Genomic DNA, 144,179 nt, shown 5'->3' on the forward strand with positions numbered 1-144,179 from the left:
TACTAATTGGATTTTTTCCTTGCCTATAAGTTCTTCTTCTTGCAGCCTTTTCTTTCCACCTATAGAAAATCCTTTAACATTTCTTTCAGGGTTGGTGTAGTATTGATGAATTCTTTTCACTTTTACTTGTCTGAGAAGTTCTTTATTTCTCCTCCAACTCTGAATTATAATCTTGCTGGGCAGATTATCCTAAATTGTAGGTTTTCCCCCTTTCAATACCTTAAATAAACCATGCCACTTCATTCTGGCTTGCAAAGTTTCTGCAGAAGAATCAGCTGATGACCTTATGGGAATTCCCTTTTATATGAGTCTGTTCTGACTGCCTTTAAAATTCTAAATTTTGCTCTTTTAATTATATCTTGGAATGGGTCTGAGTTCATAAATTTTAGGGAACTCACTGTGCCTCTCATACCTAGATATCTGTTTCCTTCTTCAGATTCAGACATTTTTAAGCCACAATTTAATCAAATTACATTTTCAACACATCTTTCTCTCTCTTCTTCTGGGACACCTATAATGTGAATATTAGTATACCTGCTGTTTTCCAACAGGTACCCTAAATTGTTCCCTTTCTTTTTCTTTTTCCTGTTCTGATTGGGGGATTTCCCTTATGCTGTCTTCCAGATCACTTGTGTTGTTTCCTTGTATGTGTGTGTTTGTTGTTCAGTCGTGCCTGACTCTATGCGACCCCATGGACTGTAGCCCTCCAGGCTCCTCTGTCTGTGGAATTCTCCAGGCAAGAATACTGGAGTGGGTAGCCATTTCCTTCCCCAGGGATATTCCTGACCCAGGGATCGAACCTGAGTCTCCTGCACTGCAGGTGGACTCTTCACCACCGGAGCCACCTTCTTCCTGTTCCGAATGCGCAATTTCCCTTATTCTGTCTTCTGTATCACTGTGTTCTTCTGTATCCTTAGTCTGCTGTTTATTCCTTCAAGTATGTTTTTCATTTGTTACTGTATTCTCCAGTCCTGACTGGTTCTTTTATTCATTTTCTAGTTCCTTATTAAAACTGTGTTCATCGATTCTTTTCCTTAGTTCAGTTAGCATTCTTATTACTAATGCTCTGGATTCTTTATCTGGTGCTTGGGTGCTTGCCATGGACTGAGGCATGCACTGCGGTGGTTGAGGGAAACCAAACGAAGTTCTAGGCAGCTTCAATCTGCATCCTCTGCCTTGTTTCAGCAGGCTGGGCTCTCTGCGCTATACAGGAACTTCTCACTATTTGACAGTGTATACATGTCAGCACTACTTTCTCAATTCATCCCACCCTTACCTTCCCCGTGTCCACAAGTCCATTCTCTAGACCTGTGTCTCCATTCCTTCCCTGCAAATACGTTCATCAGTGCCTTTTTCCTAGATTCCATGAATTAATAAATGACATTTGTTTTTCTCTTTCTGTCTTCACTCTAATTTCACCCACCTCACTACAACTGACCCAAATTCATTCCTTTTTAGGGCTGAGTATGCTGGTACTTTCTTGATTTTTATCCCAAAGCATCAATTAAATCACAACTGTTATCTGGATGACATCAATTATAAAATACATCCTGATATCAAAGATATTAAAATGTTGGGAAATGTCCACCCTGGAACAGATAAGGGTAGTTTGAGGTCCTGAGTACAGATTTCATACATAAGGAGTCCATGTCCCAGCCAAAAATCATCGATTTTTTAGGCCTGACCATAAGCAATTACAAAGACTTCCCTTGGTGGGCTTCATAACAAAGGTGTCCTCCCCATATCAGATTTGATACAAAATCAACACACAATGCATTACCATCTCTGAAAGTTGTTGCAGACAAGGATTCAGGTCCCCCTGGATGGCGGTGCTGTTAAACACATCTGCATTTCTGGCCCAGGCACCTCTATCTAGAAGTTTTCTTATGGGAAAAAACTAGAAGACAATTTTCTAGACCCTGACTCAGTAGTTTCCAATTCCTAGCCTTTCCTTCTTCCTTTTCCCAACCTCTGGGTCCGTACGTCTGCAAGTGCCTTTTGTTCAGGGCTCCCTAAACAGTGAGACAACTCCCAACATCTGTGCTGATCCGTCCAACCCTCAACAAGTAGGCCATTCCACAGAAGAAGTGGATCAGAGTGAGCCTTTGAGTTCAGACCCTTGCCTATACAAACGCCGTAAGCGGTTAAAAACGTGACTCACTTTCATCTTGACCTGTTTAATGCAGTACTCCAGCACTTGGCAGTTAGCTCTCCAGCTCAGCTGAACTGTTCTCACTACTCAAGTCAAGAAGGATGCAGTAAAGCAATTTGAACTCAAAGCATGGGAACAGTCAGAGGTTCTTAAGAAGTCTGTCAGTCAGGATTTCCATTTGTCATTTTTTTGCGTACTCAAGCACAAGTTGAGCAACTGTTACTTGTTAAATACTGAGAGGACTGAGTTGAGATGGCTAGACATGACATGAGTCAAATGAGAAACAATTCACAACACTGTAGATATATATTTGGACAGCAAAAGATTTGAGTCTATGAGTTCCGGGATGGGAGGAAGCACTGTGAACTACAGTAAACAAGACAGACTTTGCAAAAGAAGTGTGACTTGAGTAGAGCACTGAACTAGTAAAGTCTGGGTAATTAGTGGGAAAAACATAAGAACATTAATATATAAAACTCTCATTCTCAAAGAATATAGTTCTTTTTGCAGGTTTTTTTTTTTCAAAAACCTTTTTGTTGTTGTTGTTGTTGTTAAATTACATGTGTACGCCTCTGTAACACAACAAAATAGTTTCCTCTGCAGAGCAACATGAAATAGGATGTATGATTATTTTTCAGAATTTGAACCTTAATTGTTTTAACTTTATTTTCCTTTAGTTTCTATTCCCCAAATTCAAACCAATGAATTGCAGAAAAATCAACTTTGAACATTTTCCTCCATAGTTGTTTAGCTAATCCACTATGTGGTGATTAATATGCAATTTGACAAGAGTTGCCAGCCACTTGAGTGGAAAAAGACATCTTCCAAAAATGTATAGCCATTATAGCCTAAATCACTGCATGTATAAATGCTGTATTTAATAATAATAAATGCTATATATAAATGCTATATTTATATATAATATATAATTAAAATATATAATGCTATATAATATATAAAATAAATAATATATATTTAAAAACAAATACACATAATATATAATGAATATATAAATAAAAATAAATCCTATATTTATATATAATAAGCATACTCTAAATGCTTATTAAGAATAATTAAATTTTTGAGACAAAATCTTGGCTTTGGAAGCCTGGCTTCCTCCCAGCTATTCAATTAAATTATTCATTAAACCTCACTCTCAACTCTTACCAACTTCAGAATAGGATGACACTATTTTCAAACCACAAATATTTCTTAAGCACTTTCTCAGTTCCAGGCAGAAGTCCCTGCCTTCCTAGAGCTTACAGTCTGAATTTAGTCTAGACTTTAGAATTGCACTGTTGCTAAAAGAGTCTTAGCCACTAAGCACATGTGGCTACTGAGCACTTGAAACACAGCTAGTTCAACTGAGAAACTGAATTTTCTAAACTTTATTTTACTTAATCTAAAGCTTGAGACTTGATTTGGCTATTGGGAAACTTCAGTGTATCTGAAACAACTTGAGTATGTGAATCTATATTGGGTATTCAATCATAATTTACTATATTCAGTATAGTTTATAAAATCTAAATACTAAATATTTCCAATGAAAACAGCTTCCAAATTGAGATATGAGGGAATTATAAAATATATATTGGATTTCAAAGATTCAGTACAAAAATGTAAAATACCTTAATTTTATACTGATTATATACTGAAATGATATTTGGGATATATTGATCACATATGTCTCTCCCATTCCAGCAAGGCAGCGGTAGAGGATCCACCTGCAAATGCAGGAGACTCAAGGGACGCGGGTTTGATCGCTGGGTTAGGAAGACCCCCTGAAGCAGAAAATGGCACCCCACTCCAGTATTCTTGCCTGGAAAATCCCATGGACGGAAGAACCTGGTGGGCTACAGTCCATGGGGTCACAGAGTCAGACACGACAGAACAACTGAGCATACACACAGCAGCTGGAGATGGGCTAGACTGGAGCAGCAAACAGACTTTTGAGCCAGAATATCTGGGTTCAAAGCCCCACTCTGCCACTTGCTAGCCTCCCTTACAGTTAGATGTGATTAAGTTCTCAACAGTGGAATAGGAAGAGAGATCTATATGCCATTTCTTTGCCTAATTCATAAACATCTTCCTATTGTCCACTGCTGCCCTCCCCTAGCCCCACTCTTTCCCTTTTCCTGGCTTGATGAAGAGAAGCATAAAGTCCTTGGAAACCATGTACCAAAGATAGAAGAGGCACATGACAGAAGAAGCTTGGAGTCTTAAATAACCATTTGAAAGGCGGCCTACCTTGCAGGAATACCCTCCTTGGACAGTTAGGTGAGCAAAAACCTACCTCCATCTTGTTAAGTCACTGAAGTTCTGGGGATTTCTTAAAAGCAGCTAGTGTCATCCTAGTGGATAAAATCAGTGACTCAAAAGACTAACAGTAAACCATTTCACAACTCTTGGTGTCATCATGAAGCAGTAAGATAACATCCTATCCCTTGATTCCATCTCTTCTCCACCCCCTTGTATGACTCCCAGGTGTATTGTTGCCAAGACTGTGATTGGTAGACATGTAAACAGATGAAGAAACAATGAAATAAATGACCAACAGACACATGAAAAGGTGCTCGACATCACTAACCATCAGGTAAACATAAATTAAAACCACAGTAAATGGCTAAAATTTTAAAGCTGGCAATAATAAATAATGGTGAGGATGTGAAACAAATGCAACAATCTTCCTACAATGCTGGTAGCTATAATAATAATAATTCAACTACTTTGGAAAACTCTTTGGCTGTTACTAAGAAAGCTAAACACATACCTACCCTATGACCCAGCAATTTCACTCCTAGGTACACACCTGTGAGAACTGAGAGCTGTGTTCACCAAAGACTTACAGAATATGCTTAGGAGCTTTATTTACAATAGTAAAAAACGGGGAACAACTCAAATGCCCATCAACAAATTAGAAAAACAATTTATAGTATATTCATATGACAGAACACCACACAGTAAAAGAGAACTGATACACACAACATGGAGAAATCTCACCAATACTATGTTGAAAAAAACAACAAAAAAGAGAGTTGATGATCCATTTATATAGAGTTCAGGAACAAACATAATTTATGATTATAAAAATCAGAATAGTGGTTACCTCTGGGCAAAAGAGTTGAGTGCAAAGGGGCAAAAGGGTAATAGAAATGTTACCCATTTTGATTCATGCAATGGTTTTAAGTATATATAAATAAAAATTTAAGCCATACACTAAGTGTTTGTGCATTTTAAAATATGTAAATCATATTTCCAATAAAATGATTAAAAAGTTAACTTGCCCCAAAGCACACAAATACAAGATGTTGGGCTCAGGTTCAAACTTAGGTTAATCTTAGTCTTCTGACTTGAGTAGGGTTCACTTTTCCACCCAATCCATAGAGAAATGAGAAAACTCCAAGAAGACTGTTGTTACTTAGCTTAAATACATCAGTAGCATCACTATTGCTACATAATTTATCCATAATATCTATATGATGATAAACTGTACTGATTTTTCAACAGTACGTGAAACTTGAAGTTCCAGATGTTCAAGCTGGATTTAGAAAAGGCAGAGGAACCAGAGATCAAATTGTCAACATCCATTGGATTATCAAAAAGCCAAGAGAGTTTCAGAAAAACAACTACTTCTGCTTTACTGACTATGCCAAAGTCTTTGACTGTGTGTACCACAACAAACTGTGGAAAATTCTTAAAGAAATAGGAATACCAGACCACCTGACCTACCTCCTGAGAAATCTTTATGCAGGTCAGGAAGCAACATTTAGAACCAGACGTGGAACAACAGACTGGTTCCAAATCGGGAAAGGAGTATGTCAAGGATGTCGTTTGTCACCCTGCTTATTTAACTTATATGCAGAGTACATCATGCGAAACGCTGGGCTGGATGAAGCACAAGGTGAAATCAAGACTGCCAGGAGAAATATCAATAACCTTAGATATGCAGATGACACCACCCTTATGGCAGAAAGCGAAGACCTAAAGAACCTTTTCATGAAAATGAAAGAGGAGAGTGGAAAAGTTGGCTTAAAACTCAACATTCAGAAAACTAAGATCATGGCATCTGGGCCCCATCCTTTCATGGCAAACAGATGGGGAAACAATGGAAACAGTGAGACTTTATTTTCTTGGGCTCCAAAATCACTGCAGATGGCAACTGCAGCCATGAAATTAAGACACTTGCTCCTTGGAAGAAAAGCTATAATCAACTTAGACAGCATATTAAAAAGCAGGCACGTTACTTTGCCAACAAAAGTCCACCTAGTCAAAGCTATGGTTTTTCCAGTAGTCATGTATGGATGTGAGAGTTGGGCCATAAAGAAAGCTGAGTGCCGAAGAGGTGATGCTTTAGAACTGTAGTGTTGGAGAAGGCTCTTCAGAGTCTCTTGGACTGCAAGGAGATCAAACCAGTCAACCCTAAAGGAAATCAGTCCTGAATATTCACTGGAAGGACGGATGCTGAAGCTGAAACTCCAATACTTTGACCACCTGACTTGAAGAACTGACTCATTTGAAAAGACCCTGATGCCGGCAAAGATAGAAGGCAGGAGGAGAAGGGGATGGCAGAGGATGAGATGGCTGGATGAAATCACTGACTCAATGAACATGAGTTTGAGTAAACTCTGGGAGGCAGTGATGGACATGCAAGCCTGGCATGCTGCAGTCCATGAGGTCACAAAGAGTCAGACACAACTGAGCGACTGAACTGAACTGATTTTGGCACCAAAACATTCTATAGTTCAAATGATGGTTTTAATTTGTGGCACTACAGCAATAACAATTCTGTCTATAGAACTGAAGTACATTATTGAAATCAAACTTTCCATCATCCCATATAACTGGTAACAGAGTAAGATAATCCACCTGAGGGACAAACATGGTAAGATAAAACTGTCAGAACCTGCCATTTAACTAGCACAGATACATTAGTTGATTAGCACCTGTAGATGATCATGAAAAATCTCAAGTGGTAGAACATCCTAAGACTGATGAAACAATTAATAGATGAAGATACAGTGAGATGATATATGACCAATTAACAAGTGTCACTCATATCCCTGTGATATTTGTAAGCAACTCAAACAATATAGTGACAAATGTGATCCCTACCTGTTTCTCAGGAAAGAACCTATTTATTGATCACTGATATATCAGCTAATTCAATACAGTATGTTCCCTAATACAAACCTTCAAATTGCTAACTTTGAAGGATGCAAACATGAATTCCATCAACATCAGGCATGAGTGAAACGGCAGCTTGCCCTCTGTTTCCTATTGCTGGCGATCCTTCAGGTCTATCATTTCTCATCTCCTTTCCCTCCTCCAGTCAGTAACTCTTCTTGCCTGTTCACTCGATGCCAGCTCCTGTATGCTATTTCTGTACTGTACTACTATACTCTTCAAGGTACTGTGAGACTAAAAGTGTTTTATTTTTTTTTAATGTATTGTTTTTGTGATAAGTATTATAAACCAATACAGTACAGCCCTGTGTAGCCGATTGTTCTGCTTGGGTACCCCAGCTAACTCTGTTGGATTTACAAGCAAACCAGAGTTATGAATGTGCTCCTGGAATAGAATTTCTTTGTATGTAGGGGATTTTTTGTATTAGAATAAAATGAACATTAAAATATAAGGGCACTAGCATACATTTATGATACTCTGCATTCTTACACAGGGCTGCCTCTTTTAAAAGTATTCTATTGTAACTGCCTGCACTGACTGTGTAGCATCTTCACTGGATGCACACTGGATGAAGAAAACTCCAGTTATTGTCTTTCTTTTATGTAAAAGCAGACTGAAGGATAAACCAGATCATTGATAGTGCTAGGTACCACGCAAGTCATCGAATAAGGCCAGTGTTAAGGCTACTCCAACTAGTTCTCTAATATGAAGCATCATACCCACCTTGATATATACAGGAGTGTCTCTTCCTATACATGAAAGTTTATGAGTATTTTAAACCGTTTTTGTACCTGTTGAGAATACATCCCTCACATGGTGAACCTCTGCCAAAACTAAGGAGAAAATCAGGTTAGATAGAGACAGCCAAGACTTTGGGACAGTAAATTCATATACACAGGAAATAAAAAATCAGGCTTTGTTCCTGAATGCTGAAAAAGAATTCTACAAAAACACGATTCCAAATCCAGAAAACACTGATAAAGGAAAAAAAAGAAAAAAAAAAAAAAAACCTTTTCCAAGGAATTCTTACATGCAAAATCCCCCACAGAGAAGTAGATTTCAATGCCCTACTATGATTTGGCAATCTCCTAAATTATAGCAAAACAATTAATGAAGCACTTAAAGGATTATCCTAAACTGCCAGACCCCAAACTCTAGGACAAATCATTTGCTCATTTCAATTTCAAGCATCCTTAGTGTTCCAGCACATTCACCTTATTGCCCCTCCCCCCAGTCCTCTCTCCTTACAAGAAATTCCTCAGGGAACCACCAACTGTCTCTAAAGCAGGACTCATTTAATCTTTGGTTCCTTGACCTTTTTGCTGTGTCTATGGATGGAATTACACAGGTAGAGAAATCTAAGCACATGACTAGGCACAGCACAGATAAAATCCCTGAAAATTCAAGTAAAACTTGAGTCGAAAAACCAACGTGATCTAAAGTGATTAGGAGCCGCGATTCTAAAGGGAGAACCCCAAGAGTACAGCAGCGCCAGCCCACCACGCAGGCGTGCCCCACACTCACTTGGATGCAATCAGCGCCAAGTTCTCAGCGGCAGGGACGCCCTCCTATCTGCTTATCCCTGTCCCTGGGATCCCAGGAAGCCAACCTCAGGCTCCGCCCCAGGGGGGAGTTTCCCGCCGCCCCCACGCCCTCAGTAGCTGTCATTCCCATTCCTGGCAGCGGGCAGAGCAAAGCACTGCCCTGCTTCGGGAAAGGGCAGGACCACCAGCTCAGAGCTGCCTCGGTGACCAAGCCGGCATGCAGGCAAAGCTGCTTCCCAGCGCCAGCTGCTTCAAAGTGACCACAGCCACACACAACTGTCTGATCACTCACATCTGTCTGACCCCGAGGCTGAGCTCTCTGCTGGTCGGATAGTAAAAGAGCACTTTTCCTCACCACTAGCATCGTGGGACATTATACGAGTCCATTCTGGGCTTTTCCTAAGGAGGTACTAGGTTCCCGGTTCTGCGTGGACACTGGCAGGGAAATCTAAAGCCGACACTGAACGTTAAGTGCCAACTACAGCATCATGCACACTGGCGTGTGGCTGAAAATTTTAACATGGCCATTTTAAACATAGTTTAAAATCTATAATGAACACACAAAACAAAATGAAAAGCTCTCTTCTCCCCAGTTCGGGGACCAATAAAGAGATTATAGGAACAGCACAAAATGTAAAGCCAGGGGTGTAAAGGAGGTTAAAGTGTAAAGAAGGGGTGAACTTCTGTCCAATGCTGCTGCCCTATGTTATCAGTGCTGAAAACTTAAATCAGAAAACAATCACTACTCTACCCAAGACCCTAACGGACAGATGGGCTGGACGGGTCATGTACCCAGTATGAAATCAGGACCACTCTTCATCTTTCCTCTCTACTAACATCACCATTATTTCCAAACCTTCCTTTGTACAGCTGATGCCTGACATTCTACATTTTGAACTTCTTTACTTTGGGCCAGAACCTTTGACTCTGCAGTTTTAAAATGCAAAGAATTCAAGGGAAGAAAATCTAAGCTTTATTATTCACATCTTTTTTTTTTTTCAATGTGTAACAATTTATTTTTATAGACTGAACAATTGAAAATTAACAATTTATAGAAATAGATGATAACATCAAGGACTCAGTGGACACGAGTTGAAGCAGACTCCAGGAGTTGGTGAAGGACAAAAAAGTCTGGCATGCTGCAGTCCATGGGGTCACAGAGTCAGACATGACTTAGTGACTGAACAGAAATAAAATAGCATCAAGAAATATAAAATAGTTAGGGCCGATTTTAACACAAGATGTGAAATGTTTCTATATAAATATTAATACCTCTATAAAACAGGACCACATCTTAACCTATGCCTTTTCAGATGGTGCTAGTGGTTAACAATCCACCTCTCAATGCAGGAGACTGGAGAGACACAGATTCAATTCCAGTCGGGAAGATCCCCAGAGTAGGAAATGGCAACCCACTCCAGTATTCTTGCCCGGAAAATTACCTGGACAGAGGAGCCTGACAGGCTACACAGTCCATGGTGATGCAGAGAGTTGGACACTACTGACAAAAGTGACTAGGCACTCACTTGAGAAGAGGTCTCAACAAACAGATGGAGGAGGAGAGGTCACTAGACTCTAGCAGTTGGCAGGAAAGGCACAAAAATGAACAGATTACTGAATTTGCCTAAAGCCAGCATTCTATATACCATAACAACTTAAAGTTGATAAAGGCTAAAGATTTCTGATATCAAGCAGCAGGAAAACAAATACATAATGTTAAAAAAAAAAGATTTCTCAGGTTAAATTCCAGGGATTAAACAAGCATCCGTGAAGTAGAAAATTCACTATTAAGCAACACTTGGAAAAACAAAAGAAAATAAGATAGCTATTGGAAATAAAATATAATTGCTAAAAAATGTATATAAAAAAGATTTAAAGATAATATTCTACCAGAACATGAGCAAAAAGATGAAAAAACATGAAAGACAGAAGACTTAGAGATTAATTTTGTAGTTCTAGCATCTGATTGGAGAAGGCAATGGCAACCCACTCCAGTACTCTTGCCTGGAAAATCCCATGGACGGAGGAGCCTGGTAGGCTACAGTCCTTGGGGTCACGAAGAGTCTGACACGACTGAGCGACTTCACTTTCACTTTCACTTTTCACTTTCATGCACTGGAGCGGGAAATGGCAACATGCTTCAGTATTCTTGCCTGGAGAATCCCAGGGATGGGAGCCTGGTGGGCTGCCGTCTGTGGGGTCGCACAGAGTCGGACATGACTGATGTGACTTAGCAGCAACGGCAGCAGCATCTGATTAATATCAACAGGAGTTCCATAAAGAACAAAGAAAATCTAGGAAAAATTATCAAAGAAATACAACACACTCCCAGAGTCAGAAAAGTATGATCTGCAAAGCACACCAAATACTCTAGAATTGAAAGGTCCACTCATTATAAAATTTAAGAACATTAACATCTTTGGGGATCTAGCTTCCAGACACTAACTCTGAGCACAGAAAATATTACGATGAAAAGCACGTATTTCTTCTCCCAAAAAGAGAAAGACAATGGAACTATAGGGTAAGCAAACTGCTCTAAGAGTTTATCCAAAATTAAAGCAAATTGGTCTGTGAAATATTTATAGCAATTGTCCCTAGAAACACAGAGGTGACAAAACTGGATAAATAGTAAAGGAAAGATAATCAGACCATGTTAACTGGCCCATGCAGAGAACAAATTATATAATGTAAACCTTATTGATTTTCAGTTTTAGCACCAACTTGTAGATATAACGAGAGCTTTGTCACAGAATGCAGATGTTAACTTTGGAAATGTAAATGTATAGTTTACAGATGTTGCAGTGTAAAAACAGAAGTAGGGTGTCTTTATCATCTCACAAAGTATACTTCTAACTATATTAAAGTTATCAATTTTTTTCTTCTTTTCTCTTTTTATCTACTATAAGATGATGGATGCTAACTAATCTTATTGCAGTAATCATTTCACAATACAGTGTAAGCAAAACCATATGTTATATGCCCTAACTTACACAGTGGTATATATTAACTGCATCTCAATAAAATTGGAAAAAAGTTACCAAAGAAGGGAGAATGAGGTGAGTGGTCTTTACCATGCACAGTCAGTAAACTGTGGGATATGGAATAGCAATTTAGAAAGGGAGAGGCAGCAGGATATTGCTCTGTTATAATCCTTCTACAGAATTTTATTTTCTAGTCGTATTGTATCTGTTACTTTGATATTTTTTAAAGAAATCTATACTCAGAAATAAGGAAAGTAAACGAACACTTGGACATTTACAGTTGGTTTGTTATGATGGTAGGATTATGTGCGACTTTCTCTTTACATTTGTTTCAGTAATGCTCTGATGGTAAATTTGATAAACCAAGCATGACTCAAAATAGTTTTAAGGCAATCAGGCTATGACCAAGAAGCTATTTGAGGAAATAAAAAAAGAAATGACCTATAAATTCTCTTTGTAAACAAAACTGGAAGAGACAATTTAGACATACAGACAAAACAACTAACAGTGCAAACACTTTCATTTAGCCTTTCCCAGAAGTGAGATTCACAGTATTAAGTTAAATGTATCCTGTTTATTTTTTCGCTTGCAGGAACTTAGTTCCCCCAATCAGGGATCAAACCCAGGTCCTTGGCAGTGAAAGCACGGAATCCTAACCACTGGATTCCCAGGGAATTTCTGTCGCTTATTCTTTTTAACTAAACTTCTCATTTTGAGTTGTCTGTTCTTTGTGTATTTGTCTAACGGTATTCCTACAGACCCACATATATAAATAACTATACGCTGATAATCCACTATAGTCATAGTGATATTTTTCCTTTTCTGTTTACCCTTTTTATATAAGCAAGTAATTTTGCTGTGATCAAATCTATTCATTGTTTCCTTCATGATTTCTGTCCTGTGAGCTTAATGTCAACTCTCATTCCCAAGTCAAAGGTTTAATATTTAACTGTATTTTTTTGTAGTTGTAATTTTTACATGTCACACAGGGTTGATTTTTAATATGGCATGGGGGTAGGCATCTGGTTATCCCAGATGAATCTGTTGAATGTTCCATTCCTCTTTTAAATTGCAATGCCTCCTTTACTAACCAAAATTCTTGTAACCAGACATACATGCTCAGGAAATGCTGCTTTGGATATTTTAAGTGAATAATAACATACACTTGAAACAGATTATTTTTGTCCCCCTGTGTTTATGTCTCACTTGCTTTATATTAATATTTTGGTTCATTTATTTAATAATTTAGTAAGAATTTCTTACAATCTAGACACAGTAAGTTTTTGTTTGCCCTTCTTCCCTCTTTTTTAAAATTATTACTCTTTAATTTATTTTAATTGGAGACTAATTACAACACTGTGGTGGTTTTTGCCATACATTCACATGAATCAGCCATGCATGTACCTGTGTTCCCCATCCTGACCCTCCCTCCCACCTCCCTCCCCATCCCATCCCTCTGGGTCATCCCACTGCACCAGCCCTGAGCACCCTGTCTCATGCATCGAACCTGGACTGGCGATCTATTTCACATATGATAATATACATGTTTCAATGCTATTCTCTCAAATCATCCCACCCTTGCCTTCTCCCACAGAGTCCAAAAGTCTGTTCTTTACAGCTGTGTCTCTTTTCCTGTCTCGCATATAGGGTCATCGTTACCATCTTTCTAAATTCCATATATATGCGTTAATATACTATATTGGTGTTTTTCTTTCTGACTCACTTAACTCTGTAGAATAGGCTCCAGTTTCATCCACCTCATTAGAATTGATTCAAATGCATTCCTTTTAATAGCTGAGTAATATTCAATTGTGTATATGTACCACAGCTTTCTTATCCACTCGTCTGCCGATGGACATCTAGGTTGCTTCCATGTCCTGGCTATTGTAAACAGTGCTGCGATGAACCTTGGGGTACACGTAGACACAGTAAATTTAAGATACGTAATGGGGGAAGTGAAAAAAAGTTTTCATGCTCAATATTAAAATATCAAAAAATTAATTATGGCAAGAGTGAACAACACTGTTTCTGTTGATATAGTTTGAGCTCAAAGAATGATTTTCATTACTGCATCTGTGTACTAATGTATATTAAACATATTCAATTTATATAAGACTTTTCACTTCATTGGCTTCACAAGACTCAAAATTTCAAAATACAAGAGTTGAGAACTATAATCTGTAACAAGAAAATTTAAAAGTGCTGTTGGAAAACTTAGGGGGGAAAGAGTTTCATCCTTTTTTTTTTTTCATTTCTTTTTATTAGTTGGAGGCTAATTACTCTACAATATTGTAGTGGTTTTTGTCATACATTGACATGGATCAGGGAGAAGGCGAGGGTGGGATGTTTCTAGAGAACAGCATCATCCTTTATTTTTAAGGAGAAGTCTGTATATTATAAATACAAACAGTTGTATCATTGAGTACAGAGTTCACGTTGCAAACATTCAACCATGTTCATCACACATCTGATGATATAAAATCAAAATTGCTTTTAAAAGCTTGTCTTTCACTGTTTCTATCATGAAAATCATGTCATTACATTTCAGTGACACACTATTGTTTAAAGGCTCCTTTTAAGCAATAATAGAACCCAATAATTTTTAACCAAAAGTGTATCTTATAATCCTGTTTGCTCTAGGATCAATAAACACTATACTAAGACATGGCATTTAGACATGAGGTATGTCTAAAACCCTTAAAGAATACAATAGAAATAGGCAAGACATTTAGAATGTTTTAATCTTTCTGGTTAACACCATTTGTATTAGTAATTGCATTGTTGTAACTTTTAGCATTTCACATAACTAGTCAGTAATACGGATTTTTTTTTAAGGGTGGGAGTACGAACAGAAGGATAGGAGATGCAAGGTTTCATACTTCTGTTTTAAAAAATCAAAAATCAAAACTACTTTCTTCTCTGCATCAAAACTGTACCACAAACTTGCAGGTCATTTTCGTTTTAATCCCATGACTCATCATCTACTGGATTAGGAGCTTGTGATGAAGACAACCCTGCTGTGTTCAAAGAGCTCCTGCGGAGGTAATTCTTAAAAAAGAAACAAACAAACATTTAATTTTATGTAGCGTTCAAGTTACACTACCTAGACTGATAGCAAGGACTCAAGCTGTCTACCATTTCTTCCCCAAACAAAAAATTTCATTCTCACTGAATCCAATCTATTTGACAAAAGGTCCATATCAACCTAGGAAGTTTAAATTGCAGAGTATTTCAAGAAAAAAATGTAAGCCAATAGTTTTGGCAAATGGAAAACAAAGCTCTTCACTTTAATGAATAAGCATAAATACTTAATGACTAGTATGCCCATTGTTTCTGTATAAAAATTATGTTGCCTAGACTGACACAATAGAAAAGATATGTAACCACACTGCTATTATCTCATCTTACCTAATAATGTGGTCAGAATTAAAAAAATAAAGAATTACTACGAAAATCTCAGAAGATCCTAAATTAGAATTTAAAATGGGAAAGGAAAGTGTTTGAGCATAATTAAATTAAATCCCTCCCCTTTAAGACCAAAACTATATATGTACATAAAATTTTTAGAGAAACATTAATCTTCCAAGCTTGAAAATAATGGCTTAAGTTATTGTTATAGTTACTTCACAATATTAAGCGCAACATTTACAAAGAGTAAATAACAAAAAGCCAATTTCTAAATTTTCCCCCTCAACTAACCTTTCTGGTATCAACTGGTGCAACCACATTTCCTCTTGTCCTACCACTGAAGCCAGGACCATATGTACTAAAGGCAATTTCTTCTAACCAGGCAGGAACATCCTGTTGAGCCTTAAAAAAAAATTAACTTCATAAACAACATGCATAAAGTCTCAAAAGATTTACATGTTTACTTTTCCTTCAAAAAAGCAAGAGAGTTCTACAAAAACATCTTCTTCTGCTTTATTGACTACACCAAAGCCTTTGACTGTATGGATCACAACAAACTGTGGAAAATTCTGAAAGAGATGGGAATACCAGACCACCTGACCTGCCTCCTGAGAAATCTGTATGCAGGTCAAGAAGCAACAGTTAGAACTGGACATGGAACAACAGACTGGTTCCAAATAGGAAAAGGAGTACGTCAAGGCTGTATATCATCACCCTGCTTATTTGACTTATCTGCAGAGTACATCATGAGAAACACTGGGCTGGATGAAGCACAAGGTAGAATCAAGATTGCCCAGAGAAATATCAATAACCTCAGATATGCAGATGACACCACCCTTACAGCAGGAAGCAAAGAAGAACTAAAGAGCCTCTTGATGAAAGTCAAAGAGGAGAGTGAAAAAGTTGGCTTAAAGCTCAACATTCAGAAAACTAAGATCATGGCATCCAGTCCCATCAATTCATGGCAAACAGATGGGGAAGCAATGGAAACAGTGAGAGACTTTATTTTTTGGGGCTCCAAAATCACTGCAGATGGTGACTACAGCCATGGAATTAAAAGATGCTTGCTCCTTGGAAGAAAAGCTATGACCAACCTAGATAGCATATTAAAAAGCAGAGACATTACTTTGCCAACAAGGGTCTGTCTAGTCAAAGCTATGGTTTCTTCAGTAGTCACGTAAGGATATGAGAGTTGGACTTTAATGAAAACTGAGTGCCGAAGAATTGATGCTTTTGAACTGTGGTGTTGAAGAAGACTCTTGAGAGTCTCTTGGACTGCAAGGAGATCAAACCAGTCAACCAGGAAATCAGTCCTGAATATTCATGGGAAGGACAGATGCTGAAGCTCCAATACTCTGGCCACCTGATGTGAAGAAGTGACTCATTGGAAAAGACCCTGATGCTGGCAAAGAGTGAAGGCAGGAGGAGAAGGGGACGAAAGAGTTGGCATCACCAACTCAATGAACATGAGTTGGACTAAGCTCTGGGAGGTGGTGATAGACAGGGAAGCCTGGCATACTGCAGTCCATGGAGCCTCAAAGAGTCGGACATGACTGAGCAACTGAACTGAAAATCCATATATATAAAATGTCCGCTTTCAATGACAAGGCAAGAACACTATCCACTCAGTTTTAAAAATTAAAAACTTACATCTGATAGCACTTTCACTAGAGGCTGTGCTAAATGGCTATCTGATTCCAGATCAAAAAAGGAAATAGCTCTGCCAGTATTTCCACAACGACCAGTACGCCCAATTCGATAAACATATTCATCAATGGTAGAAGGAAGATCAAAATTAATAACATGCTGAACATTTTCAATATCCAGCCCTCGTGCAGCTACTGAAGTAGCAACAAGAACGGGGCACTTTCCACAGTGGAAATCTCCAAGAGCTTGCTCTCTTTCTCTCTGTTCACGATCACTTGAAAGAAAACAAAGCATGTATTAGAACAGCCCTTAAGAAAATTATTAAAGAGAACCATTACAGTTCAACGGATAGATTTTTTTAATAACAGTAAAAAAAATAGCAACATTTAACATTAATGTCTACTTCTTACATACAAAGTATTATACTAATTTCTTTGAAGTCATCATTTAATTCTCACAATAACACTTTGAGGTTAGGACGATTAACCCCATTTGCAGATGAAGTAAGGTGACAGCTAATACCTACAGCCAAAATACAGACTCAAATATGACAAACATCAAATCTTACCCACTAATAAACTCTGTCTCGTTTTGACAAAAAATAAACAACTACCTGATCAAATGCTTTCTCAAAAATTACTGATTTTTTAAAAGTATAATCTCTGAATTCTACATATTCACTGATTAATATTTTAGATCTTCTAGTAAAGTGCCAATGAAATTGTGTTAATATGACATTTTTGAGGACTCCAATGGAAAAAAATCTCAAGCATGGAATAGATTTAGCTGAATAAACACCTAGATCTAAGGATCAGAGAGACTTTTAAGTGAGATCGCTTGACAATCATGATGAGGAACCTAAGATACTTCTAACTCACCCATCCCTGCCACTTGGTTCTTATAAAACTTAAAAGATGAAGAATAATAGTTAGATCTTGAAATCCTAATTCCAGGATTTTCTACTAGTTAAATATACCAACATTTCTTAACAAACGGCAAATAGAAGTTCCCTCCTTACTAGGAAATCATCATAACCTACTCACCCATGAATACTTGTTGTTGATATTTTTTCTTGACAAAGCAAAGTGGCAATAAAATCTGCTTTTTTCTTAGTTTCAACAAAGACCATAGTTCTTTCATCACCTACAGACAATGAAACATTCAAATTACAAAATTAGGAAAAGAAAAAAATGCATAGGGTGAGTAGGAAACTGTCTTATCCACCACTATATTCCCAGCACCTAAACTCAGGCCTGATAGGTAAGAGCAATTCCAATATTTCCTGAGTGGATGAATGTCAAAGATCGAGAGACAAGGACTTTTTTCTACTTTATGACTAAAGAAAAAAAAAAGAAAGAAAAACAGCTGCTTGCCCTTTGCCTTCATAGGCCAACCAATAAGTAGAGACTTAGGGAAAGATAAATGGTATCTACCTGCCAACTCTTAGCAGTTCCAAATTTGGCTCAGGCCCTTCATTTCCCTCTCTATAAATAAACATCTTTGTTCGTCCCATGGTCATAGACTCTTTTATTCTACCTTGACTGCCAGAGGCATTCATAACAATTGCATTCAACCCAGGGCTGACAAACTCGACAATATTCTATGTTTCAACATTATCTCAATTCAAACCCCTTAATCCCCAATATGAGGCATCTTTGATTTCTTTCTCCAGAAATAAGAGGACTCTGCTAACAGATCAGATATGTACACTGGAGAAAGAAACCAAAGATGCCTCATATTTTTGTGTCTGAACAACTGGAGTGAGTCTGAGTCACTCAGTCGTGTCTGATTGTTTCCTTGTGACCCCATGGACTATAGCCCACCAGGCTCTTCTGTCCTTGGAATTCTCCAGGCAAGATACTGAATGGAACTTCCTAAGTGACATAGTAGGATTGCAAGAAAGGGAGGTGTTACAGGTGACATTTAATCTCAGATATCAGACACCCAGGTAGGAAATCAAGAGAATAACTGGTACTCACAGTAATAAATGAGCTATATCCTTGAGACATAGTCATTTTATTAATGAGTCATCATTTTATGTTTTATCAAAAATTAATCTTTCAACAGTTTTGGAGATCATCCATCAAGATGCCCAATGCCACAACTGATTCATTTGATACAGTCAGGTACATAATACTACTATGCAGCTTAAAGCCCTGATCTCATCTTTTCCTGGTCCCCCAGTGTGAATCCCAAAATGGTAATAAAAATTTAACTCCGCTGACACTTTCTCTGTTTTTCCCTCTTCTAAAAAGTTCGGATTTTTTCCTAGTTCAGGTAATAAGCTATATCCCTTCAGTGGCAGAGATAATGAAAATTTAGTTTTATGATCGGACCATTTTGTGATCTCTGTAGATGGATTAATGAATTACAACTACTTATTCTGTGAGGTGAAAAATAATACAGAATTCATTTTGCTGGTCCATTATGAACTAAAGTTAATTAAGAATCTAAAAAGAATACTAGCTCTGGTAGGCAAATTGCAGTTTTTTGTATTTCTGTGTACATTCTTGACCTATAGCTTAAGCGACAGAACTGAAGCTATCAGCTCTTTATGTATCTATAATTCAGAAAGAGGTTTATCTACCACTGTACATAATCTTTATGTTAATACTCTATGGACAAGTATTAACAAACATAAAGCCTCTTAAAGGAGCTCAATTCTGACTGGTTTACACAGATAAATTAGAGAATTTATAGAAATCCATAATTCTAAAAACTATGATTCTAAAAATTCCAGAAATCTAAAAGTCCCAGAAAATAGAGAAATTGACTCACAATACGCTAACTATTGGAGAAGGAAATGGCAACCCACTCCAGTATTCTTGCCTGGAGAATCCCATGGACAGAGGAGCCTGGCAGGCCATGGTTCATAGGGTCACAGAGAGTGGGACATGACTGAAGCCACTAAGCACCCACTCTATATCAAATTAAAAACTCTTCCTATAGCAACTAAGCAGAAATATTGTAAGATTCCAAGTTCTCATAAATAAGTGAAACTTTTGATAAACAAGACTAACTTAATAACTTTGGTTTTAAAAATATGCATGTCCTTGCTCCAATTTATCAGTGTTAAGTAGAAAACAAACATATCTTACTTTACTTGGGTTTTTCTAATGTATGAAGATTTGCCAATCAAATTAATATTCTACATAATGTTTAACTGTATGAAAATGTAAATCTGTGTTCAACTAAACTGACTATTCAACATTATCTACTGTTTTGCATACTGTCATCTGAAGATTATTTCCAGGATCTTATCTTTATGGTTAAGTTAAAACAGTAGACTATACTGAGTTAATTAAATTGATGATCACTGAATATTTAGGATAGAATTTGCTTGTTATTTTTCATATATTATAGAGAGGAAATATCTTTGAGTCATAATAAGGAAGATACTGAATTTTGCTACTTTAAGTGTAAAAGGATATGTGTGGTGTAGAAAGTAGGATAGAAAGTTCATGAGTTCTGGAAGTCAGCCTCAATGTCTCTGTATGGTATCTCTCAACTGTCCATCCCTGCCTCTAGTTTTCTCTATGAAACAGAAGTGAACTTTGGTTAAAAGTAATAATTAACCTAAGTGGTCGAGACTATACAAGGAGTAATACTGACCAAGAGGTATAAACTGTTTTTTTTTTTTTTTTTAATTTTTTTTTCATTTATTTTTTTTTAGTTGGAGGCTAATTACTTTACAATATTGTAGTGGTTTTTGTCATACATTGACATGAACAGCCATTTTTGCATTTATTTTTCAAGGAAAGAAAAAGCAAAATTTCCCTAAAGTTGCAGCTCTCAAAATTTTGGTCTATGACTCTTTTAAACTCAAAAATTATCAACAATCCCAAAGAGTTTTAGCTACGTGGGTTGTAACAACTAACATTTACAACCCTGAAAACTAAAACAAAAAAGTTTTTTTAAATATTTACTGGAACATTCTGCATGTTAAAATAATTTTAGTATAATTATGAAAATTGTTTTTACCTCACAGACTCCTTGAGAGCATCTCAGGGAACCTGAGAAGGATTCATTTTGTCCTAAAGTGTCAGTTTGTTCCAGAATATGAAAAATGCACAATGAAAGATAAAACTTGGAAACTGAATTTTATACCAGTTTATAATATGTGACTATTAAAAAAAAAAAAAAAGCTATGTGCTTGTCTTAAGTCACTTCAGTGGTGTCCGACTCTTTCCGACACCATGGACTGTAGCCAGCCAGGCAACTCTGTCCATGGGATTCTCCAGGCAAGAATACTGCAGTGGGCTGCCATGTCCTCCTCCAGGGGGCATCTACGTGACCTAGGGATCAAAACCGTCTCCTGCATATCCTACACTGCAGGCTGATTCTTTACCACTGAGCCACCAGGAAAGCCCCCCAAAAAAAGAAAAAAAAAAAGGATGAAATATGTTAAAATGTTAACAAATTCAATCAATTTGCATGGAACTATTTCCTGATTTCCTGTTTAATGCCTTTACTTACAATATGAAAGGTTCTTCTTTCTTCTTTCTGTTCCTTATAATCAGCCTATATAGCAGAGATTCTTTTGACTTTATTATGTCTTTGGTTGTTTAAAGAGAAAAAGACCTTTATGAAAGAGCTTTTGTTCTTTATAACCACGTTATCTTCTACTCTTATTTTTAAATGCTTTGTCACTTCAATTAAATTACTGCCTAAGAACTAAGTAATCTTACACTAGTAAAATGTTCAACTCTCTTCTGACAACTTTTGATTTTGTCTTTTTTAAGATCAGCTATAAATTTAGACCTAACAAAAGCAAAAGATATTAAGAAGAGGTGGCAAGAATACACAGAAGAACTGTACAAAAAAGATCTTCACGACCCAGATAATGACGATAGTGTGATCACTCACCTAGAGCCAGACATCCTGGAATGTGAAGTCAAGTGGGCCTTAGGAAGGATTCACTACAGACAAAGCTAGTGGAGCTGGTGGAATCCCAGTTGAGCTATTTCAAATCCTGGAAGATGATGCTGTGAAAGTGCTGCACTCAACATGCCAGCAAATTTGGAAAACTCAGCAGTGGCCACAGGACTGGAAAACATCAGTTTTCATTCCAATCCCAAAGAAAGGCAATGCCAAAGAATGCTCAAACTACCGCACAACTGCACTCATCTCACATGCTAGTAAAGTAATGCTCAAAATTCTCCAAGCCAGGCTTCAGCGATACGTGAACCGTGAACTTCCAGATGTTCAAGCTGGTTTTAGAAAAGGCAGAGGAAGCAGAGATCAAATTGCCAGCATTCACTGGATCATCAAAAAAGCAAGAGTTTCAGAAAAACATCTATTTCTGCTTTATTGACTATGCCAAAGCCTTTGACTGTGTGGCTCACAATAAACTGAGGAAAATTCTGAAAGTGATGGGAATACCAGACCACCTGACCTGCCTCTTGAGAAATCTGTATGCAGGTCAGGAAGCAACAGTTAGAACTGGACATGGAACAACAGACTGGTTCCAAATGGGAAAAGGAGTATGGCAAGGCTGTATACTGGCACCCTGCTTATTTAACTTATATGCAGAGTACATCATGAGAAACACTGGGCTGGAGGAAGCACAAGCTGGAATCAAGATTGGCAGGAGAAATATCAATAACCTTAGATATGCAGATGACACCACCCTTATGGCAGAAAATGAAGAAGAACTAAAGAGCCTCTTGGTGAAAATGAAAGAGAAGAGTACAAAATTGGCTTAAAGCTCAACATCCAGAAAGCTAAGATCATGGCATCTGGTCCCATCACTTCATGGCAAATAGATGGGGAAACAGTGGAAGCAGTGGCTGCTGACTTTATTTTTCTGGGCTCCAAAATCACTGCAGATGGTGACTGCAGCCATGAAATTAAGAGACGCTTACTCTTTGGAAGAAATGTTATGACCAACCTAGATAGCTTATTAAAAAGAAAGACATTACTTTGTCAACAAAGTCCATCTAGTCAAGGCTATGATTTTTCCAGTGGTCGTGTATGGATGTGAGAGTTGGACTGTGAAGAAAGCTGAGCATCGAAGAACTGATGCTTTTGAACTGTGGTGTTGGAGAAGACTCTTGAGAGTCCCTTGGACTGCAAGGAGATCCAAACAGTCTATCCTAAAGGAGATCAGTCCTGGGTGTTCATTGGTAGGACTGATGCTGAAGTTGAAACTGCATTACTTTGGCCACCTGATGTGAAGAGCTGACTCACTTGAAAAGACCCTGATGCTGGGAGGGATGGGGGGCAGGAGGAGAAGGGATGACAGAGGATGAGATGCCTGGACGGCATCACCGAGTCGATGGACATGAGTTTGAGTAAACTCTGGGCGTTGGTGATGGACAGGGAGGCCTGGCGTGCTGCGGTTCATGGGGTCAGAGAGTCAGACACGACTGAGAGACTGAACTGAACTGAACTGATACTACTATGAAATAAGGAAACCTATACATTTTAAAAGCAGAAGAGGAAAGCTACCAGATTTAAGTTAATGATTAGAGAGATAAATTTATATGAACAAAATATATAAAATATGATATGCAGCATAACATTTCTATGCAAAGTAAAAAGAACCCAAGAATAATAAATTATGAACTATAAAACATTTACCCTTTCAAATAATATAGAAGTATACCAATAGTGCTTACATGCTGACCTCAAAGGTTTCCCAAAGGGAAACCAGCACTTTTGAAACACTATCTTCAGCTGAATTATTCTCAAACGTCATTCCATAAATTCACATATAAAAAGTTTTAAGCACTTGTCTTCCCAGTGCACCAAAGTGCTCGGGGCTGGTGTACTGGGAAGACCCAGAGGGATCGGGTGGAAACGGAGGTGGGAGGGGGGATCAGGATGGGGAATACATGTAAATCCATGGCTGATTCATGTCAATGTATGGCAAAAACCACTACAATACTGTAATTAGCCTCCAACTAATAAAAATAAATGAAAAAAAAGTCTTAAGATAATTATACTACAAATGTACTCTAACTTCACCAAAACCATGTATTACTCATCTCCTGTTGCATTTGGAACTTCAATTTATACTGGGCATGTTATCTGACATCTCTGTATTTCAGTGCCCACAATCTTAAAATGAGGATGACAAACCCCACCCTCAGAAGGTTGTTTTGTGAATTAAATGAGTGAACACATGTAAAACAATCAGAGTAGTATATGGCCCAGAGCAAATATTATTTTGCATGCAACAGTACATGCTATAAAACATATCATGAAGTAAAAATAATAACATTTCTCAAACTCAATATGAATATTTGTTTTTTTTTTTTTTATTAGTTGGAGGCTAATTACTTCACAACATTTCAGTGGGTTTTGTCATACATTGATATCAATCAGCCATAGAGTTACACATATTCCCCATCCCGATCCCCCCTCCCACCTCCCTCTCCACCCGATTCCTCTGGGTCTTCCCAGTGCACCAGGCCCGAGCACTTGCCTCATGCATCCCACCTGGGCTGGTGATCTGTTTCACCGTAGATAATATACATGTTGTTCTTTCGAAACATCCCACCCTCACCTTCTCCCACAGAGTTCAAAAGTCTGTTCTGTACTTCTGTGTCTCTTTTTCTGTTTTGCATATAGGGTTATCGTTACCATCTTTCTAAATTCCATATATATGTGTTAGTATGCTGTAATGTTCTTTATCTTTCTGGCTTACTTCACTCTGTATAATGGGCAAAAAGTTTTTTTTTATATAAAACTCAGAAAAAACTGAAGACTAGAAGCCTTTTAAAAGCATTTCCAAATCAACTTTTTCTTATTGTTGGAAATTAGACAGCTTCTTGCCTTTTTATTCCCCATTCCTAACACTGACTTCAAACTGAAACAGACAATTAAAATGGAGGATGAGGAGAAAGGATCCATATAATACATTTAGCCTGTGAGGCAACAAAAAATATTAAAATGGCCATATTATAAAATTTTATTTCTAGGCACAAACCAAAGCTATCTCAATCAAACAAAGAAATACAACTTTCCATAAAAACTGACTTTTTTTGAAGGGAGGGATAGAGTTTCTCATTAACATTGTAAGGAATAGAATTAGACCTTTAAAATCCCTTCTAGCTCCAAAATTCTTTGACTATATGAATACAGGAAGCCTTAGAGAGCAAAAACTGGGAATTAGAAATACAGCAAAGTTAGTACTTTTAGTGGAGTAAATACAGCTTGATGTAAAGATACGTTACTAATCCTTTCTATTTTCTAAAACAAGAACATATATATTTCTGCTGGAATAGTTTTTGGTCAAGCACTGTTAAAAGTCTCAAACTCCTCCTATTTTTTTTAACATTTATAGAGGAGAAAGGACTATGCTGCTGCTGCTAAGTCACGTCAGTCGTGTCCAACTCTGTGTGATCCCATAGACGAATCAAATCATAATAAACAGAACTTTAGAGGAAGAAGAAACAGTGAAAACTTATTTAACTCATGCCAAATAATCTTAAAGTCATTTCTAAAAGTAATTTTTGTAAAAATCAAAATCATGACAAAAGATAATCAACATAAGATATACCTATGTTTTGTAGAATTTCAACAAGTTTTTCTCTTTTTGAGTACTGGCCAACTTGAAGAATGGTCTGCTGAACATCTGTACATGCGCCACCCACTTGTCCAACGGCAACAAACAAATAATTTGACTTTAAAAACTTCCCAGCCAACCTTGAAAGACAAAAGAGTAATCCATAACTTATTCTGTTCTATTAATAATAATAATATTCACTGAATTTCTGCAAGTGTTACTTCAACATTTATAAGCCAGATTATAACTTTTATAAGCCAGATTATAACAGTCATAATAAGAGATGGTAAATATTACATCATCCAAGTATTACGTTCAAATATCATTGTAAAATGTTAGCATTTTTTCAAAACATTTATTACAAATGAAAAAGTCTGTGTCAAATGATGGGTAAGTAATTTCAACTGGAAGCCCCGACCACATGAAACTATACAAAATGTGTATACAACAATAATAAAAATATGCTAAACTATCAGACTACAACAAGAGGAATTTTTTAATTAAAGATTAAAATGCAAACCTACAGCAAAAATTCTGTTCTTCATTCATCACCTTCATATATGTTATTTAAAAGAGCTGTCCCTGAAAATATGAGCTGTTAAATTAGTATACTCCAAATGAACTATAATATTCTGAGCAAACCAGATCTTAAGTCAATGCTTTTCACATCATGACACAGAAAATGATAATACCTGTAGAGCATAACTGGTGAAAAAAACGAGACCAGGTGAACAGACCAGGGGCTAGGCCACACCAAGCTGCAGATGCTCTCCCCAAAGTTTGAGGGTATCAGCATCCTGACACACACACGATTCACGGATAATATATCATGAAGAAGCCCTGCTTTAGATCACAGAAACATGGGGTGGGGAGAAGTGGAATTGCCAATTACAGAGCAAGTTTGGGAGGAAAAAAGAGAGGTCATGGAGCAGTCCTCCTCTCTCCTACATAGTGATTTCTTACTTTCTAGTCATCTCCTAGCATATCAAGAAAATAGCTCAAACTCTGCAGATCTAGAATCTTAATAAATCACTGCTGCTTCTTTTTCATCTGCTCTCTTACCATAAAAGAAAAACTTCTTGTTCATACACTACTTCTAGAGTCAAGAACCCTTTCATCCAGGCACAAACCTTGACATTATCTGAAATTCTTAATTATCAATCATCCTTTACACTCATTAAAATATATACTGAGTGCCTCATGTGAGGTATATGTGGTATAAGGTACTGTGTGTATAAAGATGAATATGATGGTCTCTGCCTGTGTTGCTCATATCAAACAGCATAAATATAGCTATATAAACGCAATTACTATAATTTAAAAATATTTTATTAAGTTTAATATTTACATGTTTTAATTAGTCAATGCTTTACTACAGTAAGTTAGTGCTACAATAGTTAACATTGATTGGACCTTACTATATTACAAGAAAACTGCAAAGTGTTTTAAAGAGTTTCTTTCAAAAGACAGAGGGTTCCTTTACAAGACGGGCAGGAAATGGATGAAATGATGTCTATTAATTCATGTCATGAATTAATGTCTACTGATTCATGTCAATGTAAGGCAAAAACCACTACAATATTGTAAAGTAATTAGCCTCCAAGGAATAAATATAAATGGAAAAAAACTAAAAAAATAAAAAGAACCATTAAAAATAATTAAAAAAAATAAACCTTTTTTAAAGTTTTTTTTTTTTTTTTTTTTGTAAAAAAGAGTCTTCAAGTTTAAAGCTTGATCTAAGGAAGCAGCAAGCAAGAACATGAAATAGGGATGACTAAGGAAAAGCATTCTATGCAGAAGGAAAGAAGAAATAAGGATAAATAATGAAGAGGAACAGAATTTGGCTTGTGTAGCCAATAGAAAATACTCTAAATAAACCAGAAAAACATGATTCCAAGGAATAAAGTGGCAAATGAGGCAAAAATTGTCACATATAGAAGTATTTAAAAGTTGGTTAGTCTGTGGAAATGGAAAGACATGGGAGAATTTATTTTAAATAAATGGCTATAAAATCAGACTTAGTTTTGCAATTTTAACAGCCCAAAGGTCAAACTACAGACATCTTAGAAAGCTACTATCAATGAGCAGAGGGGAACTGAAAAGGACCTAAAATAAGGTGGTAAACAGAGAAGAAACTAACAAATTTGCAATATTTTAGAGATAACTGCCAAGTTGAATACTTTTGAAGAGCAGAGTTAAAGGAATATGAGGGAGGAATCAACATGCTTCAAATGACTTTGGTTTCAAAAGACCTCGAAGCCAACAAGGAAAACTGGAAAGATAAAAACAGGGAGTTGAAGAAGAGGTTCAATTTTGTACCTGATGAACATGAGTTACTGGTAATTCATCGAAGAGGAAAAATAATCCTGAAGAGTTAAATCTAAAAGTCTGAAGCCGAGGAGAGAGATTAAGCATACAGGTAATAATCAGGCTGTTTTTTTTTTTAATATTAACTTATACAAGTTCTTCATGTATTTTGAATATTAATCCCTCATTGAACATATTGTTTACAAATATCTTCTCCCAATCAGCACACTGTCTTTGGGTTTCTTCATGATTTCTTTCATAGCGTAAGACGAACAACCCAATTTTTTTTAAATGGGCAGAGGTCCTGAATAGACATTTTCCCAAATAAGACGTACAGATGGCCAATAGGCACATGAAAAAATGCTCAATAACACTAATCATCAGGGAAATGCAAATCAAAACTACAATGAGATATCACCGCACTCCTGTCAGAATGGCTATTATCAAAAAGACAAGAAATAACGAGGGTTGGCAAGATGTGCAGAAGAGAGAATCCACATGTACTGATGGTGGGAGCGTAAACTGGTACAGCCACTATAGAAAACAGAATGGGCATTTTTCAAAAAATTCAAAATAAAACTACCTTAGGAAGCAATTCCACTACTGAGTAGATATCTGAAGAAAATGAAATCACTAAAATGAAAAGATACCTGTTTCCCAATGTTCATAGCAGCATTATTTACAATAGACAAGATATGAAAACAACCTAAGTGTCCATCAACAGATGAATGGATAAAGAAGATGTGGTACACACACACACAATGGAATATTACTCAGCCATAGAAAATAATGAAAATTTTGCCATCTTCAATAACATGGATGAATCCGGAGGTTAATTATACTTAGTAAAATATGTCAGAAAAAAGCAAATACTGTATGGTTTCACTTGTAAGTGGAATCTAAAAAATAAAACGAAGTGACAAACATAACAAAACAAACAGACTCAGATATTGAGAATAAACCAATGGTCACCAAAAGGGAGGGGGCCAGGAGAGTAGTAAAAGAGGTGAAACGGATTGAGTTACACACTATGCGGTATAAAATAAGTTACAAAGACAGAATGTACAGCATAAGGAACATACTTCACATTTTATAACTTTGTATGGAATATATTTTATAAAATATTAAATTACTAAGTTGTACACTTGAAACTAATGTAAGATTGTAAATCAACTGTACTTCAATCAAAAATTACAGGTATAAGTTTGGGAGTGCATACAGGTAGAAATGCAAGCCAAGGATATGGATGCCACAATGGTTCAGGGAATATGCAGAATGTGAAAAATGGACTTCAGATGGAATAATAGGCAATTTATAACATTTAAAAGCAGATAGTAAAGCAATCATTCGGTAGGAACCAAAGATCTTTATGGAGTATGTGGGTCTGGGAACCAAGGGATACAAGCTAGAGTGGCCCATTTACCATCACTCCCAGTGACCCACATACTGTGCTCACTGCACCAACTGTAAGTATTGGAGGTCTTGGTTCCCAAAGGGAGAAGAACAGTTCCACCAGAGAAAACAGGAGTTTTACTGAACTGTATAAGCCAGACCTGCTGTGTGGGTACTTCAGGTTCCCTCTTGCTAAGGGATTAGCAGGCAGAAAGAAGAGTCACCATTCTAGCAGGAATAGGTCATGCGAACCTCAGAACTCACAGACCACACAGTGTATATATGATACTCAGATATCTGTCAACAATTAGTACACACATTTTCTAACACAAGTTCAATTCCCCCAAACTCTATAATTTGGGGTCAAAGAGGGGGCACCACCATAAAAATAATTTCATTTAGTAAGCACTTACTAAATCCTGGCGAGGTGCTACGTGCTCTCATGTTCTCACTCACACAACCACATACACTCTAATAAAATGTGATGCTAATGCAAAGCCAGGAATTAAGGTAAGAAACAATGAAAAATATAGTAAACTTTTTAGAAATACTTTTCCTTTTAAACTATCCATGTTATAATCTCTCAAGAATAAGATATTCACATTGTTTCTCCTGCTGTAAAAGCATTTTAGTACACAGCAGCCACTTCTAAGAAGAAAAAATTTACCTTTGAATTTCTTCTGGAAAAGTTGCACTGAACATAAGGGTCTGACGCTGTTCCTTTGATGGCATTCCTGGGCAGGAAATTAACTTTTTCATCTCTGGTCCAAAACCCATATCCAGCATGCAATCAGCTTCATCCAAAACTAAGTATTTGACTTGTCTGAGACCAATCTTTTAGGATATTTTCAAGGGTTAGAGCAGAGAATGCATACTAGTTAGTACAGTAGTTGATATATTAAATGAAAATATTCTCATCAAGTCTAACTATTAATATATTCTCAAAGATGAAGATTAGAAATCAATGCATACAATGATGAGACCACTGTTATGGTTAGCTAGTAGTATTAGTGTTCATTTCATTTCTCAATTTTGTCTTATAAAACATTTCATAAAACTGAAAGAAACCAAAACATTTAGATCAGTATTACACAATAGACCTTTCTGTAATCACTTAACTATTCTATATCTTCAATATTAGCCAGGAGCCATATGCAGCTATTAAGCACTTGAAATGCAGTTAGTGTGCCTGAAGAATGAACTTTTAATTTTATATCAGTTAAAATGTAAATATCCACATGTAGCTAGTGACTACTGTATTGGACAGCACATATCTAGATTATATCATCTGATCAAGTCAGGCTATTTAGTGTAAGAAATAAAATTTCTTAACAGCATGACATTATCAAATGGCCTATAACTGACAAATTTATTTCTAATGCCTTTAAACCCTTAATAAATCCCCGATTCTCTAACCACTCAGCAACAAATGGAAAACTTTTCTTACCTATCATGAATATTTAGTGCTAAAAACAGAAGCACATATTTGCAAAAAGAAAACAAGTGATTTTGTTACCCTATGGAAGATGGGAAACAAGGTGCGAAATCAAGGTGAATTTCTCTGGATACTCTTAATAAGTACCATAAGAAAAATTCCTTTCTGCAGAAAGAGCATATTTTTAATAATCCCTTTAAAGAACAGCCTTAAAAAGCAAATCAGGGTCATGAAAGTGAACTGAAAATACTGATACAGAGATGTAATAATGTGGTATGTGAATACTGAAAATAAATAGCCCTAAAATCGCTCTCCAAAGACAGAAACTTAACAATCCTGGATAATATCACTCTCACACTTAAAATAGGAGACACAATTACTGATACCACAAAGGTTTTCTTCCAGGGGAAAAAAAAAAAAGATTTCCTCAAGACATATACGAAACTAGAAAAAAGCATTGACTTCATTTTTCTCCCAGTAGAGTGGGTCTAGGATATGGATTCTGGATTCAGCTCCAGATTCTAACCCTATCACTTACTAGAGCTAACTTAGAGATTAAAATAAATTACATAATCTCACTAAAAGTTTGTTTTCCCAAGTATAAAATGGAAAATACTATTTACCTATTTGTATTAAAAGAAAGCATTCAAGGAATCAGATGGGAGCCTAATATACAAATGGTGCTGTAATGAACATACATGTCTTTACACAAGTTTCTCTCTTTCCCAAACAAAACAATTACTAGTCAATCTCACAACACTGTATCCCTCTAGAGCTTACCTTTTCTTTGCCTATGATATCCATCAGTCTCCCAGGAGTAGCACATAATATATTACAGCCTTGTACTATTTGTCGAATTGAATGCCTCAACTGGGTTCCCCCATATGTGACAACTGCTCTTACGCAAGTCCTATTGACAATAAAAATAAATGTCATTTTCTAGTTGCTTGAAAATTAGTCATTTGTTTTTAATGAGATGTAAAATGAAACCCATGAAGAAAAAGCTAATACATTCAACATTCTTTTACAATTCTTCCCAGAAAGTTGAAAAGCTGAGGGAAAAAAAATTTGCAACCTGCCTGACAGAGCTCTTCAAAAACAATGATAAACACAACCAACACCCATACAACAGGCCAACAACATGAACAAATGTTCATTAAAAATACAGACGGTTTTTAAACACTTTAAGTTCAATATTACTTTTTAAATCAATAAAGCAAAACAAATGAAGTCTAACAAAATTTTCCCTTAAGTGTGATAATGCCATGTCAGCCAGTGTAGGGAAACTGGCACTCAGGGGGATAAACTGATATAATCTCTTTCACAATTTTAGTCTCTATTAAAATTTTAAAACTTATTTTTCCCAAGAAATTCACATATAGGAATTTTCCCTTCAGATATATCCCCACAAAGGGGTAAAGATGACTGTGTAATATATTCACTGCTAACATGATTTTTAGTATCAAAAGACTGAAAATTATCTAACAATAAAAAACAGAATTATAGGCCTTCCGTACAAAGAACACTGAGCATCTATAAAGATGAGTACAGTTCTATAGTACGTGTTAGCTCCAACATATACCATTTTTTTAAAGGATGGCAACCAAGCTTAGTATGCTAAGATTTGTTGAGAGGAGGATTAAAGTGCATACATGTGCACCAGCTCTTTCTATACTATTTCACATAAAACCATAATAGTGTGTAAACTTTGAAGAGGAGGATTAAAGATAGACAGTTAGACACTTCCCAGTTTTTTGCCACAAAAATGTTCCAACAAATATCCACATACTAATACACATTTTGTACATACATATTATCTGAAATATCGTTATTGTTTTTTTTAAAAGAAAACTTTTATCTTTTACTTGATTTAAAAGCTCGAAGAGCAACACAGTACATGGGGGTCAGTAAGAAATAAACACTGGTATAAGCAATGTACATCTACTTCTTACAAAAAAAGATCTGTCAAGCTTGACATTAAAAGAATTTTAATAATTTTAGTTTTTTCTCCTCTAATTTCAAATAAACTGATTTATACAAATTAAAAGCTGAAGGTTCTAGATCAAAAGCTCTAAAGAACTGTACAGAAAAAGACTAATATACCAACAGATAAATGGGTAGACAACAAATGGATAATTCACAGGGAGAATGTACAAAGCATTCAAAAAGTAGTTCAACCTCTCAATAACCAAATAGATGAAAACATGAAGATAGCTGTAGTGATTTTAAAATATGTACACAAATTCTTCAATACACCTTCCTTTAAATATAGATCCTAACTCCCTCCTCCAAAGATGTGTGCAAAGCTGGCTTCATAGCTATAGAACCTGTGCTGTAATACAGAGTCCTATGCTTAAAAAAGACCTGAACTTGGTTTAATATTCTATTTGCTGCTTTAAAATTCATCATAATTTTTTAACAAAGGACCTTGTACTTTCATTCTGGGCTAGTTCTCGCAAATTATATAGCCAGTCCTGACGATGAGCTAGATTTAGTGACCTGTTTAGTAAGGAACAGAGTACAGCAAAAGTGACTGCAACTGTCTTACAAAAGTCACAGAAACCTCCTCCTTGCTCTTTCTCACTGACCCTTCAATCTAAGTGAAGCCAGCTGTCACTTCCTAGAGACAACCATTCTTACAGAGAGATCCAATAAAGCCAGATGACTGTAATTCTGGATGACATCTTGTCTGCAACCTCTTGAGATGCCAAGCCAGAAACACCCAGCCAAACTGTTCCTCAATTCCTAACCCTCAGAAACTGTAAATAATATGCATTGTTTTGAGCAACTAGGTTTTAAGGTAAGCAGCAACAGATAACTAATCCAATACCAAATAGTGGCAAAGTGTATAGTGAAGTTGGCATTTTCAAATACTGCTGGTAGAATGCAAGCTTTAAAATAACTTCATATTTTTTTTTTAAATAACTTCATATTTTTTACATTAAATCTATAGAAACAACTTAAACCTCCCAAATAGAGAAATAAAATACAAACACATGGACAATCTTACAGTCATTAAAAATTACGTCTGATTGTTAAATAAGCAGTTATCCATTTTATGAAGTTACGGGTTAAAGGAGAGAAAACTATTAGGAACACCATAAACTCATGTTTAAACATATACTTAAACACTACCAGAAAACACATGAATATGTACACTGTCTTATCGTTCTACTTCTATCACCATCTGATTTTTAATAAGCATTTTAAAAAATAGATTCTATAAACAAGATTATGAAAAAGTCAACTTCAGTCAGGTAACACCACATTAAATTATATGACTGCATTCTTATTCATGTACTGAGTTCCTCCCAAAATAAATACAATAATCCTCTAAAGAAAAACTTGTTTGTGAGTGGCATTCCAGATGTACTTACCCAAAAGAAAATTTTCTGGCTTCCGAGTAGATCTGACTGATCAACTCTCGAGTTGGTGCTACAATAATACACTCTGGTTCCTGCAGTTCTTTAGAACGACTGGCGGTTATTCCATCACGCATCATATGAGCCAAAATTGGCAAGAGAAAAGCTGCCTAGAAGTTAAATTGCATACCTTACAAATTTATAGGGCATCATCCTTTTCCCTATGGCAACCTATTCCTCATGTCTTTATATCCCTTAGCTGCTTCTTTCATCTTTTTGATAAATTTAAAATGCAAAAGGGAAATAATATTTATTTCAATGAGTATCTAATACTTTGGTCATCATTCTCATATTATACAATATAAAATGTTTGATAAAGTTAATCTATCTTATGAAACTATCTTTTGTGCTTTTTAAAAAACAAACGCAACCAAAGATTCTACATAAACAAACAGTAACTTATTTTGAGAGGTAAATGAGGAATGTAGCATTTAGTATAAATGATTCCTTTTGAGGTAGAAATCAAATCAGAATGCATGACAAAAGTGGTCCACAAAACAGAGCAAAAATTGGGAAAGCATTCATTTGACTTACTAAAGATATCACCCTCATAAATGTTACATATGGCAAGAGAAACTTTGTGCTACAGTTTTCTTATTAAATAAGACACTAAAATCTACCTCCAAAACCACATTTAAGTCACACATTAGCTGCTATATGGTACAGCTTATTTTCACGTATTTTTCCTTTCAACTCTACTATGGAGAATTTTTAAGACTAATATAGTATGAAGCAAGACTAGGATCCTGGAAATGACAGTCTTGAATGCTCATCTCATGGAACCCTATTTAATTCACAAATCTCACAGTTTAGTCCTAAGACCAACTTGGTCCCATCAGAGATCTTTTAGAAATAGCATAACCAGAGGTCACTTCGTACTAAGGACCAGGTACAGTACACAGACAACAACAGTACATACAGCTATTTCTCATTCTCTTGACTCCAAAACTGTATCAGCTATTACACTGTTGTTGTTAGTCGCTAACTCGTGTCCAACTCTTTTTGACCCCATGGACTGTAGTACGTCAGGCTGCTTTACTATCTCTCGGAGTTTGCTCAAACTCATGTCCACTGAGTTGGTGATGCCATCCAACCATCTCATCCTCTGTCGCCCCCTTCTCCTCCTGCCTTAATCTTTCCCAGCGTCAGGGTCTTTTCCAATGAGGTGGCTGGCTCTTCACATCAGGTAGCCAAAGTATTGGCGCTTCAGCATCAGTCCTTGCAGTGAATATTCAGGACTAATTTCTTTTAGGATCGATTGCTTTGATCTCCGTGCTGTCCAAGGGACTCTCAAGGAGCCTCCTCCAGCACCACAGTTTGAAAGCATCAATTCTTTGGCTTTCAGCCTTCTTTAAGGCTCTCACATCCATACATGACTATTGGAAAAATCTTAGCTTTGACTGTAAGGACCTCTGTAAGCAAAGTGGTAAATTTCTGCTTTTTAAAATGCTGTCTAGGTTTGTCATAGCTTTTCTTCCAAGGAGGAAGTGTCTTTTAATTTCGTGGCTGTAGTCACCGTCCACAGTGATTCTGGAGCCCAAGATAATAAAATCTGTCACTGTTTCCACTTTTTGTTTTCCATCTATTTGCCATGAAGTGATGGGAAAAACTTTACCTTACATAAATTATTTTTCCCATGCTCTTATAATCAAAGGTCTCATAACCTTTGGTGCTTTGACTCTCAGTTATTAAGTATTATGTCCCACAGAAGGAGCTGAATACACTTAGAAACATCTATGAACTGCAAAACACTACTCTAGAAATAGTTCAAAATTCTTTCGTCAAAAGTACACAAACTTCAATAAAACCAGAAATCAGAGACAAAAACATGAGTATTTATGACAGTTCACTAAAATCATCTACTTGGGAAGAACCAAAGTTCAAAAAGTGACAGTTTGAATACTAGGCTAAATACATGTAGGGAAGTGACTTACAGTCTTTCCAGAGCCTGTCTGAGCACAAGCCATCAAATCTCGTCCTCCTAGTATAATAGGAATACTGTATTTTTGCACAGGAGTAAGCTTAGTATAACCAGCTTTAGCAATGTTTTTATTCAATATCCGACAAAGATTAGCTTCTTCAAAAGTCTAAAAAAAATCAGGGGGCAGTGGTTAAATGCCATGTATCATACACTAGTCATGCCATAAACATATTCCATTTCAATTAGTTTCAAGTTGTTAATTCTACTTTATATCATACATATGCCCCCATTCAAAAGTAATATCTAGAACCTCTATGCGACTACTTGATAGAATTAAGGAATATTCCATATAGACAGTGGCTCTAAAACCTTTTTCAGCCCCCTTAAAACCTGTGAGATACAAATAACTCTGATCAATAAAAACGGTTCATTATCAACAGGGAACTCTGGGCTCCCCGATTCCTTAGAAAATCACTCCTCTAAGATGCACTTTCTCACATACGTAGAAAGCAGAAATACTGAACCTTTAGGAAAAGTATCCTTTTTAATAAATTTACATCAAGTTTCCATCCTAGTGTGAGGAGGTGGGGAGGAAATATAGTACCCTCCCTTTCAACACAGCAATGAATTATAATGTAGATGTTAGATATGATTCTAAATTTCTCATTAAATACTAAAGGTGAAGTTTTTGTATTCTTTAATATCAACTTAAGGAAATGTTCCAAATTTTTAAAAAAGAAAGTTTGTCTCACAGTCATTACAGAGACAATTATTACACTGACCAGAATTGCTGGTGGTGGATCATGTCCAGATACTTCTACAAGAATAGTATCATATTTGTCAAAGTTTATGCCTGTCTGATAATGTGCAAAGATGGAGTCCTCATCTTCAGGTGGAGGAGGTGGTATGTAGGTCACTTTTCGACCTCAGAATTTAAAAGAAAATTTACATTATAAGGATTAAGATAAAAATAAAAGAGAAAACAGACAAAAACCAACAAACTCAAATTCAAAACAACATGCAAATTCCTGGGCTTTGCTGGTGGCCCACTGGTAAAGAATCCACCTGCCAATGCAGGAAATACGAGTTCAATTCCTGCCCCAGGAAAATCTCACATGCCACAGAGCAACTAAGCCCATGCGCAGCCTGTGCGCTAGAGCCCAGGAGCTGCAACTACTGAGCCTACGTATCACAACTACTGAGGCCCGTGCACCTTAGAGCCCATGCTCTGCATCAAGAAAAGCCACCACAATGAGAAGACCACAACTAGAGAGGAGCCCTCAGTCTCCGCAACTAGAGAAAAGCCTGTGCAGCAACCAAGACCCAGCACAGCCAAAAGTAAATAAATAAAATTACCAAAAAAGTTCCCAACGTTTACCATTAAAGGTTTTACTTCAAACTTTTTAAAGTTATCTCTTTAAATATTCTGCATTTGTATTAAAATATAATATATATTTTTGTGGATCACACAAAAATTAATATACCCTGAATGTCACCACTTTCTCCTCCTTTAGCTTCTGACTTCCAAGAATCTTAAAAGGAATCAAACGAAAACAAGACAAATGTTTTTTAAAATCGAGGGGTAAAACAATACTCACTATAAAAATCAAATACCTTATCTAAAGTAAAACTTACTTTTTCCAGAGCCTGTAATTACTTCTTCATTTAAACCTTTGTAACCACCTATTAAAGAAATACACAGTGACAGCCAGTCAATATACAAGACTGTGTATATCTTTATTTTTGTTGCTTGTTTTCAAAGAGAAAAAGTTCTAAACATGGGTGGTCCCTTCAAACAAATAATATTTTGAGACAATTAAGATAAATAGAATCCTGAATATTTTAAGTTCCCATAGCATTCAAAATGCTGACTTTATGCAGATTACAATGTTAGAACATATTAGTATCTCCCTGTTTAAGCTGTTCTGTCTCTTTCGTATTCCTATATTCCTCAACAAAGGAATGTATTTTCTAAGAGGAACTACAAGTCCATCTCTGCTTAGTCCATATAGGTTCTATGATTTGCTAGGACTCAGAATACAGTCAAAACTATGGCTGTGACTTATTACATAGATGAGATATGAAGCAAAATGAGCAAAGGAAAGAAGGGTATGGAGAAAAGGCCAGAGAAGACCAGGTGCAAGCTTTTAAGAGTCACTCCCACTGGGGTCATACAGGACGAGTTGTGACAACATGCTGAAAATGTTTACCAGAGCAATTTAGAGATTCAATATCCAGGGTTCTTATGAGGGGCTGATAAAGCAGGCAGGCACCTTCTGCCTGGCAGGTACCAAATTTCCCAACTCCCAGAAGAAAAGGGGGTATTCATCATAAACCACATTGTTTTACAAACCATTTAGGTACAGTGGACCACTCACACTGGTTAAGGGTGTTGAGACCCCTCCCCAAATCCAAGTTCCCAGAAGCCAGGGAGGGGTCTTGTAAGAAGGACTTTCCAAGAAGACCAGTCAGGTCTATCATGTTAACTCTTTTCCACACACTACCTTTCTGGTTTCTAGACAAGGAGTCACTGACTGTGCCACTTTCAGGTACTAACACAGAAAGAATCAGGACTGTACTAGCTTTGAAAGGCTAACACATAGATAGCACTTTTATATGTGCACTCTCTAATTTTCTTCTCCTGTATGTCCACAGGTCTTCAAACCTCTTTTCAAACAAGATCTAAGAATTTGTATAAAATATGGCTTAGCCATTCATAATCTTTTTCTACACTGGAGAAACCAAGAATCTGAAAGAGTGAAGCAGGGAAAAGTGGTTCAAGGGAACTGCCACTCTGAATGCTCTCAGACTAAAAATGATCACGGAATTTTTCAGAGATATTAAACAAGCTTTCTTGTTTTCCTAGTCTGGAAAATATTTTAACTTTTATATGAAGTTTAAGCATTTTCAACTCTGAGATTTTTTTAAGAGTATAAAATTATCTATACTGAACTTTCTTTTTCCCCTACACCAAGCTAACTATCTCATAAGAAAGATTATTTTAATATAAGAATCTGTAAACATAGATTACATCTCAGTCTTTAACATTTGCATGGTAACTCCCATTTTATGGTTATGTTATTTATTAAGCAGTTATTTATTGATGAATTTTAGGTGATTTTCAGTTTTCACGTATTACACATGAAGCTTAAGTGAACATCCTTTTACATGCACTGAGCATATACACCTACAGTATATAATGGAACTGCTGGATTAAAGAGTAGTAGTAAACAACTGGCTTCCCCTGGAGAAGGAAATGACAACCCACTCCAGTATTCTTGCCTGGAAAATCCCATGGACAGATGAGCCTGGTGGGCTATAGTCCACAGGGTTGCAAGAGTCAGACACCACACAGCCACTAAACAACAAAAGTAAACAACTTCTCCAAACTGGCCGTGCAAATGTATACTCCTCAAAATGTGTATAAAAGCACCAAGAGTTACCTTTACCTTCAAAAATTAAACTTGGATTACAGTCATTTTAACCACTTACAGGTAAACCAAATAAGAACTCACCTCGTCCACTTCTACGACCTCTTCTGCTTTGGAAAGTGTCACCATTACCTGTAAGGCATTGTTTTACAGAAATATTCAGAGGAAACACAGCTCCTCTTCAAGCACATAAAATATATAGCTATTTCTTTTCAAATACTGAGTAATTTCTCAGGATTCCTAGACCCTTAACCCACCCATCTCCTAATTCTATGTTTAACGAAAACCGTTTTCTCGTCTGAACATTTTATTTAAACACTTCATTTTTTAGGGCAATTTCAGGTTCACAGAAACATTAAGAGGAAAACGCAGAGACTTTCCAGATACTTCCAGTCCTCACACCTGCATACTCCACACCCCCCTGACATAATCAACGCTCCCCACAAGAGAGGTATTTTGTTACAGTTGATAAACCTATACTGGCACATCATAATCACCCAAAGTCCATGGTTTACATTACAGCTCATTCATGGTACTGTACAGTGTTTTTTATGTTTGCAAAAATGTATCATGGCATGTCTCCATCATTATAGTATCATACACAGTAACTTCACTACCCGAAAAATTCTCAGTGCTCTGTCTGTTCATCCCTTCCCTGACCCCTAGCAACCACGCAATTTTTTTCAGCCCTCTTCTTACAGTTTTTTTGCCTTTTACAGAATGTCATACAGAGTTGGAATCATACAGTATACTGTCTTTTCAGATTGGCTTCTTTCACTCAGTAGCACATATTTAGAGCTTCCCCAGTGGCTCAGCAGTAAAGAATCTGCCTGCAATGCAGGAGTCACAGGAGACGCAGGTTCAATCCCTGGGTTGGCAAGATCCCCTGGAGGAGGGCATGGCAACCCACTATAATATTCCTGCCTAGAGAGTCCCATGGACAGAGGAGCCTGGTGAGCTATAGTCCATGGGGTTGCAAAGAATCTGACACAACTGAAGTGACTTAGCATGCATGCAGTATGCATTTAAGGCTCCTCCATGTCTTTTCAGGCTTGATATAGCTCATTTCTTTTTAATACCACAGTTCATTTAACTACTTTTAAACATTTCATCAACAGGATGCTTCTTTTTTTTTTCCCACTGTCTCATCAAATTCCCTCAGAATCCTTTCTTTGAAACCAAAGGAAACTTCATTTTCCTTCTTCTAATTAAAAAAGTATAATTTATATCTCAAATTAACTGGTAGATAAGAAAGAGGGAATAATTCTCACAGCACAAATTTTATAAGGGAGGAAAAACTGTCCATTTTCCTTTTGCCTACAAATCTACAAAGCAGAGATAATCATGAACCAATCTAATATACTTAAAAATATATATTAGGTTCAATAATCCTAGAGCTAAAAGCAAATGTGAATGATTAATATTCAGTAGTAAATTCAATTTCTCACCTGCACCACTTAATGCTGATCTTCTAGAACCAAAAATGCCACCAGAACGCTGGGTCCTCTCATCTTGTTCATATTCACTCTCTAGATTTACAGATTAAAAATTTAGATTATGTTACTTTTAAAAACTTTTAAGTCATGCAGTAAACAGAAAAAAATCAATTTATGGTGCCATAAGTTAAAAAGATGCAGGATAAAATAATTTAAATTTAACAGGAATCATAGTGGTTTTGAAGTATCACACAGAAGGATCTTTCCATAAATTATTTCCTTCAATTATGCATTACTTTCTCAAAATTTTATTAAAATTATCTTATAAAAGTAGTCAGGGCTAATACTACACCAAAATATGATATAAGCAAGTTAAATTCCCTTTGAAAAACAGCACTGTTGCTGCCCCTCAAAATTTCACATTACATAATCTTAGTGCTTATTCTCCAGAATAGCATCCCTTCCTACCCACTGCACTCAAATCAAACTTTATCAGTCTTAAACAGCAACTCTGTGGATCTCTTCACTTTTTAAAAAGTGACAATTCACGAATCTGCTACATATCTATTAAATCGTTATATCAATTTACGTTTTTAGTTTCACTATTCTGTTCTCTTCTGTTAAGAGAGACATGCATTCCCAAAGTGACTTCAGGAGACAATATCTTAGCACCAAGGAAAGACGACTGGAAAAATTCAGGTAGAAAGCCACACTGGTATAAGAAGGTATAATGGAATCATGAGAATGCCACTTATTTGTAAGGTCAGCCATCTTTATCAAAGCTCTAAAACGCTTCACAGCATGTAATATTAAAGAACTGCATCACATAAACTGTTAGAAAGTTCACATATTCTCATTTAATCTATAAGGAATTACATATGTCTACAAAATAATATTTTGCATAGCATAAGTGATTATGTACCTACCAGCCATTATACTAAACCGTTCTTATAAAGTCATAATAATCTTATATGTGATAGGTGTTATTTTTAATCATTTCTTTAATAAATGAAGCACAGTATTTGCAATCCACTACTAACTTGGACTTCCTAGACCAAATCCTCCACGGCAACCTCGGAAACTACCTCTTCCACCTCTTCTGCCTCTTCCACCTCTTCTGGACGATCCTGAAGCTTCTGAATCATTGCCGACTTGATAACCTATAATATTAAAACACAAACACACAAACGACACAAAAACCAACAAAGAAATCTTGGGGACATGGTGGCCAAGTTAATTTAAGCCTTGCATAATTCAATGACTTTAATATTTTAAGTCATCAACAGATAGTTACTAAAGAGAAATGCTGTGTTTGACCTACAACTGTTCAACTTCACCAGTAAATAAATAAAAGCTATGATCTTTTTTTTTTTTAAATCCACTGTTTGCTTTCCGAACAAAACCTAAAAATGACTAAAAAGAAAAAGTGACACCTATAAACACTGTGGTGTTGGAGAAGACTCTTGAGAGTCCCTTGGACTCCAAGGACATCAAACCAGTCAATCCTAAAGCAAATAACTCCTGATTATTCATTGGAAGGACTGATGCTGAAGCTGAAACTCCAATATTTTGGCCACCTGATGCGAAGAACTGACTCATTGGAAAAGACCCTGATGCTGGGAAAGATTGAAGATGGGAGGAGAAGGGGATGACAGAGGATAAGATGGCTGGATGGCATCACCGACTCAATGGACATGAGTTTGAACAAGCTATGGGTGTTGGTGATGGACAGGGAAGCCTGGTGTGCTGAGACCACAGGGTCACAGAGAGCCTGAGGGACTGAACTGAACTGAATGTCCTGAAAATATCAATTAGGTCTAACTGTCCTAATATGTCATCTAGGACCTCTGTTGCCTTATTGATTTTCTGTCTGGAAGATTTGTCCACTGACGTCAGTGAGGTGTTAAAGTCTCCTCTATTATTGTATTCCCATCCATTTCTTCCTTTAGGTCTGTTAGTATTTGTTTTCTATATTTCAGTTCAGTTCAGTTGGGCAGTCTTGTCTGACTCTTTGTGACCCCACTGGACTTCCCATCTCTCAGAATTTTCCACAGTTTATTGTGATCCACACAGTCGAAGGCTTTGGCATAGTCAATAAAGCAGAAATAGATATTTTTCTGGAACTCTCGTGCTTTTTCGATGATCCAGCAGATATTGGCAATTTGATCTCTGCTTCCTCTGCCTTTTCTAAAACCAGCTTGAATATCTGGAAGTTCACGGTTCACGTATTGGTGAAGCCTGTCTTGGAGAATTTTGAGCATTACTTTGCTAGCGTGTGAGATGAGTGTAATTGTGCAGTAGTTTGAGCATCCTTTGGTATTGCCTTTCTTTGGGATTGGAATGAAAACTGACCTTTTCCAGTCCTGTGGCCACTGCTGAGTTTTCCAAATTTGCTGGCATGTTGAGTGCAGCACTTTCACACAATCATCTTCCAGGATTTGAAACAGCTCTACTGGAATTCCATCACCTCCACTAGCTTTGCTCATAGTTAGTGATGCTTCCTAAGGCCCACTTGACTTTGTACTCCAGGATGGCTGGCTCTACACTATCATGATTATCTGGGTCATGATCTTTTTTGTACAGTTCTTCTGTATATTCTTGCCACATCTTCTTAATATTTCTGCTTCTGTTAGGTCCATACCATTTCTGTCCTTTATTGAGCCAATCTTTGCATGAGATATTCCCTTGGTATCTCTAATGTTCTTGAAGAGATGTCTAGTCTTTCCCCTTCTATTGTTTTCCTCTATTTCTTTGCACTGATCACTGAGGAAGGCTTTCTTTCTCTCTTTGCTATTCTGTGGAACTCGCATTCTTTGGAATACCTTATTCTTACTCTATTTTATCTTATTTTATGACTGCAGATAGGATATCTGCCATACATCTACTAACTCAACTGCATGGAAAGCTGTTATCTTCTGTATGCTGATTTCACAATCTAACACATTATGATATTATTTTCAGTGGTTGATAAACTATGTAGTCTTTTGGATTTTACAAATATATAATCAAGTCATATGCTGTGCTTTCTTGTCAAGGTCCTGTATCTTCAATAACTTTTTTCTGATTGCACTGGCCTTCCACACAACATTAGGTAGAAACGGAGGTGGTGGAGTAGCAGGCAATGATGATGCCCCTCCTGGACTCCTTCATTGGGCCAGTGCACTGTCGCCAGCCCCAGTATGCAACTGGGTCATATTTGCATACTCATTTTGAAGAACTGCCCTGGACCAATGGGAGTGCCTCCATGGGATGCCATGGGAAGGGGTGCCCACCCCATGGAGCAGCCCACAGCCATGTAACCCCATACATTTTTATACGTTCTGTTTTTATAGTCATTCCATTCTAAATATTTCATCATTTCCACATAAATTGCTATTCATAAACTGAGAAATGCAGTTCCCAAAGCACAAGGGTCAGGCATCTGTTATTGATTTCTACTTTTAATGTATTTTAACAAGTACAATATGCACCTTAATAATTACAATATGGTCTACGATATAAATTTTATGATATATCTTGGGCCTTTCCTTTAGCCTTAATAGATTTTCAAATTGTGTATATTTTCTATATGCTGGAAAAGGATTTGTAATTTGGGAATATATCACTTCAAACACAACTATTAAATCAGGCTTAATAACTGATATTCAAATCTTATATTCAAATCTTCTGTAATCTTACTCATTTCTGGTCTATTCTATCAGTTTTTGAAAAATTAAATAGTTTAAAATCCTAATGGTGATTAACTGTTTAACTAGTGTTTGCACATTTTTCCTTATTTCAATTTTTGCCCTGTATATTTTAAGACTATGTTGTTAGATTCAAAGCATGTTCAGAACTATATCTGCCTTAAGAGTCTATTTTGTCTATTTCTACATCAGCTTTGTTTAATAGTGTACTGATATTTTTTCTCTTTATTCTCAACTCTGCACTGAAATGCTTACATAAAATTACTGATACATGTATTTTTACTCCTATCATCTTATTTTGTGTTTTCTCTTCACTGATTTCTTTCAATGCTTCCTGTTTTCCTTTCTGGCCTTCTATTAGATATCCCCAAAGGCTGTATTCTATTTAATGATCTTACTGACATCCTTCAATGTCACCATGGATACTGAAGCTATTATTAAAATTATTTTCAACCTAATCTCCTTCCTACAAAGTCCTCTCCTCTTTCTACTGTATTTCCTCCACTAGTAAGTTACTTATTTTATTCTTTTTCTGATTACCCCAACTTTTACCATATTTAAGAAATCTTTAATTTCAATCTATTCTCGTTTTCACTAATAAGAACTGACAAAGAACTGTCTTTTCACTTGTTAAAATTTTAGTTCTTTTTATTTCTAAATAACCCTAAATTAATCATCATTATTACTAGCTCATGCAGTCAATATGCTTTCAGTTATACCAATTATGCTTACGAATTTTGAAATTTTATTTATTTATTTTGGCTCATCATTGCTTCCTACTTTCTTCCAAAGCTCAGTTTCCTTTTTACTAATATGATTTAATAGTTCTTTCCTCAATCCCCTAAAAGTATTAAACATCAACTTTACCCAAAATATTATTTCTAACACCCAAATTATCTGAAAACAGCAGCTTGGGTTCAGAGTTATTCTCCCTTAGTATTCTGAATTCTACCTTACACTGACCTCTGCCATTACTGAAAAAAATTTATGCTGTTGACCTACTGTTCTTTTATCAGTTCAGTACAGTCTCTCAGTCCTCTCTGACTCTTTGCGACCCAACGGACTGCAGCACACCAGGCTTCCCTGTCCATCACCAACTCCTGAAGCTTACTCAGACTCATGTCTATCGAGTCGGGTGACACCATCCAAACATCTCATCTTCTGTCGTCCCCTTCTCCTCCCACCTTCAATCTTTCCCAGCATCAGGGTCTCTTCCAACGAGTCAGTTCTTCACATCAGGTGGCCAAAGTATCGAAGCTTCAGTTTCAGCATCAGTCCTTCCAATGAATATTTAGGACTGATTTCCTTTAGGATTGACTGGTTTGATCTCCGTGTAGTCCAAGGGACTTTCAAGAGTCGTCTCCAACACCACAGTTCAAAAGCATCAATTCTTCTGAGCTCACTTTTCTTTAATAGTCCAACTCTCACATCCATACATGACTCCTGGAAAAACTGTAACTTTGACTAGGATGACTTTTGTTGGCAAAGTAATGTCTCCGCTTTTTAATATGCTGTCTGGGTCATAGTTTTTCTTCCAAGGAGCAACCATCTTTAAATTTCATGGCTGCAGTCACTATCTGCAGTGATTCCAGAACCCAAGAAAATAAAGTCTGCCACTGTTTTCCCCATCTATTTGCCATGAAGTGAGGGGACCAGATGCCATGATCTTAGTTTTCTGAATGTTGAGCTTGAAGTCAACTCTTTCACTCTCCTCTTTCACTTTCATCAAGAGGCTATTTAGTTCCTCTTCACTTTCTGCCATAAGGGTGGCGTCATCTGCGTATCTGAGGTTATTGATATTTCTACCAGAAATCTTGATTCCAGCTTACACTTCATCCAGCCCGGCATTTCCCATGATGTACTCTGCCTATTAGTTAAATAAGGAGGGTGACAATATACAGCTTTGAAGTACTCCTTTCCCAATTTGGAACCAGTCCGTTGTTCCACGTCTGGTTCTAACTGTTGCTTCTTGACCTGCAAACAGATTTCTCAGGAGGCAGGTAAGATGGTCTGGTATTCCCAGCTCTTTAAGAATTTTCCACAACTTGTTGAGATCCACACAGTCAAGGGCTTTGGATTTCCTTTGTGGCTCAGCTGGTAAAGAATCTGCCTTCAATGAAGGAGACCTGGGTTCAATTCCTAGGTTGGGAAGATCCCCTGGAGCAGGGAAAGGCTACCCACTCCAGGATTCTTGCCTGGATAGGTGGATCTTTTTCCTCTGGTGAGTTTTCAAATTATTTTTTAATCTCTATAGTATTTTTTAAGGGTGTAAATTTGCTTTTATTTACCTTGCTCAAGACTCTTATACCTCATTCACTCTGGAAAAGTCTCATCTATTATCTTTGAACAGTCTCCTCTCCTTCTGTTCCTATTCTCTCCTCTGGAGATATTTAACTATATGCCAGAATAACAGAGCTTCTTAATCTGTTTTTCATATCTAGTAACAGTTTTCATGCTTTACATTTCCGAATTTAGAGAACTTCTACAAATCTACCTTTGGATTCATTTGTTCTATTCATCTGTGTTTAATCTTATTACATTCAATATGCTTTTAACCACTGAAATCTTTTCTATAAATTCAGTTTCATTCCTTTCCAAATCTACCTTCACCGGTGGACCATCAACAACATAATGCATCAGTACCTCTGGTAGCTATAGCTTAATGATTCTACACACAAATGTCACTTTTCATAATATGACATCAATATTCTTTTAAAGGTAACCTAAGTCCTTCCCATGAACTATATCCTGCATTTTCTAAGGGAGAACTGACAGTTTTGAGCAGCTCTTAAAGATGTCTAGTAACAATCTTTAGAAAAGAATGAATTTATAAATCAATTAAACTTTGATAAAAGAACAGGAAAATTTTTGTCATTTTTTGAAAAATTACTTATAAGTTTAGTGATGTTACTGAAGCTTCAATATACAAAACTTAACTGTATTTCTTTATACTAACAAACAAAATAAAATTACTAAACCATCTGTATCACTAATATCAGTAAAAATAGCAAAGTAAAGGTCTCCACATGCTGGTACACTAAAGAACAAAATAAATTGTCCAATTAACACTTTCCAAACTGAAAGTTAATCTAGGACTTGCATCAACTCAAGCAACATTAAAAAAATAAAAAACAACATTAAATGCACTAGTCATAGCAAACACCATCTTCCAACATCACAAGAGATGACTCAACACATGGACATCACTAGACAGTCAACACCGAAACCAGATTGATTTTACTCTTTTTAGCCAAAGATGGAGAAGCTCTATACAGTCAACAAAAACAAGACTGGGAGCTGACTGTGGCTCAGCTTGAACTCTTTACTGCAAAATTCAGACTTAAATGGAGGAGAGTAGAGAAAACCCCTAAGTCATTCAGTATAACCTAAATCAAATCCCTTACCATTATACAGTGGAAGTGACAAATAGATTCAAGGGCTTAGATCTGACAGACAGAGTGCCTGAAGAACTATGGACAAGGTTCATGACACTGTACAGGAGGAAGTGATCAAAACCACCCCTGAGAAAAAGAAATGCAAAAAGGCAAAATGGTTGTCTGAGGAGTCCTTGCAAATAGCTGAGAAAAGAAGTGAAAGGAAACTGAGCCACAGTCCATAAGGTCACAAAGAGTCAGACACAACTGAAGCCAACAAACATCTAAGAAGCTTAATAAACTGCAAGTTGGATATATTTCAAGAGCTCCAGACCTATACATGTCAATGTAAAACATGAACAAATGGTACAGGGACAACTGGTCACATGCCAGAGAATTAAGTTGGACCCTTATTCCACACCATATACAAAAATGAACTCAAAGACCTTAAATGTAAGAGCAGTGTGAAAACTATAAAGTTCTTAGAAGGAAAGAAGTGAAAACCTGCATGACCTACGAACAGGCAAGGGTTTTCTACATGATATCAAGAGAAAAAGCGACAAAAACAAAAATACTGGATGCATCAAAATTTAAAACTTTGTGCTTCAAAGGATACCATCAAGAAAGTTTAAAAAAACAACCACTGAAAGGGAGAAAATATTTGCAAATCATGTTTCTGTTAGCCCTTGTATCAAGAATACATAAAGAATTCTTAAAACAAAAAGATAAATAACCCTGATTTTTTTAAATGGGCAAAGGATATGAATTACATTTCTTCAAAGAATATATACAAATGACCAATATACACATGGAGAGCTGCTCAACATCACAGTCACCAGGAAATGCAGATCAAAATCACAATGATACAAGGATATGTTGTGCAATTCAGGGGATACAGCCAACGTTTCATAACAACTATAAATGGAGTATAACCTTTAAAAGTATGAATCACTATGTTTTGATACCTGTAATTTACATAATATTATACATCAACTATATGTCAATCATAAAAATCATGAGATACCACTTTATATCCATTACAATGACTATAGTCAAAAAGACAAAACACTAGCAAGCGTCACCAAAAGAAATGTACTTGAATGTTCAGAGAAGCAGTTTCAGAACAGTCCAAAACTCTTCATATTTACAAAATCAAACTACCCATCATTAGCAGGAGAACAAAAGAACACTATTCAAATGCAACCAACAATAAGACAGTCTCACAACTACATTAAGAGGAAGACAGACACAAAAAGATTACCTACTATGTGATTCTATTTATATTAAGTACAAAATTTTTAAAAATTCATGCTGCTACAAGTCAGAATAGAGATTAACTAGAAGGGCAGTGCTAGTGACTAAAAATGAGCATGAAAGGGGTTTTTGAGGACCTAGTAATTTCTACTCCTGATCTGGGTGCTTGGGAAAACACAGAACACAGGTGTTTTCAGTTACTGAAAAATCACTGAGCTGCATACATTTATGACATACGCACCTACCTGTTCCTGTATGACATCATACTTCAACATAAACTTAGATACGGTTCTATTTACACACACCTCTGTATTTACTGAGTGACCACCGTGTCACACACAAATTTTCTACATTCAAATGTATACATCTAAAGAAAATAGCAATCAGGGACACCCTACTAGTCAACCTACACTAGTCAATAAGCCAGGATCAAGCACAAAGGGCTACAACTGGCTTTTCACTGCTTCACTTAAATATGAATTAAAATGATTTAAAGAAAACTAAATAGTAAGAAAGCCAGGCACTGTTCTGCAGAAAATCAAACATTTTAAAGAAGAGCTATGTTTTAGGAACATTTGTGTCAAAACTGCTTGTTAAAGGGGGAAGGAGAGCAATGCTAAAAGAGGAGTCTGTTTCTTAGCTAAATGTCTGCCCCATCACTGCAGGACCCCCTGCAATTGCCATTAAAGACTCAACTTAGGAGATAAATAAGGCATCCCTCATTCACCACCAAATTCCTACCCCCCTCACAACTCAACCAAGGCTACAGTGAAATCCACAGCAAGTCTCAGCTTCACTAGGAAGGCCTGCTAGTCAATGATCTAGTCAATCAGCCAATCATTTAACAGGCAAGGGAAAAGGACATCCCAAGGTTGCAGCAAAAACTAAAGATCTATCATAAATATATTTGCACACTTATAGCAATTTTCTAAGTTCACTGTGGTTTTTCGTGGGTATTGTTGCTAGTTTAACATGTCTGCCTATAGATAATCCAGAACTGAGCATGATAATTTTTATACCATCTCACCTCAAGTAGAGGCAGGATTAGCAGGTATGGTAATTAATCTACAATTTCTCCCTTCCCCCATATCTCCAATGTTCCTACTCAGAGACAAAGACATCCCAGGTTATCTATACCGTGACTGACCAAGATTCACACAGTCCCGCCTGTTGTACTTCATAGAACACTCTAGAGGTCTTAGGAAAAGACAAATCCAGTGACAGAAGGAGAGACACCTACTGAATATTAACTCAAATATTAACAGCATAAAGGATATGCCAAAGTATTTTTCTTGAAAGGTTTTCACCACCAGAATTTTTCTTTCAGCTCTTCCAAAATCAATTTTTCAGTTTAACTTCTGTCTTAAGTACAAGTTGTTCCAAAACATGGTCCTTACCGCCTCTCTTGGAAAACACTCTGTTCCGTGTTTGATTATCTTCACAGTCATTACTAGACTCTTGAATAAAAATTTAACATGTGAATAGCATCTAAATAATCACTGCAGTATTTATATTATTGTAGTATCTAAATAGTATTGTCACGAGAAATTACCAAGAAAAAATAAATATATTCATAAGTTAGCATGTGAACAAAATTTTAAATTTTAAAATAACAACAAAATACAAACACATTATTCAGTCAGTTCTTTTTAAAACTCACCTAATATACCTAAATACTAAATGTTTAGCATGTATCTGTCATGTTCTAAGCACAACCAAAAAATACAAAATTCATAAATGTCATGAAACTGTTTCAGAAATATCTGAACATTTGAGTAGTCAATCGGATCTCAGAAATGCATAACTATTATATTTTTAATGTCATCATTATTACTGTAAATTGCCTTTCTTAATAAACCTGAGACATTAGTGTTTTTTTAATATATGCAAAGTTTCCCCTATCCATCCTAATGGAAGTATTTGGGGATATCCTGGCTTTCTGTTCTTATTAAGTAACATTATCAGAGTTTCTGCATAGTAGTATGAGGATCACTACACTGAAGGATGACTAAAAATTATCAGGAAAGTTGGTTAAAAATAAATTATCAGAACCCACCCTAGAGATATTTATTTTGAATGTGCAGAGTGACATCAAGGAATGAACAATTTTTCTAAATTAAAAAATTATACATTATTGATATAACATTCAGTAATACCTTTAAGCTTTCTAGAAGATTCCAATAAAGCCATATTTGGAAAATACCAGGATGGTTTCAAGGAATCTTTGTACATATCACCAACATTTGGTACCGGAGAACTTTAGATCCCAGTAACGACATATGTGGCTAGCCAGATAAAAAGCGATCAGTTGTTTATATACAAAAGTACAAATCTACTCAATTAATATTGATTTATAGTAAACAATGACCCACAGGTCTTGTTGCAGGCTCCTATTTGAGATGATATCAACAATTGACAATACTCCTGAAGAGTCATTTAACATCAAGACAACCTTCTCAGAAGCAAGATTTCATACAAGGGAGTTGAAGAGGAAAGAATGAATTCTGGAAAGATTCTTAGAAAAATCTGGAATAATGGAATTATTAGTTGATGATATAATAATTCATCATCGTCTGGAATAATGATGATGGTAGCTAACATTTATTGCCATATATGAAAGAAAACCTATGAATTAATTTGGGACCCGACAAGGAGAAAGACACCTCACATAACCTTTGGCCAACGCTTCTCCTAAAACAAACTTAGTTATTTTGACCACATTGGGAATTAAAATAGGCTAATGACATTAGGAGAAGTTGGGTGAGGAGTACAATTACATTAGAGGCAAGGTGAAGGAAATCTTCTGTACTATTTTTGAAACTTCTTGAGTCAAACGATTTCAAAATAAAAAGTTATTTAAAAACAAATTATCTCTGTAGAGTTAAAAATAAAGCTAAGCACAAACAAAAATGAGATAATGATCCCAAGATTAGTTATAATCTATTAATTATAGAAAACTAATGTAATAATAACACATAAAACTTAGTATCTGTCTGACACTCTTCTAAATGAATTCTATTTTAACCTTTTAAATCTTCACAAAAACATTACGAGGTGGGTATTATCCTCAATTTATAAACAGAGAAAAAGAAATACAAAGTTAAACATGTTTTTTTAAGATAATACAACTGACAGGAAGAGAAGGATCTGGGTCTCAAACCCCAGGTGTCTGATTCCAAAATCTGAGCTCCTCCTTGCTATACTCTATCAGCTAAGGGACACAAAATACAGGAAAAATAACCACAAAGTACACTATATATCTGTGTGCAGAGAAAAAAAGCTTCTATCATGATAGCAAACCCTGCTTTTTAAGTTATAAAGGCTCCATAGATCAGTGGTTACCAAATCAAAGAGGCATCAGAGTCATCAGGGAGGCTTTTAAATACAGGATCCAGGGCCTCACTCAAACCTCCTCAATCAGGTTCTCTTGGGAAAGTATTATTAATTATTTAAGTCTATCTTCTGCTAACAATATCCTCACCATTTTCTGTATTCCTCCAAACCAGAGTGTCAGTACCTTTACATAAATGTCTTTGATTTCAGCAATGATCCAGTCTCAAATCCTTTTCCACTGGAAATACTTATTTGAGTCTGAATAAGGACCTACATGCCCCAAATTGTATTTATATATGAAAGTGAAATTTTGCTTCCTGACTTGCTCTACTATCCTCTTTTTCTTAAGGCAACACAGCATTCAAAAGTTGTACTGCATAGATTAGTTAAGATAGATGACAACAGCCCAGATGAGGAAGGCTGAATTCTTGATTAAGGCTCTGCCTATCCTACTTTGGTCACAAAGAGTCAGACACAACTGAGCGACTGAACTGAACTGAACTGATACTGCTTTGGGGCTTCTGTGGTGGCTCAACTGGTAAAGAATTCACCTGCAATGTGGGAGACCTGGGTTGGGAAGATCCTCTGGAGAAGGGAACAGCTAACCACTCCAGTATTCTGGCCAAGAGAAGTCACGGATGAAGCACAAGCTGGAATCAAGACAGCTGGGAGAAGTATCAATAATATCAGATATGCAGATGATGCCACCCTTATGGCAGAAAGCCAAGAGGAACTAAAGAGCCTCTTGATAAAAGTGAAACAGAGTGAAAAAGCTGGCTGAAAACTCAATATTCAAAAAACAAAGATCATGGTATCTGGTCCCATCACTTCATGGCAAATAGACAGGGAAACAATGGAAACAGTGGCTGACTTTATTTTCTTGGGCTCCAAAATCACTGCAGATGGTGACTGCAGCCATGAAATTAAAAGACGCTTGCTCCTTGGAAGAAAAGCTATGACCAACCTAGACAGCACATTAAAAAGCAGACACATTACCTTGCCAACAAAGGTCCATCTAGTCAAAGCAATGGTTTTTCCACTAGTCATGTATGAATGTGAGTTGGACCATAAAGAAAGCGGAGCGTCAAAGATGCTTTCAAACTGTGGTATTGGAGAAGACTCTTGAGAGTCCCTTGGACTGCAGGGAGACCAAACTAGTCAATCCTAAAGGAAATCAGTCCTGAATATTCATTGGAAGGACTGACGCTGAAGCTGAAGCTCCAATACTTTGGCCACCTGACGCCAAAGAATTGACTCATTAGAAAAGACCCTGATGCTGAGAAAGATTGAAGCCAGGAGGAGAAGGGGGACGACAGAGGATGAGACGGTTGGATAGCATCACCGACTGGATGGAAATGAGTTTGAGCAAGTTCCGGGAGTTGGTGATGGACAGGAAAGCCCTGCGTGCTGCAGTTCACGGGGTCGCAAAGAGTCGGACACGACTGGGCGACTGAACTGACTGATAGGTGCCTTATAAAACCGTGTTTAAATAAATTAGAGTTGGAACAGACTAAGATAATTTTATTTCCTCCTTAGCATGTATTCTAGACACTAAATTCTTAAGTCACTACGAAAAACAGTGAACTTACCTCTCCAGAAATCAGAGCTATCACCTTCTTCAAACTTGTTATTTGGAAAACCTACATGAAACATAAAATTAAACTTGTAAATTTCGGAAAACAACTACCTAAATCAAATGACCAAAAACCAATTTCTTCTGCAGAAGAAAGAGAAACCCCTTACAGGGACTGCTAGTTATGATGTCCCTTTAAAACTGTATAAATTACACACAACTATATATACAAATAGTGACTTAGAATGCATATGCATTGTATGACAACTTCTGCCTTGTGTCAGTTTATTAAGATTAAACTACCAGCCAATCTTATACTACCTGAAATGTTACATATTCCTCCATATGTACATGAGTGAAACATGGTATGTGTGTGTGTATCTCATTATAACCACTATGTACTTTCTATTCAAAATATCAAATTTTTAATTTTATAAATTATACTTTCATCTGATGGAGGACAACTAAATTACAATCCAATATCATATCATTTTTCCCTTCTCAGTATCAAGGAAATTCTACCAACTTCTGTTTATAAAATTTTAAAAACAATCTTTCACCAAACTCTGCTTTCAAGTTTCTCATTTAATAAAACCTTGTGTCTAAATCTATGCATCTCTGGAAAATATAGATGTGGCTCTAAAATTCACTTTAAAAGCATCTATCAGTAATATTTCATACATTTTTAAAAATATGAGTTTTAATAAAATGATCTTTTTGGTACCTGAGTAACTACAAGTTACTCAGATAATGTAACTTAAAATTAAATGTCAATATGCAATGACTCTCAATCATGATCTAATTCAAATAATAAAATATATTAAATTATGGCTTCAATAGTACAGAGACCAATCAATTACTGTTTGCGAGACATTAAGTTTATATGCAAAGTGTCTACATATCAAGTCATTTAATATCTCAGGCTCAACAAAATCTCATGTCCCAGCATTAAACTCCAGAGACATTTAATACACAATTAGCATATTAAAAAGTAAGTATCAGGCCACATATGGCCTCTATATATGAATGGATAACACTTTTTCCTTAAGCAGATATAGAATTTCAAAATAAAGATAGTCCCTACAAAAACAGTATATATAACAAAACAGATTTTTTGGTTATTTTATTTATTTAAATACTTGCAAGTTTTGAAGTTGGTTCAGAAAAAGATTACACTCAACTACCCTCTACAATTGCCCCTTCCCCTCCATATACCTTTCCCAGAAAAGTCAAGTGCTGAGTCTCCAAAATGCTTGAGAAGTCTTCCATCTATGTACTATCGGTTTTGATCTTAAACTCTACATAAATTCTACTTTATAGTTTTTAAATTTTTTTAGACACAAAATACAAATTCAAAACTCCTACTGGTTCTTTTGGAGAAGGAAATGACAACCCATTCCAGTATTCTTGCCTGGAGAATCCCAGGGACAGAGGAGCCTGGCAGGCTACAGTCCACGGGGTCGCAAGAGTCAGACACAACTTGGACAGAGGAGCCTGGCAGGCTACAGTCCACGGGGTCGCAAGAGTCAGACACAGCTTAGCGACTAAACCACCACCACTGGTTCTTTGTTCAAGTAAAGATGGAAACTCAGATTCACCCCCTGGAAGTTTAAGATAGATCTCTTGCTGCAGGAGCAGGGCAAGGAACTCGTGAGTACAGGAGAAAAGAGGTGGGGTTCACCTCTGGGGTAAATCAATTTGATGAGATGCTGCAACAAGTAGCATGGCTATTAAAAAGGAAAACAAGAAAACTAAGTAGAATAGCAAACACATCCAAAGCAGCATAAAGTGTTGCTCTGAACTCTGATTAGGAAAGTGATAGCACTCCCTTGTGATCTCCATGAACTCTTGGGAAAGGCACACACTTCCTATGTATGTTATAAGGAAACAGAACTCAATGACTGTAAGGTATCACTTAAGTTTCCATTGAAAGACATCATAAGCAGATTACCTCTGTTTCCAAAACTCTTTCCAACTCCAAAACCACCCACTCTGGACGTATTCTCTCTTTTATTACACTCACCAGGATCTGAAAAGGTTCAGATACAATTAAAACTTTTTAAAGTATACAATCAAGTGTGTCATCAATAACTAGGAATTAAATGAATCTGTGTGGTAAGGGAACTTCCAAGGATGAGGAGAGAGTATTACAGGAACTTATGAAATTAAAATATACCTGCAACTTCTTTTTAAAAAATTCTTACATTATACCAAAGTAAAAACGTAAATATACTACTGCTGAAATACAGCTCTCAACTAGTTGCTATTCTACTAGAGAACTTTAACCAAGAAATTCAATTCTACAATTCAGCTCTATTCAATTCAACTCTCATTTTCTATATATTGAAACCTCACCCTGACAGATCCAGCTATTTAAATTATACCTCTATGTGAAAGTCACTGCTAATGAAAATTCTATACTCTTGTCCTATCATTATTCATTATTTATTCATTTTTAAAAAAATATTTATTATTTATTTGGCTGCACCAGGTCTTAGCTGCATCATGAGAACTCTTAGTTGCAGCATGTAGGCTCTAGTTCCCTGACCAAGGATCAAACCAGGGCCCCTGGTATTGGCTGCATAAGAGGCTTAAGTCACTGGACCACCAGGGAAGTCCCTATTCATTTTCCTAATACTTAAATCACACTCAATCTACTTTTTAAAATTAGAATTAAGATGGAGCTAATATAACAACGAAAAAATGCTAACAATACCACTTCCCTTTACCTCCCACTCCTCCATAGTATTTCCCCATATCAACTTTCTTAGTTTTATATTCCACTATACAACTCTGAACACCCAACATTTTAATTCATAAAACAACTTTCCATACTCCATGCTGTGAAATTCTAATATCTTCTATTTCCTACATGCTATTCCTTCAGCATGACATTCCTTGCTTTCCTATTTTTCCTAGCAAAATTCTTTTCACTCTTCAAAAGCCTGATTCAAAACCCACCTCTCCTGTGAAGTCCTCCTTCAGTCCTCCATTTGTAATCAATTCATCAATCACATTCCCACAGCATACTATGTGTATCTCTTTTTAAGCAATATTTCTTTCCATGTGCTTCTCTACCACAAAATTAAGAATTTTGAGGGCAGAGTTTCTATGGCAAGCAGCACAGTTATTTAAAACATAAACTTAAGCACCCCAAACATCACAAATAGCCACTTTAAACTATCATTGGGATAATTATCATAATCTTGTGATTTTCACAAATTGTCTTCCCTACATCTATAATATCCTAATACAGAGGAGCTAAGAGATCTGTGAAATTCCTAATGCCACATGAAAAACTGTATATGCAACTATCAGTATTTTTATCAGATTCTAAAAAAGCATGTGATTTAGGAAGATAAGGCTTTTTAGGCCATATCTCACAGAAGATAAAAAGCCAACCAATATATATTTTAGGTAATTAAAAGTCAATTTTAAAACCATGTTACTAGATACATCCCAGTTGTGAGAAAAAATACCATAAAGATTGAAACAAACTAGAATGGTAAACTGAATCATTTGGGAAAGGTGTGGTTCTTCTATAAATTTCCAGGATTATATGCAGTATTAAAGAGTACTTTTTTTTCTTAAATATTATCAGAGTATAGTTAATTTACAATTCTGTGTTAGTTTCAGGTATACAAAGTGATTCAGTTTACATATACATATATTCATTCTTGTTCAGATTTTTTTAAAGATAACTTTTAAAGTATCAATCTTCTCAGTTTCGATCAGAAATTTAATGTATTTAAATCTACAACATATTGAATTAACAATTCATAGTAAAATCTCAGTGATGGTTTTCTCATTTCAAAAGGCTCTAGTCAACAATGTTTAGAAGTCTACATCAAAAAATATCATTCTAAATTAGGATTTTAAAATATATTCAAATATTAAGTAGCTCCCTGAGTGTCGTATTAAGATATATGTTATTTCTTACCAGTAGCAAACAATATACACACTTGAATCTCTAAGCACAACTACATGGTCCAAAACATTACTGCCTCTCACTTAATATGCAGGCTTAAAGATAAAAAAAATATATATGCATCTTCAACAAATTTCATTAGTAGAAGAAATATGTCAAAACATAAAATTCACACTTATGTTAACTGAATATTAAAAAATTAAGTTTTCTAAGAAGCAAATGAAATAACATATACAAACATTCAGTTTCCAATGAATAAAAATATATACAAATACCAAAGTTTTTCAAAAACTATCATTTAATGAATTCAAGAATAAGTGTCATATATATATAAAACTATTAACCCTAACTTAGGGCCCCATAAGAGAAATTTATTTAAAAATCCATATGACCATTTGAGGTTCTAATAGTATTTTGTTGCACTATAATAAAACACAGTGCACAATATTTTCAGCAGTTTAGTAACAAATCTAAAAATGGAAAGGAGGAAACTATTTTGCTGTGTCATTATCTGTCACATCTAGTGCTGGTTGTTCTAAAAGTGACAATAAAAACTTTCAATTTTGGGAAAACAACCTCTTAAAACTAGTGAGCTAACAAAACTGTTTCACATACTGCCTTTTCTTGAGAAACATAAAACTTAAGAAAAAGGGCCTTCACACTCTAGTCTCTGGATTTTCTCCCATTCCTCCCATGCCAATGGGAACAAGAACCATCAACACATCAAGAAGCAGCTCTGGGAAGCAACTCTCTTTAACCAATCTACCCATCTAATCAATTCAACTATTTCCTACTATCTTAAAATGTAAAACAGTGAAAAGAATACTTGTATTAAAAAAAAAATCATCATCCCAACCAAGTCTACTGTACACTAAGTTATATCAGATTTAACCTTGCACTAAACAGCCATAAAAGCCTCTATTCATTCCACTATTCACCTATTATAACAGATGATTAAAGAAAGATACTTACCTCTGTTTCCCAAACTCCTCCCAGAGGCAAATCCACTTCTCATGAAATGATCTCTTCCAGACGATCCATCACCCATTTCTAAAGTAAAGAACATTTGAAGCAAGTCAAAATAACAAAAAAGTATCCTGGTGGTAAGTAAGCTTTAAACCATCTAAATGTGCCATCAACACGGCATAGGAGGAATTTTACATAGCAGTAAGAAACATGAGTAGCCTAGTAGAAAAATGGGCGATGAATAAGAATAGGTAGTACTCCAAATGAAAAAAAACGCTGACTAACTCCCACTCATAATTAAAGACACTGAAAATCAAAAGAAGAATATAACTTTTCCCAACCATGACTGACTGGAAACAGTTTGCTAATACGAATCTAGTAGAAGACCTTACATGGGGCTTTCCTGGTAGCTAAGTGGGTAAAGAATCTGCCTGTAATGCACAAGACCTAGGTTAGATCTTTGGGTTGGGAAGATCCTCTGAAGAAAGAAATAGCAATCTATTCCAGTATTCTTGCCTGGAGAATACCATGGACAGAAGAGCCTGGCAGGCCACAGCCCATGGGGTTGCAAGAGTTGGACATGACTCCGACATGACTTAGTGACTAAACTACCACCAGAAGACCAAACATTTCTCCAAAGAAGACATACAGATGACCAACAAACACATGAAAAGATGCTCAACATCACTAATTATTAGAGAAATGCTAATCAAAACTACAATGAGTTATCACCTCACACAAGTCAGGATGGCCAACATCAAAAGGTGTACAAACAACAAATGCTGGAGAGAGTGTGGAGAAAAGAGACCCTCTTCCACTGCTCGTGCGAAGGTAAATTGATACAGCCACTATGGAGAACAATACGGAGGTTCCTAAAAACTACTAAAAACAGAAGGAACCTATGACCCAGCAATCCCAACACTGGGCATATACCCAGAGAAAAACGTCATTCAAAATGACACATGTACTCCAATGTTCACTGCAGCACTATCTACAAAAGCCAGGACAGGGAAGCAAGCAAAACATCCATCAACAGAGGAAATGAATAAAGAAGATGTGGTACACACAGATAATGGAATATTACTTGGCCATGAAAAGGAATTAAACTGGGTCACCTGTAGAGACATGGATATACCTAGAGACTGTCATACAGAATGAAGAAAGTCATAAAAACAAATATCATATATTAATGTATAAATGTGGAATCTAGAAAAATGGTACAGATGAACCTATCTGCAATGCTGAATCAGAGACACAAATATAGACAACAAATCTAAGAATATCAAGAGGCAGGGGCTTGGGGAAAGGATGAACTGGGAGACTGTGTTTCACCTATATACACTATTGGTGCTATGTGTAAAATAGATCACTAATGAAAATCCTACTGTATAGCACAGGGAACTTTATTCATTGCTCTATGGAAGGAAATCTAAACAAGTGGAAATATATATATTACTGATTCACTTTGCTGTACAATAGACGCTAAGACAACATTGTAAAGCAACTATATTCCAATAAATATTTTTTTAAATGCCAAGACTAGTCAAGGACGTAAGGAAATAAGCACAAATCAGATACAACATTGAAACTATAAACTAGATCCACCTTGATCCTAATTTTAAAGGAAAATACTTTTTGAAAATATACTAGTATACTTTTTCCTGTGGATATACTCACATGGTAACACAGATACACATAAAAATGTTTTGATAAGCACTGTCTATAACAGCCAAGAAAAACAGTCAAAGGAGAACAGACAAATTACAATCATCCAAAGAACAGAGTAAATATTCACAGAACTAAAAACATTAAACTGGTGACTTTCTTCAACAATAGAATGTTCATAAAAACTGACCACATGGAAGGCCAAAATGTAAATTCAACAATTTCAAAAATCAGTTATCACATACACAAAACTCTCTAATTGCAATGCAATCAAATTAAAAATTGCTAGAAGAAAAATACTGTATATTTTTGCTTATAAGTAGAATCCAAAAAATAAAACAAGTCAACAAATACACAAAAACAGATAAGATGAACAGATATAGAAAACAAACTAGTGGTTTGCCACATGGGAGAAGGGTGAGGGAGGTATGAAATAGGTGAAGGGGAGGTAAGAGGTACAAACTACTAGTTATAAAATAAATTAGCTACAGGGATGCAATATACAGCACAAGGAATATAGTCAATATTTTACACTAACTTTGTATGGTGTATAATCTATAAAAATAGCAAATCACTATTATACACTGACAACTAATGATCGAGTAACTCAATTATACAATTTTAAAATTCTCTTACATTTGGAAACACTTCTATCAAAACAGTTCAAAGAAAAAAATTACAATGGAACTTTAGAAATACTTAGAATTGTATGATAAAATGACACATATCAGAAATTACATTTTATACAATAAGAACTGAAAATTAATGAGGTAAACATCCATCTCAAATAGTAAGAACATTAGAAAAACAACAAATCACAGAAGAGTAAAGGAGAAAAATGGTGGTAAAAGCAGGCCTCCCTGGTGGCTCAGTGGTAAAGAACCCACCAATGAAGGAGACACAGGTTCAATCCGTAGTTCAGGAAGGTCCCACATGTGGTGGGACAACTAAGCCTGTGTGCCACAACTACTGAATCAGTGCTCCAGAGCCCATGAGTTGCAACTACTGAAGCCCATGCACCTAGAGTCCGTGGTAAACAACAAGAGAAACCAGTGGAATGAGAGGCCCATGTACTGCAACTAGAGAGTAGCCCCCACTCACCACAAGTGGAGAAGGCCTGTGCAGAGCAATTAAGACCCAGTACAGCCATAAATAAATACAACTAAATAAATCTTTGAAAAATGTTCACAACAAAAAATAATGAAAGAGGAAACAAACATATAATAGTGGCTCAATAAAGCCAAAACTAAGTTCTTTAAGAAACCAATGAACCACTCCAGCACAAAGGACTCAAAGTGGGGAGATGGAAAAAGGTATTTTTGCAAATGAAAATGACAATAAAGTGGGGGATGCAACACTCCTATAAACAAAACAGACTTCCAAACAAAAGACATAAAAAGGCTAAAGAAAGACACTATATAATGATAAAAGAATCAATACAAGAAGAGGATATTACTCTCAATGACACATACACACTCAATATACGAGCATCTAAATTTATATAAATATTTATTTATTTTATATTAAAAATTATATTTAAATACTTAAATAATTATATATAAATACAAAAACATATAAGTATATAAAATATCATATTCTTTGCAGAGAAACATGGAGAACTCTATACAGTCAGCAAACACAAGACCGGGAGCTGACTGTGGCTCAGATCATAAACTCTTTATTGCAAATTCAGACTGAAACTGAAGAAAGCAGGGAAAAATCACTATATCCTTCAGGTACGACCTAAATCAAATCCCTTACAATTATACAATAGAAGTGAGAACCAGATTCAAGAGATTAGATATGATAGAGTGCCTGAAGAACTATGGATGGAGGTTCATGACATAGTACAGAGGGCAGTGATCAAGACCATCCCCAAGAAAAAGAAATGCAAAAAGGCAAAATGGTTGTCTTAGGTGGCCTTACAAATAGCTGAGAAAAGAAGAGAAGTGAAAGGAAAAGGAGAAAAGGAAAGATATACCCATGTGAATGCAGAGTTCCAAAGAATAGCAAAGAGAGATAAAACCTCCCTCAGTGATCAGTGCAAAGAAATAGAGCAAAACAATAGAGTGGGAAAGACTAGAGATCGCTTCAAGAAAATGAGTGATACTAAGGGAACATTTCATGCAAAGATGGGCACAATTAAGGACAGAAATGGTATGGACCTAACAGAAGCAGAAGATATTAAGAAGAGGTGGCAAATACACAGAACTATACAAAAACGATCTTCATGACCCAGATAACCATGATGGTGTGATCACTCACCTAGAGGCAGACATCCTGGGATGTGAAGTCAAATGGGCCTTATGAAGCACCACTATGAACAAAGCTAGTGGAGGAGATGGAATTCCAATTGAGCTATTTCAAATCCTAAAAGACGATGCTGTGGAAGTGCTGCACTCAACATGCCAGCAAATTTGGAAGACTCAGCCAGTGGCCACAGGACTGGAAGAGGTCAGTTTTCATTCCAATCCCAAAGAAAGGCAATGCCAAAGAATGTTCACACTACCCCACAATTGCACTCATCTCACATGCTAGCAAAGTAACCTTCAAAATTCTCCAAGCATGCTTCAACAGTACATGAACTGTGAACTTACAGATATTCAGGCTGGATTTAGAAAAGACAGAGGAATCAAAGATCACATTGCCAATATTCACTGGATCATTGAAAAATCATGTATTCCATAAAAACATCTACTTCTGCTTTATTGACTACACCAAAGCATTTGATTGTTTAGATCTCAACAAACTATGAAGAATTCTTAATCAGATGGGAATACCAAACCACCTGACCTGTCTCCTGAGAAATCTGTATGCAGGTCAAGAATCAACAGATAGAACTGGACATGGAACAAAAGACTGGTTCCAAATTGGAAAAGGGGTGTGTCAAGCCTGTATACTGTCACCCTGCTTGTTTAACTTATATGCAGACTACATCATGCCAAATGCTGGGCTGGAGGAATCACAAGCTAGAATTAAGATTTCCAGGAGATATATCAATAATCTCAGCTATGCCGATGACACCACACTTATGGTAGGAAGCAAAGAAGAACTAAAGAGACTTTTGATGAGGGTCAAAGAGGACAGTGAAAAAGTGGTCTTAAAATTCAACATTTAGAAAATGAAGATCATTGCATCCAGTCCCATCACTTCATGGCAAATAGATGGGGAAATAATGGAAACACTGAGAGACATATTTGGGGGGGGCTCCAAAATCACGGCAGATGGTGACTGCAGCCATGAAATTAAAAGACTCTTACTCCTTGGAAGAAAAGTCATGACCAACCTCAACAGCATGTTAAAAAGCAGATACATTACTTTGCTAACAAAAGTCCATCTAGTCAAAGCTATGGTTTTTCCAGCAGTCATGTAGGGATGTGACAGTTGGGCTATAAAGAAAGCTGAGTGCCGGGGAGGAGCCAAGATTGCGGAGGAATAGGACCGGGAGACCAATTTTTCCCCTACAAATTCATCAAAAGAACTATTGAATGCTGAGCAAATTTCACAAAACAACTTCTGATCGCTAGCAGAGGACATCAGGCGCCCAGAAAAGCAAACCATTGTCTTCGAAAGGAGGTAGGACAAAATATAAAAGATGAAAAGAGAGACAAAAGAGCTAGGGACAGAGACCAGTCCCAGGAAGGGAGTCTTAATAGAGGAAGTTTCCAAACACCAGGAAACCCTCGCACTGGCGGGTCTGGGGGAAGTTTTCAAATCTCGGAGTGCAACCTAACCAGGAGGAAAAAGTAAATAAGGCCCACAGATTACGTGCCTAAAAGCAACTCCCAGCAGAAAAGTACCCCAGACGCCCGCATCCGCCACCAGCAGGTGGGGGCAGAACGGAGAGAAGCGGGTGACATTGCTTAGGGTAAATACCAGCCCAAAGGCCCTGAGAGCAATCGGAGGGAGCTTTTTTAAACTGTGGGATAGCAACAGAGAAAATTAACCGGCCCGAACACACTGCCGGCCGTTCGCAAAACAAAGGGACTGAGAAACTCCAGATAAGAGATAGCCTGCGGCAGACCGACCCATCCCACCGGAGGTAGGAGGCAAAGGGGAGGGGAAAGGGGCAAACTCGGCCCCAGAGATGGCATCCCCTCCCACACTGCAAACAGGCCTCCAGTTTCTATCCAAAGACTTCCTGAGATTCTGGATGGTCAACATCTGCCACCGGGAGGATGGCGGCTAGAGGCCAGCTCCTGAGAATAAACACAAGCTGCTGGCACCGGACCGGCATGCACAGAACCTGAGGCTGGGGTCGCGGAGGGGAAAGGGCGCGCCGCACCCAGGGAAAGTGCGCCCCTCAAGCTCCTGGCTGCCTGAGCCGCTCAGGCTGGGGAAGGCACAAAACGCAGGCGCAACCGAGTCCACGCTTTTGTGGAGTACGCGAAAACTGGAACCTCACGCAACACAGGGCACACTCCCGATAGAGCAGCCGGGGCCTGAGCAGTGTAGACGGGGAAAGCACAGACACCCGTGAGCAGGGGCAAACCCAGTGTGCCCGGAACACTGTGAGTGCTCCCCACACACAGCGATATCTGTCTGCAGCGCCCCGCCATCCCGGTAGCAGGACTGAACTAGCAAACCTAAATAAGAGATCACCTCTGCCCGCCTGTGTCAGGGCGGAAATTAGACACCGAAGAGACGGCAAACAGACGCCAAATAAACAAAGGGAACCGCTTCAGAAAGGACCGGTGCAACAGATTAAAATCCCTGTAGGTAACACCGACTACACCAGAATGGGCCTATAGATACCGAGAAGTGTAAGCTGGAATGAGGAGCTATCTGAAACTGAACTGAACCCACACTGACTGCAAGAGCTCCAGAGAAATTCCTAGATATATATATATATATTCTTTTTTAAAATTAAAAAAAGAATTTTTATTTTTTTTTCTTTTTAATTTTATCTCTTTTATTTTCTTTTAAAATTCCCTACTACTCCCCCATTACTCCTTAACTTTCATTCTCATATATTTTTACGATTTTTTTAATTAGGGGAAAAAAATATTTTTTTCTTTTTTCTTTTTCTTTTTTTTTTCTTGTTTTTCTCTCTTATTTCATTTTAAAGTACTCTAATACTACTCTGTTATTTCTTAATTTTCATTTTCATTTCACTATAACCTTGCAAAAAAAAAAGAAAGAAGTCCTATTTTTAAACTGAACTTCATAATTATTTCTACATTTTTTGTGTGTTTTTGTTTTTGTTTTTAAATATTGTATTTTAAAGAGTCTAACCTCTATGCTTGATTTTTAATCTTAGTTTTTCAGTATGTGATATAAATTTTGGACATTTAAGAATCCAATATTCAGTTCCCATTTCTATTCAGGAGTGTGTTGATTACTCCTTCCCACTTTTAACTCTCTGTTTTCTACCTCAGAACACCTCTATTTCCTCCTTTCCCCTTTTCTTCCCAATCCAATTCTGTGAATCTCTGCGGATGTCTGGGCTACGGAGAACACTCTGGGAACAGACAACTGCGTAGATCTGTCTCTCTCCTCTTGTGTCCCCCTTTTTCTCCTCCTGCTCATCTCTATCTCCCTCCTCCCTCTCCTCTTTTTCATGTAACTCTGTGAACCTCTCTGGGTGTCCCTCACAGTGGAGAATCTTTTCACCATTAAACTAGAAGTATTATTATCAGTGCTGTATAGTTGGAGAAGTCTTGAGACTACTGGAATAAATAAAACTGAAATCCAGAGGCAGGAGACTTAAGCCCAAAACCTGAGAACACCAGAAAACTACTGACTACTCGGAACATTAAGTAATGAGAGACCATCCAAAAGCTTCCATACCTACACTGAAACCAACCACCACCCAAGAGCCAGTAAGTTCAAGAGCAAGACATACCACGCAAATTCTCCAGCAACGCAGGAACATAGCCCTGAGCATCAACATACAGGCTGCCCAAAGTCACACCTAACACACAGGCCCATCTCAAAACTCATTACTGAACACTCCATTGCACTCCAGAGAGAAGAAATCCAGTTCCACACACCAGAACACTGACGCAAGCTTCCCTAACCAGGAAAACTTGACAAGCCCATCGTCCAACCCCACACACTGGGTGAAACCTCCACAATAAAAAGGAACCACAGACCACCAGAATACAGAAAGCCCACTCCAGACACAGCAATCTAAACAAGATGAAAAGGCAGAGAAATACCCAACAGGCAAAGGAACATGAAAAATGCCCACCAAGTCAAACAAAAGAGGAGGAGATAGGGAATCTACCTGAAAAAGAATTTAGAATAATGATAATAAAAATGATCCAAAATCTTGAAAACAAAATGGAGTTACGGATAAATAGCCTGGAGACAAGGATTGAGAAGATGCAAGAAATGTTTTATAAGGACCTAGAAGAAATAAAAAAGAGTCAATTAAAAATGAATAATGCAATAAATGAGATCAAAAACACTCTGGAGGGAATCATGAGTAGAATAATGGAGACAAAAGGTAGGATAAGTGAGGTAGAAGATAAAATGGTGGAAATAAATGAGGCAGAGAGGAAAAAAGAAAAAAGAATCAAAAGAAATGAGGACGACCTCAGGGACCTCTGGGACAATGTGAAACGCCCCAACATTCGAATCATAGGAGTCCCAGAAGAAGAAGACAAAAAGGAAGGCCATGAGAAGATACTCCAGGAGATAATAGCTGAAAACTTCCCTAAAATGGGGAAGGAAATAGCCACCCAAGTCCAAGAAACCCAGAGAGTCCCAAACAGGATAAACCCAAGGCGAAACACCCCAAGACACATATTAATCAAATTAACAAAGATCAAACACAAAGAACAAATATTAAAAGCAGCAAGGGAGAAACAACAAATAACACACAAAGGGATTCCCATCAGGATAACAGTTGATCTATCAATAGAAACCCTTCAGGCCAGAAGGGAATGGCAGGATGTACTTAGAGTAATGAAAGAGAATAACCTGCAACCTAGATTACTGTACCCCGCAAGGATCTCATACAGCTATGAAGGAGAATTCAAAAGCTTAACAGACAAGCAAAAGCTGAGAGAATTCAGCACCACCAAACCAGCCCTTCAACAAATGCTAAAGGATCTTCTCTAGACAGCAAACACAGAAAGGTTGTATAAACGTGAACCCAAAACAAAGTAAATGGCAACAGGACCATACCTATCAATAATAACCTTAAATATAAATGGGTTGAATGCCGCAACCAAAAGACAAAGACTGGCTGAATGGATACAAAAACAAGACCCCTATATATGCTGTCTACAAGAGACCCACCTCAAAACAAGGGACACATACAGACTAAAAGTGAAGGGCTGGAAAAAAATATTTCACACAAACAGAGACCAAAAGAAAGCAGGAGTCGCAATACTCATATCCGATAAAATAGACTTTCAAATAAAGGCTGTGAAAAGAGACAAAGAAGGACACTACATAATGATCAAAGGATCAATCAAAGAAGAAGATATAACAATTATAAATATATATGCACCCAACATAGGAGCACCGCAATATGTATGGCAAACGCTAACGAGTATGAAAGAGGAAATTAATAGTAACACAATAATACTGGGAGACTTTAATACCCCACTCACACCTATGGATAGATCAACTAAACAGGAAATTAACAAGGAAACACAAACTTTAAATGACATAATGGACCAGCTAGAATTAATTGACATCTATAGGACATTTCACCCCAAAACAATCAAATTCACCTTTTTCTCAAGTGCACACGGAACCTTCTCCAGAATAGATCACATCCTGGGCCATTAATCTAGTCTTGGTAACTTAAAAAAAATTGAAATCATTCCAGTCATCTTTTCAGACCACAGTGCAGTAAGATTAGATCTCAATTACAGGAAAAAAACTATTAAAACTTCAAACATATGGAGGCTAAATAACATGCTTCTGAATAACCAACAAATCATAGAAGAAATCAAAAAAGAAATCAAAATATGCATAGAAATGAATGAAAATGAAAACACAACAAACCAAAACCTATGGAACACTGTAAAAGCAGTGCTAAGGGGAAGGTTCATAGCATTACAGGCCTACCTCAATAAACAAGAAAAAAGTCAAATAAATAACCTAACTCTACACCTAAAGCAATTAGAGAAGGAAGAAATGAAGAACCCCAGAGTTAGCAGAAGGAAAGAAATCTTAAATATTACGGCAGAAATAAATGCAAAAGAATCTAACGTGACCATAGCAAAAATCAACAAAGCGAAAAGCTGTTTTTTTGAAAAAATGAACAAAATTGACAAACCATTAGCAAGACTCATTAAGAAACAAAGAGAGAAGAACCAAATTAACAAAATGAGAAATGAAAATGGAGAGATCACAACAGACAACACTGAAATACAAAGGATCATAAGAGACTACTACCAGCAGCTCTATGCCAATAAAATGGACAACTTGGATGAAATGGACAAATTCTTAGAAAAGTATAACTTTCCAAAACTGAACCAGGAAGAAATAGAAGATCTTAACAGACCCATCACAAGCAAGGAAATCGAAACTGTCATCAAAAATCTTCCAGCAAACAAAAGCCCAGGACCAGATGGCTTCACAGCTGAATTCTACCAACAATTGAGAGAAGAGCTAACACCTATCTTACTCAAACTCTTCCAGAAAATTGCAGAGGAAGGTAAACTTCCAAACTCATTCTATGAGGCCACCATCACCCTAATTCCAAAACCAGACAAAGATGCCAAAGAAAAAAGAAAACTAGAGGCCAATATCACTGATGAACATAGATGCAAAAATCCTTAACAAAATTCTAGCAAACAGAATCCAACTACATATTAAAAAAATCATACACCATGACCAAGTGGGCTTTATCCCAGGAATGCAAGGATTCTTTAATATCCACAAATCAATCAATGTAATACACCACATTAACAAATTGAAAGATAAAAACCATATGATTATCTTAATAGATGCATAGAAAGCCTTTGACAAAATTCAACACCCATTTATGATTAAAACTCTCCAGAAAGCAGGAATAGAAGGAACATACCTCAACATAATAAAAGCTATATATGACAAACCCACAGCAAGCATCACCCTCAATGGTGAAAAATTGAAAGCATTTCCCCTGAAATCAGGAACAAGACAAGGGTGCCCACTCTCACCACTACTGTTCAACATAGTGTTGGAAGTTTTGGCCACAGCAATCAGAGCAGAAAAAGAAGTAAAAGGAATCCAGATAGGAAAAGAAGAAGTGAAACTCTCGCTGTTTGCAGATGACATGATCCTCTACATAGAAAACCCTAAAGACTCTACCAGAAAATTACTAGAGCTAATCAATGAACATAGTAAAGTTGCAGGATATAAAATTAACACACAGATCCCTTGCATTCCCATACACTAACAATGATAAAACAGAAAGAGAAAAAAATAGCATTCACCATTGCAAAAAAAAGAGTAAAATACTTAGGAGTATATGTACCTAAAGAAACAAAAGACCTATACATAGAAAACTATAAAACACTGATGAAAGAAATCAAAGAGGACACAAACAGATGGAGAAATATATCATGTTCATGGATTGGGAGAATCAGTATTGTCAAAATGGCTATAGTACCCAAAGCAATCTATAGATTCAATGCAACCCCTATCAAGCTACCAACGGTATTTTTCACAGAACTAGAACAAATCATTTCACAATTTGTATGGAAATACAAAAAACCTTGAATAGCCAAAGTAATCTTGAGAAAGAAGAATGGAACTGGAGGAATCAACCTGCCTGACTTCAGAATCTACTACAAAGCCACACTCATCAAGACAGTATGGTACTGGCACAAAGGCAGAAATATAGATCAGTGGAACAGAATAGAAAGCCCAGAGATAAATCCACGAACCTATGGACACCTTATCTTTGACAAAGGAGGCAAGGATATACAATGGAAAAAAGACAACCTCTTTAACAAGTGGTGCTGGGATAACTGGTCAACCACCTGTAAAAGAATGGAACTAGAATACTTTCTAACACCATACACAAAAATAAACTCAAAATGGATTAAAGATCTAAATGTAAGACCACAAACTATAAAACTCCTAGAGGAGAACATAGGCAAAACACTCTCCATCTTAAATCACAGCAGGATCCTCAATGACCCACGTCCCAGAATATTAGAAACAAAAGCAAAAATAAACAAATGGGACCTAATGAAACTTAAAAGCTTTTGCACAACAAAGGAAACTATAAGCAAGGTGAAAAGACAGCCCTCAGATTGGGAGAAAATAATAGCAAATGAAGCAACAGACAAAGGATTAATCTCAAAAATATATAAGCAACTCCTGCAGCTCAATTCCAGAAAAATACATGACCCAATCAAAAAATGGGCCAAAGAACTAAACAGACATTTCTCCAAAGAAGACATACAGATGGCTAAAAAACAGAAGAAAAGATGCTCAACATCACTCATTATCAGAGAAATGCAAATCAAAACCACAATGAGGTACCATTACACGCCAGTCAGGATGGCTGCTATCCAAAAGTCTACAAGCAATAAATGCTGGAGAGGGTGTGGAGAAAAGGGAACCCTCTTACACTGTTGGTGGGAATGCAAACTAGTACAGCCGCTATGGAGAACAGTGTGGAGATTTCTTAAAAAACTGGAAATAGAACTGCCATATGACCCAGCAATCCCATTTCTGGGCATACACACTGAGGAAACCAGATCTGAAAGAGACACGTGCACCCCAATGTTCATCGCAGCACTGTTTATAATAGCCAGGACATGGAAGAAACCTAGATGCCCATCAGCAGACAAATAGATATGGAAGCTGTGGTACATATACACCATGGAATATTACTCAGCTGTTAAAAAGAATTCATTTGAATCAGTTCTAATGAGATGGATGAAACTGGAGCCCATTGTACACAGTGAAGTGAGCCAGAAAGATAAAGATCATTACAGTATACTAACACATATATATGGAATTTAGAAAGATGGTAATGATATCCCTATATGCAAAACAGAAAGAGAGACACAGTTGTACAGAACAGGCTTTTGGACTCTGTGGGAGAAGGCGAGGGTGGGATGTTTCAAGAGAACAGCATCGAAACATGTATATTATCTAGGGTGAAAGAGATCACCAGTCCAGGTTGGATGCATGAGACAAGTGCTCAGACCTAGTACACTGGGAAGACCCAGAGGGATCGGGTAGAGAGGGAGGTGGGAGGGGGGATCGGGATGGGGAATACATTTAAATCCATGGCTAATTCATGGCAATGTATGACAAAAACCACTACAATATTGTAAAGGAATTAGCCTCCAACTAATAAAAATACATGAAAAAAAATAAGAAAGCTGAGTGCCGAACAAGTAATGCTTTTGTACTATGGTGTTGGAGAAGACTCTTGAGAGTCCTTTGAACTGCAAGGAGATCCCACCAGTCAATCCTAATGGAAATCATTCCTGAATATTCATTGGAAGGACTGATACTGAAGTAGAAACTCCAATACTTTGGCCACCTGATGTGAAGAACTAACATTTGAAAAGATCCTGATACTGGGAAAGATTGAAGACGGGAGGAGAACGGGATGACAGAGGATGAGATGGTTGGAAGGCATCACTGATCGAGGGACATGAGTTTGGGTAAGCTCTGGAGTTGGTGATGGACAGGGAAGCCTGGGGTGCTGCAGTCCATGGGGTTGCAAAGAGTCAGACATGACTCAGCAACTGAACTGAACTGAAATATAGAAAACAAATACTAACAGACAAATGGATGGGAATACAATAATAAAGGAGACTTTAAGACCTCACTGACATCAGTGGACAAACCTTCCAGACAGAAAATCAATAAGGCAACAGAGATCCTAAATGATGTATTAGAACAGTTAGACTTAATTGATTTTTTCAGGACATTCAGTTCAGTTGCTCAGACTCTTTGGTTAATACAGTAAATTTTGTTGTTATATGTATTTTTTTAATTGAAAATATACTAGAAGTAGCATATTAGCCTGCTGTGAACTTCAACAAAACCAAAGACTACTGTCATGAGTTTAATTTTCTAGCCCAGGTCCTACCATTTCCACCTATCTTCTCAGCTTTATAAAAAATGTAGGTGAACAAGATGGAGACAAGTGACAGGGGGAAAACAACAGCTCCCTTATCTTGATTTGTTTCTCTTATTTGCCAAGAACCTCCCTAAGTTAGTTTTCAGATCCCAAAGAAGCTCATATTATCTTTTTTTAATTAAATATTTTACTTTTTTAATTAATTTCTTTATTTGGAGGTTAATTACAATATTGTGGTGGGTTTTGCCATACATTGACATGAATCAGCCATGGGTGTACAAGCCATGTGTGTACATAGCTGTACCTGTGTACAGCCACAGGTGTTCCTTGTTTGGAACAAGGCTGTTCCAACCCGTCCTCCCACCTACCTCCCCATCCAAATTCTCTGGATTGTCCCATTGCACCAGCTTTGACTGCCCTGTTTCAAGGATCGAACTTGGACTGGTCACCTATTTCACATATGGTAATATACATGTTTCAATGCTATTCTCTAAAATCATCCCATCCTCACCTTCTCCCAAGAGTTCAAAAGCCTGTACTTTATAACTGTGTCTCTTTTGCCATCTCACATATAGGGTCACTGTTACCATTTTTCTAAATTCCACCATATATATGTGCTGATATAATGTTATTGGTGTTTTTCTTTCTGACTTACTTCACTCTGTATAATAGGTTCCAGTTTCAATCACCTCATTAGAACTGACTCAAATATGTTCTTTTTATAGCTGAGTAATATTCCACTGTGTATATGTACCACAACTTTCTCATCTATTCATCTGTGGACAGACATCTAGGTTGCTTCCACGTCCTAGCTACTGTAAACAATGCTACAATGAACATTGGGGTACACGTGTCTCTTTCAATTCTGGTTTCCTCAGTGTGTGTGCCCAGCAGTGGGACTGCTGGGTCATATGGCAGTTCTATTTCCAGTTTTTTAAGGAATCTCCACACTGTTCACCATAGTGGCTGTACTAGTTTGCAAATTTTGAAAAAAAATTTCAATAGAATTCATCTTTCATCATAAAAATCCTTAATATTTTTCATAACCTTAAAAATAAAGTAACTTCATACTCCCTTCCAGCTACTGTAGCATTTCTCTGCTCCGTTATAGGCAAAAAAATTTGTCTACATTTGCGGCCTCTGTTTTCTCACATTCTGTATTTCCTTCAAGCTACACTTGCTAGCCTCCATCCTCACCTCTGCACTGAAAAAGCTTATTCACACCAGGGCCCCTAGTATTGGCTGTGTAAGAGGCCTAAGTCACTGGACCACCAGGGAAGTCCCTATTCATTTTTCTAGTACTTAAATCACACTCAATCTACTTTTTAAAATTAGAATTAAGAAGGGGCTAATATAATAACGAAAAAATGCTAACAATACCACTTCCCTTTACCTCCCACTCCTCCATAGTATTTCCCCTTATCAACCTTCTTAGTTTTATATTCCACTATACAACTCTGAACACCCAACATTTTAATTCATAAAACAACTTTCCATACTCCACGCTGTGAAATTCTAATATCTTCTATTTCCTACATGCTATTCCTTCAGCATGACATTCCTTGCTTTCCTATTTTTCCTAGCAAAATTCTTTTCACTCTTCAAAAGCCTGATTCAAAACCCACCTCTCCTGTGAAGTCCTCCTTCAGTTCTCCATCTGTAATCAATTCATCAATCACATTCCCACAGCATACTACGTGTAGCTCTTTTTAAGCAATATTTCTTTCCATGTGCTTCTCTACCTCGAAATTAAGAAATTTGAGGGCAGAGTTTCTATGGCAAGCAGCACAGTTATTTAAAACATAAACTTAAGCACCCCAAACATCACAAATAGCCACTTTAAACTATCATTGGGATAATTATCATAATCTTGTGATTTTCACAAATTGTCTTCTCTACATCTATAATATCCTAATACAGAGGAGCTAAGAGATCTGTGAAATTCCCAATGCCACATGCAAAACTGTGTATATGCAACTATCAGCATTTTTATCAGATTCTAAAAAAGCACATGATTCAGGAAGTTAAGGCTTTTCAGGCCACGCTTCACAGATGATAAAAAGCGAATCAATATATATTTTAGGTAATTAAAAGTCAATTTTAAAACCATGTTACTAGATATATCCAATTTGTGAGAAAAAATACCATAAAGATTGAAACAAACTATAATGGTAAACTGAATCATTTGGGAAAGGTGTGGTTCTTCTATAAATTTCCCGGATTATATGCAGTATTAAAGAGAACTTTCTTTTCTTAAATATTATTGGAGTATAGTTATTTTGCAATTTTGTGTTAGTTTCAGGTATACAAAGTGATTGAGTTTACATATACATATATTCATTCTTTTTCAGATTTTTTCAAAGATAACTTTTAAAGTATCAGTATTCACAGTTTCGATCAGAAATTTAATGCATTTAAATCTGCAACATATTGAATTAACAATTCATAGTAAAATCTCAGTGATGGTTTTCTCATTTCAAAAGGCTCTAGTAAACAATGTTAGAAGTCTGCATCAAAAAATATCATTCTAAATTAGGACTTTAAAATATATCCAAATATTAAGTAGCTCCCTGAGTGTCGTATTAAGGTATTTGTTACTTCTTAGTAGTAGCAAACAGAATACACACTTGAATCTCTAAGCACAACTACATGGTCCAAAACATTAATGCCTCTTACTTGATATCCAGGCTTAAAGATAAAAAATAAATATATGCATCTTCAACAAATTTCATTAGTAGAAGAAATATGTCAAAATATATAATTCACACTTATGTTAACTTTATCTTAAAAAATTAAGTTTTCCAAGTAACAAATGAAATAACATATACCAACATTCAGATTCCAATGAATAAAAATATATACAAATACCAAAGTTTTTCAAAAACTAACATTTAATAAGTTTAAGAATAAGTGTCATGTATATATAAAACTATTTACCCTAGCTTAGGGCCCCATAAGAGAAATTTATTTAAAGATCCATATGACCATTTGAGGTTCTAATAGTATTTTGTTGCACTATAATAAAACACAGTGCACAATATTTTCAGCAGTTTAATAACAAATCTAAAAATGGAAAGGAGGAAACTATTTTGCTGTGTCATTATCTGTCACATCTAGTGCTGGTTGTTCTAAAAGTGACAATAAAAACTTTCAATTTTGGGAAAACAACCTCTTAAAACTAGTGAGCTAACAAAACTGTTTCACATACTGCCTTTTCTTGAGAAACATAAAACTTAAGAAAAAGGGCCTTCACACTCTAGTCTCTGGATTTTCTCCCATTCCTCCCATGCCAATGGGAACAAGAACCATCAACACATCAAGAAGCAGCTCTGGGAAGCAACTCTCTTTAACCAATCTACCCATCTAATCAATTCAACTATTTCCTACTATCTTAAAATGTAAAACAGTGAAAAGAATACTTGTATTAAAAAAAAAATCATCATCCCAACCAAGTCTACTGTACACTAAGTTATATCAGATTTAACCTTGCACTAAACAGCCATAAAAGCCTCTATTCATTCCACTATTCACCTATTATAACAGATGATTAAAGAAAGATACTTACCTCTGTTTCCCAAACTCCTCCCAGAGGCAAATCCACTTCTCATGAAATGATCTCTTCCAGACGATCCATCACCCATTTCTAAAGTAAAGAACATTTGAAGCAAGTCAAAATAACAAAAAAGTATCCTGGTGGTAAGTAAGCTTTAAACCATCTAAATGTGCCATCCACACGGCATAGGAGGAATTTTACATAGCAGTAAGAAACATGAGTAGCCTAGTAGAAAAATGGGCGATGAATAAGAATAGGTAGTCCTCCAAATGAAAAAAAAAACGCTGACTAACTCCCACTCATAATTAAAGACACTGAAAATCAAAAGAAGAATATAACTTTTCCCAACCATGACTGACTGGAAACAGTTTGCTAATACGAATCTGGTAGAAGACCTTACATGGGGCTTTCCTCGTAGCTAAGTTGGTAAAGAATCTGCCTGCAATGCACAAGACCTAGGTTAGATCTTTGGGATGGGAAGATCCTCTCAAGAAAGAAACAGCCACCTATTCCAGTATTCTTGCCTGGAGAATACCATGGACAGAAGAGCCTGGCAGGCCACAGCCCATGGGGTTGCAAGAGTTGGACATGACTCCGACATGACTTAGTGACTAAACTACCACCAGAAGACCAAACATTTCTCCAAAGAAGACATACAGATGACCAACAAACACATGAAAAGATGCTCAACATCACTAATTATTAGAGAAATGCTAATCAAAACTACAATGAGTTATCACCTCACACAAGTCAGGATGGCCAACATCAAAAAGTGTACAAACAACAAATGCTGGAGAGAGTGTGGAGAAAAGAGATCCTCTTCCACTGCTCGAGCGAAGGTAAATTGATACAGCCACTATGGAGAACAATACGGAGGTTCCTAAAAACTACTAAAAACAGAAGGAACCTATGACCCAGCAATCCCAACACTGGGCATATACCCAGAGAAAAACGTCATTCAAAATGACACATGTATTCCAATGTTCACTGCAGCGCTATCTACAAAAGCCAGGACAGGGAAGCAAGCAAAATTTCCATCAACAGAGGAAATGAATAAAGAAGGTGTGGTATACACAGACAATGGAATATTCCTTGGCCATAAAAAGGAATTAAATTGGGTCACCTGTTGGAACATGGATATACCTAGAGACTGTCATACAGAATGAAGAAAGTCATAAAAACAAATATCATCTTACTTATAGTTTCCTTTGTAGTGCAAAAGCTTTTAACTTTCATTAGGTCCCATTTGTTTAGTTTTGCTTTTATTTCCAATATTCTGGGAGGTGGGTCATAGAGGATCTTGCTGTGATTTATGTCGGAGAGTGTTTTGCCTATGTTCTCCTCTAGGAATTTTATAGTTTGTGGTCTTACATTTAGATCTTTAATCCATTTTGAGTTTATTTTTGTGTATGGTGTCAGAAAGTGTTCTAGTTTCATTCTTTTACAAGTGGTTGACCAGTTTTCCCAGCACCACTTGTTAAAGAGGTTGTCTTTTTTCCATTGTATATCCTTGCCTCCTTTGTCAAAGATAAGGTGTCCATAGGTTCGTGGATTTATCTCTGGGCTTTCTATTCTGTTCCATTGATCTATATTTCTGTCTTTGTGCCAGTACCATACTGTCTTGATGACTGTGGCTTTGTAGTAGATTCTGAAGTCAGGCAGGTTGACTCCTCCAGTTCCATTCTTCTTTCTCAAGATTACTTTGGCTATTCAAGGTTTTTTGTATTTCCATACAAATTGTGAAATTCTTTGGTCTAGTTCTGTGAAAAATACCGTTGGTAGCTTGATAGGGATTACATTGAATCTATAGACTGCTTTGGGTAGAATAGCAATTTTGACAATATTAATTCTTCCAATCCATGAACACGGTATGTTTCTCCATCTGTTTGTGTCCTCTTTGATTTCTTTCATCAGTGTTTTTATAGTTTTCTATGTATAGGTCTTTTGTTTCTTTAGGTAGATATACTCCTAAGTATTTTATTCTTTTTGTTGCAATGGTGAATGGTATTGTTTCCTTAATTTCTCTGTCTGTTTTTTCATTGTTAGTATATAGGAATGCAAGTGATTTCTGTGTGTTAATTTTATATCCTGCAACTTTACTATATTCATTGATTAGCTCTAGTAATTTTCTGGTAGAGTCTTTAGGGTTTTCTATGTAGAGGATCATGTCATCTGCAAACAGTGAGAGTTTTAATTCTTCTTTTCCTATCTGGATTCCTTTTACTTCTTTTTCTGCTCTGATTGCTGTGGCCAGAAATTCCAACACTATGTTGAATAGTAGTGGTGAGAGTGGGCACCCTTGTCTTGTTCCTGATTTCAGGGGAAATGCCTTCAATTTTTCACCATTGAGGGTGATACTTGCTGTGGGTTTGTCATATATAGCTTTTATTATGTTGAGGTATGTTCCTTCTATTCCTGCTTTCTGGATAGTTTTAATCATAAATGAGTGTTGAATTTTGTCAAAGGCTTTCTCTGCATCTATTGAGAGAATCATATGGTTTTTATCTTTCAATTTGTTAATGTGGTGTATTACATTGATTGATTTGTGGATATTAAAGAATCCTTGCATTCCTGGGATAAAGCCCACTTGGTCATGGTGTATGATTTTTTTAATATTTTGTTGGATTCTGTTTGCTAGAATTTTGTCAAGGATTTTTGCATCTATGTTCATCAGTGTTATTGGCCTGTAGTTTTCTTTTTTTGTGGCATCTTTGTCTGGTTTTGGAATTAGGGTGATGGTGGCCTCATAGAATGAGTTTGGAAGCTTACCTTCTTCTGCAATTTTCTGGAAGAGTTTGAGTAAGATAGGTGTTAGCTCTTCTCTCAATTGTTGGTAGAATTCAGCTGTGAAGCCATCTGGTCCTGGGCTTTTGTTTGCTGGAAGATTTTTGATGACAGTTTCGATTTCCTTGCTTGTGATGGGTCTGTTAAGATCTTCTATTTCTTCCTGGTTCAGTTTTGGAAAGTTATACTTTTCTAAGAATTTGTCCATTTCATCCAAGTTGTCCATTTTATTGGCATAGAGCTGCTGGTAGTAGTCTCTTATGATCCTTTGTATTTCAGTGTTGTCTGTTGTGATCTCTCTATTTTCGTTTCTAATTTTGTTAATTTGGTTCTTCTCTCTTTGTTTCTTAATGAGTCTTGCTAATGGTTTGTCAATTTTGTTTATTTTTTCAAAAAACCAGCTTTTAGCTTTGTTGATTTTTGCTATGGTCTCATTAGTTTCTTTTGCATTTATTTCTGCCCTGATTTTTAAGATTTCTTTCCTTCTGCTAACTCTGGGGTTTTTCATTTCTTCCTTCTCTAATTGCTTTAGGTGTAGAGTTAGGTTATTTAATTGGTTTTTTTCCTGTTTCTTGATGTAAGCCTGTAATGCTATGAACCTTCCCCTTAGCACTGCTTTTACAGTGTCCCATAGGTTTTGGGTTGTTGTGTTTTCATTTTCATTCATTTCTATACATATTTTGATTTCTTTTTTGATTTCTTCTATGATTTGTTGGTTATTCAGAAGCGTGTTATTTAGCCTCCATATGTTTGAAGTTTTAACAATTTTTTCCCTGTATTTGAGATCTAATCTTACTGCACTGTGGTCAGAAAAGATGACTGGAATGATTTCAATTTTTTTGAATTTTCCAAGACCAGATTTATGGCCCAGGATGTGATCCATTCTGGAGAATGTTCCGTGTGCACTTGAGAAAAAGGTGAAGTTGATTGTTTTGGGGTGAAATGTCCTATAGATATCAATTAGGTCTAGCTGGTCCATTGTGTCATTTAAGGTTTGTGTTTCCTTGTTAATTTTCTGTTTAGTTGATCTATCCATAGTTGTGAGTGGGGTATTAAAGTCTCCCACTATTATTGTGTTACTATTAATTTCCTCTTTCATACTCGTTAGCGTTTGCCGTACATATTGCGGTGCTCCTATGTTGGGTGCATATATATTTATAATTGTTATAAGTAAGGTGAAAAGACAGCCCTCAGATTGGGAGAAAATAATAGCAAATGAAGAAACAGACAAAGGATTAATCTCAAAAATATACAAGCAACTCCTGCAGCTCAATTCCAGAAAAATAAATGACCCAATCAAAAAATGGGCCAAAGAACTAAACAGACATTTCTCCAAAGAAGACATATAGATGGCTAACAAACACATGAAAAGATGCTCAATATCACTCATTATTAGAGAAATGCAAATCAAAACCACAATGAGGTACCATTACATGCCAGTCAGGATGGCTGCTATCCAAAAGTCTACAAGCAATAAATGCTGGAGAGGGTGTGGAGAAAAGGGAACCCTCTTACACTGTTGTTGGGAATGCAAACTAGTACAGCCGCTATGGAAAACAGTGTGGAGATTTCTTAAAAAACTGGAAATAGACCTGCCATATGACCCAGCAATCCCACTTCTGGGCATACACACTGAGGAAACCAGATCTGAAAGAGACACGTGCACCCCAATGTTCATCGCAGCACTGTTTATAATAGCCAGGACATGGAAGCAACCTAGATGCCCATCAGCAGATGAATGGATAAGGAAGCTGTGGTACATATACACCATGGAATATTACTCAGCCATGAAAAAGAATTCATTTGAACCAGTCCTAATGAGATGGATGAAGCTGGAGCCCATTATACAGAGTGAAGTAAGCCAGAAAGATAAAGAACATTACAGCATACTGACACATGTATATGGAATTTAGAAAGGTGATAACGATAACCCTATATGCAGAACAGAAAAAGAGACACAGAAATACAGAACAGACTTTTGCACTTTGTGGGAGAATGTGAGGGTGGGATATTTCAAAAGAATAGCATGTATACTATCTATGGTGAAACAGATCACCAGCCCAGGTGGGATGCACGAGACAAGTGCTCCGGCCTGGTGCACTGGGAAGACCCAGAGGAATCAGGTGGAGAGGGAGGTGGGAGGGGGGATCAGGATTGGGAATACATGTAAATCCATGGCTGATTCATATCAATGTATGACAAACCCCACTGGGAAAAAAAAAAAAAACAAATATCATATATTAATGTATAAATGTGGAATCTAGAAAAATGCTACAGATGAACCTATCTGCAACGCGGAAACAGAGACACAAACATAGAGAACAAATCTAAGAATATCAAGAGGCAGGGGCTTGGGGAAAGGATGAACTGGGAGACTGTGATTCACGTATATACACTATTGATGCTATGTGTAAAATAGATAATTAATGAAAATCCTACTGTATAGCACAGGGAACTTTATTCATTGCTCTATGGAAGGAAATCTAAACAAGTGGAAATATATATATTACTGATTCACTTTGCTGTACAATAGAAGCTAAGACAACATTGTAAAGCAACTATATTCCAATAAATATTTTTTTAAATGCCAAGACTAGTCAAGGACGTAAGGAAATAAGCACGAATCAGATACAACATTGAAACTATAAACTAGATCCACCTTGATCCTAATTTTAAAGGAAAATACTTTCTAAAAATATACCAGTATACTTTTTCCTGTGGATATACTCACATGGTAACACAGATACACATAAAAATGATTTTTTTTTAAAAAAAATGTTTTGATAAGCACTGTCTATAACAGCCAAGAAAAACAGTCAAAGGAGAACAGACAAATTACAATCATCCACAGAACAGAGTAAACATTCACAGAACTAAAAACATTAAACTGGTGACTTTCTTCAATAGAAAGTTCATAAAAACTGACCACATGGAAGGCCAAAATGTAAATTCAACAATTTCAAAAATCAGTTATCACATACACAAAACTCTCTAATTGCAATGCAATCAAATTAAAAATTGCTAGAAGACAAATACTGTATATTTTTGTTTGTATGTGGAATCCAAAAAATAAAACAAGTCAACAAATACACAAAAACAGTAAGATGAACAGATATAGAAAACAAACTAGTGGTTTGCCACATGGGAGAAGGGTGAGGGAGGTATGAAATAGGTGAAGGGGAGGTAAGAGGTACAAACTACTAGTTATAAAATAAATTAGCTACAGGGATGCAATATACAGCACAAGGAATATAGTCAATATTTTACACTAACTTTGTATGGTGTATAATCTATAAAAATAGCAAATCACTATTATACACTGACAACTAATTATCGAGTAACTCAATTATACAATTTTAAAATTCTCTTACATTTGGAAACACTTCTATCAAAACAGTTCAAAGAAAAATAATTACAATGGAACTTTAGAAATACTTAGAATTGTATGATAAAATGACACATATCAGAAATTACATTTTTATACAATAAGAACTGAAAATTAATGAGGTAAACATCCATCTCAAATAGTAAGAACATTAGAAAAACAACAAATCACGGAAGAGTAAAGGAGAAAAATGGTGGTAAAAGCAGGCCTCCCTGGTGGCTCAGTGGTAAAGAACCCACCAATGAAGGAGACACAGGTTCAATCCGTAGTTCAGGAAGGTCCCACATGTGGTGGGACAACTAAGCCTGTGTGCCACAACTACTGAACCAGTGCTCCAGAGCCCATGAGTTGCAACTACTGAAGCCCATGCACCTAGAGTCCGTGGTCCACAACAAGAGAAACCAGTGGAAAGAAAGACCCATGCACTGCAACTAGAGAGTAGCCCCCACTCACCACAAGTGAAGAAGGCCTGTGCAGAGCAATTAAGACCCAGTATAGCTGTAAATATATACAAGTAAATAAATCTTTAAAAAAATGTTAACAACAAAAAATAATTAAATAGGAAACAAAAATATAATAGTGGCTCAATAAAGCCAAAACTAAGTTCTTTAAGAAACCAATGACCCACTCCAGGACAAATGACTCAAAGTGAGGAGATGGAAAAAGGTATTTTTGCAAATGAAAATGACAATAAAGTGGGGGATGCAACACTCCTATAAACAAAACAGACTTCCAAACAAAAGCCATAAAAAGGCTAAAGAAAGACACTATATAATGAAAAAAGAATCAATACAAGAAGAGGATATTACACTCAATGACACATACACACTCAATATAGGAGCATCTAAATGTATATAAATATTTATTTTTATATTAAAAATTATATTTAAATACTTAAAACATTTTAATATATAAATATAAAAACATAAGTATATAAAAATATCATATTCTTTGCAGAGAAACATGGAGAACTCTATACAGTCAGCAAAAACAAGACTGGGAGCTGACTGTGGCTCAGATCATAAACTCCTTATTGCCAAATTCAGACTGAAACTGAAGAAAGCAGGGAAAAATCACTACATCCTTCAGGTATGACCTAAATCAAATCCCTTACAATTATACAATAGAAGTGAGAACCAGATTCAAGAGATTAGATCTGATAGAGTGCCTGAAGAACCATAGATGGAGGTTCGTGACATAGTACAGAGGGCAGTGATCAAGACCATCCCCAAGAAAAAGAAATGCAAAAAGGCAAAATGGTTGTCTTAGGTGGCCTTACAAATAGCTGAGAAAAGAAGAGAAGTGAAAGGAAAAGGAGAAAAGGAAAGATATACCCATGTGAATGCAGAGTTCCAAAGAATAGCAAAGAGAGATAAGAAAACCTCCCTCAGTGATCAGTGCAAAGAAATAGAGCAAAACAATACAGTGGGAAAGACTAGAGATCGCTTCAAGAAAATGAGTGATACTAAGGGAACATTTCATGCAAACATGGGCACAATTAAGGACAGAAATGGTATGGACCTAACAGAAGCAGAAGATATTAAGAAGAGGTGGCAAATATACAGAACTATACAAAAACGATCTTCATGACCCAGATAACCATGATGGTGTGATCACTCACCTAGAGGCAGACATCCTGGAATGTGAAGTCAAATGGGCCTTATGAAGCACCACTATGAACAAAGCTAGTGGAGGAGATGGAATTCCAATTGAGCTATTTCAAATCCTAAAAGACGATGCTGTGGAAGTGCTGCACTCAACATGCCAGCAAATTTGGAAGACTCAGCCAGTGGCCACAGGACTGGAAGAGGTCAGTTTTCATTCCAATCCCAAAGAAAGGCAATGCCAAAGAATGTTCACACTACCCCACAATTGCACTCATCTCACATGCTAGCAAAGTAACCTTCAAAATTCTCCAAGCATGCTTCAACAGTACATGAACTGTGAACTTACAGATGTTCAGGCTCGATTTAGAAAAAGCAGAGGAATCAAAGATCACATTGCCAATATTCACTGGATCATTGAAAAATCATGTATTCCAGAAAAACATCTACTTCTGCTTTATTGACTACACTGAAGCATTGGACTGTGTAGATCTCAACAAACGATGGAGAATTGTTAATGAGATGGGAATACCAAACCACCTGACCTGTCTCCAGAGAAATTTGTATGCAGGTCAAGAATCAACAGCTAGAACTGGACATGGAACAAAGACCGGTTCCAAATAGGAAAAGGAGTGTGTCAAGCCTGTATATTGTCACCCGGCTTGTTTAACTTATATGCAGACTACATCATGCAAAATGCTGGGCTGGAGGAATCACAAGCTAGAATTAAGATTTCCAGGAGAAATATCAATAATCTCAGCTATGCAGATGACACCATATTTGTGGCAGGAAGCAAAGAAGAACTAAAGAGCCTCTTGATGAGGGTCAAAGAGGACAATGAAAAAGTGGTCTTAAAATTCAACATTCAGAAAATGAAGATCATTGCATCCAGTCCCATCACTTCATGGCAAATAGATGGGGAAATAATGGAAACACTGAGAGACTTATTTGGGGGGGCTCCAAAATCACGGCAGATGGCGACTGCAGCCATGAAATTAAAAGACTCTTACTCCTTGGAAGAAAAGTCATGACCAACCTCAACAGCATATTAAAAAGCAGATACATTACTTTGCTAACAGAAGTCAATCTAGTCAAAGCTATGGTTTTTCCAGCAGTCATGTAGGGATGTGACAGTTGGGCTATAAAGAAAGCTGAGTGCCAGGGAGGAGCCAAGATGGCGGAGGAATAGGATGGGGAGACCACATTTTCCCCTACAAATTCACCGAAAGAACTATTGAACCCTGAGCAAATTTCACAAAACAACTTCTGATCGCTAGCAGAGGACATCAGGCGCCCAGAAAAGCAAACCATTGTCTTCGAAAGGAGGTAGGACAAAATATAAAAGATAAAAAAAGAGACAAAGGAGCTAGGGACAGAGTCCCGGGAAGGGAGTCTTAATAGAGGAAGTTTCCAAACACCAGGACACCCTCCCACTGGTGGGTCTGGGGGAAGTTTTCGAATCTCGGAGGGCAACGTAACTGGGAGGAAAAATTAAATAAGACCCACAGATTATGTCCCTAAAAGCAACTCCCAGCAGAATGTACCCCAGACGCCCGCATCTGCACCAGCAAAATTTTTTTTCTTTCTTTTCTTTTTCTTTTTTTTCTTTTTTTCTTTCCTTTTTCTCTTCTATTTTCTATTTTTCTTTTTCTCTTATTTCTTTTAAAGTCCTCTAGTACTCCTCTACTACTCCTTAATTTTCATTTTCAATACACTATAACCTTACAAAAAAAAAAAAAAAGAGAGAAGCCATATTTTTAAACCGAAAATTATTCTCTCCCAATCTTGACACTCTGTTTTCTACCTCAGAACACCTCTATTTCCTCCTTTCCCCTTCTCTTCCCAATCCAATTCTGTGAATCTTTGTAGGTCACTGGGCTACGGAGAACACTCTGGGAACAGACAACTGCGTAGATCTGTCTCTCTCCTCTTGAGTCCCCCTTTTTCTCCTCCTGCTCATCTCTATCTCCCTCCTCCCTCTCCTCTTCTTCATGTAACTCTGTGAACCTCTCTGGGTGTCCCTAACGGGGGAGAATATTTTAGCCATTAACCTAGAAGTTTTCTTATCAGGGCTGTATAGTTGGAGAAGTCCTGAGACTACAGGAAGAATAAAACTGAAATCCAGAGGCAGGAGACTTAAGCCCAAAACCTGAGAACACCAGAAAACTCCTGACTACACGGAACTTTAAGTAATAAGTGACTGTGCAAAAGCCTTCATACCTACCCTGAAACCAACCACCACCCAAGAGCCAATAAGATCCAGAGCAAGACATACCACGCAAATTCTCCAGGAACGCAGGACCATAGCCCTGAAAATCAACATACAGGCTGCCCAAGGTCACACCTAACACATAGACCCATCTCAAAACTCATTACTGGGCACTTCATTGCTCTCCAAAGAGAAGAAATCAAGTTCCATGCACCAGAACACTGACGCAAGCTTCCCTAACCAGGAAATCTTGACAAGCCAATCGTCTAACCCCACTCACTGGGTAAATCCTCCACAATAAAAAGGAACCACAGACCTCCAGAATACAGAAAGCCCACTCCAGATACAGGAATCTAAACAAGATGAAAAGGCAGAGAAATACCCAACAGGTAAAGGAACATGGAAAATGCCCACCAAGTCAAACAAAAGAGGAGGAGATAGGGAATCTACCTGAAAAAGAATTTAGAATAATGATAATAAAAATGATCCAAAATCTTGAAAACAAAATGGAGTTACAGATAAATAGCCTGGAAACAAAGATTGAAAAGATACAAGAAATGTTTAATAAAGACCTAGAAGAAATAAAAAAGAGTCAATTAAAAATGAATAATGCAATGAATGAGATCAAAAACACTTTGGAGGGAACCAAGAGTAGAATAACGGAGGCATTAGATAGGATAAGTGAGGTAGAAGATAAAATGGTGGAAATAAATGAAGCAGAGAGGAAAAAAGAGAAAAGGATCAAAAGAAATGAGGACAACCTCAGGGACCTCTGGGACAATGTGAAATGCCCCAACATTCGAATCATAGGAGTCCCAGAAGAAGAAGACAAAAAGGAAGGCCATGAGAAAATACTTGAGGAGATAATAGCTGAAAACTTCCCTAAAATGGGGAAGGAAATAGCCACCCAAGTCCAAGAAACCCAGAGAGTCCCAAACAGGATACACCCAAGGCGAAACACCCCAAGACACATATTAATTAAATTAACAAAGATCAAACACAAAGAACAAATATTAAAAGCAGCAAGGGAAAAACAACAAATAACACACAAAGGGATTCCCATAAGGATAACAGCTGATCTATCAATAGAAACCCTCCAGGCCAGAAGGGAATGGCAGGACATACTGAAATTAATGAAAGAGAATAACCTACAACCTAGATTACTGTATCCAGCAAGGATCTCATTCAGATATGAAGGAGAATTCAAAAACTTTACAGATAAGCAAAAGCTGAGAGAATTCAGCACCACCAAACCAGCTCTTCAACAAATGCTAAAGGATCTTCTCTAGACAGGAAATGCAGAAAGGTTGCATAAACGTGAACCCAAAACAACAAAGTAAATGGCAACGGGACCACACCTATCAATAATTACCCTAAATGTAAATGGGTTGAATGCCCCAACCAAAAGACAAAGATTGGCTGAATGGATACAAAAACAAGACCCCTATATATGCTGTCTACAAGAGACCCACCTCAAAACAAGGGACACATACAGACTAAAAGTGAAGGGCTGGAAAAAAATATTTCATGCAAACGGAAACCAAAAGAAAGCAGGAGTCGCAATACTCATATCAGATAAAATAGACTTTCAAATAAAGGCTGTGAAAAGAGACAAAGAAGGACACTACATAATGATCAAAGGATCAAAGAAGAAGATATATCAATTATAAATATATATGCCCCCAACATAGGAGCACCGCAATATGTGCGGAAAACACTAACGAGTATGCCAGAGGAAATTAACAGTAACACAATAATAGTGGGAGACTTTAATACCCCACTCACAACTATGGATAGATCAACTAAACAGAAAATTGACAAGGAAACACAAACCTTAAATGACACAATGGACCAGCTAGACCTAATCGATATCTATAGGACATTTCACCCCAAACCAATCAACTTCACCTTTTTCTCAAGTGCACACGGAACCTTCTCCAGAATAGATCACATCCTGGGCCATTCATCTAGTCTTGGTAAATTAAAAAAAAAAATGAAATCATTCCAGTCATCTTTTCTGACAACAGTTCAGTAAGATTAGAACTCAATTACAGGGAAAAAATTATTACAACTTCAAACATATGGAGGCTAAACAACATGCTTCTGAATAACCAACAAATCATAGAAGAAATCAAAAAAGAAATAAAAATGTGCATAGAAATGAATGAAAATGAAAACACAACAACCCACAGCCTATGGGACACTGTAAAAGCAGTGCTAAAGGGAAGATTCATAGCATTACAGGCCTACCTCAAGAAACAAGAAAAATGTCAAATAAAAAACCTAACTCTACACCTAAAGCAACTAGAGAAGGAAGAAATGAAGAACCGCAGGGTTAGTAGAAGGAAAGAAATCTTAAATATTAGGGCAGAAATAAATGCAAAAGAAACTAAAGAGACCATAGCAAAAATCAACAAAGCTAAAAGTTGGTGTTTTGAAAAAATAAACAAAATTGACAAACCATTAGCAAGACTCATTCAGAAACAAAGGGAGAAGAACCAAATTAACAAAATTAGAAACGAAAATGGAGAGATCACAACAGACAACACTGAAATACAAAGGATCATAAGAGATTATTACCAGCAACTCTGTGCCAATAAAATGGACAACTTGGAAGAAATGGATGAATTCTTAGAAAAGTATAACTTTCCAAAACTGAACCAGGAAGACATAGAAGATCTTAACAGACCCATCACAAGCAAGGAAATCGAAACTGTAATCAGAAATCTTCCAGCAAACAAAAGCCCAGGACAAGATGGCTTCACAGCTGAATTCTGCCAAAAACTGAGAGAAGAGCTAACCCCTATCTTACTCAAACTCTTCCAGAAAATTGCAGAAGAAGGTAACTTTCAAACTCATTCTATGAGGCCACCATCACCCTAATTCCAAAACCAGACAAAGATGCCACAAAAAAAGAAAACTACAGGCCAATATTACTGATGAACATAGATGCAAAAATCCTTAACAAAATTCTAGCAAACAGAATCCAACAACATATTAAAAAAATCATACACCATGACCAAGTGGGCTTTATCCCAGGAATGCAAGGATTCTTTAAAATATGCAAATCAATCAATGTAATACACATTAACAAATTGAAAGATGAAAAAAATATGATTATCCCAATAGATGCACAGAAAAGTCTTTGACAAAATTCAACACCCATTTATGATTAAAACTCTCCAGAAAGCAGGAATAAAAGCAACATACCTCAACATAAAAAAGCTATATATGACAAAGCCACAGCAAGCATTACCCTATGGTGAAAAATTGAAAGCATTTCCCCTAAAATCAGGAACAAGACAAGGGTGCCCACTCTCACCACTACTATTCAACATACTTTTCGAAGTGCTGGCCACAACAGTCAGAGCAGAAAAAGAAGTAAAAGGAATCCAGATAGGAAAAGAAGAAGTGAAACTATCTCTGTTTGCAGGTGACATAATCCTCTACATAGAAAACCCTAAAGACTCTACCAGAAACTTACTAGAGCTATCAACGAATATAGTAAAGTTGCAGGATATAAAATTAACACACAGAAATCCCTTGCATTCGTATACACTAACAATGAGAAAACAGAAAGAGAAAAAAATAGCATTCACCATTGCAACACAAAGAATAAAATACTTAGGAGTGTATCTACCTAAAGAAACAAAAGATCTATACATAGAAAACTATAAAACCTGAATTAAGAAATCAAAGAGGACACAAACAGATGGAGAAATATACCATGTTCATGGATTGGAAGAATAAATATTGTCAAAATGGCTATAGTACCCAAAGCAATCTATACATTCAATGCAACCCCTATCAAGCTACCAACGGTATTTTTCACAGAACTGGAACAAATAATTTCACAATTTGTATGGAAATACAAAAAACCTCGAATAGCCAAAGTAATCTTGAGAAAGAAGAATGGAACTGGAGGAATCAACCTGCCTGACTTCAGAATCTACTACAAAGCCACAGTTATCAAGATAGAATGGTACTGGCACAAAGACAGAAATATAGATCAATGGAAGAGAATAGAAAGCCCAGAAATAAATCCATGAAAATATGGACACCTTATCTTTGACAAAGGAGGCAAGGATATACAATGGAAAAAAGACAACCTCTTTAGCAAGTGGTGCTGGGAAAACTGGTCAACCACCTGTAAAAGAATGGAACTAGAACACTTTCTAACACCATACACAAAAATAAACTCAAAATGGATTAAAGATCTAAATGTAAGACCACAAACTATAAAACTCCTAGAGGAGAACATAGGCAAAACACTCTCTGACTTAAATCATAGCAGGATCCTCTATGACCCACATCCCAGAATATTAGAAACAAAGGCAAAAATAAACAAATGGGACCTAATGAAATTTAAAAGCTTCTGCACAACGAAGGAAACTGTAAGCAAGGTGAAAAGACAGTCCTCAGATTGGGAGAAAATAATAGCAAATGAAGAAACAGACAAAGGATTAATCTCAAAAATATACAAGCATCTCCTGCAGCTCAATTCCAGAAAAATACATGACCCAATCAAAAAATGGGCCAAAGAACTAAAGAGACATTTCTCCAAAGAAGATATACAGATAGCTAACAAACACATGAAAAGATGCTCAACATCACTCATTATCAGAGAAATGCAAATCAAAACCACAATGAGGTACCATTACACGCCAGTCAGGATGGCTGCTATCCAAAAGTCTACAAGCAATAAATGCTGGAGACAGTGTGGAGAAAAGGGAACCCTCTTACACTGTTGGTGGGAATGCAAACTAGTACAGCCGCTATGGAGAACAGTGTGGAGATTTCTTAAAAAACTGGAAATAGACCTGCCATATTACCCAGCAATCCCACTTTTGGGCATACATACAGAGGAAACCAGATCTGAAAGAGACACATGCACCCCAATGTTCATCGCAGCACTGTTTATAATAGCCAGGACATGGAAGAAACCTAGATGCCCATCAGCAGATGAATGGATAAGGAAGCTGTGGTACACATACACCATGGAATATTACTCAGGCATTAAAAGGAATTCATTTGAATCAGTTCTAATGAGATGGATGAAACTGGAGCCCATTATACAGAGGGAAGTAAGCCAGAAAGATAAAGAACAATACAGTATACTAACACATATATATGGAATTTAGAAAGATTGTAATGATAACCCTATATGCAAAACAGAAAAAGAGACACAGTTGTACTGAACAGACTTGTGGACTCTGTGGGAGAAGGCGAGGGTGGGATGTTTCAAGAGAACAGCAGCAAAACACGTATATTATCTAGGGTGAAAGAGATCACCAGCCCAGGTTGGATGCATGAGACAAGTGCTCAGACCTAGTGCACTGGGAAGACCCAGAGGGATCGGGTAGAGAGGGAGGTGGGAGGGGGGATCGGGATGGGGAATACATTTAAATCCATGGCTAATTCATGGCAATGTATGACAAAAACCACTACAATATTGTAAAGGAATTAGCCTCCAACTAATAAAAATAAATGAAAATAAAGAAAAAAAGAAAGCTGAGTGCCGAACAAGTAATGCTTTTGTACTATGGTGTTGGAGAAGACTCTTGAGAGTTCCTTGGACTGCAAGGAGATCCAACCAGTCAATCCTAATGGAAATCATTCCTGAATATTCATTGGAAGGACTGATGCTGAAGTAGAAACTCCAATACTTTGGCCACCTGATGTGAAGAACTAACATTTGAAAAGATCCTGATACTGGGAAAGATTGAAGACGGGAGGAGAACGGGATGACAGAGGATGAGATGGTTGGATGGCATCACCAATCGAGGGACATGAGTTTGGGTAAGCTCTGGAGTTGGTGATGGACAGGGAAGCCTGGGGTGCTGCAGTCCATGGGGTCCCAAAGAGTCAGACATGACTCAGCAACTGAACTGAACTGAAATATAGAAAACAAATACTAACAGACAAATGGATGGGAATACAATAATAAAGGAGACTTTAAGACCTCACTGACATCAGTGGACAAACCTTCCAGACAGAAAATCAATAAGGCAACAGAGATCCTAAATGATATATTAGAACAGTTAGACTTAATTGATTTTTTCAGGACATACAGTTCAGTTGCTCAGACTCTTTGGTTAATACAGTAAATTTTGTTGTTGTATGTATTTTTTTAATTGAAAATATACTAGAAGTAGCATATTAGCCTGCTGTGAACTTCAACAAAACCAAAGACTACTGTCATGAGTTTAATTTTCTAGCCCAGGTCCTACCACTTCCACCTATCTTCTCAGCTTTATAAAAAATGTAGGTGAACAAGATGGAGACAAGTGACAGGGGGAAAGCAACAGCTCCCTTATCTTGATTTGTTTCTCTTATTTGCCAAGGACCTCCCTAAGTTAGTTTTCAGATCCCAAAGAAGCTCATATTATCTTTTTTTAATTAAATATTTTACTTTTTTAATTAATTTATTTAATTGGAGGTTAATTACAATATTGTGGTGGGTTTTGCCATACATTGACATGAATCAGCCACGGGTGTACAAGCCACAGGTGTACATAGCTGTACCTGTGTACAGCCACAGGTGTTCCTTGTTTGGAACAAGGCTGTTCCAAACCATCCTCCCAGCTACCTCCCCATCCAATCCCTCTGGATTGTCCCAGTGCACCAGCTCTGAGTGCCCTGTTTCAAGCATTGAACTTGGACTGGTCATCTATTTCACATATGGTAATAGACATGTTTCAATGCTATTCTCTAAAATCATCCCATCCTCACCTTCTCCCAAGAGTTCAAAAGCCTGTACTTTATGTCTGTGTCTCTTTTGCCGTCTTGCATATAGGGTCACTGTTACCATCTTTCTAAATTCCACCATATATATGTGCTAATATACTGTTATTGGTGTTTTTTATTTCTGACTTACTTCACTCTGTATAATAGGTTCCAGTTTCAATCACCTCATTAGAACTGACTGAAATATGTTCTTTTTATAGCTGAGTAATATTCCACTGTGTATATGTACCACAACTTTCTCATCCATTCATCTGTGGACAGACATCTAGGTTGCTTCCATGTCCTAGCTACTGTAAACAGTGCTACAATGAACACTGGGGTACACGTGTCTCTTTCAATTCTGGTTTCCTCAGTGTGTGTGCCCAGCAGTGGGACTGCTGGGTCATATGGCAGTTCTATCTCCAGTTTTTTAAGGAATCTCCACACTGTTCGCCATAGTGGCTGTACTAGTTTGCATTCTCACCAACAGTCTAAGAGGGGTCCGTTTTCTCCACACCTCCAGCATTTATTGTTTGTAGACTTTTTGATAGCAGCCATTCTGACCAGCGTGAGATGGTACCTCATTGTGGTTTTGATTTGCATTTCTCTGATGATAAGTGATATTGAGCATCTTGTCATGTGTTTGTTAGCCTTCTGTATGTCTTCTTTGCAGAAATGTCTGTTTAGTTCTTTGGCCCATTTTTTGACTGAGTCGTTTATTTTTCTGGTATTGGGCTGCATGAGCTCCTTGTGGGTTTTTGACATTGAAAGTTGCTTTGTTTGCTATTATTTTCTCCAATTCTGAAAACTGTCTTTTCAACTTGCTCATAGTTTCCTTCGTTGTGCAAAAGCTTTTAAGTTTAATTAGGTCCCATTTTGGTTTTTTTGCTTTTATTTCCATTACTCCGGGAGGTGGATCATAGATGATCCTGTTGTGATTTATGTCAGAGTGTTCTGCCTATGTTTTCCTCTAGGAGATTTATAGTTTCTGGTTTTAAATTTAGATCTTTAATTTATTTTGAGTTTATTTTTGTGTATGGTGTTAGAAAGTGTTCTAGTTTCATTCTTTTACAACTGGTTGACCAGTTTTCCCAGCATCACCTGTTAATAAGATTGTCTTTTCTCCGTTGCATATTTTTGCCTCCTTTGCCAAAGATAAGGTGTCCATAGGTGCGTGGATTTATCTCTGGGCTTTCTATTTTGTTCCAGTGGTCTATGTTTCTGTTTTTGTGCCAGTACCATACTGTCTTGACGACTGTAGCTTTATAGTATAGTCTGAAGTCAGGCAGGTTGATTCCTCCAGTTCCATTCTTCGTTCTCAAGATGCTTTGGCTATTCGAGGTTTTTTGTGCTTCAGTACAAATTGTGGAATTATTTTTTTCTAGTTCTGTGAAAAAATGTTATTGGTAGCTTGATAGGGATTGCATTGAATCTATAGATTTCGTTGTGGAGTATACTCATTTTCACTATGTTGATTGTTCCAATTCATGAACATGGAATATTTCTCTATCTATTTGTGTCATCGTTTGATTTCTTTCATCAGGGTTTTACAATTTTCTAAATATAGGTCTTTTGTTTCTTGAGGTAAATTTATTCCTAAGTATTTTATTCTTTTTGACGTAATGGTGAATAGGGTTGTTTCCTTAATTCCTATATCTATTTTCTTTTTGTTAGTGTATAGGAATGCCAGGGATTTATGTGCATTAATTTGATATGAGTTTGGTTTAAATAGTTGCTATCCTGACAGGTCACCATCACTGTAACCTGCTTCAACACCTGAGTCTACTCTCCTACTGCCTTATATCAGGAATCCTGACAATTCCCATAGCAGCCTGAAAGCCAAACATGCAACTTGGAGGCTGCGCAAAGGTTTTACAGCAAACCCACTAAAAAGGAGGATACACTCTAACATTACACTGTCTCTTCTCTCCCTTCCTTTAATTGTAAGAGGCTCCAAACCCAAAATATTCAAGCCAAAACGTCTCACTAGAAAATTTAAAAACATTTTTGACAAGGTATCTATTAGTCTGCTTCTCATCCAGTGGATGAAGCCCTTAACCTAAAAACAGTTCTGCATTTTTGCTTTAACACATACCTGATGATGAAGCCAGAGTCCTGTTAAAAGTGTCTCCATTTGCTCCAGAAGAATACCTATCCTGTAAGAAAAAAGAAAACACTAGTTTTCTACTTTGAATAATAACAAGGAGTAATCTATCTCATAAATACTAGAAAGTTTTAACAATTAGCTTTTGTCCAGAACAAAATAATTAAAGAATGTAAGATTTCCCGGGTCACTGCATGTTCTTTTATTTACTACTCTACAACACCTTCACTTTAAAATTGTATGAATAGGGAGGAGCCAAGATGGCAGAGGAGCAGGACGGGGAGACCACTTTCTCTCCTACAAATTCATCAAAAGAATAACTGAATGCAGAGCAAACTTCACAAAACAACTTCTGATCACTAGCTGAGGTCATCAGGAGCCTAGAAAAGCAGCCCATTGTCTTCGAAAGGAGGTAGGACAAAATATAAAAGATAAAAAGTGAGACAAAAGAGCTAAGGACGGAGATCCGTCCCAGGAAGTGAGTCTTTAGAGGACGTTTCCAGGCACCGGGAAACCCTCACACTGGCGGACCTGGGGGAAGTGTTTGAATCTCGGAGGGCAACCTGACTGGGAGGGAAACAATAAATAAAACCCACAGATTACAAGCCTAAAAGCAACTCCCAGCAGAAAAGTACCCCAGACACCCGCATCCACCACCAGCAAGTGGGGGCGGCACGGAGAGGAGCGGGAGGTATTGCTTGGGGTAGGGTCCGGGCCTGAGTGCCTTGAGGACAATCGGAGGGATCTTTTGTGAGTTGCCACCTTGAACCGAGGGAGAGCAAAAGAGAGAGAGACAATTAACCTGCCCAAACACACTCCCGGCCATTCGCAGAACAAAGGGACTGAGAAAGTCCAGAGAAGACCTCGCAGGCTGCAGACCGGCCCAGCCCCACCGGAGGCAGGAGCAAGTCACGGCGAGACACAGGGCGCAGGCACCCAACCGGCACAGGCGGGGGCGGGGGCTGGGGACTGGGGCTGGGGACGCGGAGCGCAGAAGGCACACGCACCCGACTGGCGCCAGCGGAAACTGAGACTGGGACCACGGAAGGGAGTAGGCGCGCCACACCCGGGGATAGTGCGCCCGTCAAGCCCCTGGCTGCCTAGACTGCTCTGACGGGGAAGGCACAAAGAGCAGGCGCAGCTTTCTGTTCCATGCTTTTGTGGAACACCCGAGGGCTGGAACCTCGCGCAGCGTGGGGCGTGCTCCATATAGAGCAGCCGGGAGCCTGAGCAGCGCAGATGGCGAAAGAAGCGCCAGCCTCTCCCCGCAGCGCCAGCCCCTCCCTGCAGCGCCAGCCCTTCTCTGCAGCGCCAGCCCCTCCCCGCAGCTCGACAGAACTAGCTACCTGAATAAGAGTCCACCTCCGCCTGCCTGTGTCAGGGCGGAAATGAGGCTCTGAAGAGACCGGCATACAGAAGCCAAATAAACAAAGGGAACCGCTTCAGAAGGGACCGGTGCAACAGATTAAAATCCCTGTAGAAAACACTGACTACACCGGAAGGGGCCTGTAGATATCGAGAAGTGTAAGCTGGAACAAGGAGCTATCTGAAACTGAGCCGAACCCACACTGACCACAACAGCTCCAGAGAAACTCCTAGATATATTTTTACTTTCTTTTTTATATGTAAGAAAATTTTTTTTATTTTATTTTTTCTTTTTTATTTTTTCTCTTTTATTTTCCTTTAAAATTCTCTATTACTCCCCCATTACTCCTTAACTTTCATTTTCATAGATTTTTACGATTTCTTTAATTAGGGAAAATTTTTTTTCCTTTCTTTTTTTATTCCTTTTTCTCTTCTACTTTCTATTTCTCTTTTTCTCTTATTTCTTTTAAAGTCCTCTAGTACTCCTCTACTACTCCTTAATTTTCATTTTCAATACACTATAACTTACAAAAAAAAAAAAGAAGTGAAGCCCTATTTTTAAACTGAAAATTATTGTCTCCCAATCTTGACACTCTGTTTTCTACCTCAGAATGCCTCTATTTCCTCCTTTCCCCTCCTCTTCCCAATCCAATTCTGTGAATCTTTGTAGGTCACTGGGCTACGGAGAATACTCTGGGAACAGACAGCTGCGTAGATCTGTCTCTCTCCTCTTGAGTCCCCCTTTTTCTCCTCCTGCTCATCTCTATCTCCCTCCTCCCTCTCCTCTTCTTCATGTAACTCTGTGAACCTCTCTGGGTGTCCCTAACGGGGTAGAATATTTTAGCCATTAACCTAGAAGTTTTCTTATCAGGGCTGTATAGTTGGAGAAGTCCTGAGACTATAGGAAGAATAAAACTGAAATCCAGAGGCAGGAGACTTAAGCCCAAAACCTGAGAACACCAGAAAACTCCTGACTACATGGAACTTTAAGTAATAAGAGACCATCCAAAAGCCTCCATACCTACACTGAAACCAACCACCACCCAAGAGCCAATAAGTTTTAGAGCAGGACATACCACGCAAATTCTCCAGCAATGCAGGAACATAGCCCTGAACGTCAACATACAGGCTGCCCGAGGTTATACCTAAAACATAGACCCATCTCAAAACTCATTACTGGGCACTCCATTGCTCTCCAAAGAGAAGAAATCAAGTTCCACGCACCAGAACACCGACGCAAACTTCCCTAACCAGGAAACCTTGACAAGCCAATCATCTAACCCCACCCACTGGGTAAAACCTCCACAATAAAAAGGAACCACAGACCACCAGAATACAGAAAGCCCACTCCAGACACAGCAATCTAAACAAGATGAAAAGGCAGAGAAATACCCAACAGGTAAAGGAACATGGAAAATGCCCACCAAGTCAAACAAAAGAGGAGGAGATAGGGAATCTACCTGAAAAAGAATTTAGAATAATGATAATAAAAATGATCCAAAATCTTGAAAACAAAATGGCGTTACAGATAAATAGCCTGGAGACAAAGATTGAAAAGATGCAAGAAATGTTTAATAAAGACCTAGAAGAAATAAAAAAAAGTCAATTAAAAATGAATAATGCAATGAATGAGATCAAAAACACTATGGAGGGAACCAAGAGTAGAATAACGGAGGCAGAAGATAGGATAAGGGAGGGAGAAGATAAAATAGTGGAAATAAATGAAGCAGAGAGGAAAAAAGAAAAAAGAATCAAAAGAAATGAGGACAACCTCAGGGACCTCTGGGACAATGTGAAATGCCCCAACATTCGAATCATAGGAGTCCCAGAAGAAGAAGACAAAAAGGAAGGCCATGAGAAAATACTCGAGGAGATAATAGCTGAAAACTTCCCTAAAATGGGGAAGGAAATAGCCACCCAAGTTCAAGAAACCCAGAGAGTCCCAAACAGGATAAACCCAAGGCGAAACACCCCAAGACACATATTAATCAAATTAACAAAGATCAAACACAAAGAACAAATACTAAAATCAGCAAGGGAGAAACAACAAATAACACACAAAGGGATTCCCATCAGGATAACAGCTGATCTATCAATAGAAACCCTCCAGGCCAGAAGGGAATGGCAGGACATACTGAAAGTAATGAAAGAGAAACCTACCACCTAGATTACTATACACAGCAAGGATCTCATTCAGATATGAAGGAGAACTCAAAAGCTTTACAGACAAGCAAAAGCTGAGAGAATTCAGCACCACCAAACCAGCCCTTCAACAAATGCTAAAGGATCTTCTCTAGACAGCAAACACAGAAAGGTTGTATAAACGTGAACCCAAAACAGCAAAGTAAATGGCAACAGGACCATACCTATCAATAATAACCTTAAATGTAAATGGGTTGAATGCCGCAACCAAAAGACAAAGACTGGCTGAATGGATACAAAAACAAGACCCCTATATATGCTGTCTACAAGAGGCCCACCTCAAAACAAGGGACACATACAGACTAAAAGTGAAGGGCTGGAAAAAAATATTTCACACAAACAGAGACCAAAAGAAAGCAGGAGTCGCAATACTCATATCCGATAAAATAGACTTTCAAATAAAGGCTGTGAAAAGAGACAAAGAAGGACACTACATAATGATCAAAGGATCAATCAAAGAAGAAGATATAACAATTATAAATACATATGCACCCAACATAGGAGCACCGCAATATGTACGGCAAACGCTAACGAGTATGAAAGAGGAAATTAATAGTAACACAATAATAGTGGGAGACTTTACTACCCCACTCACAACTATGGATAGATCAACTAAACATAGAATTAGCAAGGAAACACAAACCTTAAATGACACAATGGACCAGCTAGACCTAATTGATATCTATAGGACATTTCACCCCAAAACAATCAAATTCACCTTTTTCTCAAGTGCACACTGAACCTCCTCCAGAATAGATCACATCCTGGGCCATAAATCTGGTCTTGGAAAATTCAAAAAAATTGAAATCATTCCAGTCATCTTTTCTGACCACAGTGCAGTAAGATTAGATCTCAATTACAGGAAAAAAATTGTTAAAAATTCAACCACATGGAGTCTTAATAACACGCTTCTGAATAACCAACAAATCATAGAAGAAATCAAAAAAGAAATCAAAATATGTATAGAAATGAATGAAAATGAAAACACAACAACCCAAAACCTATGGGACACTGTAAAAGCAGTGCTAAGGGGAAGCTTCATAGCATTACAGGCTTACATCAAGAAACAAGAAAAAAGCCAAATATATAACCTAACTCTACACCTAAAGCAATTAGAGAAGGAAGAAATGAAGAACCCCAGACTAAGCAGAAGGATAGAAATCTTAAAAATTAGGGCAGAAATAAATGTAAAAGAAATCAAAGAGACAATAGCAAAAATCAACAAAGCTAAAAGCTGGTTTTTTGAAAAAATAAACAAAATTGACAAACCATTAGCAAGACTCATTAAGAAACAAAGAGAGAAGAACCAAATTAACAAAATTAGAAATGAAAATGGAGAGATCACAACAGACAACTGAAATACAAAGGATCATAAGAGATTACTACCAGCAGCTCTATGCCAATAAAATGGACAACTTGGATGAAATGGACAAATTCTTAGAAAAGTATAACTTTCCAAAACTGAACCAGGAAGAAATAGAAGATCTTAACAGACCCAACACAAGCAAGGAAATCAAAACTGTAATCAAAAATCTTCCAGCAAACAAAAGCCCAGGACCAGATGGCTTCACAGCTGAATTCTGCCAAAAATTTAGAGAAGAGCTAACACCTATATGCAAAACAGAAAAAGAGACACAGAAGTACAGAACAGACTTTTGAACTCTGTGGGAGAAGGTGAGGGTGGGATGTTTCGAAAGAACAGCATGTATATTATCTATGGTGAAACAGATCACCAGCCCAGGTGGGATGCACGAGACAAGTGCTTGGGCCTGGTGCACTGGGAAGACCCAGAAGAATCGGGTGGAGAGGGAGGTGGGAGGGAGGATCGGGATGGGGAATACGTGTAAATCTATGGCTGATTTATATCAATGTATGACAAAACCCACTGGAAGAAAAATAAATAAATATGGTTAAAAGAAAAATAAAATAAAAAAAATAAAATTGTGTGTATAGCATACTAATATATCACTTAAAACAATGGTAGGCAAACTATAGCCACAAGCCAAATCAGGTGGGCTACCAGTTTTTATAAATAAAGTTTTATTGGAAAAAAGCCATCCTCAATTCATCTAGGTATGTAACAGGCTGCTTCCTCTCAAACAAGTTTCCAATACTAATGGCAAAACTTTTGAACAGAGCTCTGAAATTCTTCAAAATCAAATTCAATAATTTGAGCACAAAAAGTGATCTAAAATTTACAGATAACACTTCAATTAACTGACTGAATTAGAAAAATCACAATATTTTTGTCAAATAAGCTTCTTTAAATAAACCTAAAGCTGGAGGGAGTGCACCAATGTAGGTATTAACATCGTCAGGTAATACTTTTGCTCCAAAATTTCTTTCACAAAAGACACTGACTTTTAAAAACTACCTTTATAAAACTCAAAAGACATTCAGTTATTTTTCTAACTTACTAGAAACATATGATAAAATCGTTGAAATGGCTTGGGATTTTGATAACTGCTACAGTAAAAAGTTCCAATTTATCATTACCATAGATGATAAGACAAACAAGCAAAGTAATCCAGCTTTCCCTATTTAAAGTGAAACACTGAAGACTTTTTTTTCTCTTTTCTAGTATCCAAAATACTACTGGATGAATAGAGCCCCCAAAGAGGCTAGTTTTATAAGTGTTATAACATTCAGCTTCATATAACTGATAAAAAGTAATGAAACACTCTGGCACCAAACAACTGAAAAATTATTGTTACCCAACAATCTTCAGAAGATGGAATTTAACATCCCACACACTTTCTAAGGCAAATTTTGAAGAAAAAAAAAAGTCAATAGAATTCATCTTTCATCATAAAAATCCTTAATATTTTTCATAACCTTAAAAATAATGTAACTTCATACTCCCTTCCAGCTACTGTACCATTTCTCTGCTCCATTATAGGCAAAAAAATTTGTCTACATTTGCTGCCTCTGTTTTCTCACATTCTGTATTTCCTTCAAGCTACTCTTGCTAGCCTCCATCCTCACCTCTGCACTGAAAAAGCTTATAGTAAGCATATTATGTAATAAAATTACTACTTTTAAGCTTCATCCTGCCAGAGCTCTCAGCAGCATTTGAAACAACAGACTATCTACTTGCTTCTCTGGCTTAGGGAACACATCCTTCCCAGGTTTTCCTCTTGCCCCATGGCCACTCCCTCCACAGTCTCCTTTGCCAGCTCCCCAGCTAATGTACCTTTAAAATCAAAGTGCCCCACAGTTCATGGCAGAGCCCTCTAAGTCTGTTTTATTCCATCCAACTTTACCCACTCCACTCTCACAGATTTAAATCCTATTAAAACAGATAAATTCCAGATTTGTACCTACAGCTCTGATCCCTTTCCTAAGCAACAACTAATGACTAGTATCCTTACTTAAATCTTTTCTTAGGCATTGGAAATTCAACACTGCAAATACAGAATTCTTGATTTTTTCCCTCCCAAATTGGTTCACCTTCCACATATTTCCCATTTCAGTAATGAGCACCATCATCCATCTACTTGCTTCAATATAAAAACTTAGCATCATTCTCTCTTGCATTCCCCATATCCAGGCCATCTAGTTCTATCAACTCTATGTCCACTTCTGTCTTGAGGGCCCTCTCCCTCTCTTCCTTTTCTCTTTCCTTCTCAGATTTCACTTTCTACAAATGTTGCCTTACCTTACTATAGTTTAGCCATGCTAGAAATTTGTTGTTGCTCAGCCACTCAGTCATGTCCGACTCTTCGCGACTCATGCACTGCAGCACAACGGGCATCCCTGTCCTTTACCGTCTCTCAGAGGTTGTTCAAAGTCATGTCCACTGAGTCACATGATGCCATCCAACCATCTCATCCTCTGTCATCGCTTTCTCCTCCTGCCATCAGTCTTTCCCAGTATCAGGGTATTTTCTAATGAGTCAGCTCTTTGAATCAGGTAGCCAAAGTACTGGAGCTTAAGTAACAGTCCTTCCAATGAATATTCAGGACTGATTTCCGTTAGGATTGACATGTTTGATCTCCTAGCAGTCCAAGGACCTCTCAGGAGTCTTCTCCGACATCTCAGTTCAAAAGGATCAATCCTTGGCACTCAGCCTTCTTTACAGTCCAACTCTCACATCCATACATGACTATTCAAAAAACCATAGCTTTGTCTAGATGGCCCTTTGTTGACAAAGTAATGTCTCCACTTTTTAATATGCTATCTAGGTTGGTCATAGCTTTTCTTCCAAGTAGCAAGCATCTTTTAATTTCATGGCTGCAGTCACCATCTGCAGTGATTCCAGAACCCCAGAAAATAGTCTCTCATTGTTTCCCCATCTATTTGCCATAAAGTGATGAGACCGGATGCCATGATCTTCGCTTTTTGAATGTTGAATTTTAAGCCAGCTTTTTTACTCTCCTCATTCGCTTTCATCAAGAGACTCTTTAGTTCCTCTTTGCTTTCGGCCATAGGGCTGGTATCATCTGCATATCTGAGATTATTGGTATTTATCCCGGGAATTTCGATTCCAGCTTGTGCTACATTCATCCTGGCATTTCACATGATGTACTCCACATATAAGTTATATAAGCAGAGTGACAATATACAGTCTTGATGTACTCCTTTCCCAATTTGGAACCAGTCCATTGTTTCACGTCCAGTTCTAACTGTTGCTTCTGGCCTTGCATACAGGTTTCTCAGGAGGCAGGTCAGGTGCTCTGGTATTCCCATCTCCTTAAGAATTTAACACAGTTTGTAGTGATCCACACAGTCAAAATCTTTAGCGTATTCAATGAAGCAGAAATAGGTGATTTTTGGAACTCTCTTGCTTTTGCTATGCTCCAATGGATGTTGGCAATTTGATCTCTGGTTCCTCTGCCTTTTCTAAAACCAGCTTGAACATCTGGAAGTTCTCGGTTCCTGTGGAAGCCTAGCTTTGAGAATTCTGAGCATTACTCTGCTAGAGCATGAGATGAGTGCAACTGTGTGGTGGTTTGAGAATTCTTTGGCATTGCCTTTCTTTGGGAATGAAATGAAAACTGACCTTTTGCAGACCTGTGGTCACTGCTGAGTTTTCCAAATTTGCTGGCATATTGAGTGAAGCACTTTCACAGCATCATCTTTTAGGATATGAAATAGCTCTATACTAGCTATAGTAGCGGAGAAAGCAATGGAACCCACTCCAGTACTCTTGCCTGGAAAATCACATGGATGCAGGAGCCTGGTAGGCTGCAGTCCATGGTGTCACTAGGAGTCAGAGCCACTTCACTTGCACTTTTCACTTTCAGGTACTGGAGAAGCAAATGGCAACCCACTCCAGTATTCTTGCCTGGAGAATCCCAGGGACAGGGGAGCCTGGTGGGCTGCTGTCCATGGGGTCACACAGAGTTGGACATGACTGAAGCGACTTAGCAGCAGCAGCAGCTATAGTAGATTGAATAACGTCCACTCGATATCAAGCCCTAATTTCTGAAAAGTGTGTTATATTATTTGAAATAAAAGCAGTTCTAGCCGATACAACTAAGAGTTTTGAAATGAGCAGATTACCCTGGATTATCTAAGTGGGCCCTAAATGTCATCACAAGTGTCCTTAAGAAAGGCCAAGGGTATTAACAGAGACACAGAGAAGGCCCAGTGAAGACAACAGAAAGAGATGCAGCCACAAGCCAAGGCTGCCTATAACCAACCAGAAGTTGGAAGAAGCATGGATTCTCTCCAAGAGCCTACTGAAGGAAAACAGCACTGCTGAGACCATGGTTTCTAACTTCTGGCCTCCAGAACTGTAAGAGAAATTTTTCTGTTACTGTAAGCCATCTAGTTTGTGATAATTTATTATAGCATCTATAGGAAACTAACACATTGTACTTCTTCCTGTTGTCCTGATACCCTAAGTTTGTTCTCTCTTCAGATCTCTGCACATCATGTGTTACTGGGCCTCTTTCAGGTCTCCGGCTCATGAGTCATAGTCTCAAGGAATATCTTCCTCTCCACCTGATCTGAATCTACCCATACCAATCTTCTTCTCCCTCTTGCCCTCACACACAGAGAGTTTCCTGATTATTTTATTACTATTATTATTCAAGAATTTTCACTATTAGTATATGATTTTTAATGTGCTTATTCTGTCTCCTCCAGTAAAATACAACATCCATGCCAGCAAGCCCCTTACCTATCATGTTTACCACTAGCTCCAGCATCTAATAAGGCTCAAAAAAATTTGTGGAATGAGTCTTAGGTCTTAACATTACCTATTTTTAGAACACTTAGCTATAAAACATTTATAACCTCTTTACTCATCCAAGTGAATCAATTTAGAAATTTTAAAACTTAACATTATTTCAAATATTATAAATTTCAAAATAATAATTGTGGATGCACTAATTATCTTAAGCAGTTTCCACTTTAATCACAAGAGTATATATGCCTACTGAAATATGCCAGAAAAAAAGGCAAAAAGATCAGACAGAAGAGACGAGTGTGTAGACTCATTGGTCATTTAATAAGAAATATTACAACTAGCAAGCAAACCCAGTATCCTGTTACAGTCATCACGCTCATTCATTTCATCTCTCACCCCAACAAGCGTGTGCACAATATGCAAACGCCTAACAGATGGTGACTGCAGCCATGAAATTAAAAGACGATTACTCCTTGGAAGGAAAGTTATGACCAACCTAGATAGCATATTAAAAAGCAGAGACATTACTTTGCCAACAAAGGTCCATCTGGTCAAGGCTATGGTTTTTCCAGTGGTCATGTATGGATGTGAGAGTCAGACTGTGAAGAAAACTGAGCGCTGAAAAATTGGTGCTTTTGACCTATGGTGTTGGAGAAGACTCTTGAGAGTCCCTTGGACTGCAAGGAGATCCAACCAGTCCATCCTAAAGGAGATAAGTCCTGGGTGTTCATTGGAAGGACTGATGCTGAAGCTGAAGCTCCAGTACTTTGGCCACCTCATGCGAAGAGTTGACTCGTTGGAAAAGACCCTGATGCTGGCAGGCATTGGGGGCAGGAGAAGGGTATGACAGAGGATGAGATGGCTGGATGGCATCATCGACTCAATGGGCATGAGTTTGAGTAAACTCCGGGAGTTTGTGATGGACAGGGAGGCCTGGCGTGCTGCGATTCATGGGGTCTCAAAGAGTCGGACATGACTGAGCGACTGGACTGAACTGAACTGAACTGAACTGAACTGAACCACTGCTGGACTACTGTAACTGCTAGATGACCAAATATTTCTCAACCTCACATTTTGTATTATTCTATCCCCACATAGTACACTCACTTCAAAAACCAGCATTGGGAAGTTCTAAAAACTAACAGAAAAGCAAATTTTGAACTGTTAGTTCAAAATTATATAAGCCTGTGTTAATACTAAATCTCCGAAGAAGGACCCTTAGAAGCATTCAGAAAAGGCTTATCACATAATAAGAACCTCCTGCATAGCACAGGGAATTCTAGTCAATACTTTGCAAAGACCTATATAAGAATAGAAGATAAAAAAGAATGAATATATGTATATGTATAACTGACCTATTTTCCTGTACAGCAGAAACACAACATTGTAAATCAACTATACTCCCAATTTTTTAAATTAAGAAAAGGCTGATCACAGATATTACTACCAATCCAAGATGATCTCAGAGGCAATACAAATTGCACAAAAGGGAAGCCCAGTTGCTTCTTGAAACAGAAATCCAATTACAACAACCAGTCAAAGGGTGCCTTTAAAAGAAAACGGGCTGAAGACCTCAGATTTCTCCTACATAAAAATGTCATGTGTTCATCCTTAGCTTCTACACATCTTATTCAACGAAGACAAGCAAACAAAGCCACTGAATGCATCGTGTTCCTTCAAGTTAAGTAGGTCAAATTACTAACTGCACACCTAGCACCAGGCGTTAAGTTTGTGAACAAATGCAAAAAGTTTACTACAAATTGGCCCCACACAGATATGTACTAAGAATCGTAAGGTAGAAATATTAACATTAATATTAACATTAAGATTATTAACATTTACATTATTAAATAATGTTAATAATGTACATTAAATATTAACATTAACATTAATATTAATTAACATTCAGTCAGTATGACCAGCATTGAGAAACAAAGTTTGTTACTGAATAGCACAAAGACTCCCAAAAGGTAAATCTGGAAGCCGGACAGTTGACCATCCTCAATTTCAGACACCCTTTGCAATAACCATGCACAACATTCTACAGTGCAGTATACCATTTGAATAATACTTAGTTAAGACAAAATCTCATAGTAAGAAAAAGTAAAAATTAGACAAGTCCAAGTGGAAGAACATCTGTACCTATGAGTTAAACTCTGTATTACAACAAATCTACCAAGAACCTGGGAAAAAAAGAACCATAGAAAATTATTTGACCAAGTAATTCCATTTTTGAAAAAAAATACTCCCAAATTAAACAATAAACTGTAGCTATTCATGACAATACTACAGTGTAAAGATAACACTTTAATTTCTACCAAAAGAAAATCAATTATGCTTTGGTAGTTCTAGTCCATTAAATACTACACACCCATATGAAATTATTTTTAGGAAGTTAGTAATATGGAATAGCTAGTGCTGAGGAGTGAAAAAGCTGAAATCAAAAACTACTATTACATACAATCATTAGAATCCATGGAAAAATGTGTTTGGGAAATATAGAAGAAAATTGACTAAAACCTCAACAGAGCATCTGTGCTAGTGAGCGAGACGATAGGTAATATTTGTCCTCTTTTGGTCTTACAATATTCTTACGATATTGTAACATAAAGAAGACTATAAAAAGATAACATACAAAGAAGTTATTTCTAAAAAAAGTCCCAAAGCAAGAAACATGATAAATTCAGATTAACATCTTAGGTATTTTAATCTAAAGTTTATATGCAAACAGGCCAAATTCAAGAAAGACAAAGAATTAAATTTTATATTTTGGGGTAAATTAAGAATTTCTATTAAGACACCACTTGAAATAGAAAGTGTCAGAATTGACTGACATAAATACAAACTGGAAATCCTAAGAGGAAAACAAATTGACTTTTGGAGACATTTTCAAGTGGATAAAACTTATGTAAAAGCAATCCATTAAATACACTGTCTTCCAAAGTAGACTCTCTTCACCATCTTAAAGTCAAAACTAAAATCCAAAAACCCACTCCATAATCCCCTCAGGTAAATTTCAGTGTAACTCTTCAAAAGCTATTGAGGAAAAAGATCTGCAGATTTGTACATCTGAAGATCAAACTGAGGTTACCATCTGAATCAACCTAATGTTTTCATCTTGAGAGCCCTGCTTATATAAAACCATATTTCAGAATTCAAACTGCCACCCAAAAACGAATTTTATTTTTCCATTTTCTATATACAACTGTATCTTAGAGACATTCAACCACATTAACACAAGCTTGCTTTCACCCACAAGAAGTTCTAAATCACTGAGATTTAAATTAAGTTGCTAAGAATATTATACCCGTTTTAGGTTTTAATTATTAAATTATGTCAGACTGTTTTCTTCTATTTGAGGCTTAGCATGCTTCATCATTCCCTATAAGACAGTTAATAACAATCACATGGAGAAGCACAGCATGCTTCTCACCACAGATGAACTTTCTCACCACAGAGATTTTCAACTCTGATAAAATCTGTAGCATTCAATAACTACAAACTTTAAATTTTATTACCTTCTCAAATACAGGAACATAGGAAGACACATGAGGGTTGATTAGTTCTGCTTCCCAATCTTCATCTCCCATGGCGGCTTCCTGTTCAGTTTTTATAGAAATACAAACATGCACATTTAGGCTCAGTCAGAATCAGAGACCAGAATTTTACCTTTAAAAGCATAAGTCTTCATTTCACACATATACCTCCAAGCTACACAATTAACTCTTGATCCTCCCCAAAAGTTTTTGCAAAAAGGCCAATTAAAGTTTTGTTTCTTACCGAGAGATACCATTTATATTCATCCTTTTGGCTGAGACGGTAAAGAATCCGGCTGCAATGCGGGAGACATGGATTCGATCCCTGGGTTGGGAAGATCCCCTGGAGAAGGGAATGGCTACCCACTCCAGTGTTCTGGCCTGAAGAATTCCATGGACTGTATAGTCCATGGCGTCGCAAAGAGTCGGACACGACTGAGCGACTTTCAATGTTTTATCTTTAAAAATTAGTTGAACCACTTATCTAATCACTCTAGCAATCACCATGTCCCGGTGGAGTTCAGGCCTTTCCCCAAAATCTGTTGACAGAATTTATTTTCTCACCGAAGGGTTCCCAATGCGTCTTACTGAATATTAAGGGGGAGGGGAAATTTTTTGGATACTACTCCAGGTTTCTCCCTTCGAAACTGGGTACGACGTTTCGCATGGGGTTTATTTAGTTTCTTTGCGGGGGTCGGGGGGAGTGACCAGGGATCAAGGCCTTGAAGTTTGGCAGGAAAGGAAGGGGTGATTAGGTGGCCCAAATGTCTCCCACAAACACCAGTTTCGCCAAAGAGGGTGTATACACGAATAGTTCTACAACCATCCATGTTTAGAGAGTCTTTTTCTCTCAACACGGATGGTGTACCACCATGTGGTAAAAAATGCTCCTTCGCCTTTCCTGCAGGCCTCAACCCCAGACTTCGGACACGCACCGTGCTACTGGACCCTCCGGCAGGAAGCAGAAAGACCCCAAAGGACGGCTTCAAACCCCTGCCCACCCCAACCGTTCTTCACTTGGCCCGAAGTCCAGCTACAACTAGGAAGCCCAGAGCGTTGGGATGAAACCCGTACTGGGAAAAGAGCCGGCGGCCCACTCACCTCTCTGCAGCTTGCTCTCCCGGAGTCCTCACTGGCGCTGACGCGACTTAAACGGCGGCACGTGCACGACGCACACTGCGTCTGCACGTGCACGACGCAGACTGCGTCTGGTGCGCCGATCCAACAACAAATGACACCAGGCGACGAACTCCATCAGCCAATCAGCGTCAGGCAGCAATGTCGTCCCGCCCCCATCTCCTGCCTCTCCTACCCTATGTGTTCGCGTTCAAGGTCGCAATCAGCTGACCCATTAGGTTCCGGACAGAGTGGCCCGTTAGGCCTAGGGGTACAAGGCTGACCATGGGTCACTTTCTCTGGATTTTTCTGCGGGGTCCTCAATCTGGAGAGACTATAGAATTTTCCTTTGTAAGCGCTGCAAGTCAAAGTTAAAAATAGAAGAAGAATTAAAACGTCCTCCTACCTACCTCTTTAAACTTTCTCTCCTTTTTTGCCTACTGCAGTCCCTGGCAGTTGGCCTCTATTTCTGAGGCGCTTGCTTCACATCCAGGGGGTTTCCAGGCACCTCAAAGTATGACTGAGGCTCGGGGTGGTGGGGTATTTCTTTTTCTTCCCAGACTGAAGGATGAGACTGTCACGCCGATACCTAGGAGGCTGTGAAGTCAGTAACTTGTCTTACAGAGCTAGAGGTCGAATTCTTTGGGAAGGAGACACTCTCTGATCCAGAAGGAAAAAGTAAAATTGTGCTGGTGAAGGTCGTTCGTTAGATTTGTGACCCAGCTGTTTATATCCCCACTTACTGGCCAAACCTAAGGGTGTCCGAAGGTCATTTCGGTACTTACACTCGTCAACCAGTTAGTGTTTGTTCTGTCCCACAAAAAGTCAGGGAAATCTTTCCGTATTTTCCCATCCCTCCAAAAGGCATAACAGACTGCTTGAAAAATACCATTTTTATTTTTGGCTTTATTTTCATCATTTTCCATGCTCTGAATCTTTTAATAAATCCCTGAATAGTTCAGAAATGGAAGTCCCAACACAGTCTGACACTCAGGCATAGAGGCTGAGGTACTTTATGGAACACTTTACACTTTCCAGCTCTTGAACCATCATTATTGATCTCTTTAATTAAAAATACTTATTTTCTTTGAATCCTTAAAAATATTTATTTAGTTAGCATCAAACTTTGTCAGACTATTATCAAGGTGAATTATCTTTAAAAGATTACATTGAACAAAAGTGAAACCAGAATATTTTTTTAATTTTATTTTTTTCATTTTTAATAATTTCTCTTTTTAAACAAAATTTTTACATCACACTCTTGAGGCATCTTATACTTTCAATCGTATATGTATGGGGGAGAGCTACCAACACTCTTTCTGATGCTCTGAATTTGTACACAGGGTCCTCTGATGTATTTTTACTCACCTTGAATTGAATGTTCTTTCAAAAATTTTTATGTTGTGGGAAAATATCTATTAGGTGAAAATAACAAGATATGAAATTGTGTGGATAGAATGATAACCAACTAGGTTTTTTTTTTTTTTTTTATTTTAGGAGTGGAAAGCTTGGAAACATTTTCTAAAATGAGCATATGTTTTTAAAACATTTGGCAAACATTCTCTACTATTAACTCTAGGAGAGAAGAAATTTTTGTGCTTTCAGGTACTGCAGTGAAATAGTTCTTTATGAAACACTCAATATAATCCTTGAGAGTTCCTGGTTAAGAAAAAGTGCATTCTGATGAGAACTAAAGTTCAGTACTGAGTAAAGGATAAACAATGGATAAAAATCATGCAATTCAAAAATTGAACATAAACAGTGAAAAAAGACAAGCCCACGGTTTAGTAAACCTTAATGGGTGTCCCAAGAAAATGAAGCCAGTATATTCTATTTTCTTGTTCTCACTAACAGATCCTAAGTTACTGGTGGTAATAAATCACAATGTATGGAAAAGGCAGGGATTCATTCATTAGTTAGATAGGCTTTAAATGAGCACCTACTGTATGTCAGGTATTATACTAAATGTTTCAGGTAAAATTAGCTTCTCAAGGAACATTCTAGTGACAAGAATGGCAATGACCAATGGAATTTAAACCGTAACATTCTTATCTCAAAAGATACCCTGGAAAGCTTATATAATGTTTCTCCGAATTTCCTAAATCCTTCTTTAATAAGGTAGGACAAGAGTTTCCTCAAAGCTGTCTCTCAAGTTGGAATCAATGTAGTTATTTCAAAGTAATACATGTAAAGATGACTAATATTTTAGATTTTATGTTCCTAGCATTCTCTCCACATTATTCAAGTAATGATTTTTTAATTGATGTGTACTGTGCCTTGCACCATGTCAAGGCTATTAAAAATTCTTTTAATCTACCAGTAGTACATGGGGCTTCCCTGGTGGCTCAGTGGTAAAGAACCTGTTTCCCAATGCAGGAGACATGGGTTCAATCCCTGGGTCCAAAGACTTCCTGGAGAAGGAAATGGCAACCCACTCCAGTACTCTTGCCTGGGAAATCCCATGGACAGAGGAGCCTGGTGGGCTACAGTCTGCGGGGTCACAAGAGTCAGACACAACTTCCTGACTGAACAACAACAAACAGTATAAAAATGGATTACCTCACGTGGGGGAGAATTAGATGTTCATCTTTAAGGATTACAAATATTTGAGAATCTTTTATTATGCACATAACCATACAACAGGCTAAAAAAATTAAATACTGCAGGTTGGAGCCCTATAAATCAACACAAAAACAAGGTGGAATGGGTTATAATGTCTCAGACAGCACATCTTGTACTAGTGCAACATCTAAGGAAGAAAGCAACTTGGACAGGGGTTTTCAGCATACCAAGCAGGGTTCAGAGAGGCCAAAATATCTGAATTTTTCAGGTAATGGCTAAGGCAGTGTTTATGAATGTGTGGTACTCATACCACTGATTTTAGGCAACTCAGACAATTTTCATTTTGATAGTCATTTTTTTTTAACATTTCAAAGTGTTTTTATTTAACATCTTCGTATATATTAGACACATTCATCAGTGCATATGTTGATAATGAACTCTGTTAGGGAAGCTTTGAGGTAACAGGCACCCTCTTTTATCACTGTTGGGGATGTTCCATGGCCTAAACCTTGAAGGAAGGGAATTTGAAAACATCTAGCAAAATCACATGTGCATTTATCCTTGGATCCTGTAATCCTACTTCTAGAATTTATTTCAAAGATACACTAACAAAAATATAAAAGGACAACTCTGTTGTTCAGTTGCTCAATTGTGTCCAACTCGGCAACCCCTTGGACTGCTGCACGCCAGGCTTCCCTGTCCTTCACCATCTCCTGAAGCTTGCTCAAACTCATGTCCACTGAGTCAATGATGCCATCCAACCATCACATCCTCTGTCATCCCCTTTTCCTCTTGCCTTCCATCTTTCCCAGCATCAGGGTTTTTTCTAATGAGTCAGCTCTTCATGTCAGGGGGCCAAAGTATTGGAGCCTCAGTTCAGCATCAGTCCTTCTAATGAATATACAGAATTGATTTCATTTAGGATTGACTGGTTTGATCTCCTTGAAGCCCAAGGGACTCTCAAAAGTCTTCTCCAACACCACAATCCAAAAGCATCAATTCTTTGGCATTCAGCTTCTTTATGGTCCAACTCTCACATCCATACATGACTACTGGAAAAACCATAGCTTTGACTAGACGGACTTTTGTCAGCAAAGTAATGTCTCTGCTTTTTAATACACTGTCTAGGTTTGTCATAATTTTTCTTCCAAGGAGCAAGCGTCTTTTAACTTCATGGCTGCATTCACCATCTTAGGTGATCTTGGAGCCCCCCAAAATAAAGTCTGTCACTGTTTCCACAAAGTTATTAACTGCAGAACTAAAAGTTAATGAGAAATAAGCCAAAAATCCCTCAATAGCTGACTGCAACATCCACCCATGTAGTTGAAGGGGCAGAAAAATTTGCCCTTCTTCCTTTGTAGGCTTTTGGGCTGTCCCAATAATTAAACTGACGTTAAACAAAAGGAGAAAAACAATTTTAATTTCATACATACAGGAGTCACATAAAAATATGAGACTCAAAGAAGTGACCAGGGGTTTCCTTGGTGGCTCAGTATCACTATAATGTCCTTCCAGTGCATATTCAAGGGTTTAACTTTAGCATTGACTGGTTTGATCTCTTTGCAGTCCAAGGGACTCTCCTAGTCTCTTCTAGCACCACAATTTGAAAGCATCAATCCTTCAGTGCTCAGCTTTCTTTACAGTCCAACTCTCACATCCCTACATGATTACTGGAAAAACCATAGTTTTTGACTATATGGACCTTTGTCGGCATGTCTCTGCTTTTTCTAATATGCTATCTAGGTTGGTCACAGCTTTTCTTCCAAGGAGCAAGTGTCTTTTGATTTCATGGCTTCAGGCACTATCTGCAGTGATTTTGGAGCCCAAGAAAAGAAAATCTGGCACTATTTCCACTTTTTCCCCATCTATTTGCCATGGAAGTGATGGAAACAGATGCCGTGATCTTTGTTTTTTGAATGTTGCATCTCAAGCCAGCCTTCTCACTCTCTTCTTTCACCCTCCTCAAGAAGTTCTTTGTTCCTCTTCACTTTTTGCTATTAGAGTGGTACCATCTGCGTATCTGAGGTTGTTGATATTTCTCCAGGCAATCTTGGTTCCAGTTTATGAGTCATCCAACCTGGCATTGCGCATGATGTACTCTGCACAGAAGTTAAATAAGCAGGATGACAATATACATCCTTGACACTGACATACTCAATTTTGAACCAGTCTGTTGTTCCATGTCCAGTTCTAACTGTTGCTTCTTGTCCTGCATACAGGTTTCTCAGGAGACAGGTAAGGTGGTCTGGTATTCCCATCTCTTTAAGAATTTTCCCGTTTGTTGTGATCCACACAGTCAAAGGCTTTAGTGTAGTCAAGTATGTTAGGTCAAGTATGCTGGCTTATATCTAATATATGTGCTTATATTTTTTTAATGGAAGGATAAGCCAAAAATTATAAAATGACTAAGAGAGAATAGGTTGAGAAGGATAAGAATGTGTGTCAGACTTCTCTGAATGAGTGGATTTGATTGTGAAACCATGTGATTGTTATACAAACTTATAAAACTAAATCAAATCAAAATTTAAAAGGCAATCTTTAAAGTTAAAGCCAAAAAACAAATGCACTTAAATAAATGTGTATTTAGTTAGTGGCTTAACCACACAAAGTTATTTCAAATGCTTTAAAATACAGTAATTTGACCATTTGTCCCTAGTGAGATATATCATAAGGCAAAAAATACTGCACAAAATTCATCAATTCTGTAGTCATATTGTCAGTAATAAACTGCTACATAATTAACTTACTATTGTTTCAGAAGTAAGATTTTTCAGTGTGAGAGAAAAGAAATTGAAAAAGAAAAGCAGAGGTTAAGAAATAACCCTATCCTCTTAAATTTGAATAGAAATATCATTATGAACTCATTTAACTGAGGTTTCTGTTCATTTTTTACATCTTCCCCTTTTGATCAGGATTTTTCTCTGAAAGCATTGCTGATCAAGAGTCACGGTTTCTAGTTTTAGCAGCTTTTTTTCCCTCAGTGTCACAAAGGACCATTACTGGGCACAGCGTCTCACATTAGATTGGAAACCCATTAAGGTCACATTTGAGTAACAAGGCGGGGAAGGAGGGAAAACTTTCAAGCACTTTTTATCTAAAGTCCTGTTATCAAAATCATAGACATTGGAGATCTTCTGAAGCATTATTCCATCATCAAAGGTTTGGCAACAAACTTCCATCAGGCCTGGTCTACATATCTAGGGAACGTTGTCTCATCAGGTGTCATCTGCTTCAATTCTGGAAAATCTTCATTTTCATGTCACCAGACGATATGCAGTTTCAGTCAGGGTTTGGTGCTTTCTTTAGGTGTAGCTCAGGAATCCAATGAAGAAGGCAATGGCAACCCACTCCAGTACACTTGCCTGGAAAATCCCATGGACGGAGGAGCCTGGTAGGCTGCAGTCCATGGGGTCGTGAAGAGTCAGACAGGACTGAGCGACTTCACTTTCACTTTTCACTTTCATGCATTGGACAAGGAAATGGCAACCCACTCCAGTGTTCTTGCCTGGAGAATCCCAGGGATGGGGGAGCCTGGTGGGCTGCCGTCTATGGGGTCGCACAGAGTCAGACACGACTGAAGCGACTTAGCAGCAGCAGCAGCAGGAATCCAAGAGTCTATTCTTTGGAGTCAGGAGGCACAAGGGTTGTTTGGAGTACTCAATAAAGGGCTTTCCAGCAAGACTGAAGAGAGTTCTTCTGAGTGTATCTTTTCTAATAGACGAAATCTCCAAGTTGCAAGTTGTGACACTTAAGGTCTTTGTCCCCCAAGGGTTCCATTTGAAAAGACTGATCTACCAAAACATGGTTATTTTTAATAGAAGCTATTGCTGCTGCTGCTGCTGCTAAGTCGCTTCAGTCGTGTCCGACTCTGTGCGACCCCATGGACTGCAGCCTACCAGGCTCCTCCGCCCATGGGATTTTCCAGGCAAGAGTACCGGAGTGGGTTGCCATTGCCTTCTCCAATAGAAGCCATTAGGCATTTGCAATATTGGAGTTGCTTTCCTTTTATCAGTTGTGGATCAAAAGAAGCAGGAGCCAAGTTCGTTGGATATACTGTGACTATCTCTAAGAGTTTATAAATTCCAAAAGGAAGGGATGGGAGACTTAAAGGAATCAGAGCAAGGCTTCAGGCCTCTCTGAATTTTGCCAAATGAATCTTAACAACACCCTTCATGCGTTAGACGAAACCAGAGGACTAAGGATGGTAAGCACAGTGAAAGGGATATAAAGTTAGCCAAACAGAACAGACTTGTCAAAGCACCTAGCCAGTAAGATGGGCGATGGGCTCCTTATAGTTCTAGAAGAGTTCCCCAGGTAGGGGTGATCTTTTTTTTTTTTTTGGGGGGGGGTGATCATTTTCAAAAGGACATTAGCCACAGAAGAAGTAGTAGTCTGTCTTCAAAGAAAGGCTTCATTCAGTCCAGTGTGAAAACATATAGACCATGTCTAAAACATACTTATATGCATTAGATGGAGGAACTTGTATGAAATCCACTTGCCGGACCTCAATTGTCCACGATGAAGTTTAAATTGTCCAGGATGCAATACAAACCAGCTTCCCAGGTTTGAACTTTGGACAAGTGAGACAAGTGTGGTAGGCACTTTTTGCAGCCTTGTTAATGTTTCCCCACCAGTATTGATTCATGAAGGCTATTATTTTGTCAGTATACTAATTGTTTAATTCATATACAGTAATGAAGAGTGGGAATTTTAGAGTCTTCAGTGGGACTGGATTATTATTTGGTCCAAAACACAGTTTTTAAAAAACCAACACTTAAAATTTTATTTCCACTGGAAGAAGGGAGCCATGTTGCTTCCACATTCTGAAATCATGAACTACTTCGAAAGCACGTCTACTAACGGTATAAATATTGGCAGTTTTGTCCTTGCCTAAAGTACAAGCCCCTGAAAGAGCATATAATTTAGTGTATTGGGCTGAAGTAGTCATGGATAAAGATGCTGCCTCAACAGCATCAAAAAGAGTTGTTATAGCATCCTCAACACAATATTTTCCATTGTCACCTTTCAAATAAGAACCATCAGTGAATCATGAGAAAGAAATATTACACAATGGAATTTCCTTTAGATCATTAGAAGAATTCAGGAGGTGATCCATCAGCATTAAGCAGTCATGAGGTACTTGATTAGTGACAGAGGGAAGAGAAATAATCAGGCCAAGGTTATTACAAGGTAAAAGACTTATGTGAAGGACAGTTAACCAAAGTACTTCATTGGAGTTGAGGCAGCTGTCTGAGGAATGTTGAGTGTGATGGGAATTCTGCTGTGTGTGTGCACTTAGTCGTGTCCAACTCTTTGTAGCCTCATGGACTATAGTGCCCCCCAGCCCAGGCTCCTCTGTCCATGAAACTTTCGACACAAGAATACTGCAGTGGTGGTCACTTCCTACTTTAGCGGATCTTCCCGACCTAGAGATTGAACCTCCGTCTCTTGCATCTCCTGCACTGGCAAGCAGATTCTTTACAACTAATGCCGCCTGGAAGCCCTGAGCTTCTGCTGCCTGAGAGGATGTGCATAATTTTGTAACAATCTAGACACTAAAGAATTATGCTGTGAAAGTGCTACACTCAATATCCCAGCAAATTTGGAAAACTCAGCAGTGGCCATAGGACTGGAAAAGGTGAGCTTTCATTCAAACACCAAAGAAAATCAATGCCAAAGAATGATCAAACTACTGCACAATTGCACTCATCTCACACACTAGCAAAGTAATGCTCAAAATTCTCCAAGCCAGGCTTCAGCAATACGTGAACCGTGAACTTCCATAAGTTCAAGCTGGTTTTAGAAAAGGCGGAGGAACCAGAGATCAAATTGCCAACATCTGCTGGATCATCAAAAAAGCAAGACAGTTCCAGAAAAACATCTATTTCTGCTTTATTGACTATGCCAAAGCCTTTCGCTCTGTGGATCACAATAAACTGGAAAATTCTGAAAGAGATGGGAATACAAGATCACATGACCTGCCTCTGGAGAAATCTGTATGCAGGTCAGGAAGTAACAATTAGAACTGGACATGGAACGACAGACTGGTTCCAGATAGGAAAAGGAGTATGTCAAGGCTGTATGTTGTCACCCTGCTTATTTAACTTATATGCAGAGTACATCATGAGAAACACTGCACTGGATGAAGCACAAGCTGGAATCAAGACTGCCAGGAGAAATATCAATAACCTCAGATATGCAGTGGTGTCATCTGACACCACCCTTATGGCAGAGAGTGAAGAAGAACTAAAGAGCCTTTGATGAACGTGAAAGAGGAGACTGAAAAAGTTGGCTTAAAGCTCAACATTCAAAAAACTAAGATCATGGCATCCGGTCCCATCACTTCACGGCAAATAGATTGGAAAATAGTGGAAACAGTGGCTGACTTTATTTTTCGGGGCTCCAAAATCACTGCAGATGGTAATTGCAGCCATGAAATTAAAAGACACTTACTCCTTAGAAGGAAAGCTATCACCAGCCTAGACAGCATATTAAAAAAGAGACATTACTTTGCCAACACATGTCCATCAAGTCAAGGCTATGGTTTTCCCAGTAGTCATGTATGGATGTGAGAGTTGGACTATAAAGAAAGCTGAGTGCTGAAGGATTGATGCTTTTGAACTGTGGTGTTGGAGAAGATTCTTGAGAGTCCCTTGGACTGCAAGGAGATCCAACCAGTCCATCCTAAAGGAGATCAGTCCTCAGTGTTCATTGGAAGGACTGATGTCGAAGCTGAAACTCCAACACTTTGGCCACATGATTGCAAAGAACTGACTCATTGGAAAAGACCTTGATGCTGGGAAAGATTGAAGGCAGGAGGAGAAGGGGATGACAGAGAATGAGATGGTTGGATGGCATCACCGACTCAGTGGACATGAGTTTGAGTGAACTCCAGGAGTTGGTGATGGACAGGGAGGCCTGGCGTGCTGCGGTCCATGGGGTCGCAAAGAGTCAAACAAGACTAAGCTACTGAACTGAACTGAGACCCTAAGCAGGTTTTGATCATATTTAGGAGCCATCATATACTGGAGTTAAAGATTAAAAATTTTGGCAGTGTTCCTTTCGCACAACATCTAGAGTATAATGGAGTTCTTTTGCCAGACTTACTAAATCCGGAGTGAACATAGTTTTCCATTCCACCCTCATAGTTTTTTCTAGAAGGAAAAAGTCCCACTTCAGCCCATTAGTAAACATAAGAGTTTAAAACCACTCAGGTGGATGGAACCATGAAAGACCCAGTATTGCAAAAGCAAACATGAGGAAAAAGAACAAAGTTATAACCCTCCCAGACTTCAGACAATACTACAAAACTACAATAATCAAAACAAAATGTTACTGGCAGAAAAACAGACATATGGATAAATGGATTAGAAGAGAGACCCAAGAAATAAACCCACCTCTGGTCAGTCAATCGTCAACAAAGGAGGTAAGTACAATGGAATGAAAATAAAATGGAGAAAAGACAGTCTCTTCAGCAAGTGGTGCTGCGAAAGCTGGACAGGCACATGTAACAATGAAGTTAGAATATTCTCTCACTATATGCAAAAATAAATTCAAAGTGTTTTAAAGACTTACACAGACACATGCTACATGAAACTCCGAGAAGAGAATACAGGCAAAATATTCTCTAAAATAAACTGCACGAGTGTTTTCTAGGGTCAGTCTCCCAAGGCAAAAGAAATAAAACAAAAATAAACAAACGGGACCTAATCAAACTTACAAGCTTTTGCACAACAAAGGAAACTATAAACAAGGTTCAAAAAGAGAACCTATGGACTGGGAGAAAATATTTGCAAACAATGCAACCAACAAGGACTTTACTTCCAAAATATTAAAAACAGCTAATGTAGCTCAATAACAGAGAAACAAACAACCCAATCCAAAAAATGGGCAGAAGATCTAAACACACGTTTCTCCAAAAAAGACATATAGGTGGCCAATAGGCACGTGGAAGCTTCCGCTCCCGTCAGGAAGCTTCCACAAGCCTCTTATCCTTATCCATTAGAGGGCAGACATAATCAAAGCCACAATCACGGAAAACTAACCAAACTGATCACATGGATCACAGCATTGTCTAACTCAATGAAACACTGAGCCATGCTGTGTAGGGCCACCTAAGTTGGTGGATCATGAAAAAAACGTGGTTAACTGGAGAAGGGAATGGCAAACCACTTCAGTATTCTTGCCTTGAGAACCCCATGAACAGTATGAAAAGGCAAAAAGGCAGGACACTGAAAGATGAACTCCCCAGGTTGGTAGGTGCCCAATATGCTACTGGAGAACAGTGGAAAACTAACTCCAGAAAGAATGAAGAGACAGAGCCAAAGCAAAAACAATGCCCAGTTGTGGATGTGATTGGTGATGGAAGTAAAGTCTGATGCTATAAGGAACAATACTGCATAGGAATCTGGAATGTTAGGTTCATGAGTCAAAGTAAATTGGAACTAGTCAAACAGGAGATGGCAAGAATGAACACTGACATTTTAGGAATCAGTGAACTAAAATGGACCGGAATGGGAGAATTTAATTCAGATGACCATTATATCTACTGCTGTGGGCAAGAATCCCTTAGAAGAAATGGAGTAGCCCTCATAGTCAACCAAAGAGTCCAAAATGCAGTACTTGGGTGCAGTCTCAAACATGACAGAATGATTTCTGTTTGTTTCCAAGGCAAACCATTCAATATCACAGGAATCTATGTCCCAACCACTAATGCCAAAGAAGCTGAAGTTGAACGGTTCTATGATGATCTCCAGGACCTTCGAGAACTAACACCAAAAAAGATGTCCTTTTCATCATAGGGGACTGGCATGCAAAAGTGGGAAGACAAGAGATACCTGAGGTAACAGGCAAATTTAGCCTTGGAGTACAAAATGAAGCAGGGCAAAGGCTAACAGAGTTTTGTCAAGAGAACTCACTGGTCATAGCAAACACCCTCTTCGAACAACACAAGAGACAACTCTACTCATGAACATCACCAGATGGTCAATATCGAAATCAGACTGATAATATTCTTTGCAGCTGAAGATGAAGAAGCTCTATACAGTCAGCAAAAACAAGACCAGGAGTTCACTGTGGCTCAGATCATGAACTCCCTAAGGTAAAATTCAGACTTAAATTGAAGAAAGTAGGGAAAACCACTACATCATTCAGGTATGATCTAAAACAAATCTCTTACGATTATACGGTGGAAATGACAAATACATTCAAGGCACTAGATCTGATAGACAGAGTGCCTGAAAAACTATGGAAGAACATTGTACAGGAGGCCATGATCAAGACCATCCCCAAGAAAAAGAAATGCATAAAAGGCAAAATGGTTGTCTGACGAGGCCTTACAAATAGCTGAACAAATAAGAGGAAAAAGGCAAAGGAAGAAAAGATAGATACACACATTTGAACGCAGAGTTCCAAAGAATAGCAAAGAGAAATAAGAAAGCCTTCCTCAGTGATCAATGCCAAGAAATAGAGGAAAACAATAGAATGGGAAAGATTAGAGATCTCTTCAAGAAAATCAGAGATACCAAGGGAACATTTCATGCAAAGATGGGCACAATAAAGGACAGAAACAGTAGGGACCTAACAGAAGCGAGATATTAAGAAGAGGTGGCAAGAATACACAGAATGATACCAAAAAGATTTTCATGACACACATAACCACAATGGTGTGATCACTCACCTCGAGCCAGTCATCCGGAAATGTGAAGACAAGTGAGCCTCAGAGAGCATCACTATGCACAAAGCTACTGGAGGTGATGCAATTCAGTTAAGCTATTTCAAATCCTAAAAGATGATGCAGTGAAAGTGCTGCACTCAGTATTCCTGCAAATTTGGAAAACTCAGCAGTGGCCACAGGACTGGAAAAGGTCAGTTTTCATTCCAATCCCAAAGAAAGGCAAGTCCAATGAATGTTCAAACTACCACACAATTGCACTCATCTCACATGCTAGCAAAGCAATGCTCAAAATTCTCCAAGTCGGGCTTCAACAGTACGTGAACAGAGAATTTCCAGATGTTCAACCTGGATTTAGAAAAGGCAAAGGAACCGGAGATCAAATTGCCAAAATCCGCTGGATCATCGAAAAAGCAAGAGAGTTCCAGAAAAAAATATCTGTTTCTGCTTTATTGACTACGCCAAAGCTTTTGACTGTGTGGATCACTCTGTAAAATTCTTAAAGAGTTGGGGGTACCAGACCACCTGACCTGCCTCCTGAGAAATCTGTATGCAGGTAAAGAAGCAACAGTTAGAACCAAACATGGAACAATGGGCTGGTTCCAAATTTGGAAAGGAGTTCATCAAAGCTGTATATTGTCACCCTGCTTATTTAACTTCTGTGCAGAGTACATCATGAGAAATGCTGGGCTGGATGAAGCGCGAGCTGGAATCAAGATTGCCAGGAGAAATATCAGTAACCTCAGATATGCAGATGACATGACCCTTATGGCAGAAAGCAAAGAGGAACTAAAGAGCTTCCTGATGAAAGTGGAAAAGGAAAGTGAAAAAGCTGGCTTAAAGTTCAACATTCAAAACATGAAGATCATGGCGTCTAGTTCCATCACTTCATGGCAAATAGATGGGGAAACAATGGAAACAGTGACAGACTTTATTTCCTTGGGCTCCAAAATCACTGCAGATGGTGACTGCAGCCATGAAATTAAAAGACACTTGCCCCTTGGAAGAAAAGCTATGACCAACCTAGACAGCATATTAAAAAGCAGAGACTTGACTTTACCAACAAAGGTCCTTCTAGCCTAAGCTATGATTTTTCCAGTAGTTGTGTATGGATATGAGAGTTGGACCATAAAGAAAGCTGAGTGTCAAAGAACTGATGCTTTTGAACTGTGGTGTTGGAGAAGACTCTTAAGAGTCTCTTCGCCTGCAAGGAAATCCAGTCAATCTTAAAGGAAATCAATCCTGAATATTCATTGGAAGCACTGATGCTGAAGCTGAAACTCCAATTCTTTGTCTCCCTATGTGAAGAACTGTCTCATTTGAAAAGACCCTGATGCTAGGAAAGACTGAAGGCAGGAGGAGAAGGGGATGACAGAGGTTGAGATGGTTGGATGGCATCAAAACTCAATGGACATGAGTTTGAGCAAGCTACGGGAGTTGTTGATGGATAAGGAAGCCTGGTGTGCTGCAGTCCACGGGGTCACAAAGAGTTGGACATGACTGAGCAACTGAACTGAACTGCTGAGGAACATGGAAAGATGTTAAAGATCAGTAACCAGTAGAGAAATGCAAAACAAAACTACAATGAAATGTCACCTCACACCAGTCAGACTGGCCATCCTTAAAAGGTTTATAAATAATAAATCTGGAGAGGGTGTGGAAAAAAGGAAATAAATAGAACTACATATTATCCAATAATCCCACTCTTGGATCTATATCTGGAAATGACAAAAACTCTAATTCAAAAAGATACATGCACTCCAATGTTCATAGCAGCACTATTTACAATAGCCAAGGTGTGGAAGCCACCTAAATTTCTATTGACAGATGAATAGATAGAGAAGATATTGTACATATATACATATACATGGAATACTATGCAGCCATAAAAAGTATAAAATGCCATTTTCAGTAATATGGATAGACCTAGAGATTCATCATACTAACTGAATTAAGTCAGAAAATGAAAGACAAATATCATGACATCACTCATATGTGGAATCTAAAAATATCATATAAATGAACTTATTTACAAGACAGAAATAGACTCACAGAAGTAGAAAACAAATTTATGGTTACCAAAGTAGAAAGAGAATGTGGGAGAGATTAGTCAGTTCAGTTCAGTCTTCAGTCATGTCCAACTCTTTGCAACCCCACGGACTGTAGCACACCAGGCTTCCCTGTCCATCACCAAGTCTCAGAGCTTACTCCAATTCATGTCCATCGAGTTGTGATGCCATCCAACCATCTCACCCTCTGTCATCCCCTTCTCCTCCCACCTTCAATCTTTCCCAGCATCAGGGTCTTTTCCAGTGAGTCTGTTCTTCACATCAGGTGGCCAAAGTATTGGAGTTTCAGCTTCAGCATCAGTCCTTCCACTGAATATTCAGGACTGATTTCCTTTAGGATAGACTGGTTGGATCTCCTTGCAGTCCAAGGGACTCTCAAGAGTCTTCTCAACACCACAGTTCAAAAGAGATAATTAGAAGTAAAAGAAATTTAAAAACTGCTCAGATGGACTCAACATTTGAAGGAAGATGAGAATTTCATTTAAAAACATTCTGAAGTCAATTGTAATATTCATGAGCAGATTTATCAGATTTTTGTGTGTAAGTCTGTATTTTGTGTCAATCAACAGGCTTTGGAAAAGCTCTACAAATTGCTCAATGAAGTCATCCAGCAATTGCCTGAGATTGATCATATAATAAGTTAGCAGCCTGATTTCTCAGTTGTAACTCTAGAACTCTTTCAGGACTTTCGCAATTAGGAGTTTTCATTCAATGCTGGGCTTGGCTATTGCCAACAAACATATAAACAAGCTGATATAAATCAGAGAAACTGGGTTATGTCTGAATCACTATATTAAAATCCTCAGCAAATCCACGACAACCTTCAGTTACTTTGAGGAAATCTTTGGCTATGGTCTGCAGTTCAGCTGGAGTCCAGAAAGTATATGAGAGATTGAGCTTTTAGTCTCCAGATCCTCAGAATGCTTAATTTTAATGTGATAGATTCTGACAAGTTCAGAGGAAAGCAGAGTGAGGGGAGTTTCAGAGAAAGAGGGAAGTTAAGTGAGAGAGTTAGTACTGGGACAATGGTAAAGTGGGAGCACAGGTGGTGTAGAAGGGAAGGAGCAAGGTGGTGCTGAGGCAGAGAGACAAGACGGTGCCAAAGGCAGAGCCTGAGACACAGAAGCCAAGCAATAAGAGCCTGAGGCTTCTGGAGCCATTTTAGCTTTCTTTAATCATTCGTTTGCCTCAGTTAATCTCAGTCTTATTTTCCAATTTTAGACTTCTGATAATTTCAGAAAACCTCAAAAATACCCATTGAAATAAGTGTTCCACTCAGTTCTGGAAAGTTCTGAGCTATTATAGTCCAATTCTAATGACATTAAGTTCGAGGATTTCAAGAGTTCCCCACAATGGCCACTGATCTTCTAACTTGCCTTTGATCAAGTCAGGCTATTTAGTTAGAAGTGCACAAGAGAAAGGACCTTGGTTTTAAACATAAAATTGGCCACAGTTTACACCCTCAAAATACTTAGATAACTGAGTCTACACCCTCAAAATACTTAGATAACTGGGATCTGATTTTCTAGATGTTTTTCCTTTAGCATAAAGAACAATTTCCAAACAGTTTAAACAGCTTACAGCACAAATGTTTACAAGCCCATTCTAGCCAATCTTAAGGAGACAGCTTGGCCCCTGAGGAGCCATGATAAAGGCTTTCTCGTCTCTTCTCCCGTCTCCTCTCTCCTCTTCTTTTTCCTTCCTTTCTTTTTTTCTTTTGTCAGTCTCCATAAGATAGCCCCAAAAGAATGGGCTGGAGGCTCAACCAGCAGTTCCATTTGAAGCAGCCCATTCCCAAAGAAATTGGGCCGAAGTCGTTTTCAGCCAACTTCGGTTGAAACGTTCTGATCTCAAGATCAGACCAAAGTGCCAAACAAGTACTCAAAGCAAGTACTTCAAGTAAACCCCAAATACAGGCTGGAAAACTCCAAATCCTAAAAGGGAGTAAGCTCATGTCCAGGAAAAGAGGGAAAGCTCTCTTCTTAAAATTCCAACTAATAAATGAAAATCTCCACTCTGTGTTCTCTAGACGAGGAGGTCAGGAAACTACAGTTCTGGGAACAAATCTAGCCAAATACCTGTTTTTATAAATAGATTAGAATACAGCCACCTCATCGGTTTACATACTGTCTCTGTTGGCTGCAGTCATGCCACAGACATAGAACTGGGTAGTTGTTGACAGAGACCATATGGCTGCTGCTGCTGCTGCTAAGTCACTTCAGTCGTGTCCGACTCTGTGCGACCCCATAGACGGTAGCCCACCAGGCTCCCCCATCCCTGGGATTCTCCAGGCAAGAACACTGGAGTGGGTTGCCATTTCCTTCTCCAATGCATGAAAGTGAAAAATGAAAGTGAAGTCGCTCAGTCGTGTCCAACTCTTAGCGACCCCATGGACTGCAGCCTACCAGGCTCCTCTGCCCATGGGATTTTCCAGGCAAGAGTACTGGAGTGGGGTGCCATGCCTTCTCTGACCATATCACTACAAAGCCTAAAATACTTACAACTAGGCCCTTTACATTAAATGTTTGTCAATTGTTGCTATCGGCCAAGAAAATAATTGCTGATGACCTGCAGTTCCTAAACTATGAGGTCACCACAGGGAACTCATAAGGACATCATAGAGCATTTTAGATTTTTGAGGAAAACACAGCAACATCTGTCAGATGCCATGTGAACCACCTTGAGATACTTCAGTTTTAACATTAGATCAAGCTAATTCTTTTGGCTAACATCACATCTTTGCAAAATTGAGTTTGCAACAGTTGCTATGATCTCAAGTAAGTGTCATGCAAAATCCAGTGTGGGACAGGACATGAAGATAGTGATGTCCCATCTGATTTCCAGGTTTGAGAAGTTACACAGTGCCCAATAGGTATACACACCCAATTAGTAAGCAATTGTGGTTCTTTAAGAATAAAATAAAATGGCTTTCTTTCAATTTACATATCTATTTAAATGGTTTAAATTGTTAGGGCATAAACACATACTAACTTGTTTGGACCTAACTACACAGTAAATGGAAATGAAGGACACTGAAAAAAATTTACTCAGACACTAAAGGTGACATGAACCTCTGATCTAGCAGATGATCATCGATGGCTAATGATTATCAAAGTATGGTGAAAAGCTAAAGGAGAATTTTGAAAGAGAAAATATTTGAGCCCACTGAGTAGTTTAATATCACAAATCAGACTTCCAGAAATGTGCTTCCTAACATGATGGGAAGTACACAATACCATTTATAAAGACTTGATTTTAAAAATCAAGCTTAAATATGATCAAGCTTCTAGACTTAACTGTCACTGTTGTTCAGTTGCCAAGTCATGTCTGACTCTTTGTGACCCCATAGACTGCAGAATGCCAGGCTCCTTTGTCCTCCACTGTCTCCCAGAGTTTGCTCAAACTCATGTCCACTGAGTAGGTGATGCTATCTAATAACAATCTCATTCTCTGCTGCCCTCTTCTCCTTTTGCCTTCAATCTTTCCCGGCATCAGGGTCTTTTTCAAGGAGATTTAACTACCAGTCATCTAATTCTATAAAGTCTGCCTTCTTTGTTGCATGACCACTCCATTTCATTAGCTTGGTGGTCAACTAGTAATTCAGCAGAGATGTCTTTATTAAATGCCTAGAAGCAAAATATCGAAAATAAACAATCAAGGTTCAAAAAAACTCTTCCAGTGCTTGCCAATTAGTTGTGTCATTGGGGCACTCCTTCAATGCTTAGCTAGATACTTTACAGTTCTGCAGTAGTCTTCACCTCCTCCTTGCACCAACTCTAAAGGTCAACCAGAAGTGAGAGCTTAGGTGCATAGAGTCTTCTCAGGTCTTTTCTGAGTATGTGTCCAGACCAAGGCAGCCATGTGGTCTTCTAGATTCCCCAGAATAAGAGGAAGCTTTTCAAAACCCTTATTCCCCAAGTATCTGCTCCCCCAGCCTCTTCCTTCCCAGGCTTTTGGCCTGCTTATTGTTTGTCTCCTCTGTTATACTGTACCTGATGGCAGTGGCTAATATATTTGCTTTAAATCCTTTTGACAAACCCTGCCTGGGAAGCTAGCTGACTCAGTCCTGGGGAGGCTCCAGGACAGCCTTGAGCCAAACCTTCAGGGAACCACCAGATAGGTCAAAACACACAATGACAACTCTTGTTCTCTTTTTGCCCTCACAGCACTGCCTGTGGCATCTTAGTTCCCTTACCAGCAATTGAACAGGGGCTCTCAGCAGTAAAAGCAGGGACTCCTTAACACTGGACTGCCATGGAATCCTCACAACGCCTTTAGAATAAAGTCCATGTTGCCCTCTGTGTTACCAGCAACCTAAGCCAGGGATGTGGGCTGCTGTCTTCAAGGCCACTGACAAGCTGGAGATGATCATAGAGCTCTCGTGCCAAAATTCAGCAGTCTCTCCTTAAGTGTTCCCCTGCTTGGTATAATTTTTTTAATTAGACTCCAGAGTACCCAAAAAAGTTGATTCTGACAGTTTTGCCAGCTTATTTCTTGCTTTTGTGGGAGGGACAATTTTCAAGTTTCCTATTCAGCTATCTTTGCTGATGTCATTCTATACCATTTCCTTTCACACGTCTCAGCCTTGCCTAAAAATATTTTCTCAGCTTGGAAAGCAGAGAAAAAAGAACATTTTTCTATCACTGGAGTTATCAAAAGAAATGTAATGTTGATCTGAAGAATGTACTGTTGATCTAAAGAGCAGTTGCAAAAGTTTTTCAATACGGATACCATTAGCAAAATAACTTTTATCTACCTTAAAGGTGAGGAGGGCATGGCAACCCACTCCAGTATTCTTGCCCAGAGCATCTTATGGTCAGGGGAGACTGGCGGGCTACAGCCCACAGGGTCACAAAGAATCAGACACTATTGAAGTGACTTAGCACACACCTTAAAGACAACGTTCATCACATCACCTGCCTTGTAATTGTCAAACCCTCACTACCAGAGGCAGTGTTTGAGAGCACAAAGTTTTGGAATAGGACCTTAGTTTGATTTCCAGCTCTTCTGCTGCTTAATAGTTATTGTGCCTTGGGTAACTCACTTAAATTGTCTAGGTCGGCTTCCTTATTTGTAAAATAGGAGCAATACACACTTCTAGAATCATGTGAAAGACTTCAAGAGATATTGAATGTGAGGGTACAGTGGATAATGATCCAACGGTCAATGCAGGGGACACGAGTTCAACCCCTGGTCAGGGAAGAGTCCACATGCTGCAGAGCAACTAAGCCCATGCACTACAACTTTTGAGCCCAAGAGCCACAAATACTGAAGCCAGCGCACCTAGATCCTGTCCTCCACAACAAGAGAAGCCACCACAATGAGAACCCTCTGCAACGAAGAGTAGCCCTGCTCTCCACAACTAGACAAAGCCTGGACAGCAAAAAGATACAGCACAGCCAAAAATAATTAAAGAAAATATTTTAAAAAGATATTTTGCATGTAAAATGCTTGACACTCAATATTAGATATTTGTTAAATTTGGGTTATTTCATATCCCATTAACATATTACATTGTTGGATTTATCCTGGTTGTTTTCCTTCCAAAAAAAAAAAAAAAAATCACCATCTTCCTGTACAAGAAGAGCTTAGGTATCACCATATGCTTTTCAGAAGGCTTACCTTAAGCTGACTTTTAATAACAAGCAGATTAATTTTACTTAGTTGTATGTTTATTTGGGGTGGCTCTGGGAGAAACTGTTAGGGATGGGGAGAGGGTGCTTAAAATCCTCCCAAATCCCCTTTCAGGCTCGTGAGTAATTTGCCGACACGTTAAAAATTTTGAAAAACCTAAGTGTCTAGACAAGGAAGGAAAAGTGCCAATTCAACAATTTTTTTTTTTTTTCCAAACCGGCATCCCTTGGTATCCATCGGGTTCAGGCACGTGATGAGAGTACAGAGCATCAGCCAGAACATCCTGAAATGAGAGACAGTGGGAAGTCCACCGTAGATGGAAATGTCACATCAGCCCTTTCTCAGCGGCCTCTGGGGTGGTACCGAATGCAGGAGATCGCGTCCCTCTACTTCGACGCCTTAAGGGCCTCGGACAGACAACAGACTCCAGCGCGGACGTCACGCGGCGGGGGGGAGCGATTTGTCCACCCGGGCCGCCCCTCTTTCTGAAGCTGAAGCCCAAGCAAAAGCCGAAGCTGAAGGCGGGGGGCGGGGGGTGGGTTGAGCTCTGCGGCGGGAGGCGTGTTGGTTGTCGCAGAGCCCTCTGGGAGTGGTAGTCCGCGACCGCGGGAGGTTTGACTGCGGCTGCCAGCTTGGTGCTCTCAGAACTCCATCCCCCGCCGGCCCCCGCGACCTAGGCCTTTGCCTTTTCCTGTCTAGGGGACTTAGAAGCCTCTCTGTGGCAAGTTGAGAAGATTGGGGAAGGGGTGTACTCCTTCCCGCCAAACGCTCTGAGTTTCTGGGCTTGGCCTGCTCAGGTAGAGCACGTTCCGGGTTTTGCAAACTCACCTCCGGTGAAGGAGCGGAGGGAAGAGGGGAGAAGCGGCCTGAACGACTGAGCTTGCATGGGAGCGCGCTGTCACTCGGGGAAGTTCTTTGGGGAAACGCGTCGGAACGGTGGCTTCTTGCGGGAGCGGTGAGGCCAAAGCTGGGGCCCATGGAGTCCTGTCCGGAGGGGCGGCGCGCGCTCCTGCAGGGTTCGGGTGCGAGCAAAGTAGGGGACTCAGTCCGTGGCTGGGAGAACTCGAGGGGCTGTGGGAGTCGTGTCTGCTGGAGCCTTAAGGAAAAGGCAAGGTTACAGTGGGTGAAGACCCTTAGGTGAGAGGAGGGAGGTGGAGAATTGGGAGAATTATAGTAATGGGAGTAGGAGACAACTAGAGAGGGGAAGTAGTTGGGGGGGCTGGGGAACCCCTTTGATGCCTTGAGCTCGGGCCGCAGATGGCGGTGGCGAGGGGTGGGGAGTGAGGGCCAGACCAGTAAGTCCTTGTCACTCTTCTCCCCAACCCCCACCCCCGGCTCGATTGTGAGAGCTAGTGCCCTGATAGTAGGTGGCTTGACATCTTCCTGTCTTAAAATAGCAGAGCTAGAAGGTGTCTTTGAGAGTTGCTATCAAGTGCGTTGAGACTTTCCAGATGAGGAAAGTCGGGCCCACCGAGATGAAGAAATTGACTCGCTCACCACCAGACAACCAGTTATTGACTGAAACCTAATTTTCATGACTCTCAAGCCTTGCCTTAATCTATTGCTGCGATCAGTATATTAGCAAACTCTAACCTGTTCCCCCTTCTTTTATCTTTTTACTGCTGTCATATGCAAGGTGACCAGGCAAGCCCTGAAGGGAAAGGCTTTAAACATTTCAATGCATGGATGGAAAGCCGCTTCAATCCTTTCAGATTCTTTGCGACCCTATGGGGCTGTAACCCGCCAGGCTCCTCTCTCCATGGGATTCTGCAGGCAAGAATGCTGGAGTGGGTTGTCATGCCCTTACCCAGGGACTCTTCCTGAACCAGGGATCGAACCAGCGTCTCTTCCCTCTCTTGCACTGTCGGGTGCATTCCTTGCCTCAAGGGCCACCTGGGAAGCCCTTAAACTTTCCAATAGGTTAAAGAAACCTTGTTTTAACTTGAACAAAAATCTCCTTGCATCACAAACATCTACAAACTTCATGTTAAGATGACAGATCAGTAGCAAACTAAAATATCACCTGTAGATTCTTTGACTGGAAGAAAATAAAGTTCAGCTTTCCCACTGTGTGCCCACTAGAGCTCTGAGAACCTTTAGCCTTAGATTTCTTCTCTCAATCTTAAATGCTGCATATCTCAGTTACATATGTAAAAGTAGTTGCTGTTTATTGTGATTTTCATAATACCCTGAATAGTTACAATAAAAGATAAACAGCATAGGAGGATGGGAATGCATGAATTACAAATTAAAATAATGATTTATAGTATTTTTTTAAAGGAGATATGACCATAGAAGTAAAAAAAAAATATATCCTTAATAGGTTAAAAACCCCTACCAGGCCAGCATTTTATAATACACTTAAATTTAAGTCCTTTACCAGTATACCAGTATTCTTTCTTTTTTCCTCCCTAGACATAACTTTAGAGCATTTATAATAGTGTTCCCCAGTGTGGGAGGATAGGTTTTCTGGTGCTAGTGCATTGTTTTAACTGGTAATTTCTTTATTAAACCACATTCTCTACCAGCACTGTCAAATTTACACCTCTTGAAGGATTTGTTGATCAACTTTCAGATCAGAATTTAAATATTATAGCTCCTGTTGGTTGACCATTAAGCAATTCATAAGGAAGAAGTTTGGATAAGTCCATTTCTGGGCTTTATAGAAGTTATAGACTTACAATACATAGAAGAACATACATATACATAACAAAACTGCTTTCACCAGGCTGCCTTTTTAATGGTATGATTCCATTAGCTTTTTTTTTTTTTATATTTACTTATTTGGCTGCATCAGGTCTTAATTGCGGCATGTGGGATGCTTTAGTTGTGGCATGTGGCATCTAATTCCATGACCAGGTATCGAACCCAGGCCCCTTGCATTGGGAACACAGATTCTTAGCCACTGGACGAACGGGAAATTCCCCCATTTACTTTTATATTGGTGTACTGGATAGGTGTGTAAACTATGACCAGACTTGGCCCACTGCCAAATGTATGTACTTTTTATGTAGTTTTACTGGAACACAGCCATGCTTATTCATTTATATATTTTCTTTTGTGCTACAAGGCAAAGTTGAGTAGTTGCACAGACCGTATGGCTGGCAAAGCCTAAAATATTTACTATCTGGCCATTTACAGAAAAAAAAAAATCAACCCCCAGCCTGGCAAACTAAACATAGATGTAGTATCTAAAACTCTGCCATATGCAGAAGTATTAGTTAATAGTAATTCTCACTCATAAATACTTATATGGTGTTTTCATAATCCATTTCTTTGGGGAAAGCCAGTGCCTGTTATTGCAGATTGTTGCTAGCATCTTGGCATATGTATTGAGTTGGCCAAAAACTTCATTTGGTTGTTTTCTGTAAGATGCTGTAGTAGTGCTTTGTTGTCTTTAACTTCATTTGAAACAGTTCTGTTAGATTGTATTGTAACAGCTGTCATATCAGTGTGCATTAAAAGAAATCATCAAAATTGGTGAATTTTTGTGTATTTTAATATTGAATATGGAAGGGAAAAAAGCGACATTTTTGGCATTTTATGCTTTATTATTTCATGAAAGGTAAAAAGGCAACTGGAACACAAGAATAGACTTGTGCAGTGTATGGAGAAGGTGGCATGACTAATCAAACGTGACAAAATGGTTTGTGGTTTGTGATGGAGATTTCTTACTTTCTTTTCTTACTTTCTTTCTTTCTGGCTATGCTAGGTCTTTGTTGCTGTGTGGGCTTTTCTCTAGTTGCGGAGAGGAGGGGCTCCTGTCTAGTTGCAATGCATGGGCTTCTCATTGCAGTGGCTTCTCTCGTTGTGGAGCACAGGCTCTAGGGTGCACGGGCTTCAGTAGTTGTGGCACATGGGCTCAGTGGTTGTGCCTCCCAGCCTTTAGAGCACAGTCTTGGTAATTGTGGCACATGGACTTAGTTGCCCAGTGGCATGGGGACTCTTCCCAGACCAGGGGTCAAACCTGTGTCCCTGCATTGGCAGGTGGCCTCTGTAATCATTGAGCCATCAAGGAAGTACAGTACTGGAGATTACTTGCTGGGTGATGTTCCATGTTAAGGTAGACCGGTTGAAGTTGAGAGTGATCAAATCGAGACACTAATGAGAACAGTCAACTTTATATCATAAGGGAAGTAGCCAACATGCCCAGAAAATCCAAATCAAGCACTGAAAATCATTTGCACCCGCTTGGTTGTATTAATCGCTTTGGTGTTTGGGTTCCATGTAAGTTAAGCAAAAACACCTTGACCATATTTCTGCATTCAATTCTCTATTGAATGAAAATTCCATTTTTAAAACAAATTGTGATGGGCAATAAAAATTGGATACCATACAGTAATGTGGAATGAAAGAGATCATGGGGCAAGTGAAATGGACTACCACCAACCACACCAAAGGTTGATCTCCATTCAGAGAACATGATGTTGTGTATATGGTGGGATTGGAAGGGACGTGTCTACTATGAGCTCCTTCTGGAAAACAGAACTGTTAATTCCAACAAGTGCTGCTCCCCATTTGACCAACTGAAAGCAGCACTCAAAGAAAAGAATCTGGTATTAGACAACAGAAAACACATAGTCTTCCATCAGGATAACACAAGACTGCATATTTCTCTGATGACCAGGCAAAACCTGTTACACCTTGGCTGGGAAGGTCTGATTCATTCGCTGTATTCACCAGACACTGCATCTTCAGATTTCCATTTATTTCAGTCCTTCCAAAATTCTCTTAATGGAAAATTTCAATTTCCTGGAAGATTGTAAGAAGCAGCTGAAACAGTTTCTTGTTCAAAAAGATAAAAATCTTTGGGATGATGGAATGACAAAATTGCCCGAAAAATGTCAGAAGGTCGTGAAACAAAATGGTGACTGTTATTCAGTCACTAAGTTGTGTCCTACTGTTTGCAACCCCCTGGACCCCTGGACAGCAGCATGCCAGGCATCCCTGTTCTTCACTATTTCCTGGAGTTTCCTCAAGCTCATATCCATCGAGTCTGTGATGCCATCCAACCATCTCATCCTCTGCTGCCCCTTCTCCTGCCTTCAGACTTTCCCAGCAACAGGGTCTTTTCTGCGATGAGTCAGCTCTTTGCATTAGGTGGCCAGAGTACTGGAGCTTCAGCTTCAGCATCAGTCCTTTCAGTGGATGTTCAGGGTTGATTTCCTTTAGGATTGACTGTTTTGATCGCCTTCCTATCCCAGGGACTCTCAAGAGTGTTCTCCAGCACCACAGTTGAAAGCATCAGTTCTTTGCTGCTCAGCCTTATCTATGATCCAACTCTCACATCTGTACATGACTATTGTAAAAACCATAGCTTTGACTATATGGACCTTTGTTGGCCAAATGATGTCCCTGCTTTTTAATATGCTGTCTAGGTTTGTCATAGCTTTCCTTCCAAGGAACAAACGCCTTAGTTTCGTGGCTGCAGTCACAGTCCACAGTGATTTTGCAGCCCAAGGAAGTAATATCTGCTACTGCATCCACTTTTTCTCCATCTACTTGCCATGAAGTGATGAAACCAGATGCCATGATCTTCGTTTTTTGTATGTTGAGTTTTCAAGCTGGCTTTTTCATTTCCTTTTCACCCTCCTCAAGAGACTCTTCAGTTCCTCTTCACTTTCTGTCATTAGAGTAGTTTCATCTGCATATTGGTGAATATGTTGCAATCGGTGAATAGGTTGTTCAATAAAGTTCTTGGTGAAAATGATGAAAAATGTGTCTTCTGTTTTTGCTTTAAAACTGCAGGAACTTTTTGGCCAACCCAGTACTATAAATTAGCTTTCTCAAAGAATTGTGAAAGGAAGTTTCTGAACCTGGAGTGGAAAGGACTGACATTCTTTGAAATATGGTGATGCTCACAGTTAATACCTTTTATTTATTTTTTCCCATTTATTTTTTTATTAGTTGGAGGCTAATTACTTTACAATATTGTAGTGGTTTTTGTCATACATTGACATGAATCAGCCATGGATTTACATGTATTCCGCATCCCGATCCCCCCTCCCTCTCTACCCGATCCCTCTGGGTCTTCCCGGTGCACCAGGCCCGAGCACTTGTCTCATGCATCCAACCTGGGCTGGTGATCTGTTTCACCCTAGATAATATACATGTTTCGATGCTGTTCTCTCGAAACATCCCACCCTCGCCTTCTCCCACAGAGTCCAAAATTCTGTTCTGTACATCTGTGTCTCTTTTTCTGTTTTGCGTATAGGGTTATCGTTAGCATTTTTCTGAATTCCATATATATGTGTTAGTATACTGTATTGGTCTTTATCTTTCTGGCTTACTTCTCTCTGTATAGTGGGCTCCAGTTTCATCCATCTCATTAGAACTGATTCAAATGAATACCTTTTAAAAGACATTACAGGAGCTTCCTTTTGATGTTCTCTATGTTCTTTTTGTGGAGATAATGTTTCAGCATAGGTATTAGCAAGCCAGTTATTAATAAGCTGTTTTTGTCTTGAGACCTGATACTAAAACCAATCTTAAATGATTAGGGGCTCATTATTAAATGACTTATCTTTGACGTTAATCTTGCATCTGGGACTTTGTTTTAAAGGTCAGAGGACTGAATGAAATAGAAGTGAGTATGTCTGTTTATGTCATTTTGTGTATTTAGACTCCTGTATTAGTGTTAGTCTATGACAAAAATAATGCTTTGGAATATTTAACAGTCTAGTCAATCATTGATAGCACTACACTGTAACATTAGCTATGAAACTCCAGTTCACCTCTCAACCTAATTCATCAGATTTTAAGATATCTTATAGTTCTCATCAAGACTTTCAAAAAAGATATTAAATTTCCTTTGAGACAGCTTTCTGGGGGAATTTAAAGTTGAGGCAACTGAAAATTATCCATTTTCTTACAATTCTTCATATTTACTTGAATATTATTAAATCTCTGAAAGGCACTGGGATCTTTGGATCTGAACTTTGAACTCATTCATGATTTATTTTAACTCATTGAAATATCAGTTTTCTACTTGTTTGGAATAAAAGGCTAATTTGACAATGCAAATTTCAGGTTTGCTCAGGAAAAAAAAATAGATGTTTGTGATTAAACTGGAACTTTTATGTCAATTCCTGAATATCCTTCATATTTTCCTCAACCCGGATTACTACTTTTTATTAAGGCTGACTGAAATTTAAGAACCTTTCTAGATTTTCCTCTTTTCTGGTTTCCTAACATTCAATAATCAGTGAAAGTATCATCTCTGGGAGTTCAAAGAATCCTGTTTGTAAATTCAGCCACATCCTAGTTTAGTTTAGGAACCAGTACAGTGGAGAGCATTGGTTAGCAAAGTAAGTCAGAACCATGTAAGTGTAGCATGTATTTCCACCATTGTTTAAGCAGGTAACTTTTTTCCCTACTCTGACTTGGTTATTGACTTTTCATCTGTTTCACTGCTACTAGAAAGATTATTGCTGTCTAAGGAAATACCTAGGGCTTCCCTGGTGACTCAGACGGTAAATATTCTGCCTGCAATGCAGGAGACTCAGGTTGGATCCTGAATTGGGATGATCCCCTGGAGAAGAAAATGGCTACCTACTCTAGTATTCTTGCCTGGAGAATTCCATGGGCAGAGGGACCTGGTGTGCTCTAATACATGGGGTCACAAAGAGTCAGATATGTCCATGGGGTCACAAAGACTCAGATATAGTAAGGAAATGCCTAGGGTTTCCCTGGTAGCTCAGATAATAAAGAATCTGCCTTCAACATAAGAGACCCAGGTTCAATACCTGGATTGGGATGATCCCGCGGAGAAGAGAATGGCTACCCACTCCAGTATTCTCGCCTGGAGAATTCCATGAACAGAGGAGCCTGGTGAGCTATAGTCCATGGGATCACAAAGAGTCAGATATGATTGAGTGACTACCACCTACTTACTAAGGAAATATCTAGAGTTTCCCAGTGGTTAAGAATCAGTGGTTAAGAATCCGCCTGCCAATGCAGGAGACCCAGGTTCAGCCCCTTGGTCGGAAAGATCCCTTGGAGAAGGAAATGGCAAACCACTCCAATATTCATGCCTGGGAAATCCCATGAACAGAGGAGCCTAACAGACTACTGTCCATTGGGTTAAAAAGAAGTCAGACCCAACTTAGCAAATAAACACCAAAGTGTTCCGTTGTACATATACCACATCTTCTTTATCCATTCATTCATCTGTTGATGGACACTTAGGTTGCTTCCATGTCTTGGCAGTTTTAAGTAATGCTGCTTTAACCATTGAGGTACCTGTATCTTTTTGAATTAACGTTTTCATTTTTTTTTTTTTTTCGGATATATACCCAGTAGTGGAGTTGATGAGTCATATGGTAGTTCTATTTTTAGTTTTTCTGAGAAACAGCCATACTGTTTTCCACAGTGGTTACACCAATTTACATTCCCAGCAACAGTGTATAAGGGTTCCCTTATATCGGCATATTCACCAAGACTTGTTATTTCTTACCCTTTTGATGATAACCATTCTAATGGGTGTGAGGTGATATCTAATTGTGGTTTTGAATTTCCCTGATGATTAATGATATTGAGCATCTTTTCCTGTGCTTGTTGGCCATCTGTATGTCTTCTTTATAAAATGTCTATTCAGGCCTTCTGCCCATTTTTAAATTGGGCTGTTTGATTTTTTTGTTGAAATGTATGACCTGTTTATATATTTTGAGTTTTGACCCCTTATCAGACATACCATTAGCAAATATTTTCTCCCATTTAGTACGGTGTCTGTTTTGTCACAGGTTTCCTTCGTGTTATGCAAAAACTTTTAAGTCTGATTAGGTCATATTTACTTTCGCTTTTATTTCCTTTGCTTTAGCATTTGTTGTTCAGTTGCTCAGCCATGTCCAACTCTCTGTGACCCCATGGACTGCAGCACGCCAGGCTTCCCTGTCCTTCCCTATCTCTTGGAGTTTGCTCAAACTCATGTCCATTGATTCAGTGATGCCTTCGAGCTGTCTTGTTTTCTGTCATCCCCTTCTCCTTGATTTAGCATACAGATAAAAAAATACTGCTGTGGTTTATGTTAGCATGTTCTGCTTATGTTTTCCTCTAGGAGTTTTTATGGTTTCCAGTCTTATATTAGGTCTTTAGTCCATGTTGAGTTTATTTTTGTATTTGGTGTGAGAAAATGTTCTAATTTCATTCTTTTACATGTAGTTGTCCAGTTTTCTGAGCATCACTTTTTGAAAAAAACTATTTTTTCCGTTGTGTATTCCTGCCTCCTTTGTCATAGATTCATTGACTGTGAGTGCATAAGTCTGTTTCTGTGCTTTCTATCCTCTATAGTTGATCTATTTGTCTGTTTTCATGCCTATGTCATAGTTTTGATTTTTATTATTATTTGTTTTTGTAGCTTTGTAGTATATTCTAAAGTCAAAGAACATTATTCTTTTAACTCTGTTCTCTTTCTCAAGATTATTTTAGCTATTCAGGGTCTTTTGTATTTCCATACAAATTTTAAAATTATTTTTCTATAGTTCTGTGAGAAAGGCCCTTGGTGTTTTAATAGTGATTGCATTGAATCTGTAGATTGCCTTGGGTAGTATGGTCATTTTAGCAGTGTTAATTCTAACCCATGAACATGGTATATCTTTTCATCTATTTGTGTCGTTTTCAATCCCTTTTATCAGTGTCTTGTAGTTTTCCAAGTACAGGTCTTTTGCCTCCTTAGATAAGTTCACTTCTAGGTTTTTTATTCTTTTTTGATGCAGTGGTACATGGACTTATTTTCTTAATTTCTCTTTTGAGTAATTCATTATTAGTGTGTAGAACTAACAACAGATTTCTGTATATTAACTTTGTATACTGCAACTTTACTGAATTCATCAATGACACCTGGTGGTTTTCTGGTGGCAGTGTAGGATTTTCTGTGTATAATGGAGGTTCCATTATAGGTTATTATCCTTTTCCCTTAACTACCTTTAACATTTTTTCTTTGTGATTCACTTCTGACAGTTCTTTGTTGTTATTTTTTATGGCTTTATTGGGTTTTCATTGCTGCATGGGCTTTCTCTAGCTGCAACGAGCATTAACTGCTCTCTAGTTGTGGTACAAGGGCTTCTCATCACTGTGGCATGCATGCCTGGGCACATGGGCTTCAGTAGTTGTGGCTCCCAGGATTTAGAGCACAGTCTCAATAGTTGTTGTGCATGGGCTCAGTAGCTCTTTGGCATGTAGGATCTTCCTGGATCAGGGATGGAACCCATGTCTTGTGCATTGGCAGACAGATCATTTACCACTGAGCCACCAGGGAAACCCCTTTTGACAGTTTTAATATGATGTGTCTTAGAGAAGTTTTATTTGCATTGAGGTAATTAGGTGTTCTCCTGGCTCCATAGACTTGTATATCCAGTTCTTACCACAGGCTTGGGAAATTCTCAGCTATTATTTCTTTAAATAAACTCTGTCCCCTTCTCTCTTTTCTGGGAAACCCAATGTCCTAATGTTGTCCTTCCTAAAAGAGTCAGTCAGCTCTTGTAGAATTTTCTGATTTAAAAAAATATCTTATTTCTATTCCTCTCCTACTGGTATTATTTCTAGATTTCTATCTTCAAGCTTGCCAATTCTGTCTTTTATCCAGTCTGCTCTATTTCCGTTGCTTTGTAATTCATTCTTCGTTTCATTTATTGAATTCTTCAGCTCTAGAATTTTCAGTTAGTTCTATTTTAGGGTTTAAATCTCTTTGTTAAAGTATTACTTCTGCTCATTAATTTTATTCCTGAGCTCATTGAATCTGCCTTTCTGAGTTTTCTTGTAGTTTGTGGAGTTTCTTCATGACAAATATTTTGAATCTGTTTCAATTAGGTCACAATATTTCATTACTTTACATTTAGTTTTTGGAGAACTGTCATTTTGTAGTGCAGTGTTCGGAGAAGGCAATGGCAACCCACTCCAGTACTCTTGCCTGGAAAATCCCATGGACGGAGGAGCCTGGTAGGTCGTGAAGAGTCGGACACAACTGAGTGACTTCACTTTCACTTTTTACTTTCATGCATTGGAGAAGGAAATGGCAACCCACTCCAGTGTTCTTGTCTGGAGAATCCCAGGGACAGGGGAGCCTGGTGGGCTGCCATCTATGGGGTCGCACAGAGTCGGACATGACTGAAGCGACTTAACAACAGCAGCAGCAGCAGCCGTGCAGTGTTACTGTGGTTCACGGTGCCTAATGAGCTGTTTCTCCACAGACAAATTTCAAGTGGCAAACACCTTTTTGGTTGATTATAACAGACTCAATAGATGAGAAGTTAGAGGCCTTTCTTCTGTTTTCCAGTAAGTGGTGCACAATCTTTTGATTTCTCTTACCTGAACTACCTGTAGTTATATTTGAATCTTCACTCTCCATCCTCCATCACCTCTGTTGGCAGTGTTACCCTGGGCACTCATTATTGCTTCTTGTGCGTCCAGGGTTGTTGGTGCTTTGCCTTCTGCTCTAGCCAGGATGTTGGTCCCTTACTTCATATCCAGGATCTCCTGAATTACAGGCTCTGACATTGCAGGGGGAGGGAGAAGAGAGAGGCACCTATGCTGGGTGAAGTGTTGTAAAGTTCTCTGTCTTGGCCTCTGTGTTCATGGCGGCTTCTGAGGCAGGAGTCGTGTGCCCACCTCCCCTGCTGCTATCCAGTCTTTTGGGGCTGCAGTCTCAGCTGCTCAGCTGGAGGGCTAGGACTACAGGCACCACCATCACTCTTCCCTTGTTCTCTCCCTCCCTCAGTTTCCCCCTCTTCTAAATATTCTATCTAGTCTGCTCACTCTTAGATGTACAGATGTGTGGAATTCTCCAGCATCCTAGTGTGTAGGGTGGAGGCACTTTTGTTATGTTATAGATGTTTTACCGGTTGTCCTTTGAAAGGAACAGATAAAGGTAGCTTTTATTCTACCATGTTGCCAGCACCCTCTCTTCAACTTTTAAATGCATCCATTGAGTTTTAAATTTTGGCTATTATGTTTAGTTTTATTATTTTTTTTCTTTGTTGTTATTTATCTGGGCCTAATTGTTCATTCTAGTCCTTTTCAAGCATGCTGTTAATTTTTGAAAATATCCACTTTTTCCTTTATTTGTATAAAGGTAGGAAGCATAATTGTTTTATAATTTTATTCTGATAATAAGAATGTGGTTGAATCCTTTGTGAAGCTATTTCTGCTGTTTCTTCTAGTTCTCACTAGTAGCATTTCGTTTCTTTATATGTTGGTTTATTTTTGACAGTGTACTGTTCATTGTTCTTTTTTTTTTCCATTTATTTTTATTAGTTGGAGGCTAATTACTTTACAATATTGTAGTGGTTTTTGTCATACATTTACATGAATCAGCCATGGATCTACACGTATTCCGCATCCCGATCCCCCCTCCCACCTCCCTCTCCACCCGATCCATCCGGGTCTTCCCAGTGCACCAGGCCCGAGCACCTGTCTCATGCATCCAACCTGGGCTGGAGATCCATTTCACCATTGATAATGTACATGTTTCGATGCTGTTCTCTTGAAACATCCCACTCTCGCCTTCTCCCACAGAGTCCGAAAGTCTGTTCTGTACATCTGTCTCTCTTTTTCTGTTTTGCATATAGGGTTATCGTTACCATCTTTCTCAATTCCATATACAAGTGTTAGTATACTGTATTGTTCTTTATCTTTCGGGCTTACTTCTCTCTGTATAATGGGCTTCAGTTTCATCCATCTCATTAGAACTGATTCAAATGAATTCTTTTTAATGGCTGAGTAATATTCCATGGTGTATATGTACCACAGCTTCCTTATCCATTCATCTGCTGATGGGCATCTAGGTTGCTTCCATGTCCTGGCTATTATAAACAGTGCTGTAATGAATATTGGGGTGCACATGTCTCTTTTAGATCTGATTTCCTTGGTATGTATGCCCAGAAGTGGGATTGTTGGGTCATATGGCAGTTCTATTTCCAGTTTTTTAAGAAATCTCCACACTGTTCTCCATAGCGGCTGTACTAGTTTGCATTCCCACCAACAGTGTAAGAGGGTTCCCTTTTCTCCACACCCTCTCCAGCATTAATTGCTTGTAGACTTTGGGATAGCAGCCAGCCTGACTGGTGTGTGATGGTACCTCATTGTGGTTTTGATTTGCGTTTCTCTGATAATGAGTGATGTTGAGCATCTTTTCATGTGTTTGTTAGCCATCTGTATGTCTTCTTTGGAGAAATGTCTGTTTAGTTCTTTGGCCCATTTTTTGATTGGGTCATTTATTTTTCTGGAATTGAGCTGCAGGAGTTGCTTGTATATTTTTGAGATTAATCCTTTGTCTATTGCTTCGTTTGCTATTATTTTCTCCCAATCTGAGGGCTGTCTTTTCACCTTGCTTATAGTTTCCTTTGTTGTGCAAAAGCTTTTAAGTTTAATTAGGTCCCATTTGTTTATTTTTGCTTTTATTTCCAATATTCTGGGAGGTGGGTCATAGAGGATCCTGCTGTGATTTATGTTGGAGAGTGTTTTGCCTATGTTCTCCTCTAGGAGTTTTATAGTTTCCGGTCTTATATTTAGATCTTTTATCCATTTTGAGTTTATTTTTGTGTATGATGTTAGAAAGTGTTCTAGTTTCATTCTTTTACAAGTGGTTGACCAGTTTTCCCAGCACCACTTGTTAAAGAGGTTGTCTTTTTTTCCATTGTATATCCTTGCCTCCTTTGTCAAAGATAAGGTGTCCATAGGTTCGTGAATTTACCTCTGGGCTTTCTATTCTGTTCCATTGATCTATATTTCTGTCTTTGTGCCAGTATCATACTGTCTCGATGACTGTGGCTTTGTAGTATAGCCTGAAGTCAGGCAGGTTGATTCCTCCAGTTCCATTCCTCTTTCGCACGATTACTTTGGCTATTCAAGGATTTTTGTATTTCTGTTCAAATTGTGAAATGATTTGTTCTAGTTCTGTGAAGAATACCGTTGGTAGCTTGATAGGGATTGCATTGAATCTATAGATTGCTTTGGGTAGAATAGCCATTTTGACAATATTGATTCTTCCAATCCATGAACATGGTGTATTTCTCCATCTGTTTGTGTCCTCTTTGATTTCTTTCATCAGTGTTTTATAGTTTTTTATGTATAGGTCTTTTGTTTCTTTAGGTAGATATACTCCTAAGTATTTTGTACTTTTTGTTGCAGTGGTGAATGGTATTGCTTCCTTAATTTCTCTTTCTGTTTTCTCATTGTTAGTGTATAGGAATGCAAGGAATTTCTGTGTGTTAATTTTATATCCTGCAACTTTACTACATTCGTTGAGTAGCTCTAGTAATTTTCTGGTAGAGTCTTTAGGGTTTTCTATGTAGAAGATCATGTCATCTGCAAACAGCGAGAGTTTCAGTTCTTCTTTTCCTATCTGGATTCCTTTTACTTCTTTTTCTGCTCTGATTGCTGTAGCCAACACTTCCAAACCTATGTTGAATAGTAGTGGTGAGACTGGGCACCCTTGTCTTGTTCCTGATTTTAGGGGAAATGCTTTCAGTTTTTCACCATTGAAGGTAATGTTTGCTGTGGGTTTGTCATATATAGCTTTTATTATGTTGAAGTATGTTCCTTCTATTCCTGTTTTCTGCAGAGTTTTAATCATAAATGGATGTTGAGTTTTGTCAAAGGTTTTTTTCTGCATCTATTGAGATAATCACATGGTTTTTATTTTTCAATTTGTTAATGTGTGGTGTATTACATTGATTGATTTGCGGATATTAAAGAATCCTTGGATTCCTGGGATAAAGCCCACTTGGTCATGATGTATGATCTTTTTAATATGTTGTTGGATTCTGTTTGCTACAATTTTGTTAAGGATTTTTACATCTATGTTCATCAGTGATATTGGCCCATAGTTTTCTTTTTCTGTGGCATCTTTGTCTTGTTTTGGAATTAGGGTGATGGTGGCCTCATAGAATGAGTTTGTAAGTTTACCTTCCTCTGCAATTTTCTGGAAGAGTTTGAGTAAGATAGGTGTTAGCGCTTCTCTAAATTTTTGATAG

General features: G+C 38.0%; 1 protein-coding gene across 1 annotated transcript; it reads right to left on the minus strand.

The window, feature by feature from the left end:
• Nucleotides 1–14,164: 14,164 nt before the first annotated feature.
• On the minus strand, nt 14,165–109,316 carry LOC133053041 (probable ATP-dependent RNA helicase DDX4). The gene is made up of 22 exons (XM_061137826.1): nt 109,258–109,316; nt 108,139–108,219; nt 94,909–94,969; nt 76,118–76,195; nt 55,944–56,021; nt 54,009–54,059; nt 50,484–50,543; nt 41,813–41,932; nt 40,785–40,865; nt 39,421–39,468; nt 37,541–37,588; nt 37,390–37,437; nt 36,688–36,830; nt 35,919–36,071; nt 33,940–34,094; nt 31,343–31,472; nt 29,795–29,961; nt 25,423–25,568; nt 17,960–18,059; nt 16,920–17,190; nt 15,561–15,671; nt 14,165–14,909 (listed from the first exon to the last, which is right to left on the minus strand). The coding sequence occupies exons 2-22, from the start codon at nt 108,208–108,210 to the stop codon at nt 14,823–14,825; spliced, it is 2,208 nt and encodes a 735-aa protein (XP_060993809.1). The 5' UTR covers nt 108,211–108,219; nt 109,258–109,316; the 3' UTR covers nt 14,165–14,822.
• Between the last annotated feature and the right edge of the window lie 34,863 nt (nt 109,317–144,179).

This window comes from Dama dama, chromosome X, assembly GCF_033118175.1.
Source record: "Dama dama isolate Ldn47 chromosome X, ASM3311817v1, whole genome shotgun sequence".
Lineage (NCBI taxonomy): Eukaryota > Metazoa > Chordata > Mammalia > Artiodactyla > Cervidae > Dama > Dama dama.

Bases quoted from the DNA above. Each gene is read 5' to 3' on its own strand.
- LOC133053041 (XM_061137826.1), bottom strand. From the start codon at position 108,210: ATGGGAGATGAAGATTGGGAAGCAGAACTAATCAACCCTCATGTGTCT. The intron at 50,544-54,008 runs GTAAGTTCACTG...TTTTTATTCAAG, and splicing joins TAGCTCTGATTTCTGGAGAG to AGTCTAGTAATGACTGTGAA. The intron at 36,831-37,389 runs GTATATTAATTT...TTAAATTCTGAG, and splicing joins AGAAAGTGGTGACATTCAGG to GTCGAAAAGTGACCTACATA.